The sequence below is a fragment of the Podarcis liolepis genome (genome assembly GCF_965112155.1).
Source record: "Podarcis liolepis genome assembly, chromosome: 2".
NCBI classification, from domain to species: domain Eukaryota; kingdom Metazoa; phylum Chordata; class Lepidosauria; order Squamata; family Lacertidae; genus Podarcis; species Podarcis liolepis.
In genome coordinates, this window is record NC_139555.1 from 5,437,971 (window position 1) to 5,542,330 (window position 104,360).

The 104,360-nt window shown below is 49.3% G+C and overlaps 3 protein-coding genes across 6 annotated transcripts; 2 read left to right on the forward strand and 1 right to left on the reverse strand.

The window, feature by feature from the left end:
* The first annotated feature begins 7,121 nt into the window (after positions 1-7,121).
* On the forward strand, positions 7,122-16,224 carry RND1 (Rho family GTPase 1). Its single transcript, XM_083485493.1, has 5 exons — positions 7,122-7,551; positions 8,250-8,337; positions 10,068-10,177; positions 13,933-14,067; positions 15,188-16,224. The coding sequence occupies exons 1-5, from the start codon at positions 7,432-7,434 to the stop codon at positions 15,431-15,433; spliced, it is 699 nt and encodes a 232-aa protein (XP_083341619.1). The 5' UTR covers positions 7,122-7,431; the 3' UTR covers positions 15,434-16,224.
* Positions 16,225-21,543: 5,319 nt separating this feature from the next.
* On the forward strand, positions 21,544-37,934 carry DDX23 (DEAD-box helicase 23). Of its 2 annotated transcripts, none has more exons than XM_083489572.1 (17): positions 21,544-22,016; positions 23,563-23,759; positions 24,756-24,866; positions 25,526-25,625; positions 26,081-26,146; positions 26,359-26,497; positions 26,858-26,991; positions 28,134-28,246; positions 28,615-28,758; positions 30,080-30,305; positions 30,657-30,802; positions 32,433-32,610; positions 33,128-33,370; positions 34,365-34,516; positions 35,385-35,493; positions 35,993-36,167; positions 36,960-37,934. In XM_083489572.1, exons 2-17 carry the CDS (start codon positions 23,563-23,565, stop codon positions 37,181-37,183), a joined length of 2,457 nt encoding a protein of 818 aa, XP_083345698.1. In that variant the 5' UTR covers positions 21,544-22,016; the 3' UTR covers positions 37,184-37,934. The 2 variants fall into 2 exon arrangements, with proteins under 2 accessions (XP_083345698.1, XP_083345699.1); XM_083489573.1 differs by having other exon boundaries at positions 21,710-21,854.
* A 2,873-nt stretch (positions 37,935-40,807) lies between these two features.
* CACNB3 (calcium voltage-gated channel auxiliary subunit beta 3) lies at positions 40,808-82,176 on the reverse strand. Of its 3 annotated transcripts, none has more exons than XM_083484840.1 (13): positions 82,123-82,176; positions 57,641-57,763; positions 55,324-55,446; positions 53,848-53,963; positions 52,731-52,783; positions 51,122-51,141; positions 50,021-50,101; positions 49,741-49,799; positions 49,517-49,626; positions 47,287-47,438; positions 45,623-45,718; positions 44,819-44,977; positions 40,808-44,250 (listed from the first exon to the last, which is right to left on the reverse strand). In XM_083484840.1, exons 1-13 carry the CDS (start codon positions 82,159-82,161, stop codon positions 43,936-43,938), a joined length of 1,446 nt encoding a protein of 481 aa, XP_083340966.1. In that variant the 5' UTR covers positions 82,162-82,176; the 3' UTR covers positions 40,808-43,935. The 3 variants fall into 3 exon arrangements, with proteins under 3 accessions (XP_083340966.1, XP_083340964.1, XP_083340965.1); XM_083484838.1 differs by lacking the exon at positions 82,123-82,176 and adding an exon at positions 75,133-75,374; XM_083484839.1 differs by lacking the exon at positions 82,123-82,176 and adding an exon at positions 73,492-74,889.
* Between the last annotated feature and the right edge of the window lie 22,184 nt (positions 82,177-104,360).

Sequence of the window (104,360 nt, forward strand, 5' to 3'; positions counted from 1 at the left end):
ACATGAGTAGAATGTGCCCTTTTATTTAAAATGCATCTCTGGGTTATTTGTGGGGCATAGCAATTCGTTCATTTTTTTCCTCAAAATATAGTCTGGCCCCCCACAAGGTCTGAGGGACAGTGGACCGGCCCCCTGCTGAAAAGGTTTGCTGACCCCATCCCTGGGCACCTTTGGGAGGAAAGGCAGGGTAGGCATTTAATTCAGTACATTGAGCAAACAAATAAATCCAGAAGGACTCTCTTTCTCTTCTTATGATCTTTGGCAGCTTGATGCCCAGCACACACTCAACAGCTCCAGCTTTCCTTAGCATGCAGTTGCTGGACGGGGGTCTTGTTGTCTGGGCAGCCTAGCCTTGTGCCCCAGAGAGGTCACTTTGGTGCTTGTTGTTTAGTCGTTTAGTCGTGTCCGACTCTTTGTGACCCCATGGACCAGGGCACGCCAGGCACTTCTGTCCTCCACTGCCTCCCGCAGTTTAGTCAAACTCATGCTGGTAGCTTCGAGAACACTGTCCAACCATCTCGTCCTCTGTCGTCCCCTTCTCTTTCCCAACATCTTTTCCATGGTGTTAACACATGGAGTCTTCTCTACTAACAGCAAAAACCACTAGGGAGGCAGCAGTTACAGCTTACCGGTCTCCGCAGCCACAGAAGGTACGTACTGTGATTCTCCAACAGTTTGACTTCACTCCTGGAGATGCATTTCATTGTCTTTCAAGACTGTTGGATGCCAACAATTGTTGTTGTTCAATAACTGATAATAACTGAATAAGATTTTGTGAGACTGGGAAGCTGACCAGTCTCCTGTTGTATGTACAGGCCCAGAGCAACTGTGTGTTGGTACTTACATGTTCTTTTTGACAGGGATGTTGAAAGCAAACTCTGTATAGCTTCTCCTTCTCAGGACAGTGGACGGGACCAGATGATTTCTCCCTCTGCCATATATAAGGGAACTTTGTAGGAGAATCTCTAGTTGAAAGTATCTAGCTGCATTTTAAAGCCTAGTGTCAGGGAACTGACATCGGAGCGAGAGGCGAAGGGGAGGCTCCCAGATGATGCTGGCGAAGAACCCAGCAGCAGGGGGAGAAACAGCTCAGTAGAGGGGGAAGCAAATCAGCGCAACACCGGGGATAAAGGGAGGCAGGCGGGGGAAGTGGAGAGAGGGCTCCAGGACTCTTCACTGGACATCAGTGAGGAGAGCCCAGGTCCTCCGCTACCCACGCCTTCCCTGCGCAGAAGACTCCCGCGCAGTGAGAGGAGGAGGAGACTGGGTGTCAAACAACTTTTATGTTGGAAGAGGTTCAAGAAACGCCCAGTGATGGATTCTGCCAGTGACTGAGGCAGCCACGATGAGAAGGGGCTGTGCAGTCAGAAAGTTTTAACAAGGCAAATTAACCGAGAAAGGCACCAGTTTACGCACGAGTAACTCATACCCATTACACCTAGGTAAATTATTGAGCTCCTAGGCATACACCAAGACAGCTCTTTAAATTGGGTGACATTATTGTCAAATTACTCAGTTTAGTTAAAATAAAAAATTCCTTCCAGTAGCACCTTAAAGACCAACTAAGTTAGTTCTTGGTATGAGCTTTCGTGTGCATGCACACTTCTTCAGATACACGTGTATCTGAAGAAGTGTGCATGCACACGAAAGCTCATACCAAGAACTAACTTAGTTGGTCTTTAAGGTGCTACTGGAAGGAATTTTTTATTTTGACTATGGCAGACCAACACGGCTACCTATCAGTTTAGTTAGTGAGTCTCAACAGCTCAGACAGTGAGCCACTTAAGCAAACATGAGTCCAGCAAACATGACACAAATTTGGATTCCTCTCTGCTGGAACATGGGAATGTAAAAACTATCTATTAGAAATGCAACAAAGATTACCTCCCGCTCACCGGAAAGATACTTGGTCAGTTCACAAGCATTAAGCAAGGTGAGAAGTTCACTCCAGCCAGTTCCAAACATCAGTGGCGTTGGGACCACTGACTAAAAAGTGGCAACCAAATGCCCACTATAGCCTTCAAAACTCAGCTTGGTTCAGTCACAGTTTGTGGACAAGTGTAAGAAGGCAACATTCTTAGATCACTGCTGGGAATAGGATGAGCGTGATCCCCCTAGATTAGAGGCAGGATCCCATTCCGGGTCTTGGTCTTATTGTTGATCCCTGCCCATTCCTGGGCAGTTACATCATCATATTTACCCTGGAGCCATTTAAGACACAAACACATCTAAAACGGTATGTTTTGCTGAGCCAACTTGGTCCTTAGAAGTTGCAAGCTTGAAAACTACACGTCTCTCCCCCCCCCCCCCGCCCCTTAGGCAAATGTGTTCAAAGCAATGTGCCATCATCTGCCATGTTGTCATATTACACTTAATTATGTGTATGGTCCTCGGGACTGCTACTGCTGCTGGGGCTCATATTCTGTTTGTCATCCAAGCCCCACATGAGTTCCCAGTAAAGTCTGTTTGCTTCTCCTGCTATTAGAGCAGCCCACTTCCATGTCTGAGAGAGAGGTGACTTTGCGGGATGCAGGAGTGGAATTTGCCACGGGACGGATTGTTTGGAGGGGCAAAGAATCAGGGTTTGTTTTGGGGGGTTGCCTGACAATTGTTGGTGGGACAACAGAAATGGCTAATGTCAGGGAACTGCCATCAGAGGTGAGAGGAGAGGTAAGATGCTCTAATGATGCAGGGGAGGGAACTAGCAAGGAGAGAGAGAGAGCTTCCGCTGGGGAAGGAAATCCAGGGGACACCAGGGAGAAAGGGGAGGCTGAGAGTACTGCGGAGGGGAGGCTCCGAGACTCTTCCAGTGAAATCAGTGGAGAGAGCACAAGACCTCCGCTTGGCACGCCCACGCTGCGCAGAAAGATTCCGCGCAGAGAATCTAGGAGGAGACTTGGAGTCAAGGAATTTTTATGTTGGAGGAAGTTTAGGAAATGCCCACTGACAGATTCTGCCAGTGACTGAGACAGTCACGTTGTAAGGGCTGTCAAACCAGGGAAAGGTTTAGCTATACAACCAGCTTTGAGCAGTTTGCAGTTTACGCACAAGCAACCCCAATTCCCATTACAGCTAACATTACACACATGGCCGTAATATAATGGTGCAGCTTGGCCCTTAATCACCAGGTCGTCCAGAATTTCCTTGACAGTGAAGAGGGTTAGCATGTTAGTCTGTGTTTTCTCAGTCACTGACCCAAGGTCCAGTAAAGGTGTTTCAACTGCTTCACATACTGGTCCCCAAAACAAAAAAGGTTGGGACACTTAGTTATTTTAAAATACTGACCTGATTCACCATTCCTAGCCACAATCTGACCATCATTCACCAGTGACCATGAGTCTGCATAGAGCATAGAGTTTCTCATGGTATATGCGCACTTGGGAGCCAGTGTGGTGTAGTGGTTAAGAGCGGTAGAGTCGTAATCTGGGGAACCGGGTTCGCGTCTCCGCTCCTCCACATGCAGCTGCTGGGTGACCTTGGGCTAGTCACACTTCTTTGAAGTCTCTCAGCCCCACTCACCTCACAGAGTGCTTGTTGTGGGGGAGGAAGGGAAAGGAGAATGTTAGCCGCTTTGAGACTCCTTTGGGTAGTGATAAAGCGGGATATCAAATCCAAATTCTTCTTCTTCTCAGATCCTCCAGGTATCCCTATTTTCGAGGGACATCCCTGATTTAGAGAAGCCATCTCAGTTTCTGATTTGATCCTGGAATGTCCTGCTTTTCCTTAGGATGTCCCTATTTTCACTGGAGAAATGTTGAAGGTATGGAGCTATCCAACTCCTGAGCTGTCTGAAGGCAATCTTGTATAGGGAAGGGTTGTTTTTTTAAAATGTTGAATGTTTTATGATGTTTTTATATACGTTGCAAGCTTCCCAGAGTGCTGGGACAACCAAATAAAATGTGTGGGGTATAAACAGTAAATGTTTCATTACGGAATGGGACATCCCTATCTTCACTGGAGAAATGTTGGAGGGTATGGAACCTAAAAATTGGTTGAATGTGGGATGAGGCACATCACTCACACTATACCTTTATTTTTAACCAAAAGCAGGCATGGGGGACCACACTCCTGATCTGGATGAGTGCCTTTGCTATATACTACAAACAGCACATTCAGAAAACAATCGCCACCAGGAAGAGCAATTTTTGGTGGGAAAGTGGTGCTGGGGCCAATTTGGATCAGGAGGTCAGCATCAGATTGGGCCCCACCCTCTATGACAGGAACAAGACTGGTAAAAAGAAAAGAATAATATAACAAGTAGGTTAGCTTGCCACAGAAACTGGTATGCATTAACCAGAGCAGCAACTGGACAAGTCAGGACTTGATCTAATTTAGATCACGTATCAGTTTCGCTTTGTGTCACTCTGCTGTTTCTATGTGTTTCCTATAGGGGGCGTTGTTTCCTTTTTTTCTTAGAGCTAAAATGAAATTTTGTATAAATTTCTCAACATTTAGAGAAACAATAGAGAAAACTGAATGTCTTTCTCAAACTTATTTTATTGAACCTACAAATATTATAAAAATATTATTTCTCGTCTGAAATACAGACTCAGATATTGACAATTATTATCTGGGAACATCTGGAGCAAAGGGAGGACCAACCATGAGTTTAAAAAAATGTTTTTCATTGAACTGTGGGTGATATTCAACTAAGTCATATTCAGAGTACACCCACTGGTGAATGGACTTAAGCCCACTGCTCTGATTATAGCCAGCACTGGATATTATTGCCCTGTATAATTCTATCAAAGGGACGCGGGTGGCGCTGTGGGTTAACCCACAGAGCCTAGGACTTGCCGATCAGAAGGTCGGCAGTTCGAACCCCCGCAACGGGGTGAGCTCCCATTGCTTGGTCCCTGCTCCTGCCAACCTAGCAGTTCGAAAGCACATCCAAGTGCAAGTAGATAAATAGGTACGGCTCCGGTGGGAAGGTAAACGGCATTTCCGTGTGCTGCTCTGGTTCACCAGAAGCGGCTTAGTCATGCTGGCCACATGACCCGGAAGCTGTACGCCGGCTCCCTCGGCCAATAAAGCGAGATGAGCGCCGCAACCCCAGAGTCGTCCGCGACTGGACCTAATGGTCAGGGGTCCCTTTACCTTTACCTTATAATTCTATCATTGAGGCGAGATCAAACAGACTCACACATGCAGACTCACACAAGTATCTCAAAGCACATATCTCAAAGACTGTACTTGAGGCTTACATGTAAAAAATGAAAATACAAATGCAGATGTTGAGATTTCTAGATTTAGGGGTGGTTTTGAAAGAAGAAAAAGAAACAAAACATACAAAACAGTACTCAAGACAATACCTCCCAGGAAAAGATGTACATTGACAAAAGTGTGATTTGTTGTTGTAGAAAGCAAGGCAGATCATCAAAGCGTTCTTGACGGAGCAGGTTACAATATTGTGGGGAAACGCCTGGCATTAAGATATCCATTCCTTCCCCATCACTTTCCTTTTCCTTCCCTTCTCAGCCCACCTAATCAAATCAAATCAAGCCCAAGCCTTCTGTATGTCTGGGTTGGTGTTTCCTCTGCCTCTGCCTCATCGACATACAGAATAAACCTATATCCTAAAAATGTTTTGTGCTCCCAGTTCCTTCACCTGCAACATACACAACTAGTATGTTTTCCAGCCAGCAAAACAGCCATACCCTCCGAAAACTACCAACCAGCTGATTCTGCCGTCTGCCTCTTTCTATTGTTGAGCTATTTTTAACCTGGAAGCTGGCAGCAAATGAATTATTAACTTGCTATAAAAAAAACCCAGGCCCGAATTAGGACAGATTTCGGGATCTGTGTAAATGAATTCAAAGTTGAGCATTTGAATGACACTTGTTTGGGGAGCAAGACTATTTGGCAGGATGTTGTCCATTTCCTCCTACGTGTGACACTGAAACAACAAAAAAAAATTGTTTGGTCATTAAACCAACACACTTAGTCACTGGTTGATTAAAAAAATATCCTGACAACTCCTAGGACAGCTCAGTCAATAGAGCAGGAGGCTCTTAATCTCAGAATCGTGGGTTTGAGCCCTGCGGTGGGCAAAAAGATTCCAGCATTGCAAGACTAGATGACCCTTGTAATAATAATAATAATAATAATAATAATAATAATAATAATAATAATAATAATTTATTATTTATACCCCGCCCATCTGGCTGGGCTTCCCCAGCCACTCTGGGCGGCTTCCAAAAGAATATTAAAATACTATAATACATCAAACATTAAAAGCTTCCCGAAACAGGGCTGCCTTCAGATGTCTTCTAAAAGCCTGGTAGTTGTTGTTCTCTTTGACATCTGGTGGGAGGGCGTTCCACAGGGCGGGCGCCACGACCGAGAAGGCCCTCTGCCTGGTTCCCTGTAACTTGGCTTCTCGCAGTGAGGGAACCGCCAGAAGGCCCTCAGCGCTGGACCTCAGTGTCCGGGTAGAACGATGGGGGTGGAGACGCTCCTTCAGGTATACTGGACCAAGGCCGTTTAGGGCTTTAAAGGTCAGCACCAACACTTTGAATTGTGCTCGGAAACGTACTGGGAGCCAATATAGGTCTTTCAAGACCGGTGTTATGTGGTCTCTGCGGCCGCTCCCAGTCACCAGTCTGGCTGCCGCGTTCTGGATTAGTTGTAGTTTCCGGGTCACCTTCAAAGGTAGCCCCACGTAGAGCGCATTGCAGTAGTCCAAGCGGGAGATAACCAGAGCATGCAACACTCTGGCCAGACAGTCTGCGGGCAGGGAGGGTCTCATCCTGCGTACCAGATGGAGCTGGTAAACAGCCGCCCTGGACACAGATTTGACCTGTAGTCCCTTCCAACTCTGCAATTCTCTGATTCCAACTCTCTTTCCGAAACCTAACCTTCGAGCCTGCTCCAGCTCTAGCCACATGAAAAAGCAAACACCAAGGACCCCCTTTAAATGATTTACACTTAGAACCACAGAACCTCTAGACCTGGAAGGGAACCCCCGAGGCATCTAGTCCAACCCCCTGTAATGCACGGATCTCAACTTGATTTGCCCCACGGTGCCTTGAACGCTCTTCTTTGGCCGTAACCCGCCTCTCCCCCAATTGTACCCGGAGCCCGAAAGGGGAGAAATCCTTCCAGGCCCCGGGATGTATCTTTAACCTGAGGAGGAAGAAGGGAAAGAAACTCTGACTCAGCCACCTTGGTCTCTATCACTGGCCACCAGGTTGGAGCCCGGCCTCTCCTGGTTGGCTGCGCGGAGTCCCGCCTCCGCTGGTCATTGGCGTCTGCTATCATCTATAAAAGGCAGCCTCCCCCGCTCCGCCGGGCTTAGTTAGAGTCCTGCAGCTGGAGAGGGAGGGAGGCAGCGCGCGCCAGCAGCCGGGAGTCGCGCAGGGATTTTCTCCGTTCCCTTTTGCGCTGCAGAGACGTTGGCCGGTGCGCCCCGCTTCGCCCCTCGACGCCGTCATGAGGGAGAGGAGAGCGCCTCAGCCGGTGGTGGCCCGCTGCAAGCTGGTTCTCGTCGGGGATGTGCACTGCGGGAAGACTGCCATGTTGCAAGTGTTGGCCAAGGACTGCTACCCGGAGGTAAGTGGACCAGCCGGGATCGGGGCCTCCGCTTGCAGGAGGCGTCGGGGGTCGGGTTTGGGGCTGGCCTGGATCGTCGGGGTGGAGACGTCGCATCGCCCAAAGCGCCCCATCTTTCTTCGGCCCGCGCCCTGCTTTTCACTTTCGGGAAGCTCCGACGCAGCGGCTCCCGATCCGGCGGAGACCGACTCAGCTTCGACGACGTGACGGCGTCCCGCGCCTCCAGGGACTACAATGCGACGTTGCCTCCCCGGCTTTCCAGGCCCGCTTCGGGTTCTGCCTTGGGCACCGATTCTCTTTTCTGTGGAGCTGAGCGCTGGAGAGGGCTTGCTCTTTCGGAAGGGGCGCGCGCGTTGCTGTCGTCTGTCGTATCTCATCTGCTCGCACAGCGGGCAATATGGCCTCGGCGCCCCCCTCCCCCTTTCTGTGAAATGGGCTTGATGCACATAGCTGGGCACTAACCGGCTTCTGCCCATCGGCGTCTGATGATGCGTGGATGGGGTGTCCGGACACCCACAACGTCGGGGGCTGACCCCACCGCTGTTGGTACTGGAAGGTACTGCCCTCCCTGCCCTTCGCATCCTTGGATATCGGTACGTTCTCCTGGCAGAGCTTGGCACTGTAGCTGACCGTTCTTCCACCCCGCCACCAACAAAGTTATAGCTAATGCCTTTTGTGTATCTTGTCTCCATTGCTAGACATACGTGCCCACGGTTTTTGAGAATTATACGGCGTGCCTGGAGACGGAGGAGCAACGGGTGGAGCTCAGTCTGTGGGACACATCTGGTGAGGCCCCTTTCCCCTTCTGGACTCTGCCCCACTGCTAAGGACCAAGCTACACCCTTCTGCCTTTCTAGAGGGGTAACTTGTGGCAATAATAATAATAATAATAAGAATTCAACTTGTATACCACCCTTTTAATAAGATCCCAGAAAGGTGAACAATACAAGTGAATCAGTTCTGAGAACAGATATAGATGAGGAAGTGAGGATTTCTCAAGGGCTCAGTGTGGGGTGAGGTGTGGGGAGCATCCTGTCCAGTCGCTGTTTCTGTCTCTTGGTCTACCTTAGCTTTGGGTATGGGAGAATACAATGAGAATAGTGGGTGTGGATTAAATTCTGTTCTACCCACCTAGATCTAGTAAAGGATACTGGCTAGCCCCAGTAAATGGCTTTGAATCATGTGTGTGTGTTAGTTAGAAGGGGTGGGGGGGTTTCTTGATAATTCAGAGCTTTGGGGGTGGGGAGAACATGTTATGCACTGCAGTCCTGAGCTGAAAAAAAGGGGACATCTAGCATTGGTATGCAGAGCTGATGGCTCCTGCAAAGGAGGGAGGAGTAGGTGAGGCAAAGACTTTAGACCATCTTAGAGTTGGAATCCTGGCCAAAAAAGAACCAAGACCCCTTGTTTAGGGGGTGCTGCCCTAAAAAGCAACTTGTTTGTGCGTGTGCACAGCTGGACAGCTGTCTGCAATATCTTAAATCTGCCCTTCTGGCTGTTAGAATGAGAGACTCCAGTCCCTCAGGGCTGAAGTAAAAATGCAGTAATCCTCTTTCCTGCCACCCCCACTCCCGTTTGTTCCCACATCTCCTGCAGCCTCTGGAAGCTGCTGAAAGGTCTGTGGTCTTCCAGCTTTCATCCCCCCACTCCTGTGGAATGCAGAGGGGAGGAGATTTGTCCATTGTGTGCATGTTAAGGAGGAGGGGTCCCAGGGCAGAGGGGGCTTGGTGTGGACTTTGGTCATGAAATTGGGAGGAAATGGACACTAACAATAAGGGGCTCTCAAAGGGTATTGTGTGTGCGCGCGTGGAGAGGGGTGTAGTGGAGTTGCCCTAGCAACCGGGGATGGGGAATGGCTGCAGCATCCCCTCTTTTGAAGGGGGCTGGAGGTGGTGGGGGTCCCTGGCTACTCGGATCCCCCTTGTTGCCATGGTGATTGTGCTGGTGCAGGAGCCAGGGGCTGCTTGCTATTCTGGGCACGCAGCGTCTGGGCTGCAGAAGCATTTTGGATGCTGCTGCTGCTGCTGCGATCCTATTCCTCTTCTTCCACCCCCTTGCCTCTACGCAGCAGTTCCCCACCCCCACCTCCAGTTCTTGCATCCGTAACATCCCTTGCACATATGCAACCTTTTTTTATCTATTCTCGCTGATGAGTGGGGTTGCTAAGCAACCCGTTCCTCCCTGTATGTTGCATTCCCCCCCCAAAAAAAAATCCCTGGGAAAAACGGGAGCCCTGCACCCCCCCCCCCCGCCCTCAATACGGCTTGTGCAGAAGGGTAGTGGAAAGATGGCCTTGGTTATATAAACCCTGGTGAAGCTATTCCTTGGGAAGACTGAATATTAAAATGGGTGTGAGTGAGCATGCAGAGCCCTGCAATGTGGAGGGTGGGTGGGTGGGTTCTTTTTACTATCACCTAAAAGGCTTATTCGAATCGGGTGCTGCTTACTGGCTTTGATTTTTGGTGGAGGTGGGAGAGAGTGTCCTGAGCTGGTTCATGACCTTCCTCTCTGCACAGGATCCCCATACTATGACAATGTGCGCCCCCTGTGCTACAGCGACTCAGATGCGGTCCTGCTCTGCTTTGATGTCAGCCGCCCTGAGACCATGGACAGCGCACTGAAGAAGGTGAGAGAGATGCGAGCTCATCCCCATTCCATGCATCCCCCCGTATAATAAGGGCTGAGAGTCTGATTGCGGGTACAGTGGTGCCTCGCAAGACGAAATTAATTAGTTCCGCGAGTTTTTTCGTCTAGCGAATTTTTCGTCTTGCGAAGCACGGTGTCGGAAAAGTTTTGGGAAAGCTTCAAAAATCGCCAAAAACCTCAAAAAAGGCTACCACACCGCGTTCTATGAGTTGCTCCTCGAAGTCAAGTCGCAACTGTATTAAGGGTGTTAAGAAAAAGGAAACAAACTTGCAAAAAACGCAAGACGTTTTCGTCTTGCGAAGCAAGCCCATAGGGAAATTCGTCTTGCGAAGCAGCTCAAAAAACGCAAAACCCTTTCGTCTAGCGAGTTTTTCATCTTGCGAGGCACCACTGTACCTGCTGGCACGGAGTTTAATGTTCCACAAGCCAGATTTATATGCCTCCTGGTAAGAGAGGCATCCTTAAGGGGGTCATTGGTCCCTGACCTACATGGGAAGCATCCATGCTTCCTCTCAGATCTTGTGAAATCCATGAGCATCCAGGCATAGTTATACGGGGGGAAAGAACCTCTAACGCAGGTCCCCCAGTGTAGATTCATAGAACTGTAGAGTTGGAAGGGATGATGAGGGCAGGGCCTTGCAGAGTCAGGCAGAGGCCCAGGCCCAGTGGCGTAGCGTGGGGGGTGCAGGGGGGGCCGGCCGCACCGGGCGCAACATCTGGGGGTTAGGGTTAGGGGGGCAAATCCACGGGTTAGGGGGTGCAAATTACTTGCCTTGCCCCGAGTGCTGACAACCCACGCTACGCCACTGCCCAGGCCAGGTAAATAATGTGCCCCCTCTTTTTTTACCCTGGGGATAACTGAAGTCTTACAAATAAGTAAGTATATAAATAATTTTCACAAACGTTATGCTGACAAATAATTTTATTTCAAGGCTTGAACTGTATCTGCATATAAAGACAAAATGGAAAATATACATATACAATAGTGAATATGCTGACCGAGGCCCCCTTTGGAATCGGAGGCCCCCCCCCTCTGTCTGGGCCTGCATGAGGGTCATCTAGCCCAACCCCCTGCAATGCAGGAATCTTTTTGCCCAGTTTGGTCTCGAACCCATGACCCCGAGATTAAGAGCCTTATGCTCTACCAGCTGAGCTATCCCAGCTGTACTTGTATCCGGATCTCAGAGACCCTTTTGTCAAAGTATGGTACACAGGGGGAATTGGCTCCATGTTAATATTTCTTCCGTTTTAACTTTACATGCAGATATACACAATACTGAGAGCTATTTAGGCCTGGGCATACACAAGCACAATATAAACGAGGTGCCCAACTTTATTATGGAGTCTGCCCATTCCGCAAAACTCATCCCTGTCTTTCCTCCCACCTCTCCCCAACCACTGCTTGAAGAAGAATGGCCTTCAGGACTACAGATGGTCTTGGAGATCCAGGTTGTCTGGGAGAATTATGGGGCAATATTTTGAAAGGCCATAAAACACAGCATGAGAGGCTGCCTTGCCCAGTGTTGTCTATTTTGACTTATAGAATCATAGAATAGAATCATAGAGTTGGAAGAGACCACAAGGGCCATCGAGTCCAACCCCCTGCCAAGCAGGAAACACCATCAGAGCACTCCTGACATATGGTTGTCAAGCCTCTGCTTAAAGACCTCCAAAGTAGGAGACTCCACCACACTCCTTGGCAGCAAATTCCACTGTCGAACAGCTCTTACTGTCAGGAAGTTCTTCCTAATGTTTAGGTGGAATCTTCTTTCTTGTAGTTTGGATCCATTGCTCCGTGTACGCTTGTCTGGAGCAGCAGAAAACAACCTTTCTCCCTCCTCTATGTGACATCCTTTTATATATTTGAACATGGCTATCATATCACCCCTTAACCTCCTCTTCTCCAGGCTAAACATGCCCAGCTCCCTTAGCCGTTCCTCATAAGACATCGTTTCCAGGCCTTTGACTATTTTGGTTGCCCTCCTCTGGACACGTTCCAGTTTGTCAGTGTCCTTCTTGAATTGTGGTGCCCAGAACTGGACACAGTACTCCAGGTGAGGTCTGACCAGAGCAGAATACAGTGGCACTATTACTTCCCTTGATCTAGATGCTATGCTCCTATTGATGCAGCCCAGACTTGGCATCTGCTCTCAAGCCCTACCTAGGGCTGCCGTGGATTGAACCTGGAACCTTCTGCCTGCAGAGCAGGACTGCTGAGCCCCGGACCCTGCCTAATATCCTGTGTCCCCAGAGTGGAAAGTGACTTGCTACATCATCTAGTTATTCTCTCCTTTCAGCCACCTAAACAAATGCATTTCTGCCTCTCCTTAAAGGCCTCCAGCACCCACAATTTCTACATGCCATACGGACAATTGCAAATGGATAGCGCTGCTGTTCCCCCTACTTAACTTTTCCTCCCTGGTCTTCAATAAATACTCCAGCAAGGTATCCCTAAAGTCCTGGTCTCTATCAGCCTAACATATAAAAAAACAGTTCTTAGTTTCCAACTTGAATTTCTTGCCACTTTGAGCCGTTATATTTAGAAACATCTCTGTTCACAGTCCTTTCACGTTTGTACATACTTGCTGCTTTAAATCTATGTGGAGAGTATTCTAAGCAGGCACTCCTTGTATAGTAAGGCAGTCAATGGGTCCTGTAGTTGAGTCCCATTACTTGTGAGCCATATGACACAAATTCATTGGTAGCATCTAATGGATTCTTTGGTGGGTTAAAACACATTAAAAGCACAAATCCGGAGAAGTCAATTGCCAAAGGAGTATAGGATGGCTATTAAGGGGGAAATATGCGCTGATCCACTTGTTCAGGAAGCTGCAGAGTATACGCTGCCTGACAGCTAATCCCAAAGTTAGTGTTACTTTCTTCTGTTAGAAATTGCATTTTTTTCATAGCCTATCCTGCTCAAAGAAAGAGAGGAGGTCTTTAAAGTCTTTTGAAAGAGGTTTGGCCTAAGATATGACTATATTAATAACACCAAACCAACTGATCTATAAAGGATATTATCCTTCAGTTTCTTTTCTGGTAGTAATTAAAATCTGCCTTTAGCTATTTAGGGCTGTGATCCTGGTTTTTTAGGTTCTGGGGCTGCTTCTCTAGTCTTATTTCCACAAATGCTCTGTAATTCTTGTCATGCATAACTGTTAGAACTGTTGGATGGTGAGGGGGCTATAGAGATTGCTTCCAGGTGTGCCCAGTCTATGGGAGTGAGAGAGAGAGAGAGAACACACGTTTGAATTTTCACACAGAACTCTTGACACTGTTTTTTAAAATCCCATGCCCACTGCAGAAATTAAGCAATGGCAACACCATGTTAGACTTCTCCCAGTTAGCAAAACAGCTTGTTAAGTGAGCCCCAGAGGACGGGACAGCTTGCGTCATGGTGATGTGGCAATATCTCTACCTGGAACACGTTTTGAGTCTTGGAATGCTAGAGGGTTCAGTTCCTCTTTGGTATTGAGCCAGCGTGGTGTAGTGGTTAAGAGCGGTGGCCTTGTAATCTGGTGAACCGGGTTTGCTTCCCCACTCCTCCACATGCAGCTGCTGGGTGACCTTGGGCTAGTCACACTTCTCTGGAGTCTCTCAGCCCCACTCACCTCACAGTGTGTTTGTTGTGGAGGGAGGAAGGGAAAAGGAGAATGTTAGCCGCTTTGAGACTCCTTTGGGTAGTGATAAAGCGGGATATCAAATCCAAACTCCTCCTCTTCTATGTTTATCTAGTGGAAGACAGAAATCCTGGACTACTGTCCTAGCACCCGTGTGTTGCTGATTGGCTGCAAGATAGACCTGCGCACCGACCTCAGCACCTTGATGGAACTGTCCCACCAAAAGCAAGCCCCTGTCTCTTATGAACAGGTAAGGTCTGCACCTACACACCCACCCCAGTATGAATCCCTTCCTTGAGCAGGAGATGTCTTCTTCTTTTTTAGTCTTCTGTGCTTAGGGTTTTACTTACACCTGTAGATATGATGGCACACATGATTAAATTCAAGCTCAAATTCCTTCCTCAAGTCGTTGGGGTTTTTTTGTTTTTTTGTTTTAAGTTATCCCTCAAGGAATTTGAGCTTGAATGTGCTTCCTTGCAAACTGAAATTAGCTTTGTATACAACTTAAAAAGGCATTCTGAACATGCCCTCACAAAAGGATTCCAACTAAGAATGATATTTTCAATCTATAGATAAGTATAGATATATATCTATGCAGTCTTAGAAGTCCTAGGTTGGGTAGAATAACACTCCAATTGCATTATATCAACTACAAACATTTCTTTAAAATCCACTAGGTATATAAACTGCAAGCCTCTCTGCAAAGGCTTACTCCAACTATAATAAAGTGGCCTTGCTGAAATACAAATACGCTGAGGAATTTGAAATTTAATAGAACTTTGATATCTTGAATGTTGGGAGTATGGCCCTTTTGTTGGAACTGTCTTAGGAGGAACAAGCCACTGTGGGAACATCCCTCCTTGAGATGGATATTGGCAGCTTCATGGCACCTGGGCTGTGTTTTGGCTGCACTGGCTATAGGACTGTTTCAAATCCAATGCCCAATTGCTCAAGTGTGATGCATTTCAGAAGACTACATTCTGGCACCTGCATCTTGGCTTTACTGTTCGTGGTTTGTTTTGGGGAAAGCAAACCACAATCCTAGTTTCAAATGGCAATCCGGACTCTGGCTTGTTTCCCAGTGGGGCAGGAGTGTGGAGTGAGAACTTTTCATCAACATGCGCCAGTGCGCTGCATGTTCATAGCAAACCACAGTGCTCCATCCAACTATGGCTTAATAATTTTATTTAGCACAGTTCTATACCACCCTTCATTGCAGGACAGTTTGCAGTATAAAAACACAAAAATATATAGCAAACAAAAGCAATGATGTGCCAACCATCTCAACATGTGTGTCCTAATTTGGAGCACTAGCTCTGCTCCTCGGCTTGAGTCCTCATGCCCTCCTCTTTTTTTCTTTCTCTTTTCAGGGTTGTGCTGTGGCCAAGCAGCTAGGAGCAGAAACCTACCTGGAGTGTTCCGCCTTCACATCGGAGAAAAGCATCCACAGCATCTTCCGGACAGCAGCGTCCATCTGCCTGAGCAAGCCAGGCCCCCAGCCCCCCAAGAGCCCAGCCCGAAGTTTCCCCAAGAGACTCCTCCGCTTTCCCAGCCGATCTGAGCTCATCTCTTCCACTTTCAAGAAGGAGAAAGCAAAAAGCTGCTCTGTCATGTGAAGGGGCCGCCTACTTCCGGGGAGCAGGGGGTGGCGGTGGCAGTGGAACCATTGCGGACACTGGGCCCTCCAGCTGGCCCTTCTGGGGTGGGGAAGGGAGAGGGCTGCCTGGCTCCCAGGGGCCAGGCCTGGAGACTCCAGAAGGATCCCATTCCCAACTCCCTCGCCGGCTTGAGCAAGCCTGCCGCCCCTTCCGCATTGCAACGCTTCCCTCCATGCAGCTGCAGTGTGCGCTTCTTCCAGATAGACATGAAGCGGGGAGGGGGAGTTTGGCTGGACTGCAAAGGTGAAGGCTGGCCCAAGACCAACCCTGCTCCGGAAAGCCTTGGGCCTTGGCATAGCAACATCGTGGACAGCAGTGGCTCTGGTGGTCGTTCCACATAGATTTGGAAGGTTCTAAAGAATCACCCCCTTTCTGATGCACAGTTAATATCTTTGTTTGGCCCTGATCACCTCTTCCCATCAGCTGCTTGTCTCCATTGCCTGTGTGAAGCAGGCCGAGTGCAGATCACTTCTCCCTTCTCTCTCCCCCCCCCCCAAAGCCTGCCGAATATTGTGTCCTTCCTTTTACCCTCCTCCCTCTAGCAGAGAGGTGTCCGGGTACCCTCTCCTTTGCCTCTGCAATTGCGGGTGGAGGGGGGTGGAGGGCAGGACGAGGGAGTGGTTGTTTTATAGACATTGTCTCTTTGTGTATGGGAAGGAAAGGAAATGGGGCAAATCTGTTAAATGTTCAGTGTTATTAAAAGAAAAAAACTTATTTATTAATGAAAATATAATGCAGATTAACATCCACATTTGAGGGGTTTCTTATTTGTTAGTATCATTCTTGGATTTTCCTGGTCATGGAGGAAACTGGGAGAGACTGACTTGCAGATACCAAGTCCAAACCAAAGTGAGCCTTTTATGGAATCCTTTTCCTCACTGACATGTCTTACGGTTCCTCTGTCCATTGCAATAGATTCTGGGGCATGTTCTCAAGTGAGCAGTTAGTTGGCCAAATCCGCCTCATTGGTGCTATGCTTCAGTGCACTCTAGAACATACCCAATGCTCTGTGACAATGTGTGTTTCAGGAATAGCTTATTTCTAGGACAGGTTGTCTGCTGCTACAGATCTTCTGATTAGGGAATGATACAATTCCTGCAGCAGTTTTGATTCTCTGCCAGTACAGTGGTCAAGTCCCCAAACAATTTCTTCATACCAAAGCCTAGCAGTACTTCTAGAGTGGAGGGGAATACAATGAATACAGCTAGAATAATATTGAGGGGCATACCTTTTGCAATCACTCTAGCTAAAGTTAATGTAAGATGATGCTAGCACTATCCAATTAAGCTGGGATGCTGGAGGTCATGGCTCCCTTTTAAGCATCAACTATGGAAGCGCACTCCAGTACAAAGTGGTTGCAGGTAACAATGATGTTAAATTGTATATAGCCTCCCTCCTTAGTGGTTATCTAAGCCCTCACCTGGTTGCGTTCCACAGTTAAGCCGCACTACAAGAAGCCTTAGTTTGAGCTGGGCTGGAATTCTGCATCCTTTCACCATGTCTAAATTTGGCTAGTGGAATATAGTATGGAAGTTTTAACCCTGTAGTTTCAAGTGGAATGGAGTGCTTTGAGTAAGAGAAGCTTCTCACACGAGGCTGTCTGTACTCTTCTCTTTACCCAAAAGAGCTCATTGAGGCCTCATGACTACCTGACCCCTGCTGCTGGAAGTTAACTTGAGAATGTCTGAGGCCAGCTATTCTGCAGACAGTGGCACACCTATATAAGTTGTGATCTTGCTGTTACTGCCTGGCTGTGCTTGTGTTGCAACTGCAGCTGTTAGGGGAATGGGCAGGAGCCCTACCAGAGTCTCCTGAATTCCAGCTTTCCTCAAAAGGATTGAAGAGTCCTAGCCCTCCTTATGATGCCCTACCCAATGTTTGTTAAAAGGGCTCTGCATATCTGCAATATTAGAGTACCTGAACAAGAGAGTACATTTGAATAGCTTGACACTTGCAGAGTTGTTTTTCACTTGTTGATCATTATTTGCTTAGTTTTTACATGTTTTATCCTGTTTAGAGCAAACTTAAAGCATTTTGCTTTCCAAGTGGTTGGTTCATGAATATCCTGTAGCAACCTAATTCTGTTACAGGGATAAAAAAATTATTGAAATCCAAAGCCCTAAGTAATCCCTTGGGTAGACCTGGCAGAGATCCTTCCTTCTGAGAGAGGGAGAAATGGTGGCAGAAGGGAGGATAGACACCCCACTCCAGCTCTCTTGGCCCGGGGTTCTTCCACATATCTTAGTTTTACTATGCAAGGCTGTAGCCAAGTAGGATCTCATGCTGTGCTGGACTTTACCCTCTCAGCAAACAGAGGCCTACTATCACATCCGGCATACTAATTCTCTCTTAGTTGCAACAGCGATACTGCAGGAGTGAACTATGTCATAGGAAAGAGGAGTCACAGCTTCCACAGGTGTGCCCTTTCTTAGCTGCTGAGGTGAAAGGTCCCTGGTTTTCATTTTTTGCTTTTAACAGTAATTATGGTTTTTAGTTCAACTGAAAGGACCAGCTAGTCGGTAATGGGAAAGATTCTGACCACAGTGAGTCACTGTTGGCTTGAACAGACAATACTCAGAATGCTGGACTAGCTAGGCCTTGGGACTGATCCAGCAGGATGAGAAAACAGCCTGACCTGGGGTAGGGCAAAGTTAGCTAGACAAGTGTGTACTCAGAAGCTCAGGCTGCAGCAACTGAACCTCATCCCATAAAACAGCACTCTGGAAGCCTCCCTATGCCCTGCCCCAACCATGGTATCAAGCTCTGAGTTGAGGGACTTCCTCTCGCACTGCGCTGCAATCCATCATGGCAGGCCTCCCAAGATTCTCATATCCCTGCCTGTTCCGCTGGATGGCACTATGTAATGTGGATGTAATGGAATAAGTTTTATACGCTGTCATCACTGCCATACATTAGACTATAAGCTTTAAGCTGTGTTCTGTCAACTTCACTACAGGACCTGCACCACCTGTCATCCAACTGTCATACTTATTTCATTGACCACAGAAAATGAGGGAGCCAGCTGGGCTCCACAGTGCTAAAGGGTTTTAGGAGCAACTATGTAGATGATGCCTCTCCATCTTGCAATTCTGCAACAAAACTAGGGCCTTAACAGGTGTGTCAAGTCATGTCAACTGGAATCTCAGAAATGTAGAGTTGGAAGGAGTCTCAAGGGTCATCTAGTCCAACCCCCTGCAATGAAGGAATCTCAGCTAAAGCATCCAGCCTCTGTTTAAAAACCTCCAATAAAGGAGGGTCCACCACCTTCCAAGGAAGACCATTCCACTGTCAAACAGCTTTTGCTGTCACAAAGTTCTTTCTGGTATTTAGTCAGAATGTTTTCTTGTGTGTAACTTTAATCCATTGGTTTGGGTCCTACCCTCCAGAGAAGGGGAAACAAGTTTGCTCCAGCTTCCATGTGACAGCGCTTTAGATATTTGAAAATGGCTATCATCTCTTAGTCTTCTCTACCGGGCTAAACAGCCCCAGCTCCCTCAACCATTCCTCACAAGACTTTGTTTCCAAATCCCTTATCCTCTTGGTTACCCTCCTTCGCACATGTTTCAGCTTGTCAATAATCTTAAAACTGCCCAGAACTGGACACAGCACTCCAGGTGTGGTCTGACCAAGGCAGAATAGAGCAGTACTATTGCTTCCATTGAACACGCCCAGCCCAAGCATTCAAGAATATTAAATGGTCCCCCTAACACCACAAGATGGAATAACAGCCACTGCAAATCCAAATCTCACCAGGAAGTGATACATACATAATGGTGGGGTGAGCTGTAGTCCTCACTTATTACCAGATCATTCCCAGCTCCTCCTCCAGTAGCATCTCTAGAGATGTATAGGCCTGGTGGGGGGAGAATCTTAGGGAAAATGTGGACTCCCCCCTCCCAGGCCTTCACATCTCTAACCACCACCAAGACTACCTGCATCAGCTCAGGAAGGAAGGCTGTTGAGCAGCAGATCCCTGTTCAGTCTCTGATCCATTGTCAATAAAATACATCCAATTCCAGCTTCCAGACACATTTCTTCCTAGTTAGATAGAATTCCTATGAACGATGGCAACCTGCACCCAGTGATGGGCTTTGGGGTCTCAAATTTATGCTAAAATTGGTGCCCTCCCACCTCTCTTGTGCTCTGTTCTACAGCATTGTTGTGGTACACTGGTCACACTACCCTAAAACTGCCTCTGCACCCCCAGTGTTGGTGCTGCTTCAAGTATCGGGACAGAGGGAGGGTGAGCAAACTGGGTCAGATCAAGCCCATCCACACAGGTGATACATGCCAGGTGAGCCACCTCATCTACAGCCAAACTGGGGGTGAGAGTTGTTTGCATTTTGGACTGACTTGGCTTCTAACAACAGCAGGTGAGAGATGGCAGGTTGGCATGCCATCCCAAATCTTGTCAGGCGAGGAATGGCCCTGAAGAGGCAACCGCCTTAATACACTGGATACTCCTGCCCTTCACTGGCCATCTGAACCCGCCGGTGCCCATAACTTTGATACAGGCTGGATGCGCCCTCTAACGCCTGTTGCACCAACCTGCAGCTACAAATCAATTGGAACTCCCAACCAAAGGTGGCACCTTGGGTTGGCTGGCTATTTAAAACCTTTTAACCTATCATTCCATATAATTAAATCTATAAAGGTCCGTATAGTTAAAGCTATGGTTTTCCCAGTAGTGATGTATGGAAGTGAGAGCTGGACGATAAAGAAGGCCGATCGCCGATTGATGCTTTTGAATTATGGTGCTGGAGGAGACTCTTGAGTCCCATGGACTGCAAGAAGATCAAACCTCTCCATTCTGAAGGAAATCAGCCCTGAGTGCTCACTGGAAGGACAGATCCTGAAGCTGAGGCGCCAATACTTTGGCCACCTCATGAGAAGAGAAGACTCCCTGGAGAAGACCCTGATGTTGGGAAAGATGGAGGGCGCAAGGAGAAGGGGATGACAGAGGATGAGATGGCTGGACAGTGTTCTTGAAGCTACCAGCATGAGTTTGACCAAACTGCGGGAGGCAGTGGAGGACAGGAGTGCCTGGCGTGCTCTGGTCCAGGGGGTCACGAAGAGTCGGACACGACTAAACAACAACAACCTATCATTCAAGTCTATTTCAGACATAATTACGAATTCACAATAAAAATCAAACCAGCAAGTAGTCAAAGTGGTGATTCAGGTTTGTTTGTCTTTTGCACTGGCTGGTGGGGTGTTTTTTTTGGTGGTACCAGTTACAGGTAGGTAGCCGTGTTGGTCTGCCATAGTCAAAATAAAAAAATTCCTTCCAGTAGCACCTTAAAGACCAACTAAGTTAGTTCTTGGTATGAGCTTTCGTGTGCATGCACACTTCTTCAGATACACTGAAACAGAAGTTGCCAGATCTCATTATACATGACTAAGCCATTTTTCACCTTCTCACCCCTTGCCTTTTCCTGCAAGACCTATTGCAGTCGTTAAGAGTCGTCAACAGGCTCATCTCAGCTATCTGCCAATCTCCCATTCCCACCACCCTTCTGAGTAATACCCCTCCCCACCTTCTCACTATATAGAAGGATCTGGCAACTTCTGTTTCAGTGTATCTGAAGAAGTGTGCATGCACACGAAAGCTCATACCAAGAACTAACTTAGTTGGTCTTTAAGGTGCTCCTGGAAGGAAATTTCTTTTTTTTTTGTGGTAGTCATGGTTTTGCGGGGGAGGAGGCAGGGTTGGCCCCATTTTGGCACCTGGGGGAACCACAAAAGGAAAGCCCTTCCTTCCCACCAGGGGAAAAGGGGTGAGCGAAGATCCGCATCAGGAACAACGGTGTGAACGCAGGGCGGCGGTGCCTTTGCGGGGAGCCGCTCCAGCAAACTCCTTCGCAGGAAACCCGTCTCCATCCCCTCGCATGAAGGCAAGCCTGAGCGAAGTCCCACGGGCCCGGCAGAACAACATTTCCCAGTAGCCCCCATGGGGGGAAGGCGGCGTTAATCTTCCGTCAAGACGCCGAAACGCCCTCTGGGAATTGTAGTTTTCTTACGTTCCGTTTAGAACGCACAGGCTGCGTAGCCTGAAAAGCTTATTTGCCGGGCGAACAGAGCGCCTTCCGAGTGTGGTGCATGCTGGGATTTTTTCGTTTTCGTTTTTTCTCTCCCTGCCTCGCGGTTTCTGTGGGAATTGTAGTCCTAAGCCTGGGCACTGAGGCGGGAGGGATAGCCCGAGTGGACTTGCTTTCCCATGATGCTCCGCGGCAAACCCGCTGTTGTGACCGGAATCAGCTTTAGTAAGATGGCGGCGATGTTGGCGGCGCAGTGAGTTGCTGGTAACGTCGGGAAGGGCTTACAGGTGAGGCGGACCCGCTTGTCCCCCGGCCACCGCCGGTGTTTCCAGCGACTGCAAGTAGGGAAAGCTATCCAAGAAGAAGGGCTGCCGCTGGAGGCAGAAGGGCTGCCGGCTTCAGGTCAGCGGTAGTTGCGGGCGCCTCACGCCGTCGCTTCCCTCGCCTTGGTTCGTTTCCAGACGCTCAGCCCTGACGGGGATGGTGCCAGAATAAACACAGAGGTTTGTGCACCAGGGTTCGTGGGAGGAAGAGACGTTGTTGTTGTTGTTTGTTAAATTTGTATCCTGCTCCCCCCCCCCATTTTATCCTCACAACAACCCTGTGAGGTGGGCTAGGCCGAGAGTGTGTGACTTTGCCCCAGGTCACCCTGTGAGCTTCATCACCAAGTGGGGATTTGAACTCCGGCCTCCTAGGACCCGGTCTGGCACTCTAACCCAGGCACAGGCAAACTCCGGCCCTCCAGATGTTTGGGACTACAATTCTCATCATCCCTAGCTAATAGGACCAGTGGTCAGGGATGATGGGATCTGTAGTCCCAAACATCTGGAGGGCCGGAGTTTGCCTATGCCTGCTCTAACCACTACCCCTCATGGACTCCCATGCAGAGTGGGGCATTTCTAGCCTGAGCTGAGCTCCACTGTCTTACCTTCTACAACACCAAACCTGCTCCAGCTCAAAGAACAAGTTTCTCCCTCCAGCTTTAGGGAGTGAGCTGGGTGCAAGAATTTGAGAAGAGTGAAGTCTTGATTGTTCTGTTAAAGTTTGTGCTGAAATAACTGTGATTGTCATTGTGTATCATGTGCCACTTTTTCCAACATAAAAATTTATTTTATGCTCTTATTTTTATGTTAAAATATGTTTTATTTGTTACATTTTAATTATATCCCACTTTTCTTCCAAAGAGCTCAAGGTAGTGTTTCCTCCCCCTCACAGCTTTTATCTTCACAACCAATCTGTGCATGACTGAGGGGAGATACGATCCCAGCTCTCCCTTTTTCATCAGTCAGACACTTTTGCTGCTATACCATACCTGCAGTCATAGAACCAGCATGTGGATCATCAGCTGCAAGAACTGCATGTTCATGTGAACATGCAGCATGCACCTGATCATGAATTTTTATCATGCCTATATGCAGAAGAACTACTTGTTGTTGGACATGATGATTTTTGTGTGTGCATGCGCATGTGTTTTTCCACTACCAGTATATATGAATTTGAAACAATTGCTCATTGGCAGACTTTAATTTATTTCAGTCTATGTGACATTTAGAAATTTGTCCTGATCAATTTTGGGGCTTCTCCTCTAAAAACAGGCCAGCTGTGTTAAAACTGGTAGCAATAGCCTGTTTAATCAGTATTTATTCTAAGAGGACCATGTTGAGAATGGAGTAGAAGGCAATATGCCAAGACTGCCACCTTCTCAAAATAGCCTGCCAGCAAATCCTCTTTCAGAGATGCCATCCCCTCCACAGATTCCTTTTTTATGTCTGAATCAGTAACTGGGAGGAGTTCAGGTGGCATTTCTCTTGGGAATCAGGGGCTCCAACTGTTGGTCCCTCACCAACTTCCACACCTTGAAAACTTGCTCAGGATTTTAAGAATGACATAATTGGTGTATAATGCAAGGAGTGAGATTTCAGATTCTTAATTAAGCTATATCCACAGACAGTTGGGGGCAATTCCATACTGAAGCAGGTCTCCAATCCCCCTTCCTCTTCCTAATAACTTCTGTATATTAATACCATCAACAAAACTTTTTTAATCCAGATGGCTGGGGAAACTGTTGAAAAGAGAGAGAGAGATTCTTCACCCGTCAAGGAAGAGCGGAGACGCTCACGTTCAGCTGAACGAGAGCGAGACAGGAAAGGCTCCCCCGTCACAAAGGACAGGAAAAGGCACCGCTCCCGTGAGAGAAGGAGAGGCAGTCGATCAAGATCCCGATCTAGGTCCAAATCGACTGAGAGGTAAGGCCAGATTATAGGTCAGTTTGGTTTGCTGCAAGGATGATGAAGGCTAGTCAGCCTTGAGTGTCTTAAGTAAGCAGGGAAAGCTGTTAGCTTCAGCTGTTTTTATTTGGCTATTAGTAGGATTCAACAATCCAGCATTGAACTAGATTTTGGACTCAAACCAACGATTTACCGAGGTAGCATCCAGTTTCTCAGAGCAGTTACTTTCAAATGCTTTGGGGGTGGACTTAGTAACAGAGTCACAATCTATTCCCAACAGAAATGGTGCTTACATAAGTTCAAGGACAACCAGTGCATGTCCTTTGTAGACATACTGTTCTGCATCCTTTGTTACACTGGGGCGAGGTAGTCGGTATTGTTGGTTTTGAAATAAAAAATGGGTACAAAGTTTTCCTAAACTACACTGATAGAGCTTGGTTTCTAAGACTTGCAAACACTGTGCATGCTAAACAGATTACAGTGTATCACTTTACTTAATATAACGCATCTGCTTTCTTTGGGGAAGGGAGCTTGTGAGACAATGCAAGTTAGTGAAGCCCAACCAATGAAAATGTTGCTCTGTCCTAATTCTCTCCTGAATTTGAGCTGTGGCTAATCTTTTTTTTTCTTTTCATTTTAAAGAAAGAAAATGGAGGGTCTTAGGATGCTGAATTCAGTGCTCTGTGCCAAATTCAGCACTTCGGAGGCACTGTTGCAGAGTTACATCCACTCAATCTTGATTACATTTATTGTCAATTTCTATGCCTTTCCAGGTCTGCTGTACAGATAAACCACAGCTGTACCCTTTATATAAAGGCTGAGTTGATGGGTGTGAGCAAAACATAAAGGGACTATATCTATAGGAGGATGCTAATTTAATTTGGTGGGATTGAACAGTTTCTACAGTTGGTTGGTTGATTTCTATTGATTCAGGTTTCTGCTGTCTGATGGAAGGGGTGGCTTGTTCTGTGTGCATTGAAATCAGTTATTCGCATGTAAACCATTTCTTTGTAGAGAGCGACGATATAAAGAGCGGGAGCGAGACAAAGAGCGGGAGCGCAGCAAGAAGGACCGGGATCGTGAGAAAGATGGGCACCGGAGGGACAAGGACCGTAAACGGTCCAGGTAAAACACTGTTTCCTAGACAATGAGTGCAGTTACTTCTGAGGTGTCGCAGCTGTTGTGGAATATAGCATTGTTTCATGGGTAGCTGGGGGGGAAACATGATGAAAAAGATACCTACAATTTCACCATTTTAGCTTTATGTTTGGATTTAAAGAGAAGTTTCATCTAAATTCTTGGGTTAACAGGTTACTATTATGGGAATTGGGCTCAAGGTACAAGGCCTAGGTTGTTGTTGAAAGGGCAGTAGCATCTACAGTTACCATGAGTGACTGGTGCTGAGGATTTGTTCAATAGATTTATTTAGATTTGGATATATTTAAATATTTATAATCCTTACTTTCATGAAGTAGATCAGAATGGTGAGTAACATACCAAATATAATAAAATCAGTAAAGTGGTCCATAAAAACATCAGTGAAACATCAGCAGATACTAGTTGGTTAAAAAGAGAAATGCATATTTCAAAGGCCTGTCTAAATAATTGAAGACATCTAAAAGAAGGGAGGGAAAGTTCCTGCTGAACCTCTACTGGTAGGGAGTTCCACAGGGCAGGGCTTGCCACACTAAAGGAATGGTCCCTCGTCGAGGCCAGCTGAACCTAGATCCACCCAGTGAAATGCAGTAACCCCAATTCCTGACTCTTCTATCCCTCTGGCACAGGAGCTCCTCTCCAAGTCGGAACAAAGACTCCAAATCCAGGAAAGACAGAGATTCTCGCAGAGGAGATGATGATGATGATTCATTGTCAAAGAAGGAGAAGGTAACTGCATGTGCCTTCTAGATGTCCAGTGCTTGTTCAGTTCTCTGTAACATGTACAGTTAAGCTGAGTGGGTTTGAATTCCCCACAGCACCAAGTCCATGTATATTTTGCAAAGTGTGTTTCTAGGATGGCATAGATAAGAACCTTTTGTTGGTTGAAAGGTCTTATACTATAAATCTCTGGTATGTTTCTGTTCTCTACTTCTTTATACAGTATCTCTGGAAAGTGAGATGAAAGGGCAGCTCTTCTCAATTAATCAGGCTACTTAAAAACAGTTTTTCACATTCTCTTTCAACCTTGCTACTTTGGAACTTTATAGCATAGCACTTTTTCCGTACAGCCAAAAGTATAGACCCCACAGCTTCAGTGATAGCAATTCCTACTTTTTGGGTTTCTCTCTCCCACCCCACTCACCTCCACCCCTGATTTTAACGTGCACTTGTTTTGTTCACAGGCCCAGCCACTTTCTCTGGAGGAGCTGCTGGCCAAGAAGAAAGCTGAGGAAGAGGCTGAAGCCAAGGTAAGAGCATGGGGCATGCCTCCACTTTCTTTTCCCCCGCCTACCAATTCCATTTTTGCCCGGGTGAGGCCAGCAGGTGGGTCTATTGGATTACAGCAAGCTGTGTGTGTCTAAAGCTGTGCTTTGCTTCCTTGGCATCTTCAGCAATACTTGATGAGGGAAGTACACAAGGTTTCCTTGCACGCTCAACATCTTGCTCTGATTTCTTGCAGCCGAAGTTCCTTTCCAAGGCAGAACGAGAGGCCGAGGCCTTGAAGCGACGGCAGCAGGAGGTGGAGGAGCGGCAGCGGCTCATAGAAGAGGAGAGGAAAAAGAGAAAACATTTCCAAGAAATGGGGAGGAAGATGCTAGGTAAAGATTACCTCTCAGGAGATCATCAGGTACAGTGGTACCTCGGAAGTTGAACAGAATCCGTTCCAGAAGTCCGTTCGACTTCCAAGACGTTTGGAAACCAAGGCACGGCTTCCAGTTGGCTGCAGGAAGCTCCTGCAGCCAATCGGAAGTCGTGTCGGACATTCGGGTTCCAAGGAACATTCACAAACCGGAACACTCACTTCCGGGTTTGTGGCGTTCAAGAGCCAAAGCGTTCGACTCGCAAGGCGTTCAGGATCCAAGGTACAACTGTATTCAGCTTCAGGGGCATGATGTGATTCCCTTCTCTGTGCTTGTGTCCTGATGCCACGTTTCCTGACATTCTGCCATTTACTACAGAAGACCCCCAGGAGAGGGAGCGGCGTGAGCGGAGAGAGCGCATGGAACGAGAGACCAATGGCAATGAAGATGAGGAAGGGCGGCAAAAAATCCGTGAGGAGAAAGATAAGAGTAAGGAACTTCATGCCATCAAGGTAACGCTGGGCCATTTCATTTTCTCTCTGTAAGAAGTATAGAGATGAGGACTAATGGGTTTGAGCAAGGGGACTGGGATAGGAGAGTGTCTTTGATGTGCATCCAAGTGGCTGAAGTTGAATTCATTGATCAATTTAATGCAATCATACCAGTTTTTTGAGTGAATCATCACAGTTTTCTATGTCCTGAAAAATATATTATTGGTGTGGGTTGATTGTCACAGTAGACCCACTCACAAAATCAACCTGACAGTGCCAACGTACTTTCAACCTCCCAAAAAGCCAGCTTTAGAAAATGGTCCGTAAAATTGTTTGATCACTTTTCATCACTCATTTCTTGTCCTTTACATGACTTCATAACCTTAAGGCTAGGCTACTGTAATGACTTTTCTTTGGGGGTTCCTGAGTTTTTGAAATGTACACCTGAAGAAGAAAGCAACAGCCCAGTTCTTAACAGGAACACATCTTCAGACACAGCTGTTTGGAGTTTTCAGCATTGGAATAGAAGGCTTTTCCCCCCCTTTGCTTTGCTGCGGCAAAACTGGGCCGAGATCAGAACCTATGCAAATTCATTCTTCCTGCTTTTTCCTGGGTCTTTGTTCCCAAGGTCCAGTGAGGATACACATGTTTTCTGGGCTGGTAATGAAACGGATGATCTGGATATGAGCCCAAGTGAGCAAAAAGCTGATTTGGGAACCAATGCAGAGTCTGAACTGTTAGCCGGGGTGTCCCTAGTTCAGATTGCACTTCTGCCACTACAGGGCCTTAGGGAAACTCTTGCCTTGTCAGCCTCAGGCACGTATCAGAAATATGAGGAATAATAATACTGACCCACCTTACAGGGCTGTCATATATGAAGCGTCTAGAAAACTTAGAAAGAGCAGCATACGTGTTTATTGTAATTGTGATCCAACCGGTGTGTGAATTGGATTATAGCAAGCTTTAAGGTATACTTTGCTCCTTAGCGTGTTCAGCAACAATCCTTGTCTCTTCACAGTCAGGCTGAATTCTTGCAAAGGGAGGCACATAGAGTTTCCTTGCAAACTTCCTTTGTGTTTCATTGGGAAATGTCTTGTTTTTCCTTTGGAAAAGTCTGAGAGGGCATGAACTGAATGAATAAATAAATACCCACGTCCCCTTAGGAGCGGTACTTGGGTGGGGTCAAGAAGCGGAGACGTACTCGGCATCTGAATGACCGCAAATTTGTCTTTGAGTGGGATGCTTCCGAAGACACTTCCATTGACTACAATCCCCTGTGAGTATTGCTGTGGGAGGCAGGTTCCGTATGGGATGCTATGGGTGTCCGCAGAGCCATATATCTATCCTTGCTCCTGGGAACAATCTGAAAATCCCATTTCCTCCTTAGCCGGTATAGCTGACACAAATGAACCAGGAATATTCCCATCCCTGTGAGAGGAAGATGACTAGAGGTCTGGGATTTGGGATTTGTAGAAAAACTACAGCCTTGTACCCTAAAAATACAAATTCTCACACGGCAGTGAGTTGTGCAAATTAAGTGGGCTTGTGGAAAAAACTGAAATGGGGTTCTGGGAGTTCCTAACCAGATTCTAACCACCTACAGTTTGGAGTGTATACAGTACCATCTGACATTCTGTTCAACAGGTACAAGGAGCGACATCAGGTTCAGCTGCTGGGACGTGGCTTCATTGCTGGCATTGACTTGAAACAGCAGAAGCGGGAGCAGTCGCGTTTTTATGGAGACCTGATGGAGAAGCGGCGCACGCTGGAGGAGAAAGAGCAAGAAGAGTAAGTTACATCCAGGGCAGGAAGGAGGCAGGTGTTGGTGTTTCAAAGTTTATGATGACATTTCCCCATCTAATGAGGGAACAGTAAACTTTGTGGTTTTCTGGATGTTGGTGTTCAGGTGGATATGGGAAGACATTCTGTGCTTTCATCACATGTACAAGGATTGGTGGGTTGTTATTTTTTTCAATTCAACCAACCAAAACTCTCTTAAGAGTTCATTGTGAGGAGTGTAAATCATGAAAATTGTTCAAATTATATGCATACTCTATTAATAGATCAAATCCATTGTTGGGTTTTTTAGCCACACATGCCATTCAGCATCTACAGAAGTAATGAATAGGTTACTTGAGCCAGCTTGTGCTCACCAGTTTTCTTTTCTGGCTAGAGTTTTGTGCTTTTAGCAGTGGGGCTTGCTAAATCTGGCCACGGTGGCAAAAAGTGGCGGCAGTCTGCAAGTTCTCCTGGCGGTAGTAGGAGGCAGTGGCAGAAGCTGTGGCAGCCTGCCTCAGTGAGGCCTTGCAGGCTGCCACTACTATTGCTGCCACTGCAAGGCCTTGCAGGCAACCGTTACTGCCACTACCATGACAAGGCCTTTGCAGGCTGCCACCACTTCTGCCCCCCGGCCTTTGCTGATTCTACTGCTGCCAGGCTGCTGCCACTGCTGCTGCTTAGTGGGCATGCTGGCAGTCTGGCACTCCCAGATTATTTGTATTCACTATGACTCATTGCCGTGCTGTGGATTGTCCTGAATACCACCATTGGGTAGTCAAACCCCAAACTAAAAGTCCTGTTTGGATGCATTTTGCCTTGACTGATTAAAGTGATTAAATCAGTGATTAAAGTGACCATGAAGTGATTGATAATATTATCATTTATCCGTTTTAGACCCCTAAGTAGCAGCAGTCGCCAGGACATTGTCATTTTCGCCTTTGCATAGTTCCATGCTTATTTCAGACACTGTGGTAGATTGTGATGTTTTGCTGGTGATAACATTGCAATGTTTAGCTGGGGATACATTGCAATGTTGAAAACCAGATATTGCCTAATCCTCACACATACTGTGATTCGTGATATATTGCCAGGTAAAATATTATGAAACAGTTATCATGATGTGAACGTCTAACCAGTTTTGGACGATATCTCAATATATCGCCCAATCCTATTCCAGGCATAGTTAATATTTTGCAGTAAGCAAAGTTTTGTGCGAATGTGGGCAAATAAGAGCAGCCCTCTTCCAGTTTGCTGGGGTTTTTCTTTGCTTTTGTCTTCTACCATTTTGGCCTGCCTATTCTGACGCTGTTGGGCTCTTCCTTCTTCGTAGGGCACGTCTGCGCAAGCTGCGTAAAAAGGAGGCCAAGCAACGCTGGGATGACAGGCATTGGTCTCAAAAGAAACTGGATGAGATGACAGACAGGGACTGGCGTATCTTCCGGGAGGACTACAGCATCACCACCAAAGGAGGCAAGATCCCCAACCCTATTCGTTCCTGGAAAGACTCTTCGCTGCCCCCTCACATCTTGGAGGTCATTGACAAATGCGGCTACAAGGTAAGATGCAGGTCACTTCATAAAGATGGATTGGCCCTTCTGCTAACCATTGAAACTTCAGTTTATTTTGAGATTTTAAATCCTGTTTTAAAATATATAAGTTTATATTTTAAGATGATCATTTTTTAAAAAATGATCATTTAGTTTATGGGGGTGGGTGCTGTTGAACAGGGACTGAGCAGCATGGCTTCTGGAGATCAGCTTTGTTCTTGAAAGGCCATATTGTTTTGGATGTTGAGGAGGGCTAAGAGTCAGGATTCCTGGTTCTGTTGCTGACTGCTTGAATTCCCTTTGATTCCTCCCAAGAAGTCTAGTGCTTTCCTGATAGGTTTTATGCCCCGTTTTCCACAGGAACCAACTCCTATTCAGCGTCAAGCCATTCCTATTGGTCTGCAGAACCGTGACATCATTGGCGTGGCAGAAACTGGCAGTGGTAAAACAGCTGCCTTCCTTATCCCGTTGCTGGTGTGGATCACAACACTTCCCAAGATTGACAGGTGAGGGAGGGAGTGATGGGTGCTGCGGCAGGTTAGGCCTCTTTTCCGGGGGGGGGGGGGATGAAATGGACAATGGTTTGGGTCTGGGTCCAATGCTCACATGCAAATGATTCTTCAGCCACCACGGTTTGCACTGGTGCTCTCAACCGCCAGGCATTCTTCTGTGAGCGAGTGATATTTATCTAATACCACACATCAAGTACACTGGTACCTTGGTTCTTGAACTTAATCCTTTCCGGGAGTCCATTCAACTCCCGAAAACATTTGAAAACCAAGGTGCGGCTTCTGATTGGCTGCAGGAGCTTCCTGCACTCAATCGGAAGCCGCGTTGGATGTTCAGCTTCCAAAAACATTCACATACCGGAACACTTGCTTCCGGGTTTGCGGCGTTCAGGAGCCGATTTGTTCAGGAACCAAGGTACCGCTGTAATCTGTTTGGGAAGCCTTTGTAACCCCCCTAATATTTCAGTAAATTTTGGTGGCAAAGCTCAGAATTGTGCTAGTCACTGCTCACCCCTGTTTTTGTGTGTATGTGAGAATGAATAAGAGGTGGGGAGATGAGGATTTTTCTCCCATGGTAAAGCCATTGCTTCCAGGTGTGCAGCTTTGAGTGAGCAGGACCACAGTCATGGCCTGATAACAAACATAAGAATTGCTTTGCTCACATTGACAAAAAAAGGTCGATCTTTGTCCAGCAATGCTGTTTCCATCAGTGGCTACCCAGAGACTTCTGGGAAGCTCACAAACTAACCATGCTGGAGATAAGCCAAATCACCATGGATAGAAGGCTCCCCGCCCCCGCCCCCCACTCCCGTGTACACTGCAGGGACCTCCTTGCAGCTTTTGTTGTGCTCAGGCTAAATGGCTGGTGTCAACTTATGAACATAGAAAACTGCCTTGTTCGGAGTCAAACCATTGGTCCGCCTACCTCAGCATTGTCTACACTGACTGGCAGTGGCTCTCCAGGGTTTCGGGCAGGTTCCTCTCCCAGCTCTACCTGGAGATGCCAGGTATCGAACCTGGGACCTTCTGCATGCAAGGCATGTGCTGTACCACTAAGCCAGGGGTAGGCAACCTAAGGGCCATGGGCCACAAGCAGCCCACAGGGGTTGTTTAACCAGCCCATGAGCCACCCCCGAACTGAGCCGCCCACTCAGCAAGTCCCCACATGCTGCCCTAAACTAGCACGGTGCAGCACAGGGTCTCTCTTCCGCGGTGGTGAAAATTGTGTCTGCACATGTGCAGACGCCGAATATCATGTCTGCACAGACGCAGGTACCAGAAACCTTGCCGACCCCTGCACTAAGCGATGACCCTTCCCCAGAAACTGTGGCTTCTAGGTGAGCTTGAAATAATCTGGTTCAGTTGGAACCCATTTACTTCACTGGGTTGACACTTTGGGGGGGGCTTGTTTCCCCTTCTCCAAAAAAAATCACATGGCGCCCACCCTTACTTAATTTTGTTTCAGTGGTAGTCACAAATGTATACATTTCTCACAGTCCAATCTAGCAGGCGGACCTGGGGCATTCTTTGGTTGGGATCCTGCCTTTGCTGCGAAGTCTCGTAGGCCAGAGAGGGATGGTTTCACCCTGACTGCTTCAGCTCAGCATGTGTTTTTTGTTCACTGCAGGATTGAGGAGTCGGATCAGGGACCTTATGCCGTCATCCTGGCTCCCACCCGTGAGCTGGCCCAGCAGATTGAGGAAGAGACCATCAAATTTGGAAAGCCCCTGGGCATCCGCACAGTGGCTGTTATTGGTGGCATCTCGCGTGAGGATCAAGGCTTCCGCCTGCGCATGGGTTGTGAGGTGAGAGGGGCACCCTTCTGTTTTAAAAGTTAGGGTGGGTTGTCTGTAAGGGCCGCAGTCAATGCTGCTGCTGCTGACGCAACCAACTTCTCATCCTGCAATGGAGCTGCTTCTTCCTCTACTATATCCCCCTGCACACACCCTCAAAATCAGTTCCAGAGGGTAGGGGGAGATGTTAGAGTAGATTTTAGGGGCACACAGTGGGAGGAGAGGAAATGGAAATCCTGTTGTACCAGCAGAACACTCTTGGCATATTGTTGGCTACAACCCTAAATGTTCACTTTGTGCATTAGCACAGTGCTCCTGTGAGTGATAAATAAATGATGACACCCAATCATAGCTTAATATCCTCTTAACTTCATGGCCTGGCTCACCTTCCTTGCCTGGATAGTACATTGGGAAATGTTGCACTGTTTCTTGAGTTTATCAGGGAAGGATGGGGAAAAGGTGTATGGACACAGGTTGCAAGGGTCATTTCCACCTCCATGTATCTGCTCTCTCTCGCTGAATGCCACAGATTGTGATTGCTACACCGGGTCGTCTGATTGACGTTTTGGAGAACCGTTACCTGGTGCTGAGCCGCTGCACCTATGTAGTACTGGATGAGGCTGACCGCATGATTGACATGGGCTTCGAGCCTGATGTGCAGAAGATCCTGGAGCACATACCTGTCACTAACCAGAAACCAGATACGGACGAGGCTGAAGACCCTGAAAAGATGTTGGCCAACTTTGAGTTGGGCAAGCACAAATATCGGCAGGTTAGTGGGGTTTGCATGCCTTGCTGTTGGTGTATTAACTTGTAAAAAGTAAATTACTGGGGTTCAAGTCTACCATTGAGTTCCACCCTTTGACCCAAACACCCTTCATTTAATCTGACCTGGTTAGCAATGTTTTTAAATTCACATGAGAAATAAGGCACTTTTTTTTGAAGGGATGGAGGGTGTGGTTGGTGGCTGCTTATGGGCAGGGAGATGCTTTTATCTGAAAGCTGTTTCTTAGGAAACCATGTTCATTCCAGAGGGCGGTAGCCCACTAAACAGCACAAAGACTTTTAGTTGTGCAATGGAGCTTCCTTGTCTGCTCCTCTCTCCCCATATGCCCCCTGTGTGCCCTGTAAATTTGTTCTGGGGGTTACCTCTATCCTCCAGAGTTGATTTACAGGGAGTGTAGGGAGAGGAGAGGGCCCTGAGACCCTCAGGTATAGGGCTGCATATTAATAATAATAATAATAATAGTCCTTGTGTTCATGGAACTGATCACTTGGGTTCCACCCAGAGTTCAGATTCATAGGCACAAAAGATGAGGCGGTTAGGAGGATGGTTGATGTTAGTGGCCATTCCCTTTTCCATGGAACATACTGAGTGTGCTTTGAGAGGGAGCGAGGCAGAACAAGGAGAACATTTAAGCTTGGGCACCATTCACAGTAAAAAAAAACCAACTTACCAGCCAGAAATGGTTAAATGGTGGGATTAGATGCCCTTTGCAGGGTGAAGGATTCATTGATTTCCTTTATTTCTAGCTAAAATACCGCAAATGGAAGTGTGGAGACTTGTTTTAGCTATGATTGGAGGTAACTCTCTTAATAAAAGAGCTCTCTTTATGGCTTTGTACATAATTTCCTGCAATGTGATATTTGTGAAAATGCATTCCTCCTCTTTTCTGCTTAAATTGGAGGAGTTCCATTATGTGGGAGGAGAGGCAGACTGTCTTGCACTCATGCTCTCTCTTCTCTCTCCCCCCCCCCCCCCGCAGACTGTGATGTTCACAGCCACCATGCCCCCTGCTGTGGAGCGCCTGGCCCGCAGTTACCTCCGCCGCCCGGCAGTGGTCTACATTGGCTCTGCTGGCAAGCCACATGAGCGTGTGGAGCAGAAGGTCTTCCTCATGTCAGAGTCGGAGAAGAGGTAAATCGCTGGTGTGGGAGGTTGCGTCAAGGGGCTTGGTTTGTCTAGTTCAAACGAGGTAATCAATCATTTTCCCACAGTGAGCCTTTGAGGGCTCTGTGCTTAAATAGAGAACCCTTTGCAGAGGCAATTCACATCCATTTTATGCTTTATCTTCGCTCCTTCCAAAGTGTGGCATAAGCACATTTCTGGCTATGAAGTAAAGCCTCAACCCAAACATGGGGCTTCTGCCGTAATGTAATTTCCAGAGAAGGGCTACGTGGAATGAGCCAGCATTCCTCATGACTTGAACCATGAAACGGTTCCCACATTACTCAAGCTGAGTGGGTGGAGTTCCAAAGGAACCATGTACCCTCCTGTCGGGAAACTGAAAATACCAGTGACTTAAAACGTGTGGAGAGAAACATGGTCTTGCAATTACCTGTGGGGTGGGATCAGTGGGTCAGGATAACAACCAGTGCATCCTTTCCTTGGTGTGAGTGCAGAAAAGAGAACGTGGCATGTGGCTTAGAGTTGCGGAGGGACCCCAGAATATCATTCAGTCCAGCCCACCCCCCATATGCTTACTTGAATCTGGGTGCACATTTTAGTTACGTGTTACAAGGTCTAGCCCTTCTTTCTGCCAAGGAGCTCAAGGCTGTACACATGGTTTCCCCTGCCCAGTGTTATTAGTGTTGTTTCTGGATGTCATGGTACTGAACTGTTCCAAATGATAATGCAGAGATGAGGCATGTCTTTGGCATGGATGTTTAGAGATGTGTGCCAGAGGGCAGGGGTGCAACGTAACATTTCTGCTGAACAAATTGCATCTTCAGACCCCACCATCGTGCCTCACCTGTTTGCTTCTCCTCCCCTTTCCCCTGTACAGGAAGAAACTGCTGAACATTTTGGAGCAGGGCTTTGACCCACCCATCATCATCTTTGTGAACCAGAAGAAGGGCTGTGATGTGCTGGCTAAATCCCTGGAGAAGATGGGGGTAAGTGGTAACCTCAAGAACTGCAGGTCCTGTGTCAAAGTATTTGAGGCTCATGTGAGATTAGCCAGCCCATCTTTGAGGCTCCCAGAATTGGCGTCCTTGTGTCCTTTGTCAAACTTCAGGAAGATACATAGGTGTTTCCTCTCACACTATCAGCAAATTATCAGAATAATGTGGTGTGGCTGTTGAGCTTATGGCAGCTGTTAAGACATTTTCTGGCTGACTCTGCTGAGCCCTGAATTGGCAGAATTCAATGCTCATTCTTGGTCTGGCAGTTGCCATCCCCACAAGCCCCTTGCAAGGTAATCCAACATCTCTTGGTATTCACTAGGAATGTCTGGGAATGATGGAGCACTCTGCCTTAGTGTCTTCTCTTGAAACATTTGGCTGTCTTTGTCTCTGGAGGAATTGTTGCTTGTTCATTGCCTTCTTGTTACTGTCCTCATTGCCCAAACAAACATCTGGCTTAATGTAACCCGTTGCTCTCCCATCTCTGCAGTACAATGCCTGTACCCTTCATGGTGGCAAAGGTCAGGAGCAGCGAGAGTTTGCCCTCTCCAACTTGAAGGCTGGTGCCAAGGATATTCTGGTGGCTACAGATGTGGCTGGACGTGGTATCGACATCCATGATGTGTCCATGGTGGTGAACTACGACATGGCCAAGAACATTGAAGGTGAGCTGTCTAGTGCTCTCTGCCTTTCTATAGAGATCTTCTGGGCACTTCCTGGGTCTTAGAACAGGAACCTCTGTGCCTGTGAGGCATGGCTTCAGCAATTTGGGCCACCGAACGGGAGAGGCAGGGTGGCCGTGGTTGGCATGCTGTGCTGCTGAAGTCACAAAGTTGATGTAGGTCCTTCTAATTTCACGTCTGGGAGTTGGCAGCGTGTAGTCACAAAGTGCACAAGTTAGAAAGTCTGGGTCAAATCTTGTCTCTGCTGCTTTGGGCAAGCCCTTCTGCCTCAGCCTCCTCTGCAATGTGGAGTTGTTAGTGATGGCCTACCTTTTTCTAGGACTGTTGTAAGGATTAATGTGATGTATGAAGTGCTTTGAACACTGAAATTCGATACTAATACTTCATCTTCATTTTCATCTTTAATGACTTATCTCTTAAGGGGTTAAGGGGTGATAGATTCAGGCAGGTAGTCGTGTTGATCTGATGCAGTAGAAATATATTTTTAAAAAATTAAAATTGTCCAGTAGCACCTTAGAGACCAATTAAGTTTGTTCTTGGTATGAGCTTTCGTGTGCAGACACACACACACACACACACACACACACACACACACACACACACATATAAAAAACAGAATATGTGTGTGTGTGTGTGTGTGTGTGTGTGTGTGTATTCTGTTAAGGAGTGGTCAGTCTCTGTCCTTGACCCTGTAGTATGAGCCATCATTTAGATTTTCCATCCAGCACCAAAGGTTAGCCGCGTTTTAACACCTTCCTTCCTCCTTGCTTACAGATTATATTCACCGCATTGGCCGAACAGGACGAGCTGGCAAGAGCGGTGTAGCCATCTCTTTTGTCACCAAGGAGGACTCTGCTGTCTTCTATGACCTTAAGCAGGCTATCCTTGAGAGTCCGGTGTCTTCATGCCCTCCAGAACTGGCCAACCACCCAGATGCACAGCACAAGCCGGGAACCATCCTTACCAAGAAGCGGCGGGAAGAGACTATCTTTGCCTGAGTCCTGTAGGGTTGCTATTCAAGAGGCCCATCTGTGATTGCAGCCAGGGGACACTCTGGGCCACTGCCTGGAGCCTGGAGCAGACTGATAAGAGTGAGAGCCTCCTGGTGAAGTGGCTCTTTCTGGCCCACTTGCCTAGACCTTAAAGAGGCAGTGGCTTTTAATGTGCTTCCCCTTCCCCTTCAAACGTAGTAGGTACACCCCTTGAGCCATTGATGTGACACCCAGCAAAGAATTCAGGACCAAAGAATGAAGACTTCAATCTAAAAAGTTATAATGTCTCCTTGGGAATCCTGAGCTAGACAATTCTCCCTCCTTCCTTTTTCCTGGAGCCTTGCTTTACACTTGAGTTGGGAAGCTGAGCTAGGCCAGGCCTGCAGACTCACCTTGCTGATTTGTGCCAGTTGGTGGCTTTAAGCCTGCCACCTCCTCTACTCCATGATCAAGCGAGACTCTGAGGATTTGTCCCGACTTTTTTGGGGAGGGGGGAGTGATACAGCTTGTGGCACTCTGACTGGGATGCTGCAGGGACCTCCTTTCCTTCTCTGGTGAGAACATCACCCTGTTTCCAGTACCATGTTTCAGGGTGGTAATTTCATGAGGAAGGGTGGGGTGAATTTCTTAACAAAACTTGATTTATTCAGAGGTTAGTACTGGCTACTTTCAGTAGAAGGGGACAGGTGATGTACAGAAAGACATTCATATTTTTCAATGATGTTTCTGTGCTTCTATAAATCCATGTGAAATGTTACTCAGGTCTGTCTCTTCCTTTACTCCTCCCTTTTCACAGATGCAAGTTCAAACTGTGTCTCCTCTGCAGAACTTGCATTCCTCTGTCTCCTGCTTCTGTGCCTTTTAAATGTAGCAATTGCCCTTACAAGCTATTTTTGAGACTATGAGCTAGAAGCAAGATAACCAGTTTTGCACTACTGATATAGTAAATCTTGTGTGTGTGAGGGCAGTAGCAGTAGTTGGAACAAAGCAGTGTTTGAAGCATGACAGCTGGAGGTCTAGAATAAAAGGGCAACTTATTTTTGTTAAAAACAAAATGTGTAGAAATTGTTTGTTCTTTATGTCCCTAACCCAAAAGGTTGATGGCATGTTGGACTTAAAACAAACAAAATATTTCTAGCTCAGTATCCTCTACACCTCTCTCCAGGGGTTTCAAACAGAAGCCTTTTCTTGTCTTATCTGAAGATGGCCGGGATAAAACCTGGCATGTCTTGATGTTACTGCTGTATGTCTCAGCAAAAGTGTGCAGAAGTAGATGTTTGAAGAGAAGTGGGACCTTGTGTGTCTTGCCGTAAAAGTGAACCATTTGCAGACACCATGAGGCACATGTATTTTTGCAAGCGAGTAGCTCTATGTCCGGTGAGCTGCAGCCCTACACTCCTGCTGCAACACAGCGGTGGTCATTTTTGGCAAGAGTGCCCCAAATGAAATTCAACATACAGTGGTACCTCTGGTTGCGAACGTGATCCGTTCCGGAGCCTCGTTCGCAACCTGAGCAGAATGCAACCTGCGTGTGCGCGGGTCACGATTCACCGCTTCTGCACATGCATGTGATGTCATTTTGAGCATCTGCGCGAGCGGCGAAACCCGGAAGTAACCCATTCTGCTACTTCCAGGTCGCCGTGGAACACAACCTGAAAAGATTTAACCCGAAGCGTCTTTAACCCGAGGTATGGCTGTAATGTGACTGGACAGCACCCCATTCAATTTGTGTAGCCCTCCATGCTTTGGGGTGACTTTACCTTTATTTGCTGGCCTGCTCAGCACTGGATAAGGCAAGAACAGCATGTTGAAAAGCTCCCTCACTCTGCTGCAACTGGAACAAGTGATGCAATATTGCATAATCTGAAATGTAAATTAAGTGCCCAGGGCAAAGAGTATGGATTTTCCACCAATAAATTTGCATTTCCACCAGGAATTGTGATAATGCAGAGATGAAGACATTTATGGTAGAAAGCTGCAGTGCTGAGTTCACTAACTATGGAGTCTGGTTCATTGAAAGCAGGAAGGCCTGTCTTACCGATGCTTAGGACTGTACCACATGGACTTTGAGGACAGCGTGTTATTGGACCATCTTTGTTCTCCGGGACTGGGTAGCCACTTCCACAGCTTCATTTGCATATCTGCAGACTAAATTCTTCGAACGTGCTCTTTAAAAGACTTTTTGAAAGAGTCCCCACAGCAGGTGCTGGACAGCAGAGTCCTCAGTGTGCCCGGGGGAGGGGGGTTGCAGGGGTGGGTAGGAGAGAAGGTACTTCATGTGATCGTTTATTGTGAGGGGAACTAAATAATTACACGAATTCCCCTTTTGCTCCTGGTACACATCTCTGAAAACCAGGACACACATACATTGGAAGCAAAAGTGGCATGCAGCCATTCACATACCTTGCTTTGCTTGTTTAACCCAGTAGGAATGTTAACACCTGAAATGCGAAAGGACTCTTGATAAGCAGACTCAAACCTTCCTTTTGGCTAAAGTGCACTTTGTGCTGTGCTTCAGGTAGTGCTGACAGAGGGCAGGGTGTATGCTGCTGAATTGGAAGGCTCTGATTTAAGGCTCGGTGGGAAATGCACATTGAATTATCAGCGCACGTGTCAAATGTCGACGGCCTCCCTCCCTGCCCGGTTTTTTCACAAATGACAATTGCTTCATGTGTGTGTATGTGGCCTTGTCAAGTCCAGCTACAGCCAACTGAACTTCTTTGGGCTGCAGCTAAGCTCTTGAGATTTTCCATTTGATTTATGTGTTTTTCTATACCACATTAAGTGCCATAGACAGTGGCGTAGCGTGGGGGGTGCAGGGGGGGCCGGCCGCACCGGGCGCAACATCTGGGGGGGGCGCGCGCTCGCACTCGCAGCTCTCTGCCCTCTGCTAAAATCCACTGGTTAGGGGGCGCAAATTACTTGCCTTGCCCCGGGTGCTGACAACCTACGCTACGCCACTGGCCATAGATTCCCTTAAGGAATCCTTAGGAACGATGGTTTTGTGTGGCACAGCAGAGAGCCTTAGTTCCAGGGAGAGGAACACTTTTTGTCCTGAGAGCCACATGCACTTCTGTGCAGCCTTCCTGGGCAGCGTGTTGGTGGTGGGTGGTGGGGCAGAAGTAAAAAATGTGTGGAGCAACAGATGCAACTTTTCCCCTTGTATGGCAGGCTATGTTCCTGCTCCACAAAAACCCACAGGCATGTCTCTATTCAGGCAAGCGAGTGGCATTGTTGCAGTTCAAAGACACATTCCAGTCTGGCAATGTCCAGCCTGGCAAAAGCAACTCGGGCTGGGTGCCTAGGTAGAGTCCTGAGGGCTGTGAAAGGCTTGCATTTGCCTCTTGGGTCTGAGGTTTCCCCCAACCCTCTGCTGTCCTAGGCTCTGCCTCAAAGAACTAAACAATGCGGCAAAGAGCTGTTAAGCCTCTTTGAAGGTTTTTGCAAGAAGTATTGTGTTTGTGAGTCAACACTGAACACACCTAACCCAGTTCACAGCAGGCCCTACCCACGTTGCCTTTAAGAGTGCATAAACCATACAAAACATTAATTTCTGCTCACTGATTACCCACTGAGCACCACTGTTCTTTACCCATCATATTCCATTAAAAAAAAGACAGACCAGCCATGTTTTATAAACAGCAAACGCTTGTTGTTTCAAACCGCTTACAAGTTGTCAGGGAAATAAGTGCTCTCTACAAAAGAATAGTAACAAAGCTCTTGCCATGGCCGACTGACCGGCAATTGCAGGGACAGAACCCGGATATCCCTGGCCCCTGGAGCCGCCTCAGTTCCTCCGGCCAGCCCAGGGCGTAGGACACACACTCAACAACTCCTGATGGTAGCATGCAGTATTTACAGGCTGATTTCTGATAGGTGTGTACGTGGTTTTTAAAGGCAGGGAGCTGCCATCCACTGCCCAGTGAAGTGCTGGAGGAGCCTGGAGCAAGGGGCGGCGGGAGAACCGAAGGCAGGTCAGCTGGGCCTTTGGGGTAGGAAGGGGGCTTGTGCATGAGATAGGAAGCAGGAAATGGTGGGGTGGGGTTGGCTCTAGCCCTATGCCTCCCTCCTCAAAACAGAATCTGTGAGTGATGGAGGTGGGCATCACTGCCAAGCAGCAACGCTGGCTGGTACCCGCCCACCCCTCCCAGACAGACTATGGAAGATCAAGGCCTCATGCAATTATAGCAGAGAACTCCAGGGAGGGTGAAGAAGAAGAATAAAAAATTATCACATTGTGGCTTTACAACTGATTGTTATCCCACCAGCTCCTCGACAGAGGAGGGGTGGCTGTGCACTGAAAGGAGACGAAGAGTCTCTGTGAGGGGAAGAGGGGGACCAATGCAAGCAGACTGTGGCTCTAAGGAGATGTGTTGCTCGTTCGATACAGGCTTCTCTTCTGTGCCAGGGAAAAAGTTGAATATTATATCCCCTGGTCTCTGGAGGCTGCAACTTTTTCAACAGCAGAAGGGTGGAAAGGAGTGCTTCATCTTTTCTCCATTGCCTGTTCCCTACTCAAAATTGTACTCTCCTCCCACCGAAAAACATGCTTCCTCCACCTGCCCCCTCCACCCGTCTCCCGTGGATCTGGAACCCCCATCACTGGAAAAGCAGCTGGGAGAGCATTTTTAGTGCAGCCAATTTGCAAATGATTGCGCAACCTGCTGCTCCCCTATCCAAAATCATACCGTCCCAAATCTGCTTTAAATATATATATCTGAAGTGCAGTAGGATTGCAACTTGCACACATTTAACTTGGACGATCGCAGCTTTATGCACTTGGCAGCTGGCCAGCTGATATCGTACAAATTAAACGCACAAAAGGCAGAAAATGCTTTTAAGCTCTCAGACTTTCTCATTGGGTTCTGAGAAGGTCTTGTGAGATCCTGGACAGCCCCACAAGATCTCGCACCGTCTCCTGAAGGTAAAATTGCTTGCGTGATGGCGTTTCCAGGGGGTTGTTTTGATGAGACACAATTTCGGCTTTATGTGCTACCCCCTGGAAATTAACCCGTGTGCAAGACATGATTCTACTATATCAGGACTTTATTACACATGTTTGTGTAAAATGTGCAGTTTACCTCTCATGTTCCTAGGAATTAGGAGGGCTTCCACTTCACAGAAGCCAAACTGGGAGAGAAGAAGAAGAAGAAGAAGAAGAAGAGTTTGGATTTGATATCCCACCTTTCACTCCCTTTAAGGAGTCTCAAAGCGGCTAACATTCTCCTTTCCCTTTCTCCCCCACAACAAACACTCTGTGAGGTGAGTGGGGCTGAGAGACTTCAGAGAAGTGTGACTGGCCCAAGGTCACCCAGCAGCTGCATGTGGAGGAGTGGAGACGCGAACCCGGTTCCCCAGATTACGAGACTACCGCTCTTAACCACTACACCACACTGGCTCTGTGGAAGAAGGAGGAAGGAATTTGGGGCAGTTCTTACGGTTACTTTGGAGCACGACTTTGCTCATAGCGGCATCAAATCTCATGGTGCTCAGAGGAGCAATGTCAGGCAAAAGGCCACATAGGCCTCTCCTATTGGCCTTAGCCACACCTGTGAGTGACGATGCTGAAAAAACAAGCACCCCCACTTATCAGGAGAACATCTCCAGGTGGAAAAGCCGCTGTGGGGTGGCCTCTATGACTGCATGTGGATGCTGTCTGGCATTTCACAACCCATCATTCACCTCTTGGATTATGCCACATTTTCCCACTGCCAAGAATGGAAGAGGAGGGAAAGATGGAAGAACTGTTTCTAGACTGCTACTTTAAGCTACAGGTAAGAGAATCACATTGTTGAACACATATATCTCCCTGCATACAGAAACAAAACGTGAAGAAGCATCATAATCTAGCCTTCTCCACACTAATTTTCTATATGAGGGAAATTCCTTTCCAGTATGTTTAACTATGCAATTCTTCTACCCCTGCAACTTGAAGTGGTTCAGCCCAGGGGACAGTTAGACCCCCCCCAACTGCTGCATATGGCTGTGTGTGATGCATCAAAGCACCTGCACAAACAGTAGCCAATGCCACAAAGCTCAGGTGTCATGACTTCACCCGCTGCAACTGCAAATCTGAAAATCTACTCACAGACTACACCCATTCCCACAGCAGACATCCGTGTTCCTCAGCAACCCCAATCATATTACATCTGAACTGGCCTACAGCAAAGCATGAGAATGACCCCCAAGCCCTTTCAGCAAAAGCCCACAATCTTGTCTTTCTGCTTGTAATCCATCTACTCCGTCTTACCAGGAAAACTGATCCTGGTGTTGCTCCCTGCTAAGCCTCCTTTGTCCTAGCACTAGCCCTGCTCACCTGGAGTCAGAAAAAGAGAATTGCAGCCCTTTCTCCACCCCCTTTTGTGTGCACACACACACGCAGTCACCTCTCTCCTGGAGATGCCCGAAGCCCAAATCCCTCCCCCCAAAAACAATGGACCTGGGATGAGAAGCTACCAATGGAATTTACCCTGCAAGGATGTTATTGTGGCCCTCATTAACCCAAAGCAAAGGTGAGCGAGAGACTCCACCCGTCCTGGGTATAGGAATCAGGCAGCTGTGGCTGTGTCTGGGGTTCCACGGATAGCACCTGTATACCAGGGCAGGACCTGTATACTGTGGGGCTGAGCTGGGAGGGGAGGAAGAGAGGAAGGCTTAATACCAGGCAATTGTCGTGACTCGGGAGGAGAAAGAGGCCTTATCCCGTTTCCCTGGCTGCCCGGCCTAGGGAGGGTCGGGAGGTGCCCGGCCAGGAGGCCTCAGTAGCTGTCCTTAGCCCAGGGCCGGTTGCGCTGCCAGTTCCTCTCGTTGTGGTTGTGCTCTGTCTCGCGCTCCAGGAGGCGGTCCTGGGAGTCGTGGCCGTTGGTGCTGTGGAGGCCGCTGTTGTGGTTGCGGTGAGGTTGGTACAGGTCAGTGTAGGCATCCGAGTACTCTTCCTCCAGGTGCCGGGAGCTGCGCTGGGAGGCCGCCGTCCAAGTCTTGCGGGAGGCATCGCTCGCCTCGTCCGACTGCATCAGGCTGTCGTGCTCCACCGGGGAGCGTTCGTTGCCGCGCTCGCCCAGCGAGGCCTGGTTCTGGAGTGGGGAACCGTAAAGCGGGTCACAAAAAGCACCCAAGGACACAGCGCCATCTGGGGGAGCATAGCGCATCTGGGCAGGGCCCATGAGACAGTTACAGTCACTCACACTTAAATCCCATTGAAACAATTCAAACTAAAAATGGCAACCTTGAGCCAACGCAGTGACGTAGCGTGGGGGGTGCAGGGGGGCCCGGCCGCACCGGGCACAACATCTGGGGGTTAGGGTTAGGGGGCGCAAATCACGGGTTAGGGGACGCAAATTACTTGCCTTGCCCCGGGTGCTGACAACCCATGCTACGCCACTGAGCCAACGTACCAGGAAGCAACTCCCACTGGGTAAGGTAGTCATGCATGGAACTGTGTTGCATCTCGCACAGCTAGTTCCAGTGGCACTTAAGGGTGACTTATTTTATTTGGCCTGCCATAAGGTTGAGGCTTCTGCACTAACCCGCCCCCTCCCAGCAATTTTCCCCATCAGAATCAACAGTCAGAGATTATGGGACTTGCAGCCCCAACACCTGGAGGACCACAGCTCCCTGCCCCAATTGTTAGGTTATTTGTACCTGCAGGCCTGGAATGGCAGTCGAAGGTGTGGTGAGGTTTTGGCCGCCGGCAGCATGCGCAGGGTGGTGAGTTGCCCGCCAGTATACTTCCAGGTAGTCTGCCAGGTGTTCACAAGCATCCTCCAGCTGGTTCTCGTCCAGGATCACATCAAAGAGTTCCTTGGGGGAAAGGGATGAGGCGCAAGGGTGAGAAGAGGGAGGGAAAGGGATCAGTTCCTCAGAGACCCAGGCACAGAGGGCAGGGCAGGGCAGAATATGAGGCTTGTAGTGTTGCGTGGAGAACGTAAGCAAGTACTGGGCAGCCTGGCATGGTGTATAGCAGAGGCACAGAAGTGCCACCATCAGCTCCAACCTTTAAATGTTTTCCCCCAAATTTGAGGATGGGGGACTGCAAACTTAAGGGTTTGTTAAATGAGGCAGGAGCACTTCTTAATTTCTAGATGAAAAAGCTCTGCAAAGGAATCTCTGCCACTTGTCCTGGAAAGATGTTCCTGAATTCTAAACACATAAGGCCAGATTCAGGTTGCTCAGGGGCATGGGAAAGGCGCTCTGCACATGCTCAAAGGCATGTTTTACCATATGAGATGACTTCACATCAGTTTCTTAAAAGAAAGGGTGTGGCCATCGATGGTGAAACACTTGTCTGGGGTTCCTTCTGCCATTAAGAGCAGAACCAGGAGGTGCCGCGTGGAGGAAGTCAAGTTACAGGAGGCACAGAAGGAAAGTGAAGAGCCAGACAGAGCCCAGGGCAAGGCAGAGGCATGTCACACAGAGAGAGACAGACAGACAGACAGACAGACTCACCGGAGGACACTGCACAAGCTTGTCAGCTGCCATCATCTGCACGTTGAGATGCTTCACTTGTGACTTCCCTCTGGACTTGATAAGCCTCTGCAGCACCTTCCAGAAAAAAATAAAATTAGAAGAGGACACAGCTACAGAGCTGGAAGCCTCCCAGCAGGCCACCTAAAGTGGACAGGAGGGGTGCATTGGCTGAGATGACTGAGCTGTGAAGCAGAATTTACTGTGAAACTATCACATGGTCTCTCTCAGCCTCCTCCCTCCAGCTCTGCAGCTCCTAAAACTTATGAAGCCACCAACTGGCAGAGCCATGGGGCCAGAAGAGGCAGCAGGGAAGGCCAAGCTTTCAGACAGGGAGATGCGTGGAATTGAACCAGGAACCTTCTGCTATGACACTTCCTGTAATCCTAAATGGTTTATGGGAGTACCATTAATCCCACACACTCTCATGGGAAGACTGCATGCTACATGGGTCACCTGACACTGACATTTTCAATGGGAAAGTTCCCGCTGTTGCCACGGCCACCCAACAACTGAACCTCATATGGAAAAAAAAGCAAACACCAGGAAAGCCAAGCACACATTTCCCATGTACTATTGCTGCCGTCCCCTACAGCACGAAGCTCGACCTGGGCAACCATCTTGGTTAAAGAGAAGACCTTCTGTGTATAGTAAAGGTAAAAGGGTTGTGCGCCGGTGTGGAAAGTGAGCCAACCTTGTGTTTTTCTTTGGCCCAGCAGCTGGAATTAGAGTGGCAAGGTCTTCTCCCAGAGACCTCCCCTGTATCTTCAAATATCCCTGTATCTTCAAATACTTTATCTCCTCACCTGCCACCAGGAGTGGACTTTGGTAATATGGCGTCCTGTGTGAGGAGAAAATGTGGTGCCCCCACCTCAAGTTTCTTATTTTCACAATAATTCCTTTTGGTACTTTGAGTAGGTACCAGTATAAATATAGGTATATTAATGATGATGATGATTATAATTTTTGCACCCCTCAGTTCAGCGCCCTGTGTGGGGGAACCAGCCACACAGCCTTAAATCGAGTGCTGCTGCCACTTCACTGCCCGGTTCCCCCACTGGCACCTGTTGGGCAGCACAGCTGGATTCCTTCTCAACAACATGCAGAGTCAGAGTTGGGTTTCAAGGTAACTGGGTGCAGCGGTGGTGAATCTCTGGGTTGCAATCTGGCTGTCCTAGCAGAAACCAAACCCTGAGCTGAAATGCTAACTTTGCAAATTGGGGATTTCAGGGAAGGGGGTATATATAACTCTTTTGGTAGGGTTTTAAAACAGGACTGTGGGACTTGCTGCCCTCCAAACATTGCTGGACTTCAGCTCCCATCAGCTCCAGCCAGCATGCCCAATAGTCAGGGATGGGGGGAGCTTAATATTTGACATCTGGGGGGCCCTAAGCTCCTATCCCTGTTCTGAACATGGTCCTGCCCATTCAAGAAAACGTGGGGTGGGCATAAATTAAACTAAGCAGAAACCAGCTTACCTAGTGAGCTGGGGAACAGCCTAGAGAGGGGAGGAATCCACCTCCCACTGCAAAACTAGGGGATAGCAGAAAACACAGCTGGGAGAGCTGAAAGGGGCTTCAGAAAAACTGAGAATGATTCAGAGGAATCCCATTTGTCTCTGAGGAGCCTTTTCCTCGCCTGCTTACCTTTGGGGAAGAGACCTTGACGTAGACGATGATTGGGGCCAGCGAAGTTTTGGCCAGTTGTGCTGGGTGGTTGATGGTGTCCGCATCCAACACAACCAGCTGCAGCGACTTGGCCAGTTCAAAAATTCGCTCGATCTCGCTCTGGACTTCAGCTGCGAAGGAAGCAGAAGGACAGTTGGCTGGATGCCCCTTTGAATAGGCGGGAAAGAAGGCTGTGTCTGCCTCCTTCCTCAGGCATCTCTCTGGCATCCACACACACTTGCCTCCCTGGAGTCTCACCTCCACAGCTCCTCACCACCTTTGAAACTACAGTTTTTACTCTAGGCTGGAAGAACTACTTATGGTGAGCTTCCTCCTTGTTTCTAAAAGGATTTATAATTGCCTGTTCAGGTCTCTAGACCCTAAGTGTCTGGGATGTAGCATTGGTGAAAGTTTCAGTTAGGATAGCAGGATAGGTTCAGAGGACACAGCTCTGTCCTCTCATCATTTGGGCATTGTCACAGCAGTATCTCCTGCCTCAGCCAGCTTCCTCACTCTGCCCAATGGCAGGGCCCTTCTCTGGGTGCAGCGCAGGGACAGGAGTTTGTGGCCCTCCAGATGATGGGAGTCAATCACATGTAATCCTATCTGGGAGTAAGTCCCATTAAACTCAGCAGGACAGAGTTTCTGAGTAGACAAGTATAGGACTGCCCTGTAAGGGACAGGGAGCTACACTCCAGAACTTCCTTATTTCAAATCCTCCAATCTGCCAAGGACTAATCAGGTGACATTGGGAAGGTTTCCTACTTTCTCCCAGCCTTTATCTGCACTTTGATTGACCTATCCTACAGGGGTTTTGCAAGGATTACAAGGTAACACATCTGAAGTGTTTAAGCACTATATAAATGCATGGTTCATTCATTATTATATTGTCCCACTATTACTTCTAGTCAAGCAAATTGTGCAGGTTTTTTTATGCAATACAATGCCCTGCAAAACCTGTTTTCCAGAAGTGAAAATGAAATAAATAACTATCCCACTTAGAAACCAGTTTCTAAAAAAATAATTGTCCCTTTTCAGACTTGGTAGGTCTTTGAGATTATTATTACCCTTCCCTGTAAGCTTGGGAAATGAGCAGGAACCCATTCTGAAAATGCTGTGAGAGGTATATAAATAACAACAGTGTGTTGCCTCCTGCAGGAAGCGGTGAAATGCAAGACACCAGGTACATTCAAGGAGAATGAGGAGGCTGCTTCAGGTGAACTGACAGGATCCAGTTTTATAGTACAATGTCAACGTAAGGAGGAAAAAACCACCTTTAATTCTGCTAATGTTACTCATTTTTACAGGGTGACACTGAGATGCAGCCACATGACGCTTTCGCACTGCGTCTGCATTCTGCGCATTCCCACATGTGCAACTATAACTGCACAGATATCGTGCAAGAAAACAGCATTAGGGCACTTCACTCAATTGTGCCGTCTATTACTTTTCACCCCACATGAAACTGTATGTTTACAAGAACAGATAATCTAGCTCAGTACCGTCTGCATTGACTGACAGTGGCTCTCCAGGGTTTCAGACAAGCAGATACCGTATTTTTCGCTCTATAGGACGCACTTTTCCCCCTCCAAAAATGAAGGGGAAATGTGTGTGCGTCCTATGGAGCGATTGCAGGCTCCTTGGCTTCAGCGATAGCAACGTGAAGCCTCCGAAGCGCAGAGGAAGAGCTCCCCATGCTCCGGAGGCTTAGCGTTGCTTTCGCTGAAGCCGCCTGAAGCCCCCGGAGCGCAGGGAACTCCCACTGTGCTCCGGGGGCTTCAGGCAGCTATCCGCAAGCCTTCAAAGCACAGCAGGAGTTCCCGCCGTGCTTCGAAGGCTTGCAGGTAGCCGCCTGAAGCCTGGAGAGCGAGAGGGGTCGGTGCACACCTATCCCTCTTGCTCTCCAGGCTTCGCTTCGCTGGAGAGGCGCTGCACAGTTTTCCCTCTTTGCGCAGTGCCCCTTCAGCGAAGCAGGACAAGAAATGGAAGGGGCTCTGTTTCTCCTGCCGCTTCACTGAAGGGGCGCTGAACAGAGAGGGGGAGAATTTTCCCCCCCTGTTCTCCCCCTCCTATGGTCCGGTGCTTCCTATGGTCCGGTGCGTCCTATATAGCAAAAAATACGGTAATTCTTAGCCCCACCTGGAGGTGCCAGGGGTTGATGCCTGGAGCATCAACTCCCGTTGGCCTTGTGGGACCTGCTGGGACTCACCGATACTGGACCGGGTAGTGGATCGCTCAATGATGGCCCTCTTGCCTGGGTTGTTCAGCACTGAGCGCTTGGCCAGTGACAAGTCAGCTGTGACCCGTGTGATGGAGATTCTGAAAGACAGGATGACAGGCGACAAGACCATTACCCAACACTCACTAGCGGCACAGGAACCAGGCAACAGGTGGGGGGTCGAAATTGCTCTTCATTTCAGAATAGTGCCTTACCTGCCATCGAATCTGTGCTTGAGAAAGTCAAAGAGAGCTTTCTGCATCATGTCTGTCACCTGAAAAGAAAGGACAGAGGGCAAGAGGGCAGCGGTGCTGGTCAAATGACTACCACAGCCAGGAATTTTTTTGTGACATGGGAGCTATTTTGTGCTGGTACCCGCAGCACTTTTAGGAATATATGAGTACTGGCAGCTCGTCTTCCCCCCGCCCCTACCAAAAATGTACTGGCTATAGCCATATTTCAGAATGTGGGTTTGTTCCTTCCACATTCCCATACCTCATATCCTTTCAGGGATGGTCCCACCAGCACCACGGGCCTCATGGAGGGCACGACATCGTAAGGTGGGATGTGCTCTGTCTGTAAAAAGGAGGGTGTGTCACAAAACAGCTTTCTCCTTCCTCTGCAGCCCAGAAAGTAGGAGAAAGGAGAGCAGTAATGACAAAGTGGGGGCTCTCTCCATTTCAACCGGAAACGCATATACACAATCCCAATGGATGATGAGGTATCAGATACCACCCCTATATCCCTTTTGCTTTGCTACGATATCATATCAGTATCAACAAGCTACGAACTCCTTGCAACAGGAAATGGCCTCACCTGCTCAGCCCCAGCCCCTCTTCTCTGCCCTACACTGCCACCTCCTACTGCGCCCACAGCAGCCACCCAAACCGCTACATGTGGGCATTTTTCTGGGTGGCAGGGAGTAAAACACTGAAAGGGGAGAGCAAGCTAGTTTCTCACCAAAAAATGGGAAGAATAGAACCTGTACTCCCCCCTTTTAAATGAAAGCTGGGAATCAAGGAATTATGGCTAAAGTAGGGACAGCAATTGTCCCCTCCTTCCTGTGGACACCCGGGCCACCAGCCTTCTCCTCCTCTCACATTTTTATGCTAAGCATGGGGAGGAAGCCCCATCAAAACAGGTTAAAAAGCCTGCTGCCTTTGCATCCTGGTCTACATGGGGCAAAATGCCCCCCCAGCACACACTGAGGTGGCCCTGTAAGGGGGGAAGACTCCCATCACTGCAGGCTGCTCCAGCCAAAGGCAGCTCCACCTCAAATGCCATTCTAGCATGAAATCCACTCTGTTCAAAGTTAAGTTGCACACATACGTATGTGCAAAGCACATATGAAGCCCTCAAAGAATTCTGGGCACTGTAGTTTGTTGAGGATTGCTGGGAATTGTAACTCAGAGGTAAACTACAGTACCCAGAATTCTCTGAGGGAGGAAATGTGTTTCGATTGTGGTTTAGAGGCATACTGGAAATGCAGCCTTGGACAGGATGGCCTCACAGTTCACCCCGTCCTCCGCTTGTAGGACTGGCTAGCAGGGAAAAGACACAGCAGAGAAGAGGGTCATCCCAGCATTGAGTCCTTACCTGCTTTTGCTTCTGTTTGGCTTGTTGGGGGGAAAAGAAAATACGGGGTTGTCAACAGTGAAGTATCAGCAAATGAACAAGACTACACAGAGGACAAGGGGCCCTGCAGTTTAAGAGCTTTAATCCCTTGGGAGTTAGAACTGGGGTGGGTGGTTGACTGCCTTCCTGTTTCCCCTTCTCCCCTGGCCTCACTCTCACAAAGCATCTCTGGCCTCACTGTTGTGGCACCCCCTGCAGCACGGCACCCAGTGTGGCACCGGTTGTGCAACCCTGAAACAACCTCTGATTTGCCAAATCATGTGACAGCCTCAAGGTCTGGGGGGGGGGGGAGCTGGAAGAAGAGGCGAGGGGGGCAAGTAGTCCTCCTCCCAATCCCCCAACCCCAGCCTGCGCTTATCTTCCCAAGGGCTGCCACCACCACTGCTACTTCTCGTGAGTAGGCAGAAGGAGCTTGTCCGCTCCGCTCTCTGGCCCATAGGAGCACCAGGGCAGTGGCGGAGGGGAGATGAGCGGCTCGAAAGGGCTGGCTCCGGAGAGGGGCTGCTTAAAATGGCGCCCAGCCAGCTCAGCCCAGCCCCCTTCCTCCTCTAGGCAGGGCGGGGAGAAGCCAGGAGGAGGGAGGGAGGAGGCGCTGCCGCGGTGTGTGTGAGGGAGAGGGGGCGGGATGGAATGGCGCAGGGGGGGAATGGTGCAGCCCGAACAAACAGAATCCCCATGCCGATCCACGGACAGTCCGTGGGCCGGATCCTGAAGGCAATTGGGCCTGATCTGGCCCCCGGGCCTTAGTTTGCCGACCCCTGGCCTGGGCTGACAAATGCAAGGCCTGGGTGGGTTCAGGCAGAGAGAGGCAACTCTTCCCTTTTGGCACTGCCTGTCTAACTACCCCTCCAGCAAGATCTTTTTGGTCTCTCTCTGTTTCTCAAGGGGGAGAAAGAGCTGGCATAGGGGAAATGCCTCTTCTACTACAATATCTTCAAAGAGTGTCTTTGAGCATATGCAAGGAGCCTTCCTCTTGCCACACGTGAAATTCTCAAGACAATAAAAAATCTTTTTGGCTCCAGCAGGTGGTGCAATTTGACATAGTCAAATTTATTTAGTCAGTTTATTTAGTAAGAAATTTTTCACCTGGCAAGTACCTTTACTTTTTGGTGCCTGCTAAAAACATTCATGTTTAGGCAAGTCTACCCAAATATGTAGAATGCTGATATGTGTTTTAATCTGCTTTTAGCTTATTGTTGATTTTCATTATTTTCTGAATGTTTCAAATAGCTGTTTCGAACTGTTTATATCGATAATTTTATTGTTTTGTTCTTTTTGTAAATTTCTTTGAGGGTTTTTTCCCCTTACAAACAAGTAGTATATCAAATTTAAGAAATAAATAAACCAAACCAGAATTGTTTCGAACAAGAGTGTGGGTGGGTGTTTTTGCTTTGCTTTTCTGTCTGCAAAACCATGCTAAGATTTCACCAGTCGTTTTCAAGCGTATCATTGCGGCCATAAGGGCTAGGATCTTGCTTCTGTGGTTTAATAAAAGCTAAGGTTCTCAGGCAGTTGCATTCAGCTCTCCCACAGAAGCACAGCAGACACCCAACCCTGTTTAAGGTTTTACCTAGTGATGGGGGAGGCGATCGCCTGTTGCTGATGGCGGGATTACCAGACTGCCTAATTGAGGAAGAAAAGAGAAAGTCAGAGAGAGAAATGTGGAGCTCAAGCTTGTGTGGATCTGCTTGTTCCGAATAGGAAAGCAAAGTCTGGAAGATTCAGCAGCTGCCTAAAGAAAGCACGCCCTCCCACAGTCCAGTTTTCTCAATGGAACAAGGGCCAGTGCTGTATACTGAATGTGGCTCACAGGACCTACCATATTTTTCGCTCTATAAGACGCACCAGACCACAAGACACACCTAGTTTTTGGAGGAGGAAAACAAGAAAAAAAATATTCTGAATCTCAGAAGCCAGAACAGCAAGAGGGATTGCTGTGCTGTGAAAGCAGCAATCCCTCTTGCTGTTCTGACTTCTGGGATAGCTGCGCAGCCTGCATTCGCTCCATAAGACGCACACACATTTCCCCTTACTTTTTAGGAGGGAAAAAGTGAGTCTTATAGAGCAAAAAATACGGTAAGTTAGCATCTCATGCAGCTCTTCATTGATGCTGAATTTAGAATTAGCATCAGTGTCCCTGAACATGTACAGTGGTGCCCCGCAAGACGAATGCCTCGCAAGACGGAAAACTCGCTAGACGAAAGAGTTTTCCGTTTTGGAGATGCTTCGCAAAACGAATTTCCTATGGGCTTGCTTCGCAAGACAACAATGTCTTGCGAGTTCCTGCTGGTTGTTTTTCCTCCCCCCCCCTTTTCTAAGCCGCTAAGCCGCTTATCAGCTGATCCGATCAGCAGATAAGCCACTAAAAGCCGTTAATAGCACTAATAGCACTAATCCGCTAATGGGCTTGCTTCGCAAGACAAAAAAACAGCTAGACGAAGAGAATCACAGAACGGATTCTTTTCGTCTTGCGAGGCACCACTGTATATTAAAAACCATGCACAGTATCACACAGCGGTTTGAGTTTAACTACCAAAGAACTTAGATGGGGGGGGGAGATACACAGTACTACTGCCAGTTTTGCAACCTGCCTCCCACCACAGAAAAGCATCATACCCCTTTCTCTTGCTGGTGGGGCTGACTGAGCCAGAGTTATGTGCCATCCCACCCACTGAAGGCCCTCTTACCTGGCTTTCTGCTCCTGCTTCAGCCGAATGGCCTCCAGCCGCTGTGGGCTGGGGATGAAAGCGATGTCTCCCCCCTCCTTCACTAGCCGCCCGATCCACCAGTCATTGCTGTACTTCTACAGAGACATCATGGTAGAGGGTCATGAATTAGACTTAAGGCTTCACAGATCTGTAGGGCTATAGACCCTTTAAAGACACCTTCCTACCATATACAGTGGTACCTCGGGTTAAGAACTTAATTCGTTCTGGAGGTCTGTTCTTAACCTGAAACTGTTCTTAACCTGAAGCACCACTTTAGCTAATGGGGCCCCCTGCTGCCACCGGGCTGCCAGAGCACAATTTCTGTTCTCATCCTGAAGCAAAGTTCTTAACCCGAGGTAATATTTCTGGGTTAGCGGAGTCTGTAACCTGAAGTGTGTGTAACCAGAAGCATCTGTAACCCGAGGTACCACTGTATAGAAAAAGAGGAAGGGAATGAGAAGTATCTCTCACTTATTAAACTACTCATGTAAACAACTGACGTTAGAACTTATATATTTTTTACTATTTTTGAATCCTCAAGATAAGTAACAATATGTTAATTTTAAAAAACCAAAAACCAAGCCAACATCTATAAATCTTGCAGTAGCTAAAGATCTGACCCTTCAGTACCAGAAGGCTATGACCAGATTTCAAGTCACATATCAGATAGAAGGACCACTGGCTGTAGCAATCAGAGAATCGGCAGGATTTAATAGATGAGATGCTAGCACTGCAGAGGAAGTGAGGAGCAGATGGGGCTCATTCACCTGGAAAGGCATCCCATCTAGGAGAAGGAAAACTGAAATTAAACCTTCGCTGCCTTGGGGGATATCTCTGGAAGAAGAAGAATGGTACCCTATGCAAATCTAGAGTGAAGTTCCTAAAACGGTTGGGTGGTGCCTTGTGAGCCGCCTCCTGCCAAGCTGGTGCCGAATGTCTTGCTTTGCTTTGTGTTTGGACGACATGGGGGGGGGGGTCCTTGTCATCTGTGCAGCCCAGGACCACCATACACCACCATATGCACCAGGGAGGTCACTTCGGTGCTATTAACTTTGCCCCCCAGAGGCTCAATCCATTGTCTCCCACGTCAGATAGATACCAACAAAAACAGCACTAATCCAATCTAAATTTGGCCCATCTGGTCCAGTATCCTGTCTTCCACAGTGGCCATGTCAACTCTGATTTTGGCGCTAGTACACAATCATCAAGACTAGTAGCCATTATGCTCCATGAATTTGTCAAATTCCTTTTTAAAGCTGTCCTTTTTGACAGCCATCACTACATCTCTTGGCAGCAAATTCCACTGTTTAGCTATGCTCTGTGTGAACAGTACTGATTTTGTCTGCCCTGAATCTCCCCCGATTCAGCATCGTACCTCCAGGAAAAAGAGGTACTACAACTGCAAGCTGTTGCTGAAAACACTTCACCCTATCCCCATCTCCACCCAGGCCCCACCTCTTTGATGTGCAAGAAGTCTTTGGCTTCAAAGTTGATGGCAGAGTCGCGCACAGGACATTCCTCATCCAGCGTCCCACAGTAGCTGACATTGGTACGAACAGCAAATGCGACCGGCTTGTTCTGAGGAGGAAAAGAAATCAGAGAGGGAGCCTGTCAGCACCAGGTCAGATGGGACCTCGTCACTTCCCTCTCAAGAACAAATGTGCAGTCACTCTCGGGATTATGCCCAGTTCCAAAGGGTAGCGAGGGCAGTTGATGGGGCAAGGGCCACGGACCATGGAGCCCTCCACTGAGGAAGCTAGACAAGGAAAAGTTCCCCTTAATGAGGTTTGTTAGTTCTCTAGAAAATTTTCTAGACTGAACAAGGTTTGACTTGGCTGTTGGAGTCATCTGAGGAAAGGACTTCAGGATGCTCACTCAGTTTGTACATTTCCACACACCTGCTCCCGCTCTCGCTGGTTAGAGAACCCACTGATGGTCTCTCTTCTTGTAGGTGTTTAAAACACTTTATATGCAATCCTTGCAACAGCCCTATAAAGTAGATTCACACACTGCAGGTAAGGGGAACTTAAGGAGAGGGGGTTGTCTCGTGAGTGTGGGGTGTGAAACATAGAGCAGTCAAATACAGCATTCCTAGCGTGGACATAAAAAGGGGGATGTCTGGACCAGCCAGTCGGAACTTCCTGTTTCCTCCTGGGCTGGGACAGACTTCCTCTACATGTGACCAGAGGTGGGCGTGACCTCACCTGTGCAGGTAACAAAATAGCACAGGGGATGCAGCCATCTCTCTCTCTGACGCCATTCCTCAAAGAAGCAACATCTCCTTAGCCTGTGATGCCCTCTTGGCTTCCAGACAAGAGAGGACAAAGGAACTATCTCCTTATGGGATAGATTCCACGTGTATATATCTTGTAACTTAAGTCTGCCTTCTGGGATCCATCTGTGAACAGAACGTGTGAGTAAACTCTTTTATATTTTTATACAAGACTGGTCGTATCTATTCTTTTTAAGAGGGAATAAAGGGGAATTACCAGGAAACTTATTTTAGAGGCTTATACAAGCCAGGCAAACCTATCCGCTGTGAAAGTTTAAAAGGGGAATATTACTCTGCTAAATTGTAGAACTTGTTAACACAAGTTGGGAAGGATATACTCAAACAATATATCCTCTCCTGCCTCCCTGAACATTCCCACAGTGAGTTCCTGGCTGCAGCAAGACTTGAACCGAGGGCAACCTATACTGCCATGATATCATACATGTATCACAACTAATGTAATATGGATTATATAGAAAAGTGATTTATGAGGCCAAATCCAGTATTACATTTAACAGTCTTCAGACTCCCATGCTTCCTTCGCGCAAGTGATGAAAACAGCTGTGGGAAGCAAATTTGAGCAAGAGAATGGCAGGAGTAGGAAGGCCAAAGCAACCCCTCCCTCCCCCACTCCTCAGATCAAACCCACAGCCTCACACAGTGCTTTTTATTTATTAAAAAAATACACAACAACCACGATCAGGAAACTATTGTCTGAATCTGCTTTGTAATATCTAGCTTGGCCCTTAGTGTAGTCATGAGCTGCAGCAACAGAACACTCAGGGCAGCCCAGATGTGCTCCCTCCCATACTGGATTGTAGCCCGTTTCTCTTTTATTTACTAATAAATGCCACCCCATTGGCTTGTGTGTGTTGTGTGTGATGCCTTTGGAACACACGGGTGAGGATTACATCAATTGTAATCTACAGAAAGGAGAAGAAACCGCAGTCATGGAAACCAGTGAGCAGAAGGCCAGAAATTGCTCACTCCCCTGCTCTCTGTGGTCTTCAGAAGCCAAAATGAAGGGCAGATGTGGGGCCACCAAGAAGTCGTTGAAGAGCAGCCCACCCCCGTTATCATGGGTCTTTTTGAGGTCACTGTTTGGGGGAGGGCTGAGGCGCCGTTATCCTGAAGGCAGATTGGAAATGCACTAGTCCTTTCCAGAATGTTCATGAGAAAGCAGTATGATGTTTACATAAAACTTAGAGATTATTTTCTGCTCCTTACAGTCCACCCCTCCTGGCCCAGGGCAGGGCTGGGGAATCTGTGGCTCCTCAGATGTTGTCTTGGACTCCCACTCCCATCAGTCCCAGCCAGCATGGCCAGTGGTTGGAGACGATGGGACTTGTGGTACCAAAATATATGGGAGGCCCCAGGTTGCCTCCCTCCCTGCATTCAGAGCTGCTGGGGACCAAGGGAAGCTGTTTCATGGACAAAGAGGTCCTCACCCAACATCTGCTTAGCTGAAACCAAGGCTGGCGTACCCTCCCCTGCCAGTACCTTGGCTTTCTCGAGTTGCTGCTGAGCCTGGTTCTCCACTTCGCGCTTCACCCCCTCGCGCTCCTCCTCGAGCGACACGTCGGAGTCCAGCGATGGGCGGCTGGTGTACGAATCAGCGGAGCCCTGAGGAGAAGGTTCAAAGCTCGAGTGAGGTGAGGGATTTGGCCATACTGGAAGTCAGGATGCAGCCTGATTTGAGGAGGCCTGCCAGAGCTTCTCTCCCAGATGGGACTTTTCTTTCTGTAATGGTCGCTGAAAGGAGAGGTACCTCAGCCGCACAGCTTCACAATGAATTCTGAAACCTGTGCATTTGGACTCCACACACTTTTAGGCTGAGAGCCTTGCAAGTTGCCAAGCTCGGCAGGGGGGGATCTGATGTGTGCCTGGATGGGAGACCAGATGGGAAACCACATGCATATGTCCTCCAGTTCCATGATGGAAGAAAGAGAGGATAAAAAACATACCGGTATAAACCTCTCGCCCCACCCCTGTGATGTTTGAGGTTTCCCTGGCAGGGTCAATACAGTGAGCCAGCCATATCAGAAACTACAGTGCTAAACTATAGCGCCTTAAGGCACTATTCTGTTCAAGGTGTAACAGCCTATAGTCCAGCCTTCGCCAACATGATGCCCAGCAGATGTTTTGGACTAGGGCACCATCAGCCCCAGCCAGCGCAGCCGTGACCCCATCAGCTCCAGGATCAAACAGTGGGGCTGATGGGAGTCATAGTCCAAAAGATCTGGAAAGTAGCAGGTTGGGGGAAGGCTGGTACAATTGGTAGATGCTTTACAACGCCAATGGTGGAGATGTTAAATCAGAATTCTTAAAGCTTGTTCCTCAGCTAACATTTCCTCAGAAGTATATAAGGCTGCAGCCTTAATATTCAAATTAGATACCCTCCAACGGCTCTCCGGAAAAAGAGGACACGCTTGTATAATTACAGCACACTTGTCTTTGAACTAAAAATCACTGCCAGAAGGCTACCCGCTTCCCCACACCCCAATACACACACACACTATTATACACTGCTGAAGGCTCTTAGCTGTATGCTATATTTATTTCCTGTGCAATCACCTGCTTTGTGCTGGTTTTGGATGAAAGCTTATTAGTAAAGCCAAAAAATCTCCTTGTTTAAAGCAGCAACCTAAACAATATTTTATAGCATTTATTTTCTCAAGATATATAGTCAGACTTGTGGAACGGCTGCAACTCAGATGCATTCAAGGAAATGTTCACAGCATGGCTGAGGTGCAAAGGAAGCTTGCGCACTGTGCAAGAACCCGAACATGGCTTGTGGGGAATTTCCTTAGATCCCCAAATCTCCCCAAAGGCAAAATGCATGCAGCCAAGGTACCAGGGACAAGTAAATAGGGAAAGCTGGAGCATATAAGGGGAAGTGGTAGAGCATCTGCTTTGTGGGTTCAATCCCATCATCTCCGAGTAGGGATGGCAGATAACCCTGGTGACATCTTAAAGAGCCCCTGCCAGTCAGGGCAGACAGTACTGAGTTGGTGGAATAGAGGTCTTTCTCAGTGTAAGACTGTTTCCTATGTCCCAAAGTCAGAGCAAGTTCTGTTCTAGTATAGAATAGCTCAGTGGTCAGGGTGGCAGCTGTGTTGTTTACTTTGTACCAGGACTGCTCCTATACTTTCACCAGAACTGCTGTGATAGCTCAGTCAGTAGAGCATGAGACTCTTAATCTCATGATCGTGGGTTCGAGCCCCATGTTGAGCCAAAGATTCCTTCATTGCAGAGGGTTGGACCAGATGACCCTCAGAGGTCCCATCCAACTCAATAGGGTGAAGCTTTTCCCACCGTGCACCTTGATCCCAGGAAACCACCAAGTCTACATGTTTGGGTATCCGACTGTCCTTAAAGGTACAGGAGCAGGGCCCACCACAAAAAGATGGCAAAAGTCCCTCATTCCTCAGGCCCTTCTCTCCTCCGTCACATATTCGCTAAGTCAGCTTTTGCCAACCTAGCGCCCTCCAGACAGGTGAAGCCTGCTCCCCCCCCCCCAATCTGCAATACGAGGACAATAATACTGGCATCCCCTACAGGGCTGTTATTGTAAGAATTTCTCAGAGAAGCCCTTAGAAACCAGACACATGCTACATAAATGCTAAATTACATCATTGGTGCTGTTGGTATTTATTGGTTTGCCTAAAATCTTATTCCTATGGCAGCCAAGTTCTCCTTTCCCATTTCTCCACGGCACTTCATACCATATATTTTATCTTCCTTCCTTCAAATCCCTCCTCAAATCCTACTAGGAAACCCAGATGAGTCCCCATTTATAGCTTCAATCACATCAGTTGCCTTTGCCCACATCCCTTCCTTGCTCCCACTTCTCTCTGCCTTGTCTTATCTTCTCCTTGGCTGGTTTTCACGCGCAAATTCCTTGAGGGAAGGGGCCTGCCTATATCAGCTTAAATAAAAAATTCCTTCCAGTAGCACCTTAAAGACCAACTAAGTTAGTTCTTGGTATGAGCTTTCGTGTGCATGCACACTTCAGATACCAGTGGCTGTATCTGAAGTGTGCATGCACACGAAAGCTCATACCAAGAACTAACTTAGTTGGTCTTTAAGGTGCTACTGGAAGGAATTTTTTATTTTCACTATGGCAGACCAACACGGCTACCTATCTACTACTATATCAGCTTAACAAATTCTGTGCATACAATACTGAACAAGAAAAGGCTGCCGGAGTTGCTGCTGCCCCACCATCCCGCCAAACAGCTTACAATCTAAGCAAGGTGGGAATTCAGAGAAGGAAAACAGAGGGGGTTCAGGTAAAGAAGGGATGAGGATGTGACCTGGGCAGCCACTGACAACCTGACTGCTTTGTCCTTAAAGGTGGAGATGGGGTTTCTCAGTCTGTCTAACAAGTGACACACCAACAGCAATGTCACTAGGGAAGCATCTGGGAATGCCATCCTATTAGAAGTCAAAAACAGCCGCCACCATTATTAATGCCCAGTATACCTGAAGGAGCGTCTCCACCCCCCCCCCCATCTTTCTGCCTGGACACCGAGGTTCAGCACTGAGGGCTTTCTGGCAGTCCCCTCACTGCAAGAAGCAAAGCTACAGGGAACCAGGCAGAGGGCCTTCTCGGTAGTGGCACCCGCCCTGTGGAACGCCCTCCCACCAGATGACAAAGAGAAAAACAACTACCTGACATTTAGAAGACATCTGAAGTCAGCCCTGTTTAGGGAAGTTTTTAATGTGTGACATTTTAATGTATTTTTAATCTTTGTTGGAAGCCGCCCAGAGTGGCTGGGGAAACCCAGCCAGATGGGCGGGGTACAAATAATAAATTATTATTAATACTGCGTATTTGAAATGTCCCAACACTTTGTGTACATTATGCCAGCAATCCTCCACAACAGCCCTGTAAGGTGGGCTATAAGTGGAGCATCAGCTCTGGGAATAAAAAGATGGATCAGTTGGCAACTCTGAAAGATCCCAAGAAGGTCTCATCAGCACAGTTCAAAGGGCTACATTGGTGTAGGAAATCTGTGGCCGTCCAATTGCTGTTAGACTCAAGGTTTCCCATCACTTGACTAGACCAAACCTCTCTCAAGTCCCCACTGCCCTCTGCTACATTAAATGTGGTATGTGAGAGAGAGAGGTACTTCTATAACAGTTGCACCGGAGAAGGGGGAGTTGTGACACAAGCAGGGAAGCTTCTAATAAGTGAAGCTCCATTTCCCAAAATTCTCCTTTCTGCCCAGCAATGTAAGAGATACAGGAATTCCCCCTCCCTTAAAAAAATGGGAATCTGAAAGCCCTGGCTGCCTCCCCCATTAACTTTAAAGGAAAAGAGGTAGTTCATCAGTGGGGTTTGCACTTTTAATCCCGCTTCCGCTTCAGTTTTCACAGATTAATAGTAGGCATGTCTACTCAGAAGCAAACCCTGTTGAATTCAATGGGACTTACTCCCAGGAAAGTGAAACTAGGGGGGCAAACTAAGCTGCAAGGAAAACATAGCAGCAGCCTATGCCTGGTTTTGGCGCCAATTGCTTTCAGAATGATACTTTACACCAGCGGTAGGCAACCTAAGGTACGTAGGCCGGATCTGGCCCAATCACCTTCTCAATCTGGCCTAAGGACGGTCTGGGAATCAGCATGTTTTTACATGAGTAGAATGTGTGCTTTTATTTAAAATGCATCGCTGGGTTATTTGTGGGGCATAAGAATTCGTTCTTTTTTCTTCTTCCAAAATATAGTCTGGCCCCCCACAAGGTCTGAGGGACAGTGGACCGGCCCACAGCTGAAAAAGGTTGCTGACCCCTGCCTTACACACATAAAATGTGTATTTATTATTTTGGTATTTTACAATATTGTAAAATACGCAATGGGTCAGTGTGTCTGGCTGTAAACCAGAAGGCTGGTGGTTCGAGCCCACCCAGGGATGGCTGTGGACAGGATCCATGCATTGCAGGGGGTGGAATAGATGACTCTTGGAGATCCTTCCAACTCTGCAATTCCATAGTTAAAGCTCTGGTTTTCCCAGTAGTGATGTATGGAAGCAAGAGCTGGACCATAAAGAAGGCTGATCACCGAAGAATTGATGCTTTTGAATTCTGGTGCTGGAGGAGACTCTTGAGAGTCCCATGGACTGCAAGAAGATCAAACCTCTCCATTCTGAAGGAAATCAGCCCTGAGTGCTCACTGGAAGGACAGATCCTGAAGCTGAGGCTCCAATATTTTGGCCACCTCATGAGAAGAGAAGACTCACTGGAATGTTGGAAAAGATGGAGGGCACAAGGAGAAGGGGACGACAGAGGACGAGATGGTGGGACAGTGTTCTCAAAGCTACAAACATGAGTCTGACCAAACTGCGGGAGGCAGTGGAAGACAGGAGTGCCTGGCGTGCTCTGGTCCATGGGGTCACGAAGAGTCGGACACGACTAAACAACAACGGCATGAACACCTAAGTGTGACTCTCTAAGATTCCAGTGGGAGGAGGAGGATGGGTACCCCCTCACCTCACCTCTCCCTGAAGCCATCTTCTCTGCCCTCCCTTCCCACGCCCAACAGCGTGGCACCAAAAATGCCACGAAAAAACCGCCCTGCTGAACCAGCGCAAGGACAGAACAGCAGCCTCCGATCTTCCCTCTCTCGACTGAGGGGAAGGTGGCGTCCCTCCCCGGGGAAGGAGCGACAGAGAGAGACGGAGAGGGAGAAGGGAATTGGGAGCGAGCACCACGGCAACGCGCAACGCCACGGGGAGGTGGCAGCACGAGGGCCTGTGTGAACGCAGGAGAAGAAGCGAAGCTGGGAAGGGGCGAGGGCAATGGAGGAGGAGGAGTGGGGCACCGTTTTAAAAACACGCCGCGCTGGCTGGCTCAGAGCTGCTGCGCGCCCAATCCCTTTGGTAAGGATGCGAACGAATCGCCCACGCGTGTCTCTGCCTGTAGATTCCACAGGGAGCTGCCACCACCAGGCGTGTGTCCCCCGTCGCGCGTCCACACGGCCCAAGAAGCACGTGGCAGAAGCCGCGCGCAAGAGGGGCCCGAGACGGAGCTTAGATCACGCGTGGAAGTGGGGGGTCTCTGGTGCAAACGGGAAAGGAGCCTTTGCATCTAGGCGCCCCCGTGTTCAGCCTTCAGACCCTCTCCTCTTCTGCCCGCCCCACACGTGTACGACGCGTGCGTTTCTGCTGGCTGAAGCTCGGCGGCCCAAGGTCTGGAAAGGCGCGCGTGGGTGAGAGAGAAGATGCTTCTTCGCGCATCCTCGATGCCCTGCCTGTTCCCGAGCTTGGCGTTGCAGTGAACCGTCTGCGATGTAGATCAACTGGGGAGGGGAATCGGGCCTGCGAAGCACAGGGGGATCCAAAGGGGCTTCGTTTCCCAGGGTTAATTGACAAAAGGAGACACGCATCTGCCTTGAAATCTTTCCCCCAAAAGCCAAATGGGTTGAAAAGGCATTTGACATTTTGCACATGCGTGCTGGCGCTCCTCTTCCACCCCAGCCCCTAATTTATTATGGGTTTTCATTTGCTTGAGAATAATGGTGTGGGGCAAGGACGAAAGGCTGGCTTGCAACTCCAGTTGTGCCAAGTTCGAATTTCACCTCTGCTGTGAACTCCCTCGGTGGCCTAAGGCAAGCCGATTCCTCTCGGCATTACGTCATGGGGATAGTAATCCTGGCGTACCTTGCAAGGCTGTTGTGCATTGGGATGTGAAGCGCTTTAAAACACTCCGAAGTGCTCTACGCGGCTAAGCAGGAAACTCAGCACCAGACTTGGGAAACAACGTTAAATTAACATGGGAGAGTGTTGATGAAGGGAAGAAATGGAAACCAGTAATTAAAGTGGGTTTTCTGAAGTACGTTCAGGCAGTGGCGTAGCGTGGGTTGTCAGCACCCAGGGCAAGGCAAGTAATTTGTGCCCCCTAACCCGTGGATTTGCGCCCCTAACCCGTGGATTTGCGCACCCTAACCCTAACCCCCAAATGTTGCGCCCGGTGCTGTCGGGCCCCCCCTGCACCCCCCACGCTACGCCACTGCGTTCAGGTCAGCTACATTTTGAATTATGTTTCTTGTGTACAGTTGGCCAGTTTAAATGGTGGGCAGAGAGAGAGAGAGAGAGAGAGAGAGAGAGAGAGAGAGAGAGAGATAACACAAGGTTTTTGAGAGCCTCTTTCATATTCTTGCTTCCTATGAGTAACTTTTAGAACTGGCGACTGAGTTTGCTTTTATCATCCTCCCTCTCCCTCCCCTTTTCCTTTTGTGTCGTGTGTTTCAGATTATTTGCCTAATGACACAGTGTTATTTTTTTATTGCTCTAGGGACCTTTTCAGCTGAAGATCAGGGTCAAAATGCTTTAAATAAATAAATAAACACCAAATTAAATACAAATGCTTTGACAACTTCAATCTGCAGAACTGGCATTGTTCTGCACTTGTAAGAAATCCATCTTTTAGTGTGGCAGCACCTGCAACCTGGAACTCCCTGCCTATTGACACCAGGCAAGTGCCTTCACTTTTCAGCACCTGCTTAAAACGTATTTTGTTTAGGCAAGCTTATCCAGACATGTAAAAGTTACATGTGTTTTATTTCTTTTTCATTACTGTTGGATTTAATCATCTTTTGAATGTTTTAAAATACCTGTCAAAATAAAAAAATTCCTTCCAGTAGCACCTTAAAGACCAACTAAGTTAGTTCTTGGTATGAGCTTTCGTGTGCATGCACACTTCTTCAGATACACCCTGTGCATGCACACGAAAGCTTATACCAAGAACTAACTTAGTTGGTCTTTAAGGTGCTACTGGAAGGAATTTTTTTATATTGACTATGGCAGACCAACACGGCTACCTATCTGTAACTTAAAATACCTGTGTTTAACTCAAATTGTCATGCTTTATTTTATATTTTTGTAAACCGCTTCAACATTTTCTTACAATAAGGCAGTATATAATTTTGTTAAATGAAATGTCAAATGCATAGCATATTGATATGTCACCTTCTGCTAGTACGGTATAATAAATGCACTTTGATTTCTCAATACAGGTTCAAATTCAAGCACCTACAGCATATTTACAATGACTGTCAGACTGGTGCCAGACACTGCTCATTTCAAAAACTCGTGAGCAAACCCCCAGTAATCTAGCACTTATTAAACCATTATTGTTCTTTTCTTACTTTTAAGAAGACTGGTTTATGTTATGGATTTCCCTGCCTTTTTTATTACATGTCCCAAGACAATATTATTATACAGTATTCAACAATAGTTTTAGGCCTAAACCCTGACTCAAATTAAGCCTTTTCATGTCCCTTTCCCAAAGCAGGTACGGTTCTACCTAAACATTAGGAAAAACTTCCTGACAGTAAGAGCTGTTTGACAGTGGAATTTGCTGCCAAGGAGTGTGGTGGAGTCTCCTTCTTTGGAGGTCTTTAAGCAGAGGCTTGACAACCATATGTCAGGAGTGCTCTGATGGTGTTTCCTGCTTGGCAGGGGGTTGGACTCGATGGCCCTTGTGGTCTCTTCCAACTCTATGATTCTATGATTCTAATTTAGAGGATTCAGAGTGTTTTACAGGGCTCGCTTTATCACTAGATGGAATCCTTTATCACAGCAAGGAATGAGGCCTAGCATTGCATTTGGGGCATCAAGAGATGGAAATACCTTTTCCCTTCCCAGTTATACCTTGGAACTCGTACCTTTGGCATTCACTGGCACAAGTCAAGCAAAGCAAGGCAAGGGTGTGGCAAACTCTGTGGTCCTCCAGAAATTGCTGGACCTCAGTTCCCATCAGCCCCAACCGGCGCGGCCAGTGGTCAGGGATGAAGGGAACTGTAGTCCAACACCATCTCTCCACTGTTGGTCTAAAGCCACGTGATGCAGCAACCTCACAGTGAAGCTAAGCAAACCTGGAGCTGGACATGTACAGTGGGCCAGTGTGTCTGGCTGTTAACCAGAAGGTTGGTGGTTCAAGCCCACCCAGAGACAGCTGTGGGCAGGATAGCAGCATTGCAGGGATTGGACTAGATGTCGTTTGGGGGGATGATTCTACGAGACCATCTAGGAACCCCACCTTGAGATGCACTCTGGAAGAAAGGTGGAACATAAGGTGCAATGAATAGAATGAAGCAGGGAGTGGGCCAGTTTCCAAAGGTGAGGAGGGAAAAGGTAAACAGCATTTGAACGTCCAGAGAAGGGATCTGGGCAAGACTTGTTCAAAGACAAGGATGCGATGGGGCCCATCAAGGACGCCTGGAAGAGCTGACTAGTGGGGAGCAGGGATGCATATGGCAGCTTGTTGTGATGCTACTGGGATACACTGCTAAGCAAGAGAAGCTCCAGAAGTGAATGAGCGAACAGAGCACATAGCAAATTTGCATCAGCTAGCTCGGTTAACAAAAGCGGGCCATGGCAGCTGGAACAAAAGCTGTAAATGCACCCTTTCAGATTTAACAAAGAGAGCAGAAAGTCCAAAGTGATCAGGTGCTACTGCTAGCGAAAAGGGGTTATTACAACCTGCTCTTCTTCTTGCATTTCATCCACCCTGACACAGAACATTTTGGGCTAAAGGAAGACTCCCAAGCCGTGGTCTGTGTACCCACTCTGAAGCCCGTAAGAGATCATCACGAGCTGAAGGAGTTTCAGATTCAAAGCCCCATTTTGCACTGGCATCAGATCAGTGATAATAGGACACGGTAATTGCTGTTCCAAGCATCCAGAATGTGATTTTCAGCCTCCAGTAAGGGGGGGGGGGAGCCTTCAAACTAGGACTGCCTGAGCAGCAAATGCACAGTTGTGTGCAGATGGATACGATGGAGCCCTCAGAGCTTTTGTTCTGCTTCGCTAAATTAAAGCGGCTTCAGGTATACCTGAAGGAGCGTCTCCACCCTCATCGCTTAGCCCAGACACTGAGGTCCTTCTTCAAGGGTCTTCTGCTGGTTCCCTCACTGCAAGAAGTGAAGTTACAGGGAACCAGGCAGAGGGGCTTCTCGGCAGTAGCGCCCTCCCTGTGGAACGTCCTCCCTTCAGATGTCAAGGAGATAAACAATTACACAACTTTTAGAAGGTGTTTTATTATATTCTTAGATATGCTGTAAGCCTCTCAGAGTGGCTGGGGAAACCCAGCCAGATGGGTAGGGTATAAATAACAAAATTATTATTATTATTATTATTATTATTATTATTATTATTATCATCATCATCATTATCATCCCCACTTTTGAGTTGCAGAAACAGTGGTGAGGGGCTGCTTGAGCTGTTCCCCTTTACTCCTGGGGGGGGCATGATTTTGAGCAGGAAAATGACTGGTGATGAAAGGGTTAATCAGCCCCTCCTGCTGCTGTTCTCCCCCACAAAACTGCAGCTTCCCCAAACCTCATTTCATTTATTTAAAAACTCAGGAAATTGTCACATACATTTGCATGTGCCATGTGCCTGGACAGCTAAAAACCAACAGTTTGGACAGGTATTCAAGGAATACTTTTTGGGCTTCTAGTGTGTTGATGTTTCCTTTGGGACTTTTATCTGCCTGTGTGCTTTGTAATGCTTTCTCAGCCTATCCGTGCATAAATGCAGCATGATGAAGAGACTGTTAAGTCTCCAGTGCTCTCTCCTCCAAAGAAAATGGACCTTGTAAAACCGGGTCCTCCAAATGTTGCTGAACTGCAACTCCCATCAGCCCCTGCCAGCACAGACAAGGGTCAGAGATGATGGGAACTGTAGTCCAAAGCAACCCAGAGGGCCACAAATTCCCTATCCTTGTGCAAAGGTTGCTTTATGGAACTCTTTGTCTGGGAAATGAGAGGGAGTGGGGGTGTGTGTGAAAAAGACATGAAAAACATCTATTATGTTTCGATTCACATTCAGTAAGACTCACTGAAATTAATAACCATGAAAAAGTTGGGTCCATTAATTTCTAGTACAGTACTCTGAGGAAAACTTAGTTGAACACAACCCAAGTCGTAGAGAATCAAGCCTTCATTCTACTGATATCTGAACCTCTACACTGGCCAGGGAAAGGACAGAAAGGAATACCAGAGGGAGAGGAGTGACTCTAGAGCAGCGGTTCTCAACGTGTGGGTCCCCAGATGTTGTTGGACTACAACTCCCATCATCCCTGAGCTCTGGCCTTGCTAGCTAGGGGTGATGGGAGTTGTAGTTCAGCAACATCTGGGGACCCACAGGTTGAGAACCGCTGCTCTAGAGTCTAGAAACAGCAGGGTGATATTTTGTGCTTCATCAATCACAGCTAAAGCAAAACAAAACAGTTGTGCCAGATCCTAGTCAGAATTCTTGCCCATTGCCCTAGATGCCAGTCATCCTAATGTCAGGTCAAATGCATCCAAAGCATATATTTTAATCAGTGGCGAGAGAAAGGCACATTGCATGTGGCTAAGAAACGTGTCTCCTTCATTCATCATTACCTTAAGATCCCCTACCCTGGAGTCCTTGCCCAAAGTAAGCCTTAGAGCGGAGGCTCTGAAATTGTGATCCATGGATCTTTGGTGACCTGCAAGCTCCATTTAGGCAGTCCACAAAAATATTGCAAAACAATCACAAATCTCTCTACTGGCCTCGACCAGGGCCAGAGCCTTTTCAGCCCTGGCCCCAGTCTGGTGGAATGCTCTGTCCCAAGAGACCAGGGCCCTGCGGGATTTGACATCTTTCCACAGGGCCTGCAAGACAGAGCTGTTCCACCAGGCCTTTGGTCTAGGCCCAGTCTGACCCTCTTCTTTCTATGGGACCCTGGATGTACCGGTAAGTGGCCTCCATGGCTCTTTCTATCGGCCCATATGGGACAAGCACAGGTGGGCGGGCCTGGTGAACTTTTAATTCCTTACCCCAAGGTTATGATTCGTGGGTTCCCATTTAATTTTATTTTGATTTTAAATGTAATTCAAATTGTATTTTAAACTAATCCTTTGATTTTGTGTTTTTAATGTATTTTATATATTTGGTGTTAGCCATCCTGAGCCCGGTCTCGTTCGGGGAGGGCGGGGTATGAATAATTATTTTTATTTTTATTATGTTTGTTCACAATGGATTTCGCCCCTTAAAACTGACCCATAAAAGTGGCCCTCCTCAACAATCTGGCCTAGGGCAAACAATTTGTATAAAGCAGCACTGGTTTTGAAGCAGAGGCTGAATGGGGAGAAAGTTTATCAAGTGATCCAACAGTTTTGAGAACTCTTGCCTAAGAGAGCAAGGGGTGGGCAGCTTGTGCCCCCCTCAAGCCGGTGCTGCTGGGCTCCAGCTTCCAGCAGCCCCAGCCAGCATGGCCCAGTGGTCAGGGATGATGGGAGTTGTAGTCCTAAGATTTGGAGGGGCTTCCCACTTCACAGACACCCAAAAGATGAGCGCCTATGTACTCACATGGCATCCTCCAGACAGGCTGAAAGGAACTGGACTTGGAAGCACAAAATGGAAAATCCTTAAAATGTCACCCTCTCTGCTATGGCGGAAGAGAGAGAGGCTCTTTCTGGCCCAATCTGTGTTGTCACAGCTGCAACCACAGTCCCCCCCTGAGAGGAGGATGAATCTCGGCCAAAGAGCTTAAGATCCAAGCTGTCAGCGAGCAACAGTCCCTCGCTCCCTCTCCTCTCCTCTCCCCAACAAAAAGCTCCACCACTTCACCCAGCTCCCTTCTCAGTCTGCCTCTCCTCTTTGCAGGGGGGGAAACACCCACCCACCCTGGGAGATCAATGCGAAGAGAGAGGGGTTGCACTGTCAGCTTGCTACTCCTACACCAAGGAAGGGCATGAGAAGGCGAGAAGGAAGAGGACCAGTGCCTTCCAGATATTGCCAGACTGCAACACCCATCGTGGCGTTTATGGGAGTTGGAGTCCAACAACATACAGAAAGTGCCACAATGACAATCCCTGGTATTCTGCCTCTCAGATACCAGAGCCTTAAACAACCCAGGCCCCCAAATATCTGAAAGATTTCCTCTTTCCCTGCAGACCCTCCCAGGTGTTAAGGTCTGCAGAGAGAACCGTCTTGGTAGTTCTACCTCCCTTGGGAATTTGGGGGGGGGTGTCTGTGGCTTGGGATAAGGCATTCTCTGTGACAGCCCCCTAGGTCAGGGGTCAGCAACCCTTTTCAGCCATCGTCCCTCAGACCATGTGGTGGGCCAGACTATATTTTGAAAAAAAATATTAACAAACTCCTATGCCCCACAAATAACCCAGAGATGCATTTTAAATAAAAGGACACATTCTACTCATGTAAAAACACACTGATTCCCGGACCATCTGCAGGCCGGATTGAGAAGGTGATTGGGCAGCACCCGGCCCACGGGCCTTAGGTTGCCTAACCCTGCCGTAGGTTGTGGCATTCCCCCCCCCCCCCCAGTCTGACTTCCTCACTTTACAGCTTTCAGCGAATGCTGAGTCCGCCCCTCTTCACCCTGACCTGCGACACCAGAAATGTGTGTTTTAACAACACACCTGATCCTTGTGACAGTAATTTGTTTTTAAATCTGAATTTTAAACTTGAACAATAAATTTGATGATGATGAGCTAAATAAGAAAGCAGTCCATCTTCTGCTCCCTTTCTAGACCGTTGAACCAGATTACCACTGCAAGGATTGGAGGATTCAGAATAGCCTGAAGACCAAAGCTGGCTATTGTCTGGACCCCACTTTCTCCTTTCCCTTTGCCGCCAGTTCAGAGCCAGTTCAGCCTTGCTGTCCACCCCATTCCTACCTTGCCCTTTGAAAACCAGAGTTGGCATGTTGTGTAGTCATTAAGAGCACCAGTCTGGAACAGGAGATAGGTAAAGGTAAAAAGGGACCCCTGACCATTAGGTCCAGTCGTGGCCGACTCTGGGGTTGCGGCGCTCATCTCGCTTTATTGGCCAAGGGAGCCGGCGTACAGCTTCCGGGTCATGTGGCCAGCATGACTAAGCCGCTTCTGGTGAACTAGAGCAGCACATGGAAACGCCGTTTACCTTCCCGCCGGAGCGGTACCTATTTATCTACTTGCACTTTTATGTGCTTTCGAACTGCTAGGTTGGCAGGAGCAGGGACCGAACAACGGGAGCTCACCCCGTTGCGGGGATTCAAACCGCTGACCTTCTGATCAGAAAGTCCTAGGCTCTGTGGTTTAACCCACAGCGCCACCTGTGTTCAAATCACTACTCAGCCACATTGAGATCACAAGGAAACCTTGGGTTCAGTCACTCTCTCTTAGCCTAACTCACCTCACAGGGTTCTTGTGAGGATGCAATGCAGGGAAGGAGAACCATGTATGCCAACCTGAGCTTGAGAAAGTCAGATTACACAGGAACATAGGAAGCTGCCTTAATCAGAGTCTCTTGGGCAGGGGCTCTCCAGGGTTTCAGACAGGGGACAATCTCAGTCATCTCTGGAGATGCCAGGGATTGAACCCACGACCTTTTGCACGCAAAACAGATGCTCTGCCACTGAGCCAAATTTGGTCCCCCGCCCCTGCAAAAATAAATGTAAATAATCTAGCTCCCATAAACCAAGAAGTAAGATTGGAGATGGTATGTATCAGGAGCGAGGATTTCTGGGCACAGCTTGATTCTGGTTCCCAGGAATTCGGAATGCAAATGGAAAGGTGAAGGCCTCTAATAACTCGCAGCCCTATGCTACCACCCGCAATTCTGCCCCTTCACTCTCCTCCCCTCCCTCTGCATATGGAGTGTGATCAACAGACACTGAGAGAGAAAAAATACTTTGCAACAGTCTTTAAAAAGTGCTTTTATGACTTAGGTAAGAGGTGCTAGAAATGGAGGCGGGGGGAGAGGTGAACATCTCGCACTTACAGCATGCAGCATCTCTCTTTTCTCCCCCCCCCCTAGCTCAGGCAGACACTAGGAAATGCCAGCCCCCTCCCCCCTCCAAAGCCCAGTTCCGTCATGTCAGCTGATCATCCACCTCCTCCTGCCGACACCCACCCACACATTTCAAAGCGGAGCAGCTGTGCCTGCTGTGGATGCCTAACCCCAACCAGGTGGGCAGGAAGCCCAAGGACCGGGCATGATAAAAACTGTGCTGGCATCACACAGGGGAGCCCCCACACCTGACTTATAATTGATGGGCTCCTACAGAGGTTGACAAAGAGGCTTGTTCCAGACCTGCTGAACTAGCCTACTGGGTGGAGATTTTCCTAGCCATGTGTCCTCTCCCTTGCCATCTATCTAGATTATAGCCCCTGTTTGCTTACACATGTTAGGTGAAGGGCCATTGTCCAGTGGCTAGAGCATCTCTTTTGCATGCAAAAGACTCCAGGTCCCATCCTCAGCATCTCCAGCTAAGAGGAAGATCCCCGCCTGAATTCCTGGAGAGTCTCGCTGCTAGTTAGCGCAGCCAGTAATGAGCCAGGTGGACCCAATGGTCTGACTCTGTACAATGCAGGTTCCTTTACGCCCACATCCTCCAGCCAAAGCCCTCCACAAACTCTCCATCCAGGATTTCCGCAACTCCTCTTTCGAGCTCTAATGCCTGGGTGACAACCACCAGGAAAAGTGCAGAAGAGAAACACCTCCTCCTCTTTCAGGAAGGAGTTATTTTTGGGATCCCACTTGAAGGGAGACGTGAGACTTTCTCCACCCCTTACCCAAGCCATGTAGAAGGACCTCCAACCAAGGATCTACCCCAAAACAGGTGCATGGTCTGAGGGACTCTGCACTCGCTCCTGCTACTCCTGGCTCAGGAAAGCACAAGCCCTTCCCAAGAACCAGCTGCTGACAAGGAACACCATGCCAGGGTCCGGCCAATGCCTCTCAATATGCGTCTCTGGGCATGGTTGAGAGAGAGTGAAACCCTGTAAGACTGAGCTAGATGAAGCAATGGTCTGACTAGGGATGCAAGGAAGCTTCCCATGTTCCTACGTGCTGGATTCACCCACCAGCAGGGGGAGCTGTTAGGGGAAAGAACACCACTTCCCTAGAATGCCAGGGCAACCAACCTACTGCCCACTTGCACCCGGACATATTTAGAGCACCCCCCATCTATCCAGAACCATGTCCCTCCACTCCTTGGAGAAGACCAAGCCTCCAAGTGTCTTCCAGCCCTGAGCCAAACAGAAGCCAAGGAAAGCAACTTACCACCACCCCATAACTAAGGGGTACCCTTAACATGCCTTGGTCCTCCTCCACCAAAGGTGCCCAGTTAAACCCTCGTGGCATCTGTGATTGTGCCCTGAGCTCAGTCGCCTACTCCACTGTCTCCCCACCCCCGGCCACAACCCCCCAGCGCCCTCATGGGTCCTCTGCCCCAACTTTAGTCAATAGCCCCAGAGCTCACCCCACCTTACCCCCTGCCATCCAGCCTCGCACCCAGCGAACCAGGACGATGCCAGGTTCTTGTAAGTGGGCGGTTCCCCTGCTGAAAATAGCCCCTGGCTTCTGCCAGACTCACCACCTCGGAGTCTTCGAATCCATGGAGACAGGAGTCGTCATACATGGGGGATGAAAGAATCGTTCAGGAACCAAGACAGAGGTGGTGGTGGCAGCAGCAGCAGCAGGGTGAAGGGGGGGGTGACAGGGGGCAGCTCTTCCAATCGGACGGATGCCCAGCGCTGTGCCCCCTGCCCCAAGCTGGGTTGGGGGCAGCGGATGGCACGCAATGGCAGAGCTGCTGTCTGCTCCCCGAGAAAGATTCCCCACCCTGGATGCGCTCGCTCACTCGCTCGCTCTCTCCGCTCAGCAACGACGGCAAAAACAATAGCGCCCACCCACCAGCCCTCCCCTGGGGGCAGGCATTGAGACAGGCAAGCACGGAAGGAAGCGGGGAGGTGGGGGGCGGGCAGAGAGAAAGAGAGAGAGAAGAGAGAAGTGGGGCAGGCAGAAGCTCCTGAACTGTCCGGATGCGTCTGCGCCCACCTGGGGCAAGACCAAAGCGGGGTGCCAAGGGGCGCGGTGCAGAGAGCAGAAGGGGAACAACAGGGTGGGGAGAGGGAAGACACGACCGGAGGGCATGTGATGTGGGTTGGGGGGGCAGGGGTCGTTCTCAGTGCATTCTTAGTGCCCACCAAGCTCTGCCCTTTATTCTGCCTCCAGAGATAGGGAGGGCAGAGAAGGATGCCTTGCTGGATATTCAGCCAAACAAAATGGATTTGGGGGCTGGGGAGACACAGCCTTCCTGCTTGGGCCAGGAGAGGTCCGGGCACCGAGACCTGGCAAGCGAAGGAATGTGGGCAGTGAAAGGGTGAGAAGTCCAGGCCACCACCATGGCACGCCGTGCCCCCCACCCGGTTCCTTGAGTGCCCCTGTTTTCCTAGCCCCGGCTGCCTTAACTGCCTGCAGGTCACTGGATAACCAGGACCAGCTGGGTGCCTCTCCGCGCGACCCCTGGCAATGCCACCCTCTGCCTCCCTCCAGCTTCCCTGATGCAGCGCCTCTCCCTAAGGCATCAATGGGGGTCTCTCCTCCGGCTCTACGCTCCGGATTGCCCATCCAGACGGTCTCACAGCTCCACCCCTAAAGGGCAGATGGGGACGTTCGCCTGCCACCCCTAACTTGGGGGCAGGTGCTGCTGCTGCTGCTGCCCGCTGATCTGGGCTCGGTCCTCCGGCTTTGCCGGAAATGGGGCCCGGTGGGGTTCCCCCTGCCATTCCCCCAAGCTGCGCCTCCAGATGCCTCTCCAAGCCCGGTGCCAGGGGTGCAGGCGCCAGCTGGACCCCACCCCGTCCCACGGAAGTTGGGCAGTCCCTGCAGAAAGAAACCCCTCCGCCCTTGGCCAGCGAGGACGCAGCACCGATCCTGACACCCCAGCCGCGAATCTGGGAAGCGCAACGGGACTGAAGGCGCGGGAGAGAGAGAGGCGAGGAGCCCGGCGAAGGGGCGGGAGAGGCGCGCAGCCGCCCGCCCCTTCTCCCTGGCGGGCTCCCTGGATCCTCCCGGAGTTGCTGTGTGGGGGTGGGGAGGGATGTCTGGGGCGCGCGAGGAAGCTGCCGCTTGGCGCGGGAGAGGCGCGCGAGACGAGCGGGGCGGGCATGGCGCCGGGGCTGCCATGGGGCGGGGGGCGGCGGCGGCGGCTGCGCGCTGCCTGGTCGGTTACCTCGTTGAGCAGGAAGGTTGCGCTGGAGTCAGAAAAAGACATAGACGGCGGGGGAGGGAGGCGGCCGGCCGGCCGGCGGGCGGGCGGGCCCGGGGTGCGCTGCCCGCTGGGGAGAAGGAAGGAGGAGGGAGCGAGGCGCCCCCCGGCCCCGCTGCGCCGCTTCCGAAGCGCCTGCCCGGCTCTGGCTGCCTGCGCTCGTCCGCTCGCCCGCGCTCTCCTCCTCCTGCCGACGAGCGCGGTGCGCGCCGCCGCGCCTCCCGCCCTCCTCCCGCCGCGCTCCACGCGCCCTTCCCAGACTGGGCTCGGGGACGTGCCAGGCGCTATATAATCAGGGTGGGGGGGGCGAGGATGCGCCCTGCCAAGCAAGAGCCTCTCCGATGGCGCCCTCTCCGCGCGCACAGCTCGGGGCTTTCCGCGGACTCCCCTCTCCCCCTCTCGCCCGGGTGGGGCGCTTCTGGGCTGAGGAAGAAGGGGGGCGCGCTGGCGTGCAGGATGCGCCTCGCTCCAGCCGTCGACGAGCTCCAGATGCTCATCCAGCAGATAGAGAGAGCTCCAGCTTCCCGGGGTTTTAAGGCCATCGCTCCCGCTCCCCCGCCCGTCGATGGCATTGCAAATCCGAGAAGCTGGAGATGGGGGAAGCCGCTCACCCGCCGCCCTTCTCCCCTGACCGTATACCACGCCTTTCCCCGGGGTTTCAGCCGGCCCTGGCACGGCAGAGGCTCGTCCCTGGGGGAAACGGAACAGTGGAAAGGACCCCAGAGCAAGAGCAGAGTGCGTTTCCGCGGAGTGGCTGCAGATAATTGCCAGAAATCAGCCGCCGCCGGAGAGTTGTTTCTGAAGGCCCTCCGGCCCTAGCATCTCTTGCGTTAGAACTTAAGCTTTGCCATTTCCCGCGGACGCCACCCCCGACCGTTAAAAAGCAAGGCACATTATTCTCTCTCGGCTGCTCAAGACCCTTCCCGCCCCGTTTCCAGGGATTTCAATGTGGCTGCATCTAGCCCCTTGCCCCAGCTCCTTGGGGCGCCCCCTGGTGGAGATAAGAGGATAATCGGGGTTCGACTTCCCTTGCTAGGGAATATTTGGTGCGGGTGGGTGTCTAAAACAGGATTAATGAAGCAGATCCCTATTTTAATCTCAGTTTGAGGCTTTTGTCATCAGGGAATACAGGCCTCGGCCAGGAAGACTGGTGTGCAAATGCCGGTCATAAATAAACAAAACCCCATATTTATTTACAGTATGAAAGAACAGCTGGATTTGAGAAGGGAGGCAGAGGGAAGATCAGCTATGCCATTGGACCCTATTACTGAGGGTGGTCGATGGGACAGAAATCACTGAAAAGCTTAGCTCAACCTAGGCAGGACCACCACTCTTAACTTGGGGTGGGAAGGAAGCCCAGGGGGTCAGGAGGGAAAGGAGGGCAAAACAAACTTTGGTGCCACCCTGGTCAGTGCAATGGGAAATTGTTCAGAATAAGCCTGTGAAAATAACATTTTAGAATGGAGCCTTTGTAGTTCCAGCCCTGCAGGGGGCACTATGGGTTGAGGGTCAATGGTTTTAGATGTTGTGGAGGGGAAGCTTCTGACTTTGCTGTGTATGGGATGAAAACTGCAGAGAGGAGGAGGAGGAATATTTTAGTTACTACAGGGGTTAAAGCAGAAAATATTCAGCTGCTGGACTCTTCTGTATGGGGGGGCAGTGCTCCTGCCTTGGTGGTCTTCACTCAGCAGGGGCACTACAGGGCACAGGCCTTGAGTTCGGGGAAAGGGGGGCAGCGGATGGCACAGCAGAGCTCAAACACACCCATGAATTGCTGCAGCGGCTAGTGCCATCTGCCTACCTGGGAAAACCTAACTCTTCTTGACAGCTCTGGCGAGCCTCTCAACCCACATCTCCTGCATCTAACTCCACTTTCTTCTGCTGCGGTTCTGCCACCCAGGCGGCCCACTCGCCAGGCTGCTCCCTCACCCCCTTCTCACCCGCTCCTCTTTTCCCAGCCCGCCCCCCAAGAGACAAGGATGGTGTTAAGTCGTGGGTTGACATAGCAGCCGGCACAGCGATTTCTCCAAGTAGCTCTTTATTGTGGTAAGCTGAAATAGAACTGGCTGAGAACAGCTCAGCCGGCCTGTATTTATAGGCAGCCGGCTGTCAACATTGTAACCACCACAGCCCAGAGTTCCCGCCTAAAATAACTGCCGCGGACCTGAGTGAAAACTATCTACAGACCTGAGTGAAAACTATATACAGTATCCCCCTGTTGGCCCAGGGGGAAACTACACTACATAACACCCCTCCCCACCGAGATAAGGCGTTAGTTACAATCGTAATGGTTTCCTTATATACAGCACTACGCGTAATGGTTCAATTAGGCACAAAAGCATATCGGTTACATTTCCCATACTTAGACCAACAGTGATACCTGTCCAACAACATAGTCCTTTAAATACGTTGGGCGCTTGGAAACTCTGCCAGACCGCCGGGGACTGGTAGCCAAGTCCGGAGGGCCACACAGTTCTCGCTGAGGCTGTGGTGCGACCCTAGGTGGCGTTGGAACCAACTCCCCTGGATCCGCTGCTGTGGGTGGAGCCTCCGCAAGTGGAGTGGTCTGAGTCTGTTCTGAAACGGCTTGGTTCGGCTCCACGCTGGCAGTTTGCGAGGAAGGTGTAGGTGGGGCCTCGCCATCTGTACGTGTCTCTTCTGGAGCCGCAAGCGCAGTTGGGGGCACCTCGGTAGTGTTCAAGTCCCCAACCCTGCGCCTAAGCTGGTCTATGTGCCGTCGCCACAAGCGTCCGTCTTCGAGTGCCACCTGGTACGAGCGAGGTCCAGTGACTCCCACTACTGTGGCTGGCACCCAAGGGATGTCCCCCACATAGTTCCGGGCAAAGACCTGGTTTCCTGGGACAAATGACCGTGGTGCATTGGCACAGCCTGGGGGTTCAGCCACGGCAAAGTCTGGGTGTAGCCGGTCGAGCGGTGACCTGAGGCGGCGGCCCATAAGCAGTTCAGCAGGACTCCTCCCTGTGGCCGCATGAGGGGTGATGTGTTGCACGAACAAGTATTCGGCGACCCGCTCATGCCAGTCTCCCCGGTCCAGGCGCGCCAGTGCCTCTTTTGTCGAGCGCACCATTCTTTCCGCTTGCCCGTTGCTGGATGGATGAAAGGGTGCCGTTAGGGCATGGCGGATGCCCAGTCCCAAAAGATACCGCTCAAACGTGCCTGACGTGAACTGCGGTCCGTTGTCAGAGACAAGGACATCAGACACCCATGCGTTGCAAACAGGCCTCGCAGCACCCGGATGACAGCTTCGGTAGTGGTGGAGGGCATCAGGGCGACCTCCAGCCATTTGGAATAGGCGTCCACCACTACCATAAAGGTCCGGCCGTGAAAGGGACCAGCCAGATCGATGTGCACCCTCGACCAGGGTGTCTTTGGCGTCTCCCAGGTGTGTCCCTTAGCTGCCGGTGGTGCAGGCCTCGACTCCTGGCACGCTTGACAGGCGGACACCCAGGCAGTGATGGCATCGTCCATATTAGGCCACCAGACGTAACACCGAGCCAACGCCTTCATTTTGACAATTCCCGGGTGGCCAACGTGCAGAGCCTCCAGGACGCGCTGACGGAGTCCCTGGGGAATCACGACGCGGTCTCCCCACAGCAGGCAGCCGCGATGAGCTGAGAGTTCATGTTGTCTGGTTGCGAAGGGCTGGAACTCCGATGCAAAAGGCCCTTGTGGCCACCCCCTCCACACCCAGTTGAGCACCCGGCTGATGGTGCGATCCTGGGCAGATGCGGAGGCCACAGTGGCAGCCGATACAGGCGCTGCCGGAAGATCCTCAATCAGAAGGAGCAATGAAGCTGGAGCCGGGTCTTCCACAAATGCTGGAAGAGGGCAACGGCTGAGGGCGTCGGCATGGCCCATCGATTTCCCCGGGCGATGGATGAGCCGGTAGTGGTAGGCAGCCAGGAAAACAGTCCATCGCAGCATGCGTGGTGAGAGGACCGGTGGAGTTGGACGATCACCGGCGAGGAGGCCCAGGAGTGGCTTGTGGTCAGTGATGAGGTCAAAAGTCCTGCCATAGAGGTATTCATGGAACCTCTTCACTCCAGCCACAAGTGCCAATGCCTCCTTGTCGAGCTGGCTGTAATTCCGTTCCGTCGGAGATAGTGTCCTGGAAAAGTAGGCGAGCGGTGCTTCTCTTCCATCTGGAAAACGGTGACTAAGGACAGCACCGATGCCAAAAGGTGAGGCGTCGCAGGCAAGGACCAGCGGCCTGGATTCACTGTACTGTACCAGCACACTGTCTGACGAAAGGAGAGCCTTGACCGCGTTGAAGGCCGCCGTCTCCCGATGACCCCAGGCCCAAGGCGTCTTAGTGCTAAGGAGTCGGTGAAGAGGCTCAGCCACTGTGGCTTTGTGGGGCAGGAACATGTTATAAAAGTTCAGCAGCCCCAGGAATGCCTGCAACTCCGTTTTGTTCTTTGGGGTGGGGGCCTGCTGGATAGCGCCGATCTTGGATGTGGTTGGATGAAGACCGGAGGCATCGATAAGATAGCCCAGGAACTCTACCTGTGGAACGGCGATCTGGCACTTCTCCCTCTTTACCTTGAGCCCGGCCTCCTGGAACCTGGTCAGCACGGCACGGAGGCGCTCGAACAGCTGCTGGTGTGAGTCTGCAGACACCAAGACGTCATCAAAATATGGTACCACGCCCGGAAGCCCTTGCAGGAGACGCTCCATAAGGCTTTGGAAGATGCCAGGAGCCACACTCACCCCGAACTGCAACCGGCGGCAACGGAATGCCCCCCGGTGGGTGACGATCGTCTGGGCTTCAGCAGTGGCATCATCGACTGGCAGTTGTTGATAGGCTTGGGCAAGGTCCAGCTTAGCGAAGACCTTACCCTCACCCAGGGAATGCAGCAGGTGTTGGACAACAGGAACCGGATAAGCATGCTGCTGAAGTGCCTTGTTGATCGTGCACTTGTAGTCAGCGCAGATTCTCACCGACCCATCTGGCTTGACAGGCGTGACGATGGGGGTTTCCCACTTTGCGTGGTCAACCGGCTCCAAAACTCCTTGGGCGATCAGTTTGTCCAGTTGTTCGTCCACCTTAGCCTTGAGAGCAAAGGGAACCCGGCGTGGCTTTAGCTTGATGGGGGCGACTTGTGGATCAAGGCTAAAGGAGATGGGCGTACCTGTATATTGGCCCAAGGTGCCGTCAAAAACCTCGGCAAAGTCTTTGACCAGACCCTCAGTCTCTGCGTTAGAGATGCAGTTGATGCCGGTGACTTCCAGGCCGAGGGCATCAAACCAGTCTAGCCCTAGAAGGCTTGGCCGCTGACCTTCGACCACCACCAACCGGAGCAGGCCCGAAAAATCCTTGAAGGCGATCCGGAACCGGCCAACGCCTACCACGGGAATGTCGTTTCCCTGGTAGTCTCTCAGGTGTACGCGGTGAGAGTCGAGTTGCCTTTTGGACACTCTGGGTACCAGTCTTTTGATGGTGCTCCATGACATGATGGACAGGGCAGACCCGGTGTCGATCTCCATGTCACATGGAGCTCCTTCAATGAGCACCGTGACGTTCAGCTTGCGTCGCGTAGTCGAGTCGGTTTGGCCAATCGTGGTTCCAGACGGGCAGCGGCAGTTGGTGAGAGCGAAACAACTTTCCTTGGCAGACTGGAGTGAAGACTTGGACTTGCGAATCGATGAAGGGGGGGTGTCAGACGGAGCCGATCGGCAGACCTTAGCGATGTGGCCCCTTCTGGAACACTTCTTACAGATGGCGTCTCTGAATCGACACTTGGCACGGGAATGGTTGCCTCCGCAGCCAGCACATTCCGGTTGGCCCTTGGACTTCTGTTGGAACTTCCTGCGCTCCCGCTTTGTCTGGTGCACATCATCGTCTTCACTGGAGGATGCCTCCTCACTGCTGGCCTCTTCATGATGCACCGGAACTGGCTCCCTAGCAAGACGCGGGCTGCTGGACTTGCGGATCTCCTGGGCGGAGCGTTCAGCAGCTTCTGAGGCCACAGCCTCCTCAATGGCTTTCTGTAGCGTGAGGTCTGGCTTGGCTAGGAGGCGCCGTTGCAGATGGATGTCCCGGACCCCGCAGACGATTCGATCCATCAGGGCATCGTCTAAGTCTCGGAACTCACAGTGCATTGCAGCCTGTCGCAGGGCGGTGGTGTAGTTGTTGATTGACTCCCCCTCTGCCTGGTTCCGGTGGTAGAACGCATGGCGGGCAGCAATCTTGGACGGCTTTGGTGCGTAGTGGTTGCGGAGCTTCTCTTGGATCGTGTCCCATGGTGTTGCCTGGACTGCTTCAGGCGCAACCAACGCTCGGGCCGTCTCAAACACTTCAGGCCCACAGAGGCTGAGGAATAGGCCCCGCTTCCGATCCTTTGATACTGCTGTCAGCTCGTTGGCTTGGAGGTAGCAGTCGAACCGAGCGAGGTAGGAGTCCCATGATTCAGAGGCTGGCGCAAACGGTGGTAGAGGCACAAGTGAAGCCATGATTCCGATGCCGGCGTGAAGGGCGATGGATGGAACACAGTGCTCTAGCCAGAACAGTCAGCTCTGAATGGGTTCTGCTGCCCAGTGATTTCGCTCAGTGATTTCGCTCTGTGATTCAGCTCAGTGATTCAGCTCAGTTCAGAGGCTGGCCGCATCTGGCTGTGCTCTGATGTCCATCCATCCCACCTTCGTCGCCAGTGTTAAGTCGTGGGTTGACATAGCAGCCGGCACAGCGATTTCTCCAAGTAGCTCTTTATTGTGGTAAGCTGAAATAGAACTGGCTGAGAACAGCTCAGCCGGCCTGTATTTATAGGCAGCCGGCTGTCAACATTGTAACCACCACAGCCCAGAGTTCCCGCCTAAAATAACTGCCGCGGACCTGAGTGAAAACTATCTACAGACCTGAGTGAAAACTATATACAGTATCCCCCTGTTGGCCCAGGGGGAAACTACACTACATAACAGATGGCGCCACTTTACCTCGTTGAGCAGGAAGACACTGGAGTTGGAGAGAGACATGCAGAGTGTCTGCTTTGCTGGACTGTAGCTGACTCTGCCTGGCTCACACACCTCCTCTACCTTCCTCTCATGAACCCAGCCCAGCTCACGGGGCAGACAGGAAGCCCTGCCCACAGGGACTCTCTCGTGGGATGGAGAGCCAGCAGCCTGCAAGCTCAGGGGCACGAGCAAATTGTGCAACGGTGCACGAGCATTACAGGTCCACCCCCCCACCCCCGTGCACACCGTTGTCTTGTGGCGCCTTATGCAAGCATCCCATTGGCTCCCAAGCTCTTGTGGGACACTGTGGGTGTGGATGGGTGTGGGAGTGCGCATCGCAAAGCCAGCTTTGTGAACCATCATCTTTTAGCACCAAGCACAAACAGCGCACCAGCCGCAGCAATGCATTTAAACATGACGCTGGCTTCAGGCATCAGCATGCAGCTTATCAGCTCACAGCCTCTTGTGGGTCCCAACAGGAGCAGTTCGGTGGCAGCCCATGACTATCGCAGGCCTATAGTGCAAATGGCTTTCATGACAAAGACTCTCACAGGGTGGAGGCAGTCGCTGGGCAGGATCTCAGCGCCATGGGTCTCTGGGCTGTCAAAAGTGGCGACTGAGAAATGATGCCGTCTAATGATCACTTCTGGATCAATCGTTGAAACTGGTAAGTGAGCCCAATATGACTGCAGTGGAGACAGACCAGAGGAGGCATGACTGATGGGAGGAGCGCAGAGAGAAGCAACGCCATGGTGCATCTGCAGCAGCACAATTGGACGCCTTCACCTGCCCTAGCTGCAACAAAACATGTCTCTCTCGTATTGGTCTCCCTTCCAACACTTTACTCCCAAAAGAGCACTCCTCCACTGTCTCCCAAGATGCCAACAAGTGCCCAATAAAAGCCTAAACCAGGGCTTCCCAAACTTGGACCATCCTTAGCTAGCAGGACCAGTGGTCAGGGATTATGGGAACTGTAGTCCAAAAATAGCTGGAGACCAAGTTTGGGAAACCCTGGCCTAAACCTTCCTGAGAGATCCCTCTAAATTGTAAAGCTGCTATAACACCATCAGCAAGCCACCCAACTCAGCAGCACCCACGTTGGTCGGCATTAGTTCCCCTCACCTTGCTGGAATTTCTCTTCCATCTGTGGCTTCTACCCATCATTGGTTCAGTTTCTAGACCATGGATGGGCTCTCAAATCACCCTCAACTGGACTGATATTTATCTTCAGTACATGTTCAGCAATTAGCATATTGGGAACCCGTCAGATAGAATGTGAGAGCAAGAGGAGGCTCCTTTGCTCTCTCCATTGCCGTTCCTTCCAGGACTCCAGGCCAGCACCACTGAAGGCTTGCAGCCAAGGGGAGCTTCCGGGCTGTTGCTGCTTTGGGCTGGTATTCAATCACACACGGGTTGTAGTGGATTGGGTGGTCTTCCACAACAAGCTCGCTTCCCGCAAAAGATCAGACTTTACAGTCTGGAAAGTGAAGGTGGAAGGTGCATTCTCTAACATCCCTGCAAACAAATCAGGGTGCATGCTCAATGAACACCTGGTCATCTGGAAGAGCCCAGAGTAACAGTACTTCTTCCCAGATACCAGCTGTTCCTTGTAACCACCCAACAGAAGATCTAAGTTGCCTTTATATGAAAGATGAGCAAAAGGCTTTGGGAAATATTGTGGACAGGGTGGGGGGTGAGCTCTCCTTCACTCCTGCATCCTTTCAAGGCAACCGCTCTTCTGCGCTTTGATGGTGAGCCAGAAGCAACTGCATGCTGGTCTGCAATTGAGACTCCCCCCTTTCCCTACAGCACACGAGACCAGAAATACTGAGGTCCTCCCCCCCCCTCACCATATTCAACAACTTCTGCTTTATTCTGGCTGATTTTGGCCTAAGCAAAGACCCCATTTGACAGGTTGAGCTATTTATTTTCCCAGTGAAATGGTTTCTGAACCACTGAGGGATTGCTGGGAAGCTTTGCAGCTCTTTCATGGGATGGCACCCTACTGAGAAAACCCACAGATTCAGTAGGGCAGGCTTCCCCAACCTTTGTTGTTGTTTAGTCGTTTAGTCGTGTCCGCCTCTTCGTGACCCCCTGGACCAGAGCACACCAGGCACTCCTGTCTTCCACTGCCTCCCACAGTTTGGTCAAACTCATGCTGGTAGCTTCGAGAACACTGTCCCACCATCTCGTCCTCTGTCGTCCCCTTCTCCTTGTGCCCTCCATCTTCCCCAACATCAGGGTCTTTTCCAGGGAGTCTTCTCTTCTCATGAGGTGGCCAAGGTATTGGAGCCTCAGCTTCAGGATCTGTCCTTCCAGTGAGCACTCAGGGCTGATTTCCTTCAGAATGGAGAGGTTTGATCTTCTTGCAGTCCATGGGAGTCCCCAACCTAGTGCCCTCCAAATGTTTTGGTATACAACTCCCGTCACCTCCCAGTTGGCACTGGAGGGCATCTAGAGGGCACTTGGTGGGTGAAGGTGGTGGTGCTCCAGGCATGAAGAACTCCACCCCAGCAGCAGAAAACTCAGGCCACCTCAGGTGCCTGAGAAAGCCCCCTCCATCTCCTCCTATGGGACCCTTCCTCTTCTGCCCCAGTGTGACAGCATTGGGGGACTTGTGCACAGTTATACCCTGCAGGCGTAAAAGGATAAGGAGCCTGGATCTAAATTATTTGCCCCCCCCCCCACACACACACTGTGAGTCACTCCGCTTAGAAGAGTGGGGGAGGCAGAGCTGGAAGTGTGTGTTGTGTGTGTGGAGAATCCTTCCATTTGGCTGCCTCAGAGCAGCTTCATAAATAAGAAAACACAAAGCCAGGCAGGGAGGGGGAGGGGCCCTCAGAGTGGCCTGCTAATGGATGCTCTCCTATGCCAAGGCAGGCCCTGGGGATGCAAGAAGCATCTTCACTTTCCAGGAGAAGGAGAAGAGGGGAAGGGAATGCGGGGAGGAGGGGAGGCGGGGGGGGGGCTTCGCTCCCTCCCGTTGCATTTGGGGCAGGGAGGACAGATCCTGAGTTCGCTTTTGTCAGGGATCCATATCGAACCGCGTACACAACCGGTGGCTTCCCAGCCCCCAACCCTGTTTGTGGACAACTTATACTGGCAGCCCCATTAGGGCTTGGGGTACTTGGCCAAATGGGCCCTACCAAAAATAACCTCTCTGCTGAGAAACACTCAGCCATTCTTTTTAATGTCCTAGTGCTGCCAGATCTTAAGCCAGAGATTGTGCTTATGCAGGGGGGCCATTTAGGGAGAGCATTTCCCTGCTTTTGTTCCAAATTATAGGACTGTTCCTCCTAAGCAGCTGTGTCAGTATCGCCGGTCTTTCAGGACCTGCCCAACACATTTTGCTGCCTGGTACAAGATGGCGCCTTCCTGTTCTACATTATAGAACAGGGGTAGGCAGCCTAAGGCCCAGGGGCCGGATGTGGCCCAATTGCCTTCTCAATCCAGCCCGCGAATGGTCCAGGAATCAGCACGTTTCTACATGAGTAGAATGCATCTCTGGGTTATTTGTGGGGTATAATAATTTGTTCATCTTTTTTTCCAAAATATAGTCCGGCCCCCCACAAGGTCTGAGGGACGGTGGACCAGCCCACAGCTGAAAAAGCTTGCTGACCCCTGTTATAGAATCAGGCTGGACTGACAGATGAATGTTACTTCTACACAAGCAGTGGCTCATCACACTTGGGGACAGCAGGCTAGCCTAGTGGGAGGAGCCGGGGAGCCTAACATACGGGACTCAAGGGAATGAGAGAGGGGCATTCCCAGTTCTACTTGGAGTTGCCAGAAACTGAGCCTGGGACTCCTGCAAGCCCACCAGATGCTGAACCACTAAGCGACAGCCTTTCCCCAGGGTAAATTGTTGTTCTGTGAAGGTGGCCCCTTCTGGATTCAAAGGACACAGTAGTGACATGGACCACTAGAACAAGGAATTCCCAGTTGTGGGATATCGGGCAGGGGCAGATTGTAGGCCTGCAGACTTTCCCCCCTCAATAGAGCCCTGAGACGCATCAAGTGAAGCTGAATGCAAAATGGTGGTTCTAGAGGGCAGACGTGAGGCACTTTCAGACTGCCGTTTTGCGGGGTCTTGAACAGCAAACCTGCTTCCTCAAAGGAACAGGCTTTTCTGATAAGGGAAATGATATGGGGCAATGCACTGGAAAGTTTGGATTGGCACTTATTTCAACAGAATGTCATCTAACCTCCCCAAAAACACTTAACCCCAAAATTACTTTTTGGTACCAGGACTGGAGCTTAAACACAAATCCTGTTACCTTTTATACAAATCTTCTCCTGCTTGACTGCACCAGCGTAATTTAGGAGAGGAGAAAGGCTTTTTGTTCCTGCTAACAGTTAAGACATTAGGAGTCTAAAACCCTTGTTCATCTACTTCAGATTACCCAGAGATCTACCAGCAGAACCCGTACACCTTCTTCTCATTCTGGGTTGTATTACCTGAAGGAGCGTCTCCACCCCCATCGTTCTGCCCGGACACTGAGGTCCAGCGCCGAGGGCCTTCTGGCGGTTCCCTCATTGCGAGAAGCGAAGCTACAGGGAACCAGGCAGAGGGCCTTTTCGGTGGTGGCGCCCGCCCTGTGGAATGCCCTCCCATCGGATGTCAAGGTGATGGACAACTACCTGACATTCAGAAGACATCTTAAGGCGGCCCTATTCAGGGAAGCTTTTAATGTATGATATTTTAGTGTTTTTTGGTTTCTGTGGAAGCCGCCCAGAGTGGCTGGGGAAGCCCAGCCAGATGGGCGGGGTACAAATAATAAATTATTATTATTATTATTAATATTATTACAGAGAAAGGCAAGGTTAATTTTCCCTGGCATCCTGGGATTTAGGGGCCCAAAAGACTCAAACCTGATGGGCTGGAAAGCTCTTGCCAGTTAGAATAAGGGGCTAACAGTGCAATCTTATGTTTGCCCAAAAGCAAAAACACACAAAAAACACATTAGCAAACCCCACTAATTTAAATGGGGCTTACTCCCAGTAAGTGGGGTAGGGATGTTTCTTAGATGGACTGGTATTCTGACTCAGTCCAAGGCAACTTCTGATGGGTGGTGCAAAGTATCGCTTTAACGTTTCACCAAATGTGCTAAAACAACCCGCAAGAACTCCACCGGTGCTCAGAAGGCACACTGTGACTAAACATTCTAACATGCTCCCCCACCATCACCATCAAATGGCGGCATTTGGATTGTTAACTGGGAGGTTCAGCCTGGCCTCCACACGCACCTCCCTCCTTTGTCTCCAGCTGGGCTGAGCGCAACTGCCCACCTTGTCACCCTGCCAGCTGGTATTTCAGAAGGCTCAGCAGCTCCGGATGCTGTCCTCTGACACAGCATTTGCTAGATATAAAAATAGCAAGACAGATCCAGGCAGCGCTATCTGGCCGGCATGCTTCCTGCTGACTCTCACAAGCTTTGACGGATGCCACAAAAGTCCTCCGTAGCTCCGCCATGTGCTTAGCAAAGTCAACGCTGGCCCCTTCCTGGCTGATATTCCAGAGGCCTCACCGTGGTCTCCTTCAGTGTCACCACCGCAATGGAGTCTTCGTGGGGGCGTTTGACTCCAAACAGCTTGAGCAAGTTAAAAAGAGATGAGTGGGAGTTAAGAGGCTGCTTCTGCTTTTGCAACCTCAGGGATGAGGATGCTCTAACCTTGGCAGAAGTTGCTGGATTACAGTTCCCATGATCCCTGGCTACAGAGCCATGCTGGCTGATGGGAGTCCAAGCACAGCATCTGGAGGGTCCCCCACCCACGTCCTAGCATGCTGGATATGGGGGACAGCTGGGAATTAAAGAGTGCATGTAAGAACAGCAGGTGATGGGAGGACACCACAGAGTTTTATGCCCCTGGAGACTCCAGCAACTTCTGACGTTTCTTCATTAGCCTGCAGAGCAAAGTTAGGAAGAAACTAAAGACGTGGGGGGTTTGGGGGGGGGAGTTCCTGCTAGTTTGGATCATGGCCCAATATTCCCTGTGATCCAAAAAGCAAGAACTGCTGCAAATTCACAATGTCTACCTATTTATTTTTATTTGTTGTTGTTGTTTAGTCCAGAGCACGCCAACTGCCTCCCGCAGTTTGGTCAGACTCATGTTTGTAGCTTCGAGAACACTGTCCCACCATCTCGTCCTCTGTCTTCCCCTTCTTTTTGTGCCCTCAATCTTTCCCACCATCAGGGTCTTTTCCAGGGAGTCTTCTCTTCTCATGAGGTGGCCAAAGTCTTGGAGTCTCAGCTTCAGGATCTGTCCTTCCAGTGAGCACTCAGGGCTTATTTACTCAAGAATGGATTTGTTTGATCTTCTTGCAGTCCATGGGACTCTCAAGAGTCTCCTCCAGCACCAGAATTCAAAAGCATCAATTCTTTGGCAATCAGCCTTCTTTATGGTCAAGCTCTCACTTCCATACATCACTACTGGGAAAACCATGGCTTTAACTATACGGACCTTTGTTGGCAAGGTGATGTCTCTGCTTTTCAAGATGCTGTCTAGGTTTGCCATCGCCTTTCTCCCAAGGAGCAGGCGATTTATTTTTATAGAGAACGTTATACTGCTTTATGTACAAGGTATCCAAAGTGGTCCACAACCTTATGAAAACAAAACCAAAGCATAGCAATAAAAATAATTAAAAACTGCATTACCATTCCAGTTATAAAAGCAAACCTTCGCTAGGTGACAGCATGTGCAGCCAATATTAACGACCAGAGGATTCCAGGGTAAACAAGGAGGGCAGTGTAGTTTAGTGGTCAGAGTGTCAGGCTAAGACCTCGAGACTAGGGTTCAAATCCACACTTGGCCATGAAGCTTGGGCCAGTCACTACCTCTCAGCCTAACCTACCTCACAGAGTTGTTGTGGGGACTCAGTGAGGAGGAGTTCCTTAGAGAAAAAGGTGGGCTGTAAATGAAATAAACAACTAAAAAATTGTGATGAAAGCACCTCCTGCATCTCTAGACAGAAGATGCTTCAGGAAAGAAAGGCGGGGGGAATCTGCTGAGAAGATGTGTTCTAGTCTGGATACTAGCATCTAAGTGGAGTAGACACAGGAATATCTGCACTAAAGATGTACTTACCCAGCTGCAATCCTAGACTCACTTGAAAGCAAATCCTGTGGAATTCAACAAGGCTGATTTTTTTATTAGAAGAGCTCTATAGGCTTGCCCTGTGCATCTGGTTTTAATAGTCAATCCCTCTCTGCAAGGAACCATTGGAACTGTTTTGTGAGGGTCTTAGCTAGCAGAACATAGGAAACAACCAGGTAACATCTGCCTCAATATCACCCACACTGACTGGCAGCAGCTCTCCAGGGGTTTTCTCCTTGCCACACTTGGAAATGCTGGGGACTGAAGGCACAAGCTCTGCCATTGAACTACAGTCCTGACCAACAATGACCAGTTGCAAAGTTGGCAGCTCTAGTTTAAACCCCTAGCTCATCTTCAACAGGCCAATAACGGAGCTTCCTCACATTCCAAAATAAATCCCTTCTTTTGCTTTCTTTCCACTTTCAGTAGGCCACTGACTAATTGGACATCTGGGGTGAAACGTATTTAATTAGACATCCTTCGCACTGTAGAGTTAAATGTTCTGGTTTAAGGCCCATGCAATAAACACACAATCAAGCCCCTGGCAGGTCTGTCTAACTCTTGCCCCAAGGCACCAAAGCCCAATGTAGAAATGACAAGCCGTGTGTCTCCCTATCCCTAATATTTCATTGCATTCCAGTGTCTCCTGAACTCTCTCTGTTGTGGGGGGAGTGGGGAGAGAGAGAGAGGGAAGGAGTGGGGAGGAGCCGCTCCCCAAGCCAAGCCTGTCTCAAAAATTAGGACATCTTGCAAAACAGCTTCGGCAGCATATGAATTATTGAGGACTGTAGAGAAAAAGAAGTCTGCCAGGTGGTTTGGGAAAGAATGCAGGCGGAAGCAGGCTAGGGGGTTGCACAGCAGGGCCGGGTGGGGCCGGGGAGAGAATCTGGGCAGTATAGGATGGGTGGGGAGCTGGCAGGGCTAGGATGCAGCTGGCAGGGCTGAGAAGAGCCCCAATGTGCAGGGCACTCTGCGGCCCGACCACATCAGTCTCCAAGCAGCTCTCTTGGCGGCAGAATTCCAGAGACTCTAAGATAATCTGGAAAAGTTCTGCCGGGGAATCACAAGTGATCTCTGCCCCGCTTCGCCCTGCTCCCACTAATCCAGGCCTTTGAAACTACCCAGTCTGAGGTGTGTAGGGAAAAGGCCCTCCCATTTGGAAGCAATTTTTTCTATTTTTGATCATATATCTGTTCACTCATTTTAATTTGCTTTTATGGATGCAGTCGGTTTAATTGACGTTATAGAGGCGATTTGTTTTGTATGTGTTTTTATTGTGCAGTGAAATTGCTTTGCGGGGCTTCCTAAGCAGCAATTCCTTAATGAAATTATGGGAATTGCTATCAGGAAGACCCCTGTAGAAGAAACAGAATTACCTTCCCACCTCCTCCCACCCTTTGCTAGATAAAACTAGATGCAGGTGCGGAGCAGCAATTAAAAAAAAAATCAATTTTTGCCAACGTCAGCAAAATAGCTTGAGCTAGCCCTGGCTCCAGACTGTCTGTTCTAGAGAAAGGACGGGTGGGAGCTGGTTGAGAATGTCATAAGATGGGCATTTTGGGTAGTGGTGGAGAGAGCAAGCAGTACTTGAGAAGTATTGTAGCTGGAAAGCAGAGCTGAAAAGCCAAAGTCAAGAGCAGATTAGTCCTGTGGACTAGCGGCCACACTGACTAGGGCAGAAGTGACCACAGGGAGGGAAAGGAGACCCATCTCACAGCATGTGGCTTCTCCAGCTCATTTGTCGTCAGCTTACAGAGATAGCCAATGTTGTGGTCATTGAACTACAACTCCCATCAGGCCCTAATATGTCCTGGGCTTGTGCCAAAAGCAGCAGGACACCTGCATCTTCCCCTCCATTCTCACAGTAGCAACAGCAGCTGCGAGGTGGGATGGTGATGTCATCGCACGGCGAGTTTCCCTGCAGTCAGCTGTCAGTTGAATGAAACATGGAACTGGGAAAGCCAGAGCGCGGTGACATCACAGTGACGTTTTGGGGATCTCAAGATGCTACAGAGAGACTGTAGGGGGCGCTGTGACTTTTAATGGCATGCCAGGCCTGCTCAATCCATCCAGGCGAGTTCTGTAATGTTGGTTGCTTCTGAACGACCAGTTTACTGAGCAGTCATTCTCACTGGGTAGGCCAGAGGGCGTTGGGTCAAAGGATGTGTGAGCCCACACCCTCCCGCGAATCTCTGCTGCCATTTTTCCTTATCGCAAAAAGTCAGATCTGTTGGGGAAGTGGATTTGTTGCGCATGACACCCCCCATCAACTCTAACCTTGCAACCTGAGTTTGTCAGCATGTGGGTGAATCTCGCCAGAAAAGAGCCACAATCTGCACACCCCCCACAGATACCAAGGAAGGCTATTTGTTCATCTAAACCAGGGGTCTGCAACCCGCGGCTCCGGAGCCGCATGTGGCTCTTTTACACCTTTGCTGCGGCTCCGGGGCGGATACTAGCAAGGGGAGGAGGTGCATTGTGCACCCCGACACTCCCCACTGTGGCGGGCGCTGTACTGGCTGTGACATCGCATGGGGGCGGTGCATGCGTTAGTCACGCACCGTCCCAACGTCACCTTCCCGCCCGTTGTCAGATCGCGGCTCCGGAGATATATTTGTTTTAAATGTCACAATGGTTTTGCGGCTCCCATTTTTTTCCCCTTCGGAAACGGGTCCAAGTGGCTCTTTTTGTCTTAAAGGTTGCAGACCCCTGATCTAAACGAATGCAGCCAGTTGGCAAGCAGCGGCTTTGCAGGGTCTCAGCAGAGAAAGACTTTTCTCATCACCGGCTCCTTTGGACTTCCGTGCAAAGCATGTGCTTTGCCACTGAGCTGAGGCTTTATTGAGAACCAGAAGCAGCTGGCCCTCAAGAAATGGAGGGAGACGAGCTGCTTGTTGGCTCGCAAGCCCAGAGGCGAATTACAGAAGACTGGCCATGTTAGGGCCAATTTGTACAACCACTCCGCATGTTAGATCCAGATGGATGCTTCCTTCCTGGACTGTGTATCCAGCCGGGATGGGATGGGAGAGAATTTCATTTCAGTTTGCAATTTAAAGGCGAATCTACTGACTTTTCACTTTCAGAAACAATTTGCAAGCAGACACACAGCCTTCCTTTGACTCTGAATTCACATGACTCTGAATTTTACAATGCAGTTCTCTGGTACAAAAACGTTTCTGCTAAGGTTAAAATGTGCACAGAGATGCATCTATTTGTGAACATAACCTCTAAGATGCATTATATTAGGGAACAGTGCTTTGTAAAAATGTGCATATTTGGCAAAATTGCATACAAAAATGTGTCTATAGAGGAAAAACCTGTACAAAAATTGCTGGCGACTTTTCATGAGGACTTTAAAAACAAACCACCACCTTGGATTGAAAATAAGCGGTATTGGTAAAAAGATGAATAAGAATATGTAAATGCAGATTGACAATGGCTGGAAATATATAGTTATAATAGGTTAAGATAATAAGTAAAGATAAATGATAGAGGGTAAGGATTTGCTGAACTAACTATGTGAACTGGAATACAGTAGAGGGGTGTGTGAGGAGGTCAGGAAACAAGTAAATTAAATATAAGATATGAAAATTTTGATTATTTTTCTTTTTTTAACTTTCTTTTTTACTTTTTATGTGCTTTGTCTTTGTATTTTTTTTCTTGTATTGTTTTTGTCTTTTATTATTGTTATGTGTTTTTTTTTCTATAATTTTGTAACTTTCTATTGTCTGAAAAAGTCTAATAAATATCATATTTTTAAAAAAAAACCACCACCAACTAACATGGAAAAGTGAAGAACTGAACTTCGAAATTGGAAAAATGAGAAACGGATATGGACTGAATCACCCACTTGGGCTTCAGCATTCACTCAAACGACACATTCTTCACCTGCGCAGCGAAGAAAGAGCAACTGCTTTTAACATGTTGTGGCAACAGGCAAGAGGCCACAGCAGCACCAGAGACTAGCTGGCTCCTTGCTCCATGAGCACAAAGTCACCCTCCTGCCATTGCTGTCCCCAGGGCATCAGAGTGCCAGGCTTCAACTAGCTTGTGCCTCAGGGCAGCTAGAACTCATAGGGTGTCTGCTGCCTCAGACAGAGTATTGGACTAGGACTGGGGAGACCTGGGTTCAAATCTCTGCCCAGCCATGAAGTTCCTTGAGTGAATTCCTTTTTCTCTCAAAACAACCTACTTCACAAGAACCGTCACAAGGATAAAATTGGATCACACATACCATGGGATGCCAGCCTTGAGGGAAGGAGAGAAGGCGTCCGTGATAAACAGATACTAACTGCCAACAAGTGGTTTTTCACACTTTGTGTCAGGTGAACTCAGGTGTTCCTCAGGACTTTCGTAGAGGCTTCTATGTCATCATCACTGCAAGGGCTGACACAATTTCCACTGTCACTAACTATTACCTAGAATCTGTAGCTGCAGAGAAGCACTGAGAGTATTGCATCTAGGCTTCCTGTTTAAAGAAGGGTGGTCACTTATGCTTCACCCAAAATAAATAACTAAATAACTAACCAAACCTGCTTCCTTGGAGGTTTTTAAGCGGAGATTGGATGGTCACCTGACATGTATGATCTAGTTGAGATTCCTGCATTGCAGGGGGTCGGACTAGATGGCCCTCAGGACCCCAACTCAACAATTCCATGATTCTGTGAAATAAAGGCAACACACTTTGCAGATGCTAAGTGTTCTGGTCAGATGTAAATTTCGAAATAATTACTGTAGTTTAAATAGGAAGACCATGTTGTTTAGTCGTTTAGTCATGTCTGACTCTTCGTGACCCCCTGGACCAGAGCACCCCAGGCCCTCCTGTTTTCCACTGCCTCCCGCAGTTTGGTCAAACTCATGCTGGTAGCTTCGAGAACACTGTCCAACCATCTCGTCCCCTGCCGTCCTCTTCTCCTTGTGCCCTCCATCTTTCCCAACATCAGGGTCCTTTCCAGGGAGTCTTCTCTTCTCATGAGGTGGCCAAAGTCTTGGAGCCTCAGCTTCAGGATCTGTCCTTCCAGTGAGCACTCAGGGCTGATTTCCTTCAGAATGGAGAGGTTTGATCTTCTTGCAGTCCAATGGGACTCTCAAGAGTCTCCTCCAGGACCATAATTCAAAAGCATCAATTCTTTGGCGATCAGCCTTCTTTATGGTCCAGCTCTCACTTCCATACATCACTACTGGGAAAACCAGAGCTTTAATTATACAGACCTTTGTCGGCAGGTGATGTATCTCCCCATAGGGGTGTTGGGGGTGGGAGGCTGTGACCTGGGTGAAGCTGCTCAGGCTTCTGCCTAGGCACTCACTGCTGGGGGGCAGCTTCATGGGCCCCTTCCCTGCCCCCCCCCTGCTTCTTGACCAGACATGCCTTCAGAGCACCGTCCCCTGTAAAGTAGGGTGCGTGGCTACCCTGATTAATAGTGGTCTTGCATTCAACCCCTGTGTGATTGTATCATGGGGTTGGGGGGGGGCAGCCAGTGTTTCAAATTGACTCTGATATCCAATAGCAACTTAAGGCACAGACATTAGCAGACAAAACAGCAGCTATTAAGTTGTGTGCTGTGAAAAGCTCCCCCTTCTGATTCCTACAGTTCAAAACCTCTGTTAAAGAGACCGGGGGAGCAAAAATCAGTTGGCAATTCGCTGTGCAGACTAGATCTGGGCTCAGATAAATGATGGGGGAACTGCTAGAACCCCTCCAAGGACTGCTTCCCATGGGCTCAGGCAAGGTCTGACACCCCATTAAAGGAGATCTTAGCCAATGAATTGCACAATGGGGGTTTTCCCGTTGATGCAGTTAATTAAACTCTTGATTAAATTTGCATAGGGGTAAAAGCAATGACTCTCAGAGCAGCAAACTTACTTTCCTCCTTCTCCAAAGCAATAATGGGGAGGGGGGAGAGCAGCAGAGGGGCAGCCCCCACCCACTTACGAGGCTCAGCATGGAGCTTAGGTGAATCGTGCTGCCACCAGAAGACACCAGCCCTGACCTCCTGAGCTGTGTTAGAACAGGAGGCCTCATAGCCAACCCCCCACTTTGAGCCATATAGGAGGGGAGGGGATGAGGGGTGGGTGGCTTTTCGGGGTGGGGTGCCGCCTCCTCCTGCTTCTCTACCCCACTATGACTGAGAGAGGTCCCCCCCCACTCTGTTTGTTATATTTTTATCCTGCTTTTCAGCCAAAAATTGGCTCCCCAAGCAACTCGCAGCAATTATCCAACACAATATGCAGCTGAGGGAAGTTCTCAGCTGGAGCCGAATGCAGGAACAATGGAGGGGCACCTGGCTGCTCCTGCCCCCCCCCCCCTTCCCGATGAGAGCAGTTGTTGACTTGTGTGCAGGGGGGAGAATTTGGCCCCAGATCTCCCCCTTCCCCCTTATTGTTTTTTTTCTCTGAAGGGAAGTAGGTGGGGGAAATTGCCCGTCTCTCCATTTTGCCATTGCCACAATTTGCAACCATTCACAGCAGAGGGAGCCAATGTTGTGGTCTGCATATGTTGTTGGACTCCAAGGCAAAATATCCAATCATCAGGGATGGAGTCAGCTAGAGTCCAAGCCATCTGCAGGGCACCACGTTGACTATCCCTGGTCTATAGGGAGGCAGAGAAGAGGTGGGAGGCACCAGATGGGGAACCCCAAAAGGAATCCCCAGGAGAAGAAGGCTCAGAGCCAGGGGGCTGGTGGTGGGGCGAGAATGAGCAGTCAGAGGGAGAAGAGGCAGCAGACTGGGGGGAGGAGGAGGTGTCAGAAGCTGAAGAGCTAATAGGACTTAGTGAGCAAGAAGAGTCTGTGGCAGAGAGCAGTCCAGAATCAGAGACAGGAGATGGAGATGAGGCAGGCTGCAGAAGATTCTAGGGAGTCTCCTCACCCTCCTGAGACCAGCTCCCCTCTCCCCTGGTCTCCCCAAACATGAAGAGGGCGGAGCAATGAGATACGAGGCAACGGAGTTTTAGGTTGCTGGGGAAAGACCAGGGGCGCCGACTTATAAAAAATATTGGGGGAGCCCATGAATAATAAATAATGAATAATAAATGAAAGCTCATGAATAATAAATAAGCTCATGAATATGCAAATAAAGTGGCGCCGCCTCCTCGTGAGCGAATAGGGGAGAGCGTGCTGCGCCTATTAATCAGCTCCGAAGGAAATTGGGTGGAGCTTTTGCTCGGGAGGGAGGGCAGGAGGCATGCAGCCCGACCCTGTGCATTTTGGGCTGGGGGAGGGGCGGCAATGGCGCTCTGCTGGAGGGGCGTCCGAGATTATTAGGGGGTGGAGCCCCCCCAAACGAATTTTTGAGGGGGCTCGGGCCCCCTCAGGCCCCATGGAGTCGGCGCCTATGGGAAAGACCCTGGAGGGGAGGATCCTTAGAGCATGGTGGGAAGGTGGGGACCTTCAGGCCTCCTTGCAACAACCTCATTGGGGCAAGACCTACTGGGAAGAGTTGCTGTGATCACTAGGCCTCCACTGTTTCGGTTTCTTTTAACAAAGAGTTAACTTCACTGACACTGGTCTTCTGTATTGCTGACCTACACCTGACTCTGGTTCCTGACCAGGTGGCGGGTGCTTTATGCATATGTAGCATCCACCTGCTTGGTTTTCCTTCCTTGTAAAACCAATATAACAATATTTTCCTGTATATACAGAATTACCACCCACCCACCCTGCCTTTTTTTTGGGGGGGGGGCAGTCACACATTTCACTGATTGACATCAGGCCACTTAGCACGCTAACAGAAGGAACTAGTGAAACCTGCAAGAAAATTATTATTATATGAATTTATATCCAACCCTTCCTCCTGAAGGAGCCCAAGGTGGCTGGCACAACAACAACAACAACAACAACAACAACAACAACAACAACAACAGTTGCAATACCACCCAGAAGTGGAGTGTCCCTACAGTTCAACAAAGCCAAACACCCTTTCTGTGATTATACTGGTTGATTATTGATTATTTATATATGGCTTAATACATTAGAAATATCTCTAAGTGGTGTACAAAAAAGAAGCAACAACAGACAACTGAAACAAAACATTACAAAAAAACACAGTTGCATGTAAAAATGTTACATTAATACAAAGTTATATCTGTATCAATGCGTTTTTCTTCTGACATACCCTCCCTCTCAGCCACCATGTTTTCACCCAGGGTCCAAACCTTCAATGAACCCACAGAAGTCTCACAATAAGAAGAGCTGCTGGAAACAGCGGCGATCACCCTAGTCTCTCATTCTAGTCTCACTTTTTTATCAACAGGGCCAAGGTGGAGGGCAGTTCCCCAGTCTGCCCACAGCTGTGTCCCCTTCAGCTGCACTCTGCACACCCAGTTGCAGGTGTAGCAGGTTTGTTGAGTTTCCCAGGGGGTCCAGAGGATGAGAAAAGGGCTCCCCTCCACTCCCAGCTCTATCTTCACCCTTCTGTCCTCTCCTCCTCCAGCTCCAGGTGCACAAATACCCAAGAGAGGGGACTCCATTGGGAGCCAAACCACACAGGATACACAAATGCACATATAACTGCAGCATGATGGCCCCTTTTCAGAATGAAAAACCTCTTAGGAGAGTGGAGAAACAGCAGGATAGATGTTTGGCAAAAAGTTGTCCATACACAAGCCAGCAGCAGGAATACACTGGAAGTGGACAGGAGCAGACCCTCCAAGTGTCCTTATTTTCCAGGGACAGTCCTGGATTTACAGAAGCCGCCCCAGTTTCTGATTTGATCCCATAATGTCCCGTTTTTCCGTAGGAAGTCCCTATTTTCATTCGAGAAATGTTGGAGGGTATGGAGTTATGCAATCCCCGAGCCAAGGAGATAAGTAACTATGCAACCTTTAGAAGACATCTGAAGCCAGCCCTATAGAGGGAAGTTTTGTTCCTGTTTAATGTTTTATTGTTTTTATATATGTTGGAAGCCGCCTAGAGTAGCTGGGGCAACTCAGTCAGATGGGTGGTGTATAAACAGAATAAGAATAGAATAGGATGTCCCTATTTTCACTGTGGTGTAAACCACAGAGCCTAGGACTTGCCAATCAGAAGGTCAGCGGTTCGAATCCCTATGACGGGGTGAGCTCCCGTTGCTCAGTCCCAGCTCCTGCCCACCTAGCAGTTCAAAAGCACGTCAAAGTGCAAGTAGATAAATAGGTACCGCTCCAGCGGGAAGGTAAACGGCGTTTCTGTGTGTTGCTCTGGTTCACCAGAAGCGGCTTAGTCATGCTGGCCACATGACCCAGAAAAACTGGCTGCGGACAGACGTTGGCTCCCTCGGCCTGTAAAACGAGATGAGCGCCAAAACCCCAGAGTCGTCCATGACTGGACTTAACGATCAGGGGTCCTTGACCTTGACCTTTTTATTTTCACCGAAGAAATGTTGGAGCTTATGTGGGACTGTGTGTGCATTATCAGTGGCATTTTGGGAAGATTAAATGGTGACCAGATCCAGCCAGTCAGCCCTACTCAGACCACAAGTGGGGCTGGGGATGTAAAGGGGAACCCAGGACAGGCAGCAGCAAGACTCCTGCCCAGTGATGCTCACAGTAGCCCCTCAACCACTTTGTCTTAATGCAATGCTACTTCTGGGCTCTGCCTTATGCTTGTGCTGAGCAACCGGTTTTGCTAAAGCCCTGTCGGATCTCTGGAATGTTCGGGGGAGGATTTCCCAGCTGGAGCTCATCAGCCAGGAAAAGGAAGGCGGAGGGCGCCCCCGTGTGGGAAACATGCGTCACTTCACCCAGAACACCAAGCTCTCTTGCCGTCTCAGACCCACAGGCTGCAACTGCAGTGGGCACACCCAAACCTGCATGCATAGGCCCACGAGCGCTTTTAAAACACAGAAAACGGGGCGCTTCCTTCCTCACGTAACCGATGCGGTCCATCCATCGCTGAGACTGGCCAGGGCTCAAGCCGTTTCCAGCCCCGCCTCCCGTGCTTTTAGGAAGCACTGAGTCAATGCACAACTATTCCACGAGGAGGCGCTGCTGCCTTAGAAGTGTGAAAAGGCGGCTGCTGCTTTGATCCCAACCGGGCAAATTGTCCCCTAAGATCTAACTGCAAAAGCTAGCCAAGTGCCTTTGGATAGCAGGGTTGCTGTCATCGCTCACCTCAGATCACCTGACCTGAGGCAGGAGGGAGGTGGCGGCAGGTGCCTCCAGACAGGACAGCTCAGGAACAATATAGAATCACAGAATTGTAGAGTTGGAAGGGACTCCAGGGGTCATCAAGTCCAACCCCCTGCAATCTGATCTGGGTCATACAGGGGTGAGCAACCTCTGCTTAAAAACCTCCAAGGAAGGAGACTGTGCCACCTCTCGTGGGAGTCTCTTCTGCTGTCAAACAGCTCCTAAGGTCAGCAAGTTCTTCCTGACGCTTAGTCAGAATCTGTAACTATAAAGCAAAATACACCTGTCTCTTACAGTTTGCTATGGGGAAATCCCATGGAAGCCATAATGGGCAGGAGGCCAGTTGCTCTCAAAAGACAAGACAGCATGCCCCACTCTGATGCTCTGAATATTGCTATGCAGCAGTAAGCTGGTGAAGGTTTTGTTTTGCGGCATGGAAATTAACATTGTTGTTGTTGTTGTTTAGTCGTTTAGTCGTGTCCGATGCTTCGTGACCCCCTGGACCAGAGCACGCCAGGCACTTCTGTCCTCCACTGCCTCCCACAGTTTGGTCAAACTCATGCTGGTAACTTCGAGAACACCGTCCAAGCATCTCGTCCTCTGTCGCCCCCTTCTCCTTGTGCCCTCCATCTTTCCCAACATCAGGGTCTTTTCCAGGGTGTCTTCTCTTCTCATGAGGTGGCCAAAGTCTTGGAGCCTCAGCTTCAGGATCTGTCCTTCCAGTGAGCACTCAGGGCTGATTTCCTTCAGAATGGATCGGTTTGATCTTCTTGCAGTCCATGGGACTCTCAAGAGTCTCCTCCAGCACCAGAATTCAAAAGCATCAATTCTTCGGCGATCAGCCTTCTTTATGGTCCAGCTCTCACTTCCATACATCACTACTGGGAAAACCATAGCTTTAACTATACAGACCTTTGTTGGCAAGGTGACGTCTCTGATTTTTAAGATGCTGTTTAGGTTTGTCATTGCTTTTCTCCCAAGAAGCAGGCCTCTTTTAACATTACTAGCTGCTAATGTGTTCCCAGTGGGTGCAATGGTGCCCTTGAGAGCTTTCCCTCTTCACTCACCAAGTTTCTGAGCTCACCAGCACCACCTCCCCTTTGGTCATCAGGTGGTAAGGATGGTGCCCTTTCTTTCTCTTGAAATGTACATGGAGCCAAAGAGGGAAGTTGAAAGAGTGATGCTCTTTCCCACTTCCTTTTTCAGCTCTAGATGCTTGATAAGACTCAGATTAAGCATACATCTGGTTCCAACTGTATCAAACGGAGAAGCAAAATTTGTGTGACATGCTTTCTGTCTTTTGGGGGGGCAGGAGGAGAGTATTGATTCGGGGGGGGTGCCCACAAGTCTGAGGAGGTCAGTAGACCCTGTACAAATGACTGCACACCTAGTTGGAAGAGGCACAGGAATGGGGAGGGACAATCTTTAAAAAAGTTGGCAACCCTTTATGCTGTGAGCGGAAACTTCCACAGCTTCAGATAGGACAGTCATGCACACCGTATTACACAGGGTCAGGAAGGCCTCTGTTGAGCTGCTGCTCTGCTGTGGTTGACTTAATAATAATGATAATAATAATTTATTATTTATACCCTGCCCATCTGGCTGGGTTTCCCCAGCCACTACAGGCAGCTTCCAACAAAATATTAAAATACAATAGTCTGTTAAACATTAAAAGCTTCCCTAAACAGGGTTGCCTTCTAAATGTCAGATACGTAGTTGTTTATCTCTTTGACATCTGAAGGGAGGGGGTTCCACAGGGCGGGTGCCACTACTGAGAAGGCCCTCTGCCTGGTTCCCTGTAGCTTTGCTTCTCAAAGTGAGGGAACCGCCAGAAGGCCCTTGGAGCTGGACCTCAGCGTCTGGGCAGAACAATGGGGGTGGAGACGCTCCTTCAGGTATACTGGGCCGAGGCCGTTTAGGGCTTTAAAGGTCAGCACCAACACTTTGAATTGTGCTCGGAAACGTACTGGGAGCCAGTGTAGGTCTTTCAAGACCAGTGTTACGTGGTCTTGGCAGCTGCTCCCAGTCACCAGTCTAGCTGCCACATTCTGGATTAGTTGTAGTTTCCAGGTCACCTTCAAAGGTAGCCCCACACAAAGCGCATTGCAGTAGTCCAAGCGAGAGATAACTAGAGCATGCACCACTCTGGCCAGACAGTCCGCAGGCAGGTAGGGGACTTCAAAGGTTTTCCTCGCTCACACAACAGGGTTTCTTCAAGCTCATTGTGCAACTTTGCAACATTCTGTCACAGAGGAAGGGAAGACACTAGAAGGAGCAAGAGGCAATGGGTCACTGAGATGGCATTAATTCATGAATCACAGAATCATAGAATTACAATGTTGTGTAGCGTCATCTAGTCGTCGTCCCCTTGCAGTGCAGGAACCACCTTATTAATTTGCACACAGACAGGGTGCCCAGCTGCAAAAGAGGGCAGGGCTCTTGCATCTTCTGATATCTGTGCAGAAGAGGGAATATCAGCAGGTGCAGTCCCCTTTTCCATACAACAACGAAAGTGCAAGAGCCCTGCCCTCTCCTGCACCCGGTCACCCTACACTCAGAGGAATCCTTACACTTATCAGACAGAGAGCCCATTCTTACATTCAAATATTCTTGAGCCTATGGTGTGCAGTACTAGATTTACCCCAAAGCCAGCAAGCTTCTCTCTCTCATATCGATCCAGAAGGCTACAAATTAGGGGTACCTTCAGGTGCTGCTGGAGCACAAATTTCATCACCCCTGACCATTGTCCATGCTGGTGGGGGCTGGTGGGAGTTGGAGCCTGAGAACCACTGAGAACCACATTGCCTATGCCAGCTCTAAATATTGCGAGAAGTTGCAACACACCGCTGAGCAAATTGCTCCATCAGTGCTTGCCTGAGGGAACTATCTGCCCTGTCCTCCTCCCCTATGCTGTTCTGGGGGCTCTCCCGACTCCCCCTCCCACACACAGGCAATTTTGGGAGTGCAGGGGACAGCATATCCTACCGCACAGTACGACCTTAAACCAGGCATGGCTGCAAATGAGCATTGATGTTGTCTAGCCATAAAATTGCTGGTGACGAGCACTAATGCCCAGGCACCACAGGAATGAGGCTTTAGCTCATCAGGAAAAGCACATTTGTGTAAAAGCCCCCATGTTCAACCCCTGGCACTTCAGCACTGAGCTGGAGGCCCAATGGTCTGACTCAGTAGAAAGGCAACTTCATAGATGTTCCCCGTTCTCCTTGCACCTGTCAGCCCCTGGATCACTTTCACACAGGAGTTGATTGCATTGCTCACCTGCTTAATGTGCTGTGGAGAGGTAGGCGTTTTACTAAGAGTAACACCAAGGTAGCCTGGCAACGGTTCCTGGGCAATTTCATACCACAGTAACATGTTTCCATACCTTTGATCTCATCTGCACAACTTGAGATGAAATCCCAAGAGCAGCGTTTTGTTGTGGTTATCGGAACTATGGCACGTACAGTTGAGATCTTCACACCAAAACTGTTTCTTTCCTGGTGGCTCAGTGCCTTCCTCCTGCTAGATGGGTGCTTGCATTGCTTGAAGGGCACCCACTCTAGCATTGTGGGCACAGCAGAGATGGGGGTGTGCGAGGCTCTTTGAGCCCATGGATCACATTCCCTCTTGGGCAGCTTTCCAGGGGCTGTAATAGCAGGCGGACCAACCAGATGTGACTCTTGTCATAAGAACCCAAGAAGAGAGCTCTGATGGATCAGGCCAATGGTCCATCTACTCCAACATCTTGTTCTCACAGTGGACAACCACTGCAAGCAGGACCGGAGCACATCTTCTCTGCTAGCCTGACACTCTAACCACTACTACATCCCTCCTGGCTTTCAGTTGAGCTCAATTCTTTGCTCTGTCTTGTGAGTTGCATCAGGTCCTAGCCTTAGCTTTCCCAGAGGTGTAGAGGAAGGTGAATGCAAGAGAGCACATATCCAGGACTGTTTTTCAGAATCAGAAGGAGTGGCAGGGCCTGGAAAGTGAATGAGGTGATAGTGTGGCTTTGAAGTTTGTTTGTGACTGAGCAGCATAGGGCAGGCATGGCCAAACTTGGCCCTCCAGCTGTTTTGGTAATACAACTCCCATCATCCCTAGCTAACAGGACCAGTGGTCAGTGATGATGGGAACTGTAGTCCCAAAACAGCTGGTGGGCCAAGTTTGGCCATGCCTGGCATAGAGGAAGGCAGAAAATTTAAGCCGTAATACCTATTTGCTGGTTTGTAGGCATTTCTAGTTGAAAGCTAGAGGTTGCATTTTGCAGACTGTCTTTTGTTAAATGCTGGGGTGGGGAGCCTGTGGCCTTCCAGGGGTTACTAGACCTCAGCTCCCATCAACCTTGACCGCTGGTCAGCCTGTCTGATAGGAATTCCATGAACACCTGGAGGGATTCCCCCACCCCTTCTCAAATGTGTTTTGTGAGTTGAATCTATGCAGTCAGTAGTAAACACCCCTGGATTTAATGGGGCTTATTCCCCAGCATGTGAAGACAGGCTCCGGCAGATTGAGCAGATGAGACCAGTCATGGGTCCAACTGTCAAGAAGGCAGATTCTGCACACGCTGTGAGGAGCAAGTGGGGCTCATCCACCTGGGAAGGTAGGGAGAAGAACTCTGATCCTAAACCTCCACTGCCTTGCAGGAGATCTTCAGGAGAAGATAAGGCGAAGGAGGAAACCCTACACAAATCCAGAGTGGAGTCCCTCAGATGATTGGATGGTGCCTTGTCTGCCTCCTTCCTGCAACTCCTGCAGCCAAGCTGGTGCCAAACGTATTGCTCTGCTTTGGACCACCACAGCAAGGCCAAGGTGGAGGGGTCTTGTTGTCCGGACAGCCCAGGACCTCCATACACACTGCCCAGGATTGTGCCCCAGGGAGGTCCCTATGGTACTGCAAATACCGCGGCTTATCTTCATCCTCGGAAGTGCTCTCCATTGCCTCTCAAGACAGACAGAAGCTAACAACTCCCAAGAAACCATGTATAGGATTGCAGTCATGATGATCCTATTAAATGGGTAT

Coding starts and splice junctions, on each gene's coding strand:
- RND1 (XM_083485493.1), top strand. CDS start 7,432: ATGAGGGAGAGGAGAGCGCCTCAGCCGGTGGTGGCCCGCTGCAAGCTG. Junction 8,338..10,067: donor CAGTCTGTGGGACACATCTG/GTGAGGCCCCTT, acceptor CTCTCTGCACAG/GATCCCCATACTATGACAAT. Junction 14,068..15,187: donor CCCCTGTCTCTTATGAACAG/GTAAGGTCTGCA, acceptor TTCTCTTTTCAG/GGTTGTGCTGTGGCCAAGCA.
- CACNB3 (XM_083484839.1), bottom strand. CDS start 73,536: ATGTATGACGACTCCTGTCTCCATGGATTCGAAGACTCCGAGGTG. Junction 57,764..73,491: donor GATTCGAAGACTCCGAGGTG/GTGAGTCTGGCA, acceptor CCTTCTCCTCAG/GGCTCCGCTGATTCGTACAC. Junction 45,719..47,286: donor TCAAGGTCTCTTCCCCAAAG/GTAAGCAGGCGA, acceptor TTTTTCTGGAAG/GTGCTGCAGAGGCTTATCAA.
- DDX23 (XM_083489572.1), top strand. CDS start 23,563: ATGGCTGGGGAAACTGTTGAAAAGAGAGAGAGAGATTCTTCACCCGTC. Junction 23,760..24,755: donor AGGTCCAAATCGACTGAGAG/GTAAGGCCAGAT, acceptor ATTTCTTTGTAG/AGAGCGACGATATAAAGAGC. Junction 24,867..25,525: donor AAGGACCGTAAACGGTCCAG/GTAAAACACTGT, acceptor CCTCTGGCACAG/GAGCTCCTCTCCAAGTCGGA.